Source organism: Osmerus eperlanus, chromosome 4, assembly GCF_963692335.1.
Source record: "Osmerus eperlanus chromosome 4, fOsmEpe2.1, whole genome shotgun sequence".
NCBI lineage: Eukaryota > Metazoa > Chordata > Actinopteri > Osmeriformes > Osmeridae > Osmerus > Osmerus eperlanus.
In genome coordinates, this window is record NC_085021.1 from 20,506,262 (window position 1) to 20,620,811 (window position 114,550).

The 114,550-nt window shown below is 42.3% G+C and overlaps 11 protein-coding genes and 1 long non-coding RNA gene across 36 annotated transcripts in view; 5 read left to right on the forward strand and 7 right to left on the reverse strand.

Annotated features, from left to right (window-relative positions):
• Nucleotides 1–8,962, forward strand: part of stk35 (serine/threonine kinase 35) — a 14,597-nt gene extending 5,635 nt beyond the window's left edge. The window contains exon 3 of the mRNA XM_062460156.1: nucleotides 5,668–8,962. The gene's annotated coding sequence lies outside the window, so the exon portion shown is untranslated. The remainder of the gene's footprint in view (nucleotides 1–5,667) is intronic.
• Nucleotides 8,963–23,921: 14,959 nt separating this feature from the next.
• LOC134019340 (mitochondrial carrier homolog 1-like) lies at nucleotides 23,922–39,975 on the forward strand. Its single transcript, XM_062460158.1, has 12 exons — nucleotides 23,922–24,196; nucleotides 24,885–24,969; nucleotides 25,071–25,177; nucleotides 25,450–25,527; nucleotides 25,842–25,899; nucleotides 26,151–26,202; nucleotides 26,535–26,594; nucleotides 26,805–26,898; nucleotides 27,588–27,635; nucleotides 27,816–27,883; nucleotides 38,421–38,496; nucleotides 38,680–39,975. Exons 1-12 carry the CDS (start codon nucleotides 24,029–24,031, stop codon nucleotides 38,749–38,751), a joined length of 966 nt encoding a protein of 321 aa, XP_062316142.1. The 5' UTR covers nucleotides 23,922–24,028; the 3' UTR covers nucleotides 38,752–39,975.
• On the reverse strand, nucleotides 27,799–37,766 carry LOC134019341 (uncharacterized). 18 transcript variants are annotated; one of them, XR_009929999.1, is made up of 5 exons: nucleotides 37,514–37,766; nucleotides 32,524–37,287; nucleotides 32,110–32,374; nucleotides 31,958–32,000; nucleotides 27,799–31,728 (listed from the first exon to the last, which is right to left on the reverse strand). It is a non-coding gene; the product is annotated as an uncharacterized LOC134019341 (long non-coding RNA). The 18 variants fall into 18 exon arrangements; XR_009929998.1 differs by having other exon boundaries at nucleotides 32,106–32,374; XR_009930006.1 differs by having other exon boundaries at nucleotides 27,799–30,425; nucleotides 30,575–30,673; nucleotides 30,901–32,374.
• A 722-nt stretch (nucleotides 39,976–40,697) lies between the features above and the next one.
• LOC134019354 (BTB/POZ domain-containing protein KCTD20-like) lies at nucleotides 40,698–45,046 on the forward strand. Its single transcript, XM_062460180.1, has 8 exons — nucleotides 40,698–40,963; nucleotides 41,663–41,755; nucleotides 42,260–42,398; nucleotides 42,635–42,737; nucleotides 42,911–43,031; nucleotides 43,233–43,430; nucleotides 43,778–43,888; nucleotides 44,017–45,046. Exons 3-8 carry the CDS (start codon nucleotides 42,274–42,276, stop codon nucleotides 44,319–44,321), a joined length of 963 nt encoding a protein of 320 aa, XP_062316164.1. The 5' UTR covers nucleotides 40,698–40,963; nucleotides 41,663–41,755; nucleotides 42,260–42,273; the 3' UTR covers nucleotides 44,322–45,046.
• A 437-nt stretch (nucleotides 45,047–45,483) lies between these two features.
• Nucleotides 45,484–58,541, reverse strand: LOC134019350 (serine/threonine-protein kinase 38). Of its 3 annotated transcripts, XR_009930007.1 has the most exons (15): nucleotides 56,161–56,268; nucleotides 53,962–54,098; nucleotides 52,658–52,709; nucleotides 52,346–52,468; nucleotides 52,135–52,218; nucleotides 51,834–51,957; nucleotides 51,541–51,695; nucleotides 50,900–51,011; nucleotides 50,515–50,576; nucleotides 50,033–50,150; nucleotides 49,799–49,922; nucleotides 49,419–49,514; nucleotides 48,999–49,093; nucleotides 46,167–48,856; nucleotides 45,484–46,127 (listed from the first exon to the last, which is right to left on the reverse strand). XR_009930007.1 is itself a non-coding variant. In XM_062460175.1 (14 exons), the coding sequence occupies exons 2-14, from the start codon at nucleotides 54,090–54,092 to the stop codon at nucleotides 48,717–48,719; spliced, it is 1,416 nt and encodes a 471-aa protein (XP_062316159.1). In that variant the 5' UTR covers nucleotides 54,093–54,098; nucleotides 58,402–58,541; the 3' UTR covers nucleotides 46,987–48,716. The 3 variants fall into 3 exon arrangements, 2 of the variants coding, with proteins under 2 accessions (XP_062316159.1, XP_062316160.1); XM_062460175.1 differs by lacking the exons at nucleotides 45,484–46,127; nucleotides 56,161–56,268 and adding an exon at nucleotides 58,402–58,541 and having other exon boundaries at nucleotides 46,987–48,856; XM_062460176.1 differs by lacking the exon at nucleotides 45,484–46,127 and having other exon boundaries at nucleotides 46,987–48,856; nucleotides 50,909–51,011.
• On the forward strand, nucleotides 58,490–64,257 carry LOC134019351 (choline/ethanolaminephosphotransferase 1-like). The gene is made up of 8 exons (XM_062460177.1): nucleotides 58,490–58,918; nucleotides 60,980–61,127; nucleotides 61,445–61,586; nucleotides 62,320–62,404; nucleotides 62,672–62,803; nucleotides 62,991–63,149; nucleotides 63,298–63,423; nucleotides 63,915–64,257. The coding sequence occupies exons 1-8, from the start codon at nucleotides 58,490–58,492 to the stop codon at nucleotides 64,035–64,037; spliced, it is 1,344 nt and encodes a 447-aa protein (XP_062316161.1). The 3' UTR covers nucleotides 64,038–64,257.
• A 2,333-nt stretch (nucleotides 64,258–66,590) lies between these two features.
• LOC134019356 (DNA damage-regulated autophagy modulator protein 2) lies at nucleotides 66,591–70,789 on the forward strand. The gene is made up of 8 exons (XM_062460182.1): nucleotides 66,591–66,785; nucleotides 67,032–67,192; nucleotides 67,536–67,603; nucleotides 68,028–68,170; nucleotides 68,533–68,710; nucleotides 69,068–69,150; nucleotides 69,239–69,331; nucleotides 70,229–70,789. The coding sequence occupies exons 2-8, from the start codon at nucleotides 67,062–67,064 to the stop codon at nucleotides 70,349–70,351; spliced, it is 819 nt and encodes a 272-aa protein (XP_062316166.1). The 5' UTR covers nucleotides 66,591–66,785; nucleotides 67,032–67,061; the 3' UTR covers nucleotides 70,352–70,789.
• An 84-nt stretch (nucleotides 70,790–70,873) lies between these two features.
• Nucleotides 70,874–86,332, reverse strand: dennd2da (DENN/MADD domain containing 2Da). Of its 3 annotated transcripts, none has more exons than XM_062460173.1 (17): nucleotides 86,071–86,332; nucleotides 82,891–82,969; nucleotides 82,590–82,661; nucleotides 82,281–82,400; nucleotides 79,457–79,504; nucleotides 79,037–79,138; nucleotides 76,067–76,239; nucleotides 75,212–75,324; nucleotides 75,029–75,098; nucleotides 74,818–74,895; nucleotides 74,098–74,241; nucleotides 73,000–73,148; nucleotides 72,588–72,759; nucleotides 72,442–72,492; nucleotides 72,051–72,132; nucleotides 71,505–71,750; nucleotides 70,874–71,296 (listed from the first exon to the last, which is right to left on the reverse strand). In XM_062460173.1, the coding sequence occupies exons 2-17, from the start codon at nucleotides 82,952–82,954 to the stop codon at nucleotides 71,220–71,222; spliced, it is 1,761 nt and encodes a 586-aa protein (XP_062316157.1). In that variant the 5' UTR covers nucleotides 82,955–82,969; nucleotides 86,071–86,332; the 3' UTR covers nucleotides 70,874–71,219. The 3 variants fall into 3 exon arrangements, with proteins under 3 accessions (XP_062316157.1, XP_062316156.1, XP_062316158.1); XM_062460172.1 differs by having other exon boundaries at nucleotides 82,590–82,670; XM_062460174.1 differs by lacking the exons at nucleotides 82,281–82,400; nucleotides 82,590–82,661; nucleotides 82,891–82,969; nucleotides 86,071–86,332 and adding an exon at nucleotides 81,437–81,678.
• A 4,758-nt stretch (nucleotides 86,333–91,090) lies between these two features.
• On the reverse strand, nucleotides 91,091–94,535 carry igf3 (insulin-like growth factor 3). The gene is made up of 4 exons (XM_062460188.1): nucleotides 94,448–94,535; nucleotides 93,102–93,249; nucleotides 92,074–92,228; nucleotides 91,091–91,789 (listed from the first exon to the last, which is right to left on the reverse strand). The coding sequence occupies exons 1-4, from the start codon at nucleotides 94,520–94,522 to the stop codon at nucleotides 91,607–91,609; spliced, it is 561 nt and encodes a 186-aa protein (XP_062316172.1). The 5' UTR covers nucleotides 94,523–94,535; the 3' UTR covers nucleotides 91,091–91,606.
• A 2,034-nt stretch (nucleotides 94,536–96,569) lies between these two features.
• Nucleotides 96,570–99,825, reverse strand: LOC134019344 (uncharacterized). Its single transcript, XM_062460163.1, has 4 exons — nucleotides 99,571–99,825; nucleotides 98,549–99,160; nucleotides 98,142–98,324; nucleotides 96,570–97,907 (listed from the first exon to the last, which is right to left on the reverse strand). The coding sequence occupies exons 1-4, from the start codon at nucleotides 99,808–99,810 to the stop codon at nucleotides 97,260–97,262; spliced, it is 1,683 nt and encodes a 560-aa protein (XP_062316147.1). The 5' UTR covers nucleotides 99,811–99,825; the 3' UTR covers nucleotides 96,570–97,259.
• A 208-nt stretch (nucleotides 99,826–100,033) lies between these two features.
• On the reverse strand, nucleotides 100,034–107,697 carry lrif1 (ligand dependent nuclear receptor interacting factor 1). 3 transcript variants are annotated; one of them, XM_062460160.1, is made up of 4 exons: nucleotides 107,610–107,697; nucleotides 101,170–103,795; nucleotides 100,873–101,070; nucleotides 100,034–100,786 (listed from the first exon to the last, which is right to left on the reverse strand). In XM_062460160.1, exons 1-4 carry the CDS (start codon nucleotides 107,624–107,626, stop codon nucleotides 100,391–100,393), a joined length of 3,237 nt encoding a protein of 1,078 aa, XP_062316144.1. In that variant the 5' UTR covers nucleotides 107,627–107,697; the 3' UTR covers nucleotides 100,034–100,390. The 3 variants fall into 3 exon arrangements, with proteins under 3 accessions (XP_062316144.1, XP_062316143.1, XP_062316145.1); XM_062460159.1 differs by having other exon boundaries at nucleotides 107,129–107,642; XM_062460161.1 differs by having other exon boundaries at nucleotides 107,260–107,641.
• A 1,021-nt stretch (nucleotides 107,698–108,718) lies between these two features.
• renbp (renin binding protein) lies at nucleotides 108,719–112,452 on the reverse strand. 2 transcript variants are annotated; one of them, XM_062460179.1, is made up of 11 exons: nucleotides 112,266–112,452; nucleotides 111,973–112,080; nucleotides 111,728–111,803; nucleotides 111,540–111,615; nucleotides 110,967–111,061; nucleotides 110,439–110,666; nucleotides 110,256–110,337; nucleotides 109,971–110,146; nucleotides 109,445–109,576; nucleotides 109,192–109,279; nucleotides 108,719–109,110 (listed from the first exon to the last, which is right to left on the reverse strand). In XM_062460179.1, exons 2-11 carry the CDS (start codon nucleotides 112,068–112,070, stop codon nucleotides 109,037–109,039), a joined length of 1,125 nt encoding a protein of 374 aa, XP_062316163.1. In that variant the 5' UTR covers nucleotides 112,071–112,080; nucleotides 112,266–112,452; the 3' UTR covers nucleotides 108,719–109,036. The 2 variants fall into 2 exon arrangements, with proteins under 2 accessions (XP_062316163.1, XP_062316162.1); XM_062460178.1 differs by having other exon boundaries at nucleotides 110,883–111,061; nucleotides 112,266–112,448.
• Nucleotides 112,453–114,550: the final 2,098 nt, after the last annotated feature.

Below are 114,550 nucleotides of genomic sequence, written 5' to 3' on the forward strand. Positions count from 1 at the left end.
AACCAGCAACCTTCTGATTACTAGCCCGATTCCCTTACCGCTCAGCCACCTGACTCCCTGCACCCAGTCCCTATAGCGAGGCTGTAATTGCCTTGGGGGGGGTTCTCAGTGAGCTGTAAGTGATGTTATCTGACTGATCGTTATGCTGCACAGTCCCATGCCATTAGCTGGAAATGGCTGAGTCACCAGAGAGACTTCAGACTGACAAGTCTCAGAGGCAGTGCCTTGTTAAAGCCCCCCCCTCCCCCCGAGATGGAATTGATTGGCTGTGGAGGAGTTGGTGGGGGGTGGGGGGGGGAGTCCCAGAAGAGATGTGATGGTGTTGATTTGCTGGATGGAACACCCAGCCCTTGCGTTGCTATAATTGTCTCTTCACAACACGATACACATCTGTTCTAGTAATCTACAATCCGGCCTGATCTGTGGTTGGAGGAAGCCAGCCTTGGAAGCCCACCAGGCCTCCTCTGAACCAGTAACTGAGGCCAGCTTCGGATCGAAACTCCAGCTCTCCTAACCGAACCCTTGTTTCGCGTGCTTCCAATCCCTCTCTGACCCGGTCCCCTGCCTGGCTGTCCCCAGCTGCTCAGTGAGCTGTGAGTGACTTGGCAGCAGAGGCGGGTGTTGCGTGCCTTCGTCATCAGGAGCAGAGTGGCCTCATTCCCCTCCTAAAGCTTTCTGGGACAGGTCTTACACAACCATGCTCTCCCCCCCCCCTCCCCTCCCTGTCTCCTCATCCAAATGGGAGAATCCATCATCTGTCAGAGAAAGAGGGGGATTAGTGCTGCGGAGCGGAGGCAGGGGTGTGTGTGTGTGTGTGCACGTAGCATGATAAGGGATTTTGACCTGTGTTAAGTGCAAATCCTTTCAGCACTCTAATTAGAAGCAGGGGATTAGACCTCCAAACTGAAACTGAGATCATCGTCACGGAGACCATAACCATGGTCATCATCTCTATTTGTTTGGTTTACCTACGCAAACACAAACACACGCAGCGTGCTGGGTTTAGGGGTACAGTCGCCCCTTCTCCCCTTCCTCTCAGAACAGCAGCACTCAGACATCAGCTGCTCCTCCGGGGTTAAACCGTCTCCCCCCCCTCCTCCTCCTCCCCCTCCCCCCTCTCATCGTGGCAGACAATGGGCTCACTTCTCCCTCTCTGAGGGTTTACCACAGATCACGTTTGGAACATTTTGTCCTCTCCTTGCCCGCCCGCCCGCCGCTCTGCTTCTGTACAGCAGGCCAGTTCACTGTAGCACTCTGTAGGTTTACCTCGTCTAATGTTGCTATTTAATATGAAAGTATTTTATTTATTTATTTTTTGTTTCTATTGACCGCCAAGACAGTCTTGGGTTGTTTTTGGAAGTGATAGACCATGCCACATGCCAAATTTAAGTCGTAAGAAGAAAACATTGTCCGTGAGGTCTCTCTCTGTATGGGTTTAGGTACATGTATGATGTACATCTTATTTACAAAGGGTGGTACTACTGGAACTTCAACCTAGATAATATCTCAAACAGGCCACGGGGTTTGGACACTGTGTACACTTCAGAACAAAGCCATGAGGCAAAGGGAACAAACTTGCCTTTTCCACTTCTGTCTTTACCCATTGGTGTGTGTCGAAGTGCGGTTGTTTGGACAGCGGTTTGAATGTACAGGACGGTATGTACTCTGAGGCTTGTGGGCGTGGCTGAACTGTATGTATAGAGGCTGATTACCAGGGAAGCTGTTACTGTGTGTGTGTGTGTGTGTGTGTGTGTGTGTGTGTGTGTGTGTGTGTGTGCGTGCGTGTCTGAAAAGAGGGGAGGGGGAGGGTGGTAGAGGGGTAAAGTTAGAGAAAGTATATGAAAATGTATAAAAGAAATGGTTAAACTAAAATAAAACGATACCTAGGGACTCAAATGTTGGTAGGGGAACACGACGGTAGGGTTTTTAGTGAGCGGGAGAAGGTGTAGGGGGTGACGTTGGGTTATGTTACGGGGGGGGGGGGGGGGTGCAAAGGGAAGAACTATACAGTGCTTGTGAAAAAGGACCCCTCAGCTGGGAGATGGAATGTGCTTTTTTTGTGCGGTCCTTCTATCAACTGAGCACTTTAAAAACCATTTAGTGGTTTTAGCAACTGTCAGCATGGTCCAATTAAAGATAATATCATGAATGTTCTCAGCTCGAATATCCTGAATAGAGTCATAAAAACAGAACTGAATTTGGCCTAAAAACAAGGCCAGCGTTAGCAATAATCAGTATAACAAAGACCCAGTTATTTATTTTCTTCTTTTTTTCTTTTTTTTTTCTTTTTTTTTTTTTGCCTCATTGCAAAGTTAACTATTAAGAAACACCTAGCTGCATTGTTCTCGCTCCTAGTTCAGAGAGGGGTCGACCAATGCGGTGGTCTGTAACTCTGGGAACCTTAGTAACCAATGCGGTGGTCTGTAACTCTGGGAACCTCAGTAACCAATGCGGTGGTCTGTAACTCTGGGACCCTCCGTAACCAATGCGGTCGTCTGTAACTCTGGGACCCTCCGTAACCAATGCGGTGGTCTGTAACTCTGGGAACCTCAGTAACCAATGCGGTGCTCTGTAACTCTGGGAACCTCAGTAACCAATGCGGTGGTCTTTAACTCTGGGACCCTCAGTAACCAATGCGGTGGTCTGTAACTCTGGGAACCTCAGTAACCAATGCGGTGCTCTGTAACTCTGGGAACCTTAGTAACCAATGCGGCGGTCTGTAACTCTGGGAACCTTAGTAACCAATGCGGTGGTCTGTAACTCTGGGAACCTCAGTGGCGTTTCCATTTCTCTGCCCCCATTGAAAAACACAAGGATGACTGCTCACGAAACGAGATCTAATGGATCTCCTGTTGACCCCACCGTGCTTTGCCACCAGGATGACCCTGCCCCAGCCGCTCTGTGTCACCGTCTACACCCCCCCCCCCCCCCCCAGGCCCTCCGCCTCTCGTCGAACACAACTCAGCATCTCAACTGCTAGCTGTCAGTCCACCAGTACTGTTTGCCAACTTCGTTCCTTTTATTTATTTATATTTTTTATATAACTGCTAGTTACAAAAGTATGGTTACGGTCAGTCCTGGTAGCTTTGAATGTTTACATGACTGCAAGCCTTTTGTGCAGCCATTTTCTGGGCCTTTTAGAGTCTAAATTATAGATGAGAAGGGGAATCTGCAGCTTCTGTGAGTAGGACAGAGGACCTAATGTCCTAAGTGGCACTATACTATACACCGACTTTGAGAGTCCACATTATCCCAGGTTCTTATTTGTTTACAATGTGACAGAGGGTCCTGAAGTCTGTAGCAATCAGAAAACTGTAGCCACAGTCCTCAACTGTTAACTCCCCTGTGGAGGGATCACTTCAAGATGTGTGTGTGTGTGTTTGTTTACCTGAGGCTTAGAGCATTTATTTCACCCAAAGTTGCCGAGCCAACTTTCAGTTTGGTGTGGCAGGCTGTTTGCTCTTTCTGAGTTACACTTCACCTTCCCTGAGCTCTCTATTGGTCTAGTGGTCAGCCTGGCTAGAAATAACCGGTTTGGTTGAAGACCAGACTCCCCTTCTGCTTTTAATTGCTGTGCTGACAGTCGCTCTCTCTCTCTCTGGGGTAAGCCTGGCATGTGTTGCCATGACTCCTTGTTGTGTAATTACAGAAGATGTGTGGCAGTGGTGGGTGGACAAAGCCTTTCAGACTTGCGGAGGGAAATTATTCTGCTTGGTTGAGTGTGAGGGAATGATGGTCCTCAGCACTCCTGAGAGTTGAAGAGGACAGAGAGTGACACGCTCCATTTTTAGTTTGAAAGGGATTCCTTTGATTTGGGCAGGTAGTTTACGGATAATAACACGGTTTGATAGGCAGGGGTGGACCTGGTGACCTGGTGGACCTTTTTCTTAGATTGAGACTTTTCAACCTCATTTAGTTTAGTTTGGTTCGTGCAACCACAAAATAAAAATAATAAATAAATAAAAATTAGCTTGTAAAAACAGCCAATGTTCTTTCCTCCAGCTGTGAAGGTAAATTGTTGTTAGTGTGACAGCAGGGAAGCCGATCCCCTCCGGCCCCCTCTCCTTCCCCAGAGATACCAGTCTGGACTGGATTTGAACAAGGTAGCCCTTCTGGGTCAGTTATGTAACGTCTGGGGGTGGTTGAAGTCACACAATGAAGCTCAGTTTCCCCGAGCCCCCGTTAGACCTGCAACGCTGCGGTTGTGGTCATGAATCATTAGGGCATGCGTTTGTATCGGTTTTGGGGTACTGTGCACTGATGCTCCAAGCCGTAGAAGTGTGGTTTAAACGGTGTGTTTACAGAGCTTATTTCTGGGTTTGGCAGTTATACAGGACAGCCACTCGTGTTATTGTGTGTGCTGGAGTACGGGAGACGTGCCAGGAACATGTGTTACTCCCTCCTAAAATGGTCCTCAAGACTTCTCTGTCTTCTCAAGCAGCCCAGTGTTAACTTAACTAGTCTTGATTTAACTAGTCTTAACTTAACCGGTCTTAACTTAACCGGTCTTAACTTAACTAGTCTTAACTTAACTGGTCTTATTTTACGTATTTACTGTCAGGTCTGTATTATATTTCCCTGGTTGCGCATGGTGGCTTTGCATAGTAAACAGTGAAGGGAGAACCATCTGACAGCCATCAATCTGAGATGTGAGCTATTGTCCTGAGTCAGTCCCGGCTGGTCGGTCCCGGTTGGTCGGTCCTGGCTGCCTCTCAGCCTGTCTGCTGCAAGTTCGTCTCCAGGCACACTCAGTGTCAGAGTGCTGACATAAGCACAAGGAAAGGTGCCCACCATCTCCAGGTGCTTCACTTAGGCAACGTGACAAGCTGGGTGCTTTCTCTGACTCAAGAGAAGAGGCTGGTTGACTGTTTCATTTTTATATAATGGGTGTGTAATGGATGCCATTGAGGACGTTTTCAGACTGGTTTTGCGTGTCGTGAGATGTTCTCCTAAGTTGTGCTTGATTCAGAATCAACTGTGACCCACTTGTGCGCTGAGCGTGTTTTGAAGGGTTAGGTAACCTAGGGAACACAAGGCAACGCTTGGCTTTCTGTAGTATGTTGACCCTATTTACAACCGACTTCTTTTTGATGGAGAGTGTCATTGGAATTAAAAGTGTAGGATCTACGTTATGTCATCATATGTCATGTTTGGGATTGTTTATTTGTTTTGGTTTCAAAGCGATTTATATAACAAAGCCCAGTTTTATATAATTTCTCCTGGGTAAGTTCTGTGTCATGATTGGTGTCCTCAAACATCGTGTCAACCAATCAGCATCCTTGTAGCTTTTGTTTATATCGCAAACTCGTTGACCGGAGGGTGTGGGAAACATACTCAAATCCCATGTTGAGAAGGATATAACTGAAATCCAGTGTAAGATATTAAACCAAGATCGCTTTTGGTTCATGGGTTTTATCCATAGGGCACACAATGAGGTTGCATGACACAGTGCCTGCTGCTAGGCACGTATACTTTAATGGCCTTACATAATGCAGCAGTTCTATATTTACATTCAGGCGAGTCATTTCTACAGTTCAACGGGTCACGCCAGAATTTCCCTACTGCTCCAAATCACTTGGCCAGAATTAGATTTTTCTGATTGTCCGGTTAATCCTTATCCCGTGTGTGCTAACGTCCAACCGATATTTTTCCTTCTCCTGTCTGCAGGTTTGTTTACCAAGTCAATGTGGAGTTCCACGTCTGTGCAGAAATGGAAAAAGGGACAGAAAGAATCTCTGAACTGTGAACCTCCCCCATCATTACAGAATGTGAAGAAAACCCTGCAGGAGAATATGTGAAGGGCTGGCCAGCCCTTCTGAAAACCCAGGATGACCACACACGTGAAAGCTATGCAATCGCTTCATAAGGAATACCAGTCTCCCATGTTTCCTTCCATCCTAATTTGGATGTTGTTACTATAATCATGATCAAGCGAATGACATTGACCTGTTAGCAAGGTGTGACTGTGCCACAAAGTGTTCCTGGGCTAAGTTTGGAGTCTGCAAAATAATCAATGTTTGGAATGTTTTAGGGGAAAAGTCTAGTTTGAAATGAACCTAGTCTTGGCACAGATTTTTATTTTTTACCCCCCAACTATTGGTCAGCACTTAATACAGAAATGTTGTCCACCTACCCTGTTATGTTGGCATGTGTTGCTCTGCTTGATGGGTGAGGGCTTAGCCTTCAGGAGAGGCTAGCATGTTGCACTGTGTACCCACTAGACCAGACTAAAAAAAGGATCAACTTTGACCACCAATGAAGATAAAGGGACTGTGAAAGTGCAATGTGAATATGGTGGGTACACAGTGTCCCATGTTCCTCCAGCTCAAATGTTGATTTCATTGTCAAAAGCTGAACCTTCGCTGTCCCTTCCGTTACACCCTTGTGCCTTATTTTACCCTCATCAAATGAAGGCGTAAACAATTTGATTCCAAAATAATGACATTTTTTATTCGCTTTTGTCATGCAGTCTATTATTTGCCCTCTCTTAACAGGCCTATATCAGTTCATATTTTGTGCATTTGAAGCCAAAACGTGCCCGGTTCCCAGATGAGATCATGGGCATTAGCAACTGCTTATACCAATATTTTTTTTATTTTTATGAATCAGATAACTGGGTTATTTATCCCAGTGTGTATCAAAAGTTAACCTTCTATCTGAAATAGATTGTTAATTTGGTTGACTACCGGTTATGAAAAGTCTTACATTATACAAAATGTAAATGATGGCGACTCTGAGCCTCTTGTAGTTTTGATGTGGGTTTGTGTGTGACTCATCAAAATCAAGACAAATTGTAAAATATATTCGAGGAATGACTTTGCAGTCTTTTGGATTTATAGGGAAAATGGGAATCTTTTAAATTCCTTGTTAACTTTCTTATTTACTGATTTGATTATGGATACCAATGTGTTGTTTCACAGGAATTTGCTGTTAAACTGTAAATAATGTTATGGTTAATGGTATGGGATCAAATGACAGTTGTGATCGAAATCTTCAGATCTTTGTGATTTAATGGTTCTTTAATATCTGTTAAAGGGGTGCTTCATTGGAGGAATTTGGGACTGGGAAACGGTACCCCGAGCTACTCCCAAACAAGGATGTAACAGAATGCAAACTCGAAACAGTTCAATGTCAGACCATTATAATTGCCCCTATAAAGCACCTCTCTTCTCTTTTAAGGGAGCGTTTTGAAAACTCCAGAATGTGACAAATATGCTTTTGTAGAATGCTGTCGAGGCACCAGTTGGTTTCTCGGTCTGTGTTCAATAGTGAGTAAGCTCACCCCGCGCACCTTGCAGTCCTAGGGGGCACGGCGCCTTGTTTCTGGCTCTCCACTGAGCCAAGACCCACCCGTGTCACTTCCTGTAAAGGAGCACAAACAGCATGATATGGGGTGTATGGGATCGAAACACCAACGCACTCTCAGTGAAGTACACAAAAGCAGTGTCTAGATATCGTTATTGTTTCACAAACACTACCACCCCCCCATGTTGCTACCTACAGGATTGTAAAGTGAATTCTAGTTATGATCCCTGTTGTAAGTTCTCCCTACAAAACAACAGATGTCTGTTCAGGTAGCAGACAGTCAGCACCGCAGGGCGTTACAGATATCCTGGCATGGGATTGTCCAGTCGACAGGCACCAACATGAACCGCTGGATTAAATGCACGTGGAGCCTCAAGTCTGATTCTGTATTGGGCATGTTGTCCACAGTCTGATTTACGCTCCCAAGAGCGTGGAGGTTGATGGTGTTTGAGGACTTGATGACTCTTGTGCAGGATTTATTTTTTAGGGAGGATACTTGCGTTACCTATACTTACGTTTAGGCAAACTACTCCTTATTTATTTGTAGGTCCAGTTTAGAAGATTGTACTGGTTTTAGTTTAACAGTTTACATATACTCAACACGGTGATAGACACTTGGACAAGTGTGTTGATAGTCTGGTCCTACCTCATTTTCCTAGAAGTCTGGAAGGTCTCCTTCCTTTTGGCAGTTTCACTTGAAAATGTCAATTTAGACTAGTTTCAGTCAGCATTAACTGGGTTCAGAAAGCTATTACTTTGGGGTGAATACTTAGTTTTTTGGAATTTTTACCTCTGACTTTATCTTCAACCTCAACGAACTTACCTAAAACATCTGTGATTCTGTGTGGTTTTTGCGAGCTACCACTTGATATTTTAAATACCTTAGCAGAAGATTCACAGTTATTTAGACAGTTACTTAAAACAAAACTCTCACCTCTCACTTTCCTCAGATACCCCTGTGTTCGTGTTACACTTGAGTGAACCACCTTGACTTAAAACCTGTATTCCTCACATTTCAGCTTCTACCTAAGGGACCAATTACATACCTGGAAAAAGAAATCGACCTGTGTTAATCGAACTGTTGGGAACCTTTAAACCGCTTTCTCAGTGTTAAGTGCAGGAGTGCTCCAATATAACCCTTATGTTGACCACCTGAGCTCAGTACAAAACTGTGATCAAGTGGTGTGAGAGGACATTACCTCCCTCCACCACTTAAGCTACTGAACACGGATTATATAAATGGTGAGTCAATGTTATCATGGTGGGAAACTATCATTTGAGTTTCCTGGTGTTCCTCAGGGTCCTTTGGTAGTACTCCTTGTACAGTTAGCATAATTCCACTTGAAAACCAACCAACATTTTCTCCGCTATGCAACCCTCTGTAATCACACCTTCTTTCTCACTTTCCAAACATTGTGCGAGAAACCACACGCCATTTGTTGTTTTCTGTTTGGTATATCCTCAACTCAAAAGTCTTTCAGAACCTCTGTGAAGTGTATACTATAATGTGTCTTTCATGATGTCATGTAAAATACAAGCTTTTTTGGTTTATAAAGCAGACTGGAGCCATTAGATGTTTTAGCAAAGCATCGTTTTTTTGTTTGCTGTAAATATGTTTGACAACTTCTGTTTTTCTTGAAATAAATGATCAAAAATAGTTATTGGTCTTTGGTTTTATTATTAGGCTGTTCTTCTAAAATGGTACCGTACAATTTGTACAGAAACAAAACACATTCATCCATACCTCCAATCCCAAGCACTGCAAAAGATGACAAGTGTCAGACACATGGGGACAGTTAATGGCGGTAGATTTTTCAGTTGTGCCTAATGTCAGACCATCTCAGCGCACTGAGCTGTTATGCCGGTGTATTTTACTGTTGCCATGAACGAACACGGTGTACTGAGCTAAATCACCAAATGGAGGAGGCTGTTTCCCACAGCCGTCAATAATCCCTGAGATCCCCGCGGCTGTCTGCCTCGCTGGATTATCCCACAAGGCTTGTTAGATCTGGCCGAAATTCAAACCGGCTCAAACCCTGGGTAAACACGTCTGTATTCCTCAGTGAACAACAACGTGATGTGGATCAGTGCCATTATAGAAAGAACTGTGTTGTTGTTAGAGAGGTTTCATTTAAATAAACATTTAAAATTACACTTTTATGTGAAGAGGGGTTTTATGAGGTCCATTTCAAAACCACAACGATTTTGAAAAGTGCAGAGTTTGTGTTTTGAGCCCACTGGCAAACCTGACCCATTAGGCCTACTGAGAATGCTTGACAACATTAAGTCTAAATCCACTGGTCATCTAGGCATGTTGATCATCCTTCTTGTCCTTAAAAAAAACTGCCAGCTGTCCGTGCCTTGTTTACATATTTAGTCATTGAAGACTGCTCAAGGCTATTATCATGGTTTTGAATTAGATTCACACTGACAGGTGACACATTTTCCTGAAGACCAGGAATTCAGCTACTTAATTCACAACTATAGCCATTGGACATCTAAAACCAATAGAATCAAAGTCATAATACCCAAGTATCTCCACTAATGGGATCCTGTAGATCCATGAACGGCTTGAAAACGTGTAGCCTATATTTGAGAGAAAGGTATTAAGGCAGAGAGAGGTAGTGAAAGAGTCCCCCCTATTGAGAGTAAAGTAAGAGGATTAAGTCATAAAAGAGTAGCCAGTGTCTTAATTACCCCATTACGCACACGATACAAGCCATGAATAAAACAGAAACTCTGAAAAAAGATGACCACAGATGACCTTTGACCTGTCTGCGGCCTCCTCATTGTGTCTGATTAGCCTGCTTTATTTAACAAACAACAAGTCCGGGTGAGACAGGGTTCACCACGTTAATTATGCGTATCGCTACGTCTCGAAACGCTATCACATGCTAACATGTTAGCTCCCCTCCGCGTGTCTGGTGTATACGGCACGCGCGCCACAACAATGTGTGAGTGTTCTCATGTTCAGCTGGGTACATCGTACACGATGTACTGAAAGTATGGAAACAGGCTGGGAGGGGGAGGGGTGTCGGGTCAGTGAAAGAGAGCTAATGGATGGGGGGAGGGGGATATTCGGAGAAGAGAGATGGGCGGGGGGGGGGGTGTTTAGTGAAAAACAGCTTTGACATGAGCTAATGACCCAATAGGAGGAGGGGGTGAGCTAAAAACCTAGACGAGCTCATCAATGTTACACAACATTGCAGCTTGTTTGTAATCAGTCTGATTATTGAATCCTATTTTTTTTTACAAAATATTTAAATATTAGTTATGATTTTATGTACGTATATGTTGAATTTATAGGCTAGGGTTAGTCATTACAACTTTTTTTTTTCTTTTGACGTTTCTAAGTAATAAAGGGGTTTATTAAAAGCAGATTACGTTTCACCCGGTCCAAGTAGGATTTTTGTCTCAAATCTGTGTCAACCATACGATCTCTTTCTAGGATCATGTTAGGGCACATGCCTCACATTTGTTTTCAAGTGGAGTTCAATAACCTTTCACTTCCTGACATGACTCAAGCACATCTTATTGTGATCTGGACAACCGACTGTATCTGCTGATGCAGTGTTGGGTGAGAGCATACAGAATGTTGAAGATGTTTGTTGGTGTAAACACACAGGTTTGTATGTCTGCAGATGCATCACAGCTGGCCTACACCACAACGGTCTATAGACAAGCAATAACATACTGTACAATGGCTATGGTATGTGACACAAACACAATACATTTACATTTAGTCATTTAGCAGACGCTCTTATCCAGAGCGACTTACAGTAAGTACAGGGACATTCCCCCCGAAGCAAGTGGGGTGAAGTGCCTTGCCCAAGGACACAACGTCATTTTGCACAGTCAGGAATCGAACTGGCAACCTTCAGATTACTAGCCCGACTCCCTCACCACTCCCTCACCACAGCCATCTGACTCCCTACAGGGAGTCAGATGGCATTTGATCTGATTTATCTGATATCAGATCACACATTTCCTTTCAGAAAAATAAGATTTTAATTATTTTCCAAAATTACCAAAATGTAGCTGGGAAAATCTATTTAGGGGTGTGTTTTTCAAGATTTCTTTAAACTTCGAAAAGAGAGAGTTTATTTCAGGTGTTGCCGTATGACATGCTAGAACATACCAGTACATACCAGCATAGTCTCAACGAGTTCTTTAACTCCTTCAACTCACACACTTGTCATGTCTTGTCCCTCCTTTTAATGTTGAATACGGGTTTGTTTACTGAAGGGAGGGAGAAGTGACTACTCAGCAAAAGAAGGTACAGAATGTAGTTTCAAGTTTCAAGGTTTATTGTCAGGTGCACAGAACAACACAAGGTCAGACTGGGCACTGAAATTCTTGGGACAAGAACACGCAAGCAACCTAGCATAACATAACATATAAGTACTAAGAACATAGATTACATCTATGATAAGCTCAAATAAAATAGAATAAAATAAAAATTAAATAATAGTAATAAACATCCTAATATACAAAAAAAGTATGCCATATACAATAATACACATTATACACTAATACACATAATGACCTATACTAACCTTATAGACCTATACTAACCTAAAACAAGACCTATACTAGCCTAAGATAAGACCTATACTAACCTAAGACAAGTGGGGTACACTTGTAGAATGCCACAGAGAGGGAAGGAAGTGAAAGAGGGAGAGAGAGAAAGTGAGAGAGAGAGAGGAGAGAGAGAGGGGGGGAGAGAGGGGGGGACAGAGGGGGGAGAGAGAGAGGGAATAGAGGGGGGGAGAGAGAAGGGGGAGAGAGGGGGAGAGAGAAGGGGGGGAGAGAGAGGGGGGAGAGAGTAGGGGGAGAGAGGGGGGGGGGAGAGGGGGGGAGAGAGGGGGAGAGAGAGGGGGGAGAGAGTGTAGGGGGAGAAGCAAAGGGGAAAACAGGAAGTGTTGCCTATAGAATGCAGTGAGCAGGGGAGGGGCGACCTGCGCTGTGCTGAGAAGAACATGCCAGGGTACACGCTGTACTTTAGAATATAGAACGGGAAGGGGGAGGGCGAGAGAGTTTGAAATGAGAGGGGCGGGGCAAGGGATTCAGAGCGCCACTGTATCTATGGAAAAAGAGAGCGAGGGAGAGAGAGGGAAAAGGTGGAAGGGGCTAAGGGAGCGATTGTAGAGGAGGAGGAGAGAGAAAGGGAGAAAGATAAAGATAAAGAGGGGACTGAGTAAAGAAGCAAGATTGTAGATGCGACAGTAAAAGGATCATCTGGGTCAAAGTCGTGTACGACACAACTAGTCTACCCCCTCTACGCCTTCACAAACACCCACTGTGTGTGTTAACAGATATACATGAATCTACGTCAGCACTCCAGTCCACATTCATGCTGTGCATTCTCCTAATATCTGTTAAAACCTCTTTTGCACTCATGCAAGCGAAACACTACCCTGTCTACTTTTAAATACCGGATTCTTGGCATCACATTTACATTTAGTCATTTAGCAGACGCTCTTATCCAGAGCGACTTACAGTAAGTACAGGGACATTCCCCCCGATGCAAGTAGGGTGAAGTGCCTTGCCCAAGGACACAACGTCATTTTGCACAACCAGGAATTGAACTGGCAACCTTATGATTACTGGCCCGATTCCCTCACCGCTCAGCCACCTGACTCATCACTGGTTGCACCCCACATATCTCACTAGCAGGCACACGGTTCCAGGTCTCATGGCTCAATCTGTCCTCTCTGGGTGACGTTAGAAGTGCAGTCTACTCCACCACACGCTCCAAGGGGCTGGGCCAAACTTGGACTCGTGTGATGCACACAGCAGGTGGAAGAATCATGTTAAATCAAGTGATGTAAACATAAGATTAAATCCAGAGGGCACTGAGTTTATAGCTAATCAGCTGTAAGAACGATCATCTGTATCTAAAGGGAACTCTTTATTGGGAATTATGCTGTACTCAAGTCAATGGAATTTTCTTGAACTTTATATCAAATATAATTATAGTATAATTATTAGTATAATTATATGCTGTATAATTACCTGTGCTTTTATCAGAAGTTTCTTTTTTTCTGTCCATTTTAAGAGAAGACAGAACAACAGTACCCAGAGGCCTCCTTAACATCCCTGATCGGTATCTCCCACTTGCTACAGTGAAGGGCTGGGGCCTGTCGGAAGATAAACCAAGTGTGCTGGTGGAGGATATCAGTAACTTGTTGAGACTGAGTAAAAGAGTCACTAGCGTAGGCATTGTTCTGCGACTACCATAGCTTCATTTAGAGGATGCAGAAAACGTAAACAAGTCTAGAGAGAGAAATAGAGGATGTTTCTGGTCTCAGTGCGGCTCACGGCTGGCACGTGCCGCTATACACAACAGCAGGAAATCGTGGTCAGGAGAGAGGGTGGCACACATGAGCACACACACACACACATGTACACACATGAGCACACACACACACACATGTACACACATGAACACACACACACACACACACACATGTACACAAATGAGCACACACACACACATGTACACACATGAGCACACACACACACACGTACACACATGAGCACACAGTCCACACACACAACACATACTGTCCACACACACAACACATGCTGTCCACACACACAACACAGTCCACACACACAACACATGCTGTCCACACACACAACACAGTCCACACACACAACACATACTGTCCACACACACAACACATGCTGTCCACACACACAACACAGTCCACACACACAACACATACTGTCCACACACACAACACAGTCCACACACACAACACATACTGTCCACACACACAACACAGTCCACACACACAACACATACTGTCCACACACACAACACATGCTGTCCACACACACAACACATACTGTCCACACACACAACACAGTCCACACACACAACACATGCTGTCCACACACACAACACATACTGTCCACACACACAACACAGTCCACACAGACAACACATGCTGTCCACACACACAAGCTAGAAAGTGAGAACCATCAGCACATTTGCTGGCTCACACGTGGCATCTGTTTGTGTCAGCGGCTCTCTTCCTCCACCATTTCCTTTTGAAATATGTCTCAAAAGACTAACGCCAGTCACCTTTAAAACCATTACGGTAACACGTGGCATGGTGAAGCTTCTTTCTGTCTACAGCAAAGTAGCAAAGATAAAAGGATACCCATTTTGTGTGAGGACAGGTCTGTGTGAGACTGTCTTAATTGTTAAAGTAAGAATTCAATTCCGTGTTTTTTTTCGCGGTGCCATTATGAAAAATGTCTGGTCTCCCAAAGGTCTTTTTATGCATCACAGTTCCAGTGCCACAATCACAGTATTGATGAAGCTAATGGAAATTCTCAAAGCCCAACATCTTTTCATTGTCAGTCTACGCTTGAAGTGGTCTGGGTACCGATGTAGAAACCACTTTTGTACTCTGACATTTCTACTGTGATTCATGGAAAGGCCACAAAGTTGTAAAATTGTCTGTGCTGTTGTAAATGGTTGAGATGCCACGGAGTTTAATCAAATTATTGTTAATAATGTGACATGAAAGATAAAACATTAAAATGTTTCCCAAGTAAACTATTTCCTCTAACGCAATCATATAAACCTCATTCCTTTCCCCATTTCTACCTTCCTTCATCTGAAAGAAGGATAATATTATGTATGTGTTTTGTCCTGCTTTATGCACAAGGCAGGAGCAGTTGGATGGGAAAAGGAAATGACATCTTGAGTGCCTCAGACTCTCTCTCTGTCCCTCTCTCTCTCTCTTTCTTTCTCTCTCTGTCCCTCTCACTCACTTTCTCTCTCTCTGTCCCTCTCATTCTCTCTGTCCCCCTCTCTCTCTGTCCCTCTCTCTCTCTCTGTCCCTCTCTCTTTCTCCCTCCCTCTCTCTCTTTCTGTCTCTCTTATTTTTTTCTCTTATCCTCTCCAGCACTTACACTGGCTACCTTCTGTCTGTCATTGTTCCTGAGGTGTCTGAACTCAGATGGAGGGATTAGGATTAGTCACGTCTTGTTTTAATCTCAGGACAGGCCCAGCCGAGTCCTCAAGACAACTCTATCCTGAGGAGGGACATAGTCGAACCATATTGCCCTAATCACGCGCACACACACACACACACACACACACACACACACACACACACACACACACACACACACACACACACACACTGGGAGTACAAATAGTCCTATACTGTACACATATACTGTCTTCACTAACAGCACTTTAGGTTCACAGGAAACATACGTATTGTTCAAACGTGTTTGGTCCCCTGTTTGTCTGCTCTCACAGTGAAAATGTGTTCTTCACCTAGAACGTTTCCAAATGGTACATTTTGTTCCTTAGATGCACAAAGTCTTACCTAGTACATTGTGTTCTGTACCACCTGTGAGCTCTGCCTTGAGAGCAGAGCTGGCAGTCGGAGCTGATCCTCAAATGCAGTTCAGAGCACAGAGCCTGGCCCCGTGGCCCCAAGCACCAGAGCAGCAGGTGCTGCCCTCTAGCTGCTGAGTTGGGGAAACGCTCCCCGTGTGTTTCTGTCTTATGTAAGTGTGGCTTAGCATTTTCATGAAACACATGTCCCCTGTCACACAGTGGCGGTTCTAGACAAATTTTACTGGGGGGGCCAGTGTTTAATCAGAGGGGCACATTAAAAAACGGAAGCAAATGATATTTAAACATTAAATACTTTAATTTAGCTTTACATTAAAATCATACAAACGGCTCTGGCTCTCCCTCTTCCAGCTCCTCAGCTCTCTCAATACCTTGATATGTTTCTCAAACTTTTTTATTTACTGGGGCAAAAAAGGCTGCAATGTCCCTTCTTCGTTTCATGATGACTACTAGAAGAAGAAGAACGGGTAAAACATTTTTTTATTCAGTCAGCTCAGGGGGGGGGCCACAGGGGGGGCCAGGGACATTTTTACAGGGGCACTGGCCCCTGTAAGCCCCCGTGTAGAAACGCCCCTGCTGTCACAAGTACATACTGTTTAGAGACAGCTTCAGAAATCACAATGCTTATGGTTCTGGATATCACACGGGTTGTTCTGTTTTTTTTTGTTTTGTATTAGTCTGTTTTACACTAGATACTGATGTTTACATGTATTTTCTTTATACATTGCAAGACAGAGAAGTCACCCGAGATGGTTTGGTTGCTGTGTCAGACATTTTCAGCCATGTAACAGGGAGTTCACATATTCTGACGACAGCTATGAGGTCCAGATGTGGAACAAAAGCATTCACGTGAATGCGTTCCATATGTGTCTATGCGAGCATTTCACATATATGGATGTGAGTTTTCAGTTGTATGAAGGTGTGAGAACGTTTCATATGTGAATGTGGATGTCTATCGTTTTTGTGTAAGGACAGTCTGAATTATTTCCTAAACGGCCCCTCATATTATACCAAGCGCTGACCGAGCACGTTGGAGTGACGCTCAACAGTGACCGATTAGGTCCAGTGTAAAAAAACAACAAAACACAAGTAGTATCGGTTTAATTGCTGGATGGATTAAAGCTCTATAAGGGTTAGGGTTAGGGTTAGGGTTAGGGTTAGAACGGTTTCATGTCATGAATAGGCGTACCTTGAACCTGCTTTTAAATCTGCCCCCTTGACAGTTAATCTCTGAGCTGGGGTCAGGGTCTGGAGAAGTTAACCAGTCAATTTACTAATCAACTACGTGTATGCCTGCGTAGAGAACTGGGCTATTTGCCACGTGGATTACTGGTTCTTTAAGGTCAATATGTAGAGAATAGGTTACAGGTAAAGGGAATTTCTAGGGATTAAATGACATGTTCTGTGGAAAAGATGACTGAGGGGTAATTTATTGTCAATGTATATAAAATCACGGTTAAATGAAGACATCATGTGAAATCAACAGGTCAACAGAATGTTTGAAAATTAAGAAATATATAAACGATTTGTTAATTCAGCAATGCTGAGACAATGCAGTGACTATGCTACTTAATAAAGAATTGAAGTTTGTCAAGTTCTTGGAAAAAGGAGTTGAGGTATGGTGGCAGCCATAGGCGTTTCGTGAAGACAGTTTTTTAGGCTGCAACTGTATCCCTCCCAACGTAATCCAGATGTACTGTAGGCTACTGTAGGCCTACATTCCCACAAGGTCCAAAGTAGGTGTACTCCAGCAGGTGGAATAGGTTGCTTCACTTATATAAGCAGAACCTCACCTTAAGGCTACAAAAAGTCATTTTCTTAACCAGGACAAACAAAAGGAGGGGACGACCTTGCAATGTGCATTCAGAGATCGCAACTCTGTGGGCGTCATCGGTTTCTCTCCCCTCCCAGCACCCAGTTTGGTCCGCTACGTGATTTCGCTATGTGCCCATGGCTCAAAAGACAAGAACTCGAACCACACCGCCCACACCGGAGTCGACAGACAGATGCGTAATAGACCTCGGAGCTGTGTTCTGTCATTGTTAGCCAAGTTGGACTAGCCACGGACATAGGCCTAGATGTTAACCGTTAAGTTGATAGGCTGACGGTGTAGGTGGATGGATTGTTCAGCAGCACTGTGTTATCAAAAAATAAATAAAGTGACTAATAGGCCCAAGTAATATCAATCGTGCCTGAAGATGTGTAGTACATATCTATCTATAAAGATGTTAACAAAGACCGTGTCCTTCAGCTGTCTTAGCAACTGAGTCACAACAGTCAAGATTAACATCCTGAAAAGCCGCATCAAAATCCACACAGCTTGTTGCGTTCGTGATCCCCTTTGGCCTGGCACGATATTCTCTCACTGACCTAAACTTAACATAGCTAAGGAGTGACTTTCTGTGTGTGTCATCCATCCATCCAGTGTTTGTTTATGTCCAGCAATGGATAGACTACCCAGCAGTGAAAGTAAGGAGACCCCCACCCAAGACCCAGAACCAAGCCTATTGGGCATCTCTGGGCCAGGGTTCAACTGGGGAGGACTGGAACAATCATGTCAAATTGAAACGTGTTTGAAACGTGTTGGCGGGGACCAGATGCAAAAGGACACGTTACCTGCAGGTTTATTTCTGTATTAGAAATCAAATGTCATCTTTCACAGAGGAATCTCATTTGAACGTGTTAAGGAATATAATTGGTAGGAAGGCTGCGTGACACAGTCATGAGTAATATGGACCCAACATATTGCGACCAACATAATTAAGTGTTGTCGCATTTTAGAGACACACTTGCACAGGTGGCATTGAGAAGCAACATTCTAATTTAAGAGGACCATGATAAGGGTCAGACTAAACCTTAGTAACCCAAGAGTGCTTGTTAAGTTTGTTACTTAATGGATCCTAGGACATTATTTTGATATAAAATCATGCCTGTTCCACAAACTATTTAACAGTTATATTGTATATGTCAACACTATGTTCACCATAATAATCTATCAGGGAGATTATAGTTTAAGGGTTTTGTTGTTTGAACTAAAAGGTTGTTATCATCTAATGTACCTAATGTTTGACACTGACAGATTGAGGGATGTTGTACCCTCTAGTGGTCTTCATGTAGTCCTTCTTTTCTTTTTTGTATTTTTTGTATGAAACTATATCCTTGAAAATGAAAATGTGTTTAATTAGCAGATGATTTGATCAAATCGCCAAACAGGGAAGGATTTGAACCTGCAGCTTTTTAATCTTCAGTCAAATGCTCTACCACAGAGCTGTAACTATCCCATTGAGAATATTGATGAGTCATATCTTCTAGATTTCTCAGAGAAGTTCAAACATGTGTTTTGTTCAAAAACTATTGTTTTTTTTTTGTTCTTGCTCTTTTCTTTTTACATCTGCTAGCTGATAATATAGAGGTCATATCTCTCAAAGTTACATTTACAGTTGTCTTAACACAAGTTACACAAGTCATACATTGAGATTCCAAATTCATCCAAATAACACATAAAAGGAAAACTAGCTAAAAACAAGCTTTCACAACATCACAATCCAATCATCACCATTCATTCATGAACTGTTGATTCCGGGGGCTTGGCCTTAAAGAGCTCATGCAGCGATTTTATGTCCAATATTTATAGAGTCTAGATGAAGATGTCAAATCAAGAGGCTCATTTTTATAGTGGTATATAAAGAGTCTGGGCCTGGGTTAGTCTCAAATAATCCTGTGTTTTCCGTCTGCCCTCTGAAGTGCACAAGAAAAACCCTCTTTAGGTTTGTCTGGAGAAATCATGAGCCTATTTGATTTAGTATCTGGCAGAGCCAGGCTATATCCAATTGGTTTGTATGGCTGAACCATATCCCTTGTTGCCTGGGGTGCAGGGATTAATGCAACGGAATTGTGTTGGTGGACATTGGTTTGGTTTGGTGAGGAGTGCTTTGCTATTGGAAGGCAGGGTGCATGGAAAACTACATTCTAGAAATTACTGATGTTGTTTTTCATTTCATTTCACAGGTGGGATGACACTGAACCCTAATATGATGAAGAAAAACCTGCTTGAATTGGTTTTATTGGGTTAAGAAGTTCATTTTATATTGTTTTTGCTATGGTTTATATGGCTACTTTTTTCCATCTTTGTGTGTTACCAAAGGTAAACAGGCTTAAAGAGTTGGGTAGCAATCTTGGTCTTTCCTGCATGCCACTGCACCTGACATAGAATAACTGCATCTCGATCTTAACAAGGTGAGACTGTGTGTGAGTGTGTTTATTTGTGAAAAAAAAAGAATAAATGTAAATGTTTCTGCTGGTCAGTGGTTTTATTGCTGGATTTAGTGGTGTAAATAAGAAGAGAAACATAATACTGACTTTACAGTTCAACGCAACGTAAGTCCAGTGTGTTTCCAGGCAACTAATAAAGTTAGTTAAAGTCTTAAACCCACGTGTCTTTCTGTGAGCATTAAAACAATCTTAAATGCCATCCGGATGTCACCGTAATTGCTCCATGGTTATTTCACACACACACGGCGACACACTCGCGGACACACATTTTTGACACATTTGAGACAGTTGATGCGCAGTGATGGATGGCTCGCTCCGAAGACAGTTAGCGGTCGCCCCGATTGCTTTGTATACAGAGCACATTTCCCCTGTGTCCTTCACATGCCATCTCCATTATGGACCCCAGTAGACAATAAGCCTTTGTTGCTAATGAGTTCCTCACCCCAAAGATAAGGGTGTCTATGCCCATTAACTGATGCAAATGATGCATCACTTTGTGAGACGCTAACTCCCGACGTGAACAGACGCACCGTCATCTGGAGTCGAAATCTAAAGCGCCATTTAATTCCCCGTGGGACGGTTTCTAAGAATCATAACAATGTTGAAAGAAAGTTGAAAGTCTGTTAAGAGGACGCTGAGTAAATCCCATTTAAGGGACCCAGTCATTGTGATTCGTAAAGGAGAAACTGGACTCACAAAGCTACGCTACTGACTGTTCATGAAAGCTCTGTCTAAACGAGAAGCTTTACCTCAATTCCCTCAGCAGATCTTTTCAACTCCTGGGCCCCAGTCTACACACCATTAAGAAACTTGGGTTCAAGTGGTTTTGTAGGACTCACATAAGGCCCACTTGTGTGTCTGAGAGCTGATATATAGTGGAGTACAGTGGTGGCCATTACTGACACCCAGAAAGCTGAAGTTAATGATGGGTTCCAGTGTTGATGATGCGTAGGTTTTATAACTCAACATTAAAGCCAATGGCATTTGCCTTCCCAGCAGGCCTTTCTATATGATGTCTGGTTTAATACCCCAGTTAAACCAAAACCATGATTTATTCAAGAAGACCTGTGGAGACTATGCATTAGATGCTGAAAAACAGGGATGGCCATCAGGAAACAGGTTTTACTCTACTAGTTCTGACGTGCTTCTCCTGGGACTTGATGACTGGTTTCAAAAGGGTGAAATGATACCGTCCTTCAGATATTTCATTTTCGGAGACATCCAGGGTTTATTAGAACAGGGTGTTTCGTCCAGGAAATACCCCTCACAGGTATTCGTCCTCACTGTCTTATCATTGTTAATAACACATGCACGTACAATGCCTGTTGATAACTACGTTGGTTCATTACTCCTCTCAGAGTATTTGGAAAGAGGGAAACTGTTTGAAAGAATTGTCACAGATGGCAATTTCCTCTTCAGATCTTTGTCTTTCCTAGACCACAGTTTAGATGTTAGGGCAGAACTACGGTTGCTAACATCCTTCAGTCATGTTTAAGATGTACTACAATGGCCTCTTCCCATGCAATCTAATAAATAAATAAAAGAAAGCCAAAATAATTATGATAAACCATAACTTCAACCAAAGCCATCACAATGGCATAAACTACCAAATCAATCTCTACATTTGCATAACTTGGCTCAGTGCTTGACCCCAACCTGAACCTAATGTTGACCAACTGACATCCATGTGCTGCATGGACCATGACCCCCCCACCCCCATAAGCTTTTCCCCAGCCTGGGCTGCGTTTCCCGAAAGCGTCGTAAGCCTAAATTGATCGTAGAATCCATTGTAGGACGAATCTTAGTTTTACGGGCCGTTCCTAAAGACATCGTAGCTAAAGTGTCTCTTGAAAATTCGTAACTCTTGAAAGTGCATAGATTAGCCTACTCCTTTAGAGCATGTTTGGGAAACGCACGTAAGAAATATCGATGGTTTCGTTTTTTGCTCGATCGTTGCTACGATCCATCGTTATCGGGAAACGCAGCCCAGGCTAGTGCCAGCCACTAATAAAACTCAGCGCTTTGGCATCTAAACAGGCTTCTGTAAAAACGATGGCTATGTGATAAATAGAGTTATGAGGCATATTAAACACAAAACATCCCCTCAAATGAATAATGGGAACTATAGATTTCATCATTTCAATTTATGTTAAAGCAGATTGTAAGGAGACCCAAATCATAATGAAGTCAATAACTTATACTCTTTGAATGATAGCTTCAGGATCCTTTGTGAGTGCTTGAGGCAAAACCGTTTAATACAATTTATATTTAACACAGATATTATGTTTATTGTTGGACAATCTCTATACATATGAGAGTGTACTGTTGTCTATCACTGTGTGTAGGTTCTACTAACACCTTCAGTATCAGGCCAGCAAGTACGACTGTCATGACTGCATGACGGATTTGAATAACAAACCGCAGCATGTGATTAATATCCTGTTTCGTTTCGCTGACATGTAGTGTGAAAGGTTCTTCAAACCTAACGTTATAGACACCTTGATGCCGAGGGTCTGTTGGTCACTGTCTAGAACATCGGCATCAGTGGTATTGAATGATGGATGTGTCGATGAGTCAACTGCAGTGGCTTACGTCCGTCCGGTGAAATGGAAATGGGCAGTGGGTTGAGACGAGATCAGCCCATGATCATTGTAAATCAGCGCTCTGGTTACGACTGAACTAAAAAACACCCACACCCTACACCCTGCTTATTACATTTAGTTTGTGTGTATATTCTATGCACGTTTGTGTGCGAATGTAGCCATGTGCATGTAGTCTACCGAATTTAAATATATGAAGGCCTATGTCGGAGGGTGTGTGTGCGTGTGTGTGTTTTTTTGTGTGGAAAAAAAGAAGCCTTTCTCTAGTGACCAATCCTGTTTTTCATGAGAGACGACAGTTGTTTGTTGCAGCAATCAGTTGTTCATTCACTGTTTTACAGGGAGAATGAATCATATTTGATATAATCATGGTTTAGCCTACATGATGCTGCCAGGAGTTAATTCAGTATTGATGTTTGAAAAGGTAAAAGTTCAAGTGTGTTGCATGCAATTTTACACTACAATATGCTGATTTTCAAGTGGCTTGTTGACTTTACACATTTCCTTAGACTTTTTGTGCTACCTATGATGTAAAAATCAATTTAAATGGAGGACCTTTCAAAAATATTCCCATACGATTTAGAAGGCAGAAATATTGAGATCACCTTTTATCCTCGAAGTTGGACGTTGTATTTTGCTGTTACATGTTGCTTATATAAACTAGGTTTTATGTTTAGAGTTCTACATTACATTTACATTTAGTCATTTAGCAGACGCTTTTATCCAGAGCGACTTACAGTAAGTACAGGGACATACCCCGAGGCAAGTAGGGTGAAGTGCCTTGCCCAAGGGCACAACGTCATTTGACACGGCCGGAATCGAACCAGCTACCTTCTGATTACTAGCCCGATTCTCTAACCGCTCAGCCACCTGACCCTCCTGTTCTTAATCATGATACACCAATGTGCCTGTAGATGTTAAGTAGGAAGTATAAAGAAAGGTCTTCTAAAGCGTCATTAACTGGAACTACGGATAGTGTCACTAAACTCGTTTTGAATGATAAGATATAATAATAAAGTAGGCCTAGTCCATAATCTGTTAATATATTATATTCTTTGGCCCCATTTAGCCTATCCTCCATGAACAAAGTTTGAGTCTACTGTTTTACCTTTGCAACAACACCAGCCTATAATGGATGTGGTTCCAAGCAATGTAATGTATTTGACACTTGGGTTTTGTAGCTAGGTAACTTAGTATGCTGATTAACAAACAGTAGGGCAGGCCTATAGCCACAATCAACAATTTTGAGTAAATACTGCCATCTGCCGGGGACAGTTGATGGTAAGTGCAGTTTGACAAAACGTCAATGTTTTGGTTGTAGTCAGAGCCATTGGCTCTGGTTCTAGTTAGCTCGTAACCACGTGATACGGTTTTGTTTTGCGCATCGCTCTTACGGTCGCTTCGGAGCTTGTGGATTTCCTTGGTCAAACTGGAGAGGGTTCCTCGCGATACCGCCGTTAAAATGGTGACACCGGAGAACTTGTCCAGTGAGATTAGTGGGCGAACGGACCCCCAATATGAGCGGGACCCGGCCGTCACACCGGTAGACATGGACACGGCGATCTTGCTTCTCGGAGCCGGGGTGACAGCGATCACACACCCACTGTTATACGTCAAACTGCTAATTCAGGTAGCAAGAGTAGCTAGTACGAGCTACTGTAGCTAGCAATTCTTGTCATGTCTTGTCATTAACATACTAGCTATAATTGGTTGGTTTAGTACTTGTTTATCTGGCTGCAGACGGGCCAGCAAATAGGCTACTTTAAAGCACTAACCATCAGTGCATATTCGTTACACAAGCCAAATAACAAGCTACTTAGCTAGCGTAGTCAGCGAGCAAGTTTGACTGTATCTCCTTCCAAGTGTGTATGTGGCGAAAGATCATCAAATTTACAGCCAGACAGACCTTACTCCATTGAGACGCTTCAGTCTTCAGTCACTTCATCTTTGCTGTGTGAACTGGCAGACCACAGTGAACCCACTCATTGCTTAATGAGTTAGGGTTTGTGGAGAGGTTAGCTCAGTGGGTAGAGCCTTTGACTGCAGATCAAGCGGTCGCACGGTATATTTTTATTATTTTTATAAAAACATTATTATTTTTATTTAGATTATAATGAGTCAGTAAAGTGTACGTCCACCAGCCTGGTGAGCACGGTTGAATAAGGTGAACATTATCTGAATGAAAGGTTAAAGGCTATATTTTTTAAGGCAGCTCTTTTTGTTAAAGTAGCAATGATTTCCATGTTATGGACTGGTTCAATTGCCAATCCCTGACCTGCATCCCAGCTGGCTGCCATTGGTATGGGTTATGTTTGCAGGCAGGACATGAACCCCTTGCCCCAACTGTTGGGACCACCATGTTTGGGAGGAAAGTGCTCTACCTTCCTGGATTCTTCTCATATGGTGAATAAAATGAGTCTTAATCTAATGTCACATCAATACCCAGAATTCTTTGCGGGGGCCAGGTGTTTACGTGGTTCTGGTGTGTGTGTGTGTGTCGTTAGCACGGTATATTATCAGGGTGGATGGAAAGAGGGGGCTCTTCCGGGGCTTGTCTCCACGTATCATGTCCAGTGCCATCTCCACGATGGTCCGCAGTAAAGTCAAACAGGTGAGGGAATGTTACACAGATGTGGTCATTTCTCAGGTAACAAGTCAAAAGGGTACCTCTTATGTACAGTATTGAATGCACTAAGAATTACTATTAATTACGCTTGTATTCCTACAAACATGAACTGATTTCCAAGTATTTATTGTGGTGTTGCTATGGAACTCTTAAATGACTATGCCTGACTTCCTGTTCAAATTCAAATAAAACTTTGTGTATAGCCCTTTTTACATGCAACATCACAGAGGGAATTTGTCTGTTGTCCTTGCCAACAGGCCATCCCGCAAGAGCAGGTAGAACATGTATCAAACCGAGATGACCTGAAGACATCCCTCATGAAAGTAGTCAGAGAGGTGAGATGTCATAGGTCATGTTAAAATGGTTATAAAACCGGTCAAACTTGAGGAAAAACATGACATAGCTGTTCATTCCATAGGAGTCACTCGTACCCCTCTCTGCACTTAGTTAGAAAGACTTGCTGCCACTATAAAAATGGTACATTGTGTGTTTTGTCTTTGATGTTTAGTTGCTATTCGACACACTGATCCCCAATCCATATTCCAAACAACTATGTTGGGATGTTCCTCTATGAGATCTCCTGAGATTTTATTAGATAGGTCTGGCATCTGATATTATTGTTTGTTCATCCATTTAACGCTTTCCCAAGACCTCAAATGAGATGGTCATCCAGTGCCTGTCCAGAATAGCTACTCATCCTTTCCATGGTATGTCCTACAGTTTATCACTGTCTCAACCTTCTGTCTGTCTGTCTGTCTCTGTTTGCCTATTCTCTACGAGCTTGGACCTCATGGCTTTATATCACGTAACCTTTCATTTGAACTTATACCCTCTTTTAACCACATAGAAATTAAGTAGATTAACCTGCAGAGCTATTTGTGTAATTTGTAGAATTATTCACCGGTTACGTTGGGGTGACACTGCCCTCTTTGACGTGGTCTTTGTTCTTGTTTTTCAGTGATCTCGGTGCGCTGTATGGCCCAGTTTGTGGGGAGTGAAGTCAAGTACAAGTAAGATGAAACAGATCACCTTGGAAAGGATTATGCAAACGAACAGGCTCATGCTCTGTCACTAAAACATCTGATTCAGTCAGTTGATCCTGACGCCAAACCCAATCTGTCACACAATGAAAAGCAGTGTTGATTGATATCGAAATAATTCTTCCATGATTTTGCCTGAGTTTGCATGAGTTTGCCATTGTTTTACAGTCTACTGCTCCTGCCCACAAGATGTGTAGTTTAGTGTCAGACGACAGAGACAAACACTGTTATAAAGCCTGTGAGGGGTGTGTACTGTGTGCAATTTCCCCATCTTGGCTGTCTGCTTGGGTTGACTGTGACAGGGGCTTGTTCAGCTGCGTCTCCAGGATCTTCAAGGAGGAGGGCATTGAAGGATTCTTTGTGTGAGTGACTTTTTAATATTTTTTTCTTCAATGCCTCTTTGTACAGCCATAGCAGCCTTTCATTTCAAGACCCACAGTCATCAATAATGTCCGACAGAGGTAGTGAAGTGGCTGTTTTTCTCATCCCACCCATCACAAAAGTGGTTTGCAAGTGTTTGGTATTCATTTGACCTTTGACCTCAACTCTATTGATTGCTGTGTGTTTCACAGGGGTCTGGTGCCCCATCTTCTAGGTGAGGTCATCTTCCTGTGGTGCTGTAACCTTCTGGCGCACTTCATCAACACCTACGCTGTGGACGACAACGTAAGCCCAGCACAACCCGCCCCTCACAGCCTGCCCCTCCGAGCCCGCCAAACACAGCTGCTGATCTCTCACGTTTTACTTTACCATTAGAGTATTAGTGTACTTGCTCACAAAGAAGTCAAAGATGTATCCAGAATATATTTATTTAAATTACATGCTCATTCATGAAGGTATGTTTTATGATCTATAGTTGATGGATGGGGATGGGGATAGCTCAGTGGAAGACCATTTGACAGCAGTTCAACAAGTCCCAGGGTCAAATATCATGTAGGTTGACTGGAGATCTTTGTAGCTGGTCTAGCTGGATTGCCTCCAGGTAGGCAGAGTCTTGGATTCAGGGGCCTCCATCTCTCTGAGGTGAGGTCAGGGTTGGTCAGCCAAGGGTATACAGTGGGGATGGCACCAGGCAACTCAACACTGGGACAGGGCCCACAGGGGGCAAATGCCCCAGAGCTCAGAAATGACAGCAAACAGATGCAGAGAAGGGAACATGGATCACTGAAAGGATCATTAAACCAATGAACAACTTTAGAGAGGCCAGGTGGGGGAACATGTGGATGAATGTGATTATTTGGAACAAGGTGTCAGATAAAATACGACATTCGATTTGAATTTCAATCGAATTACTATGGCAACTGCAAACATATAACTCAGATAAAACATCACATCCTTGTGATTTGTTTTTGCAGTTCAGCCAAGCACCAGCAGTGAGAAGCTACACTAAGTTTGTGATGGGGGTAAGTTGAGGGAATTTCAGTGTTTTATCCCTGCAGTACATCTTTTCTTGACATTTGATAGAGGTTGAACTACTGCACAACACACCACACTCCTTAAACAGCACTTTTCCAAAGTCCAAAAATACTTCAGTGTTTATCTAAAATATATTTTTTGTCTTATTCGCCTTCTCTTTACTCAAGATCGCAGTGAGCGTGTTGACATATCCTTTCATGCTGGTGGCAGATCTTATGGCAGTAAACAATTGTGGGTAAGTTGTTTGATGGTCTGACTTGGATTTAGAATTGACCCTTAAAAAACACAAATATAGTATGTTCCATTTACAGATTTGTATTTGTTATTCAGTAAGATGATATAGCTGTCGAGGTATCAGACTCTCAGACACTTTACCATGTTACTGAGAATTGCTTTAGAAATGTTCGAGGTTTGTGCGCTTCTGAAGAAAACTATAAAAAAATAGCACGCGAAAAAGTCAAATTCTTATGTTCTTGCTGAGTAGCAAAACTGATGTGACTGTTTCTGATGACATCATGTGATGACTGTTGACTGATTGGCTGATGACATTCTCTTTTGTATCGTTCTTTTATGCAGTCTGTGGACAGTAGAACATAAGAATAGAGAGACTTGTGATGAACATGCTTTTGCATTAGTTAGTTAAATATATAATATTCTGACACTTTATATTCCGTTGTCTAGTCAAATGCTGATACTTTTGAAGAGAAATATAGAGTGTGGTGCATATTGGTGGAATTTGTAGATTCAGTTGACAGGGTAATCTTCCCCAAATCCTTTTCAAATACAGCCTGGTAGTCTGTAGAGACGGAAAGGAAAGGAGATTAAACAAGACAGCAGATCGGCGTTTACCATTATTGTAAAGCTTTACAGACATCTCTACATATCTGGTCAGTGGACATTTAGCTAACTATCTTTACCTCATTCCACGTTCCTGCTGTGGAGTCTGAGACTTCAGTGAAGTTGAAGACATTACTTCATTTGAGATTCAAGGATGTCCAGTGCAACCTGAAATGCAGAATCATAATGACTACCCATTAGCCAATCAGAGCGCTCGTACTGTCGTTGCCATATAATACAGAATCATAATGCATCGCAAATGTGTTCCTCACTTTCACTTCCACTCCTGGATTGGATCTTGGGTCTTCTGACATGGTCACATGACTGATTATTACCTTCTGACATGGTCACATGTCAGAAGGTAACAACATAAGTTTCTGTCTTCTGTTGAAATTCCGTTTCCCGTCAGTATTATTTCCTCCTGTGCTTGTCATCTCCCGGGTTCGATCTTGGCTACGCCGCGAAAATGCAGACAACTTAATATCGCAGCCCGGAGGTTGGGCTATTGACAACGAGGAGTGAGTTTAACCAACTCGTTTGCACCAGACAGCCCACTCGCAGACAAGAGGATAAACATAATGCAAGCCCACCTAGACTTTGATTATTGACTCCTAACAATTGAAACCTGCTGTTATGGCAACACTCTCATTGTAAAGACCCAATAAAGAGGGCAGGGTTGTAATATGTTGATGCTTCTGTCAGGATGAGTATCGCTCAGTCGGAGAGGATTTGATTGCAGTTTGAGAGGTTGCAGGTTCAAATCCCCCCTCCCCTGTGTGTTTTTGATTTAAAGTGTCTGGTAAATGAAGACTTTATTACACAGGAAGAAGCTCCTTGGTTCATTATGACTACATCCTGTTGAGTGTCCCTTTAAAAAGCACTAATTTACATCTACAGAGTTGAGAAGGCAGAGAGCACAGTGCTTGACCCCTCTGTAGGGTAGATTTGTACTTGATATTCAGTAACATGATGTAGCTGTCGAGGCATCGCAATCTCAACCACTTCATCATGTTTTCTGAGAATCACATTTAAAATTTGTCGCGGATTAATACGGATGTAGAATGCAGATCCTCTTGTAGAGTTGCAAAATGTACGAAACTGTTTCTGTTGACAATATTTCCTTTTTTAAATTGTTCTTGGATGCAGTCTGACGGCTGTAGAAAGGAAACATTAAAAGACTAGTGATTTACATGCTTCTGAATTAGTTTAAGTAAATATAAGTAAATCTAATGTGTAACTTAGCATGGTCTGATGTATCCTTTAGTCTTGTCGAATGTAGATACTTTTGATGTGTTCTGGAGGGATGGAAGGAAGTGTGTCAGAATTAAAATAAAATCTGATATTATTATCAATACCAACATACATGAGGTGTATTGTACTGTAAAACAAATAGCCAGATTTACAGTATGTATGTTGCAATTGTAATATACTTTCTAGGCCTACCAGTGTACTGTAGACATCTGGTTGATAGAAATGATCTAACTAATAAGTTATGTTTCAGAGAAAAAAATATGAAAAACTCACATTGATATATTTTCTTGTCTTCATGTTCATGTCAGCGACTCCTCTGAGTTTGAAAAATGAAAAAAAAAACATATCTGTAAGTCGTCCAAATGAGATCTCTTCTGAACGACTTAAATTAATTTGTTGAAAATAACCAAGTAAATTCACCCACGCAAGCTAACTTTCAACTGTTAGTAAACTGCTAGTCATTCAGTAAGATGAGAAAGCTGTTGAGATATCAGTCTCAGTCACTTTGCCCCCGTACTGAGAATTACGTTCGAAAATGTCCATGTTGCGCGGTTTATGGAATAGTTTGGCCAGAAAAGGTCTGGTGAAAAAGTAAAATGCCTATCCTCTTGAAGAGTAGCAAAATGTAGGCGATTGTTTCTGTGGACATTGTTTACTTCTTGAAATTGTTCTTGGATGCAGACTTTAGGCTGTAGAAATGCAGAGTAGAAAGACTGGTTAGTGAAATGTGTACAACTCAATTGGTGTCATAAGCTGATACTCATAAACAGAAATGTAGAGTGTGGATTGTAATGGTTATTGAAGCAGTTTAGCTGAGATGATTGAAGTGGTTCTTAACTTGTTCACCGACTGACTGTGCAATGCTTGATAGATTAATATTTCTAACAGTTGACAAGATGAAAATCTCAAAATGTTCCTCAAATACAGAGTGGGTAATCTGCAAAGATAAGAACAGGAGATTACACAGAAGTCAGGAGTTTCAACAGGTACCCTAAAGCCTTACATATGTGAGGTACAATCTACTGTGAAATTAGTAATATATCATGCAATTATATCTACAGTATTATTATTATTATATCTACTCGACAGTGGACATCTAACTAACTAGAAAGGTTTCATGAAGTTCGTCAAACAAATGATATACTCATGCCAATATCAATTTACCTCATTCCATGTAACAGTGGAGTTAGTCTTCTGAGGTTGAAAAGAATGGCTTCATTTGAGATGTAAATGTACTTCCAGTGAAATTGTAATCAATCATCACACGTGTAATTGTGTTTCTCAAAAATGTTGCTTCCTTCCTCACTTGTCCCCTCCTGGATCTGATCTTGTGTTTTCTGACATGGGTACACGACCGACCACCTCTCATAAACAACGTTTAGCCAGCTACAACACTGAACCGCGAACAACTCAACAACGCAGGAGGGCGGTATTGATACAAAGGAGCGAGTTTAACCAACTAAACGTCCTCCTATTATTATTGACTCCTCACAATTGAAACCTGCTCTTATAGCAACACTCTCATTGTAAAGAGCCAATAACAACTTTATCCTGTTGAGTTTCCCTTTTAAAAAGCACTAATTTACATCTACAGAGTTGAGAAGGCAGAGAGCACAGTGCTTGACCCCTCTGTAGGGTAGATTTGTACTTGATATTCAGTAACATGATGTAGCTGTCGAGGCATCGCAATCTCAACCACTTCATCATGTTTTCTGAGAATCACATTTAAAATTTGTCGCGGATTAATACGGATGTAGAATGCAGATCCTCTTGTAGAGTTGCAAAATGTACGAAACTGTTTCTGTTGACAATATTTCCTTTTTTAAATTGTTCTTGGATGCAGTCTGACGGCTGTAGAAAGGAAACATTAAAAGACTAGTGATTTACAGGCTTCTGAATTAGTTTAAGTAAATATAAGTAAATCTAATGTGTAACTTAGCATGGTCTGATGTATCCTTTAGTCTTGTCGAATGTAGATACTTTTGATGTGTTCTGGAGGGATGGAAGGAAGTGTGTCAGAATTAAAATAAAATCTGATATTATTATCAATACCAACATACATGAGGTGTATTGTACTGTAAAACAAATAGCAAGATTTACAGTATGTATGTTGCAATTGTAATATACTTTCTAGGCCTACCAGTGTACTGTAGACATCTGGTTGATAGAAATGATCTAACTAATAAGTTATGTTTCAGAGAAAAAAATATGAAAAACTCACATTGATATATTTTCTTGTCTTCATGTTCATGTCAGCGACTCCTCTGAGTTTGAAAAATGAAAAAAAAAAACATATCTGTAAGTCGTCCAAATGAGATCTCTTCTGAACGACTTAAATTAATTTGTTGAAAATAACCAAGTAAATTCACCCACGCAAGCTAACTTTCAACTGTTAGTAAACTGCTAGTCATTCAGTAAGATGAGAAATCTGTTGAGATATCAGTCTCAGTCACTTTGCCCCGGTACTGAGAATCACGTTCGAAAATGTCCATGTTGCGCGGTTTACGGAATAGTTTGGCCAGAAAAGGTCTGGTGAAAAAGTAAAATGCCTATCCTCTTGAAGAGTAGCAAAATGTAGGCGATTGTTTCTGTGGACATTGTTTACTTCTTGAAATTGTTCTTGGATGCAGACTTTAGGCTGTAGAAATGCAGAGTAGAAAGACTGGTTAGTGAAATGTGTACAACTCAATTGGTGTCATAAGCTGATACTCATAAACAGAAATGTAGAGTGTGGATTGTAATGGTTATTGAAGCAGTTTAGCTGAGATGATTGAAGTGGTTCTTAACTTGTTCACCGACTGACTGTGCAATGCTTCTTGATAGATTAATATTTCTAACAGTTGACAAGATGAAAATCTCAAAATGTTCCTCAAATACAGAGTGGGTAATCTGCAAAGATAAGAACAGGAGATTACACAGAAGTCAGGAGTTTCAACAGGTACCCTAAAGCCTTACATATGTGAGGTACAATCTACTGTGAAATTAGTAATATATCATGCAATTATATCTACAGTATTATTATTATTATATCTACTCGACAGTGGACATCTAACTAACTAGAAAGGTTTCATGAAGTTCGTCAAACAAATGATATACTCATGCCAATATCAATTTACATCATTCCATGTAACAGTGGAGTTAGTCTTCTGAGGTTGAAAAGAATGGCTTCATTTGAGATGTAAATGTACTTCCAGTGAAATTGTAATCAATCATCACACGTGTAATTGTGTTTCTCAAAAATGTTGCTTCCTTCCTCACTTGTCCCCTCCTGGATCTGATCTTGTGTTTTCTGACATGGGTACACGACCGACCACCTCTCATAAACAACGTTTAGCCAGCTACAACACTGAACCGCGAACAACTCAACAACGCAGGAGGGCGGTATTGATACAAAGGAGTGAGTTTAACCAACTAAACGTCCTCCTATTATTATTGACTCCTCACAATTGAAACCTGCTCTTATAGCAACACTCTCATTGTAAAGAGCCAATAACAACTTTATCCTGTTGAGTTTCCCTTTTAAAAAGCACTAATTTACATCTACAGAGTTGAGAAGGCAGAGAGCACAGTGCTTGACCCCTCTGTAGATTTGTACATGATATTCAGTAACATGATGTAGCTGTCGAGGCATCGCAATCTCAACCACTTCATCATGTTTTCTGAGAATCACATTTAAAATTTGTCGCGGATTAATACGGATGTAGAATGCAGATCCTCTTGTTGAGTTGCAAAATGTACGAAACTGTTTCTGTTGACACCATTTCCTTTCTTAAATTGTTCTTGGATGCAGTCTGACGGCTGTAGAAAGGAAACATTAAAAGACTAGTGATTTACATGCTTCTGAATTAGTTTAAGTAAATCTAATGTGTAACTCAGCATGGTCTGATGTATCCTGTAGTCTTGTCGAATGCGGATTCTTTTGAAGTGAGTGGGTTGTGGTCTGTAGACATGAGAAAAAGTGGCAAAATGTAAAACAATAGACTGTAAATTGGTTTTGATCAATTATCATTATAGAGTCCATGTACATTAGGTACATTAGGTATATTGTACATTAAAACAAATAGCAATGCATTTGTTTGCTTTCTATTTGCAATTGTAATTGAGTTATTATGCACCAATGTAGATATCTGGTCAGTAGAAATCTAGCTAACTACATTTACATTTAGTAGACACTCTTATCCATAGCGACTTACAGTAAGTACAGGGACATTCCCCCCGAGGCAAGTAGGGTGAAGTGCCTTGCCCAAGGACACAACGTCAGTTGGCATGACCGGGAATCGAACTGGCAACCTTCGGATTACTAGCCCGATTCCCTCACCGCTCAGCCATCTGACTCCCTGACTCCTAACTAACAAGTTATGCTTGAGTGAAAACAATCAAAAAAACTCACAAGATCTAGTTTCGTCATGTCCTCTGAGCTTGAAAAAATCTGTCATCATTTGTCAACAAGTCATCATTTGAGTGGTTTGAACAGTATGGAAGCCTTGAAGGGCGCGCCCTCATTATTATTTTATTTCTTTCTAACTTGATAATTTACTCAGGGCAGCACCTACTTACAAAGCTGTCATTTAATAGACGTGCACTGGTTCTACTCACACACAGTTCTGCTGTTCTTCTGTTTGGTTATTTGAGACAAAAAAACAACAAGATAATCTCTACTGAACTACCTAATTCATTTGTTGCAAATAACCAAGGAAATTCACCCATGCGAGCTAGTTTTCAAAAGTTTGTGTCAAATGATCCCACAGAGCAGAACGGAATGCAAGCAGAACAAAGAACAGAAGGGCATATTTTTTTAACCATAAAGGCACACACATCTGTGTGTGTGTGTGTGTGTGTCTGTGGCTTGAATATCTCGAGAACCGGGCACTATATTAAGTAAAAATTCCGCAGGTGTATTAGTCATGATGACCCAAGGACGTGCAATGTCGGGTGTTCAAAACTCCAGGTTGCGCGCGCTTCAAGGAATAGTACGGACACGTCAGGTGAAAAAGTAAAATGCTGATCCTCTTGAAGATGACCAAAATGTAGGCGACTGTTTACTTCTTGAAATCTTTCTTGGATGCAGACTTTAGGCTGGAAAAATACAGAGTAGAAAGACTGGTAAGGGAAATGTGTAATACGCAACTCATGTCACTCATGAAGAGAAATTTAGATTGCGGTTTGTTAATTGTAACTTGAGGAAGATAAGATTTATGTGGTACTGTTGACAAGATAACCATCACAAAATCCTCTTCAATTACAGAATGGTGGTCTGTAGAGAAGGTAAGAACAGGAAATTAGATAGAAGACAGGAGTAGGCCATTACAATGTCATACATAAGTACATGAGTAATGTACATAATACAATTATGTAGCTCCTATCTATCTACCTCAATCTGGTGAGCATAAATCTAGGAAACTAATTAAATGTAAAAATGTAAATACCATGCAGTGATTAATGCATCTACTATCTAGATATCTCTATTTGGTGTGTACATTTCTAGCTAACTAACAAGTTAAGTACAGTTCAATCTTGTTTAAGTTATTATTATGTTTAGTTTGCAACACCTATGCAACAGCAGAGTACATTTTCTATCTCGATCTTCCTATTTAACATATTTCTAAACAAAAACAAAAACGTGAGAAATTTCAAGTCAGTGAAAACTTGCCAAGTGGAGCTCATTCTTTGTCTTCTCCAGTTTTGGAAATTTTTCTAATTTAAGTTTGGAAAATTGTCCGGTGGAATTTTAAAAGCAAACTGTCAAAGTGACACGGCCGTCGACCCGGCTGTCCGTTCACAGACAAGAGAACAAACTTAATACAAGTACATCCAAGCTTATTATTGACTTTTCACAGTGTCATCCTTCCTCCCTGACTCACTTAATGACCATGTAATTAGCCAATCACGAGGCAGAGTTGTATTGTGTTTGCGTTGTCTGTAAATAGGAAGAGGATCCTTTTCAGTTTACCTTTAAAGAATGCACGGAGGTACTCAAAAGCGTCTGGTATCTGTAGAAAATTTGTCATTCAGATGAGATTGGCATCCTCTTTGAATTGTGGTCTTAGCCTTTCAACCGAGACTTTTTATGATACCGTCTGCAAAATAACACAGGATGAGAACAAAGGCAGATCTTTGTGATGATGATAACGTTGGAATCTGGAGGGTGTTGTCCTCAACGTACTTTTCCAAAAAAAAACATTGCTGGAGTTTCTGTAGATAGAGAACAACAGACTATTGATAGATGGATTAGAGGTGATGACAGTCCCTATCTTCTCTGTGGGTTAGATTTGTGATTCCGATAACAATGTCACGGTTGTCTGGAGACATGAAGTAGTAGTGAGCAGTTACTGAGCAGTTACTGAGCAGTTACTTCATGTTGAAGTACACTCATGACACACTTGAAAACAAATTTAACACATCCTCCCAAAATGTAGAATGTATTTATGTGTGGTTTACTGGTCTTACTGGTTGTTCAGCATAACAGAGATAAGATGGAACATTCCAGATTTTAAGAGGTAAAGATAGATCTTATAAGTAGATATAAAAATATCTTTCTTTTTCTTTCAAGCACCGGTAAAAAAAGTACATTTTGTAAATATAAAACACAATTAATGACAAAAAACAAAAAAAACCTGACCTTGACCTTGGATATACTTGCTCTTCGTAACGAAGCTTGAAGCAAACCATGGTGTATTTTCCTTATAACATAACCTCTCTATACAATCCATACAATATACATTCTGTTTCTACGGAGAAATCTAATCTGTCTTTACTGGAGACTATATTCTATCTCCTAAACAGATCCAAGAAGGCTCCACAGGAGCTGTTGTCTTAGTAACGGTGTATTAGGCTACATTTCCAAACCAGTGGGCGCCTCCGGCAGGACATTACTGGTTTACCGAACATCGCAAACACACTTTGACCAATGCTGCATAATACTACTTTAAGCCTAACTGTCATTGTTATGCGTATTTTGATACTTCCTGTATTGTAAGTTCTTCTCAGTTGATCTGTCATAGAAAGGAATATGACTTTGTAGTAAACATTTTTTTGTTTAGAAGTTAGGAAGCTTTTCAGACTCTTATCAATTTCTTGACAAATATGGCTCAATTGATAAGAAAGAGTCCCTATTCTAAACAAAATGTTAGGCCAAATGTTTTACTATGAAGGATTATTCCCTCCTATGATGGACAAGGATATTTTAGTAAATGGTCCAATATTGAACCCTTCATAGGGATAAACAATAGCAGACAATGTCGGCCAGACATAAAAAGATAAGTGTTTAAGGTAGGATCCTCTGTACAGATTTTTAAAATTAAGACTACAGAAATTATTTTTTGTACAGCCGAAATATTCCACTGCCAACAAGCCAAATATCCCTTACAGAACTGGAACGTTGTTTTAATCAAAGACATTACCTTTTGTGGCGCTCTTTCTAATGTAGCAAGGGACCACAATACTTAGACTTCAGCAAAGCAGGTTTGTTTTCATGTTCCTCACCTAACAGCTTGACGAGATTTTGATGAAAAGTTTAAGACCACCATACTTGAGGTCTTGGTGACAATTTTCCTGTCACCATCATGTAACATGCAAAAAATAAAAGTATTTGTTAGTTTTAACGATGTAGGCCTAATCGCTGTTTTTCTCCATTATGTTCAATGTTTTGAAATGGATTTTGGAGTGTTCATTACCATATTTAAGAACAAAATATCAAATATGCATATCAAAAACAGTTGTTAAACTATCGACGACATTGACGGTAATAACACTGACAGACAAGCTGAGACATCCTCACCTGGAGAACGACGAAGATTACTTTTCCGCCGTCTGCTGGCTTGATGACCGCTAAAGTCCCATTAAATAATTTCAAGCACATATCTATAGTGTTTAGGTAAATAAATAAAACTAATAATAAATTAAGATCTCTAACAAGTCGCAATTAATTAAAATGATCCAACAGTCTTGTCTACTAGGATGAGAAAATAACATTTGACTACGTGCCTGCTCCGCTCATTTATAAAACACACCAACTGACTAATTTTACGATGGTGCTGTAATTCAAATTATGTACCTGTTTTGATGGAAGTGTGCGTCATAAAAGCCTAACAATTACGTCGTTCTTTCTTGCGCAACATCCAAATCACTCATTTCACACGTAACACACATTCCATAACTGACTAGTTGTTACCGTTTATGGAATCGGCGCATTATAGGCCTACACAGTAGCCTACACCCGATGTATGTCTAATGACCCAAATGTAAATTAATTAAAATCAGGACCATGGTCATTTAAACTTGACTGTATATGGAAATGTTGGCTAATATTAAAAGAATATTGTAATTTCCAAATAGTATTGCCATTCACTGTCATTGAACTCATATCAGGACAGGGTCCTTTTGTCTCATTCAAAAGGTACATAACAATCCAGTTATTTAAAGCCCATAGAACAGTAATGACAGACTGCTCAGATGTTCAGACAGTGTCATGATGTCCCTGTTCCTGGAACGCCCAAAAGAGGATTCAGGTATAGCTGGAAGGACAACGCCCTGTTTTAGCTGTCACGGGAAGTTCGGCATTAAACAACATCAATAATACCCCTAAGCATCTTTCAACATTTAGGAATTCCCTCCCTCCTTTTTTCAACCAAATTAATTTAATTGATGGATTCAAATAAAGCATGTGTGTGTTTGTGTGTTTACAGATTGATGGCAGGTCTTCCTCCGAACTCTCCTATCTTCAAATCTTGGGTCCACTGCTGGAGTCACCTGAGCCAACAGGTACACAGCTCCCCTTTCAAAACTGATATTCAACTGATATGACAGGCTAAGTGTATCTGGAAATCTCTGAGTACTTGACATGCCTCTCAGGCCTCTATTTGAGGTCATTAGAGACACTGTCAGCGAGGGCACAGTGCCAGCAAGATACATATCATGAAGCTCCTTGTAATTGCTTTCCTGCAGGGAAATCTCTTTCGAGGATCCAGCTTCTTCTTCCGCAGAGTGCCTATGACAACCATGGTCTTGGAGGAATGATGTCACTTCCTGTCACCCACACCTTGTCACTGTTACTCCTCCTGGTCCGGTTGGTACCTCAGAGTGATGAGCCACTTGTGTTCTCCGTTAGACAGAGCCTGACCCACCTTTGGATAGAAGGATGGCAGTAAGATAATACTGGCATGCTGTCTGTTTGAAAAGTTAAATCTACTTACAAATTAAACAGAATTTTTTCTTTCTTCTCTTGACCACCGAAAAACTTTAAATTGTGCCATTGGATGTGAGCTTGATGCTTATTCTTGGCCATTTATTGTCATTGTGAAAAGTAGTCCGGTTTCAAAATACCAGCCCAAAGTTGCACTACTACTTTTTTCCTTTGTTTACTTGTGTGTGTCACTTTATGTTGCCATTAATTTATTTTTTCAATTAATATACTTAAGTTCTATGAAGGGTTGGGACTTTGAACGATACACTTAGGTGTTCAGTTGACTAACTGTACAGTATGCCAAATGTTAGTTTCCTAAAAAAATGTTCTTCCTAGTATAGCCCCAGAATATTTGCTAAGACGTGCTAAACTCACCTTTTAAGATAAACTCACGGGCAGACATTTGCAAATACAAAAAAAAGATAAATTGTTCGCGCTGCATGCTAGTTGTCCTAGCAGTCCTCTGTGGACCACTTCTAATTAGCAATGAGACATATCCCCTTTGTTTACAAACCGTAAGTGTCCCCTCATGATCAGTGATGATCGGTGACGCTGACTGTGTCCTATCATTTCCTTCTTCTGAAAAATCCCAGTTGCCTCTGGCAGAGGGGTTGGGGTGTGTTAGGGTGGGTGGGTGCTTGTTTGCTTGGACTAAGGCGTGGAAGTAGCATGACAAGTATACGATGAACCATGGTTTGCTGATTTAGTGTGTGTGTGGGTGCCGCTGTTTGTGTGGGTGTCCTTTTGAAGAAGCACTTTAAATATCTTTGGTCATCTATTTAGTGTCTTTCTGAAAAGTATGTTGTCGAGTAGAATGATGTCTTATCTGTGTCTTGTTTTCTCAAAGTGAACATGCTCTCTCTTGGGGGTTCTGTTTTCAGTCTGATTTTCAAAAGAAAGCAGAGCAACAATGTCTCTGTGTGACCTTGATTATTATGTCTCATCAGTCTTATTTTACAGAGATGATCAGAAATTCACCATGTTCCTCTGTTTCTTCTCTGATTGTTTTAACATGGCTTGTGATCTGGTTTTATAAATAAAACGAGATAAAAATGGTTCTTTCAGTGTTGCTATATTTTGTCCACAAAAAAAACAACCTTGCACATGATCTCTAGAGTCTAAACAATCACGAAAAAGTCAGAGGATGGTCATGTCCTGTGTGTTTCATTAGAACACACACACACACTTCCTATTCACAGTGAATCACTCATCGACTTTTCATCATTTGTATTTGTAATATTTGGTCTCTGCTCCACTAGGCCTATATTCTACATTCCAGGAAGGGTCTCATGACTACCAATATACCTCTTTGGCCTCTTAAGAAAATAACCTGATTGTTCACTCCAGGGTCGTACGATACAAATGAAGCTAAAGAACAGGTTGTCACAATTTGTAACGCAACATCACAAGGCTCTCATGTCAGTCTAAATTATATTACCCTTTCTGAGTTGCAGGTCGACTGTTATTGTTATTAGCTATTATGAAGCCACATTCTTTTTAAAACATGTTATCCACCTATATAAATGTTTTTTTTTCTTCTTTTTTAAAGACAGTTTGTAGTTTATGATCTTCCAGGCTTCTCGTAATTATGCTCAAATAAAAAATACTTTAAAAAATAGACTTTTTTGTCGTTTTACTTCAGTGTAGGCTATTTGTTATTTTTATATTGCCCACATGGAAATGGAAATATGCTTAGATAAACACAGTGAGGTGTATTTTAGTGGGAATCTTACGATTTAAAAAGAAACCGATTCAATGCAGAATTCGGATGCTTGCGCAGTTGCACCATAAGCTACGGTTGGAGCCCTCCCCTATGACAGATGCGGTGGGAATGTGATTCAGCCGTCAACGACTTGTAGGCTATCCTCGACAAGCGTAGGCTACAATACGCCAGAGATTGTGTGTAGGCTATCAAGATCATTTCTACGAACGGTTAACATATGTCTTAATCGTCTGAAACCACACTAGGTGGTACACAAAATATAGCCTGCAGTCCCGACGATACCATGCGCCCTGTAATAGCTGAACAGATGACATGAAACAGACGTAAGTTTTGGCATTTCTTCATGCAACATGTAGCAACTTGTCCTAGTTCAAATGACAAAGCATATTTGCTGTACATATATTATTGTGTAGAACTACTGACCCAAATTGCTTTGCGTTTAATCTGTCACAGACAATCTTCAAATCAAGGCCCTATTACAGTTTTTGTACATGGTTTTTCAACGCACCGGGTATTCTCGAACGCAAATGTAATACATAGCTTAACATTCGGTGTACGTAGCCTATAGCAATGTATTGACGCTACCTGCTTGTCGACACCTGGTGGTAAAACGAACAATGAATCGTCCTTGTTAACAAACTTAGCTGTTCTTGTTAGCTCTGTTCTTTTGTTAGATTGAGTTCTTAATTAAACAGAGTAAATGTGGACAAACTGATTAGCATTACCGAAACAAGACAATCCCGTTTGGCCGATTGCAACCATTAATTAGCCTGATACTAACGAGTTGGCTATATTGAACATGCGCATGTGAATGTGCCTGTTAAATATTTAGCTTAACATGGTTTGGGTAGACATTAACTAAAACACGGTTAGACATTAAATTCGAGAAAATAATAATTGACTTGTTCCCCACAGGAATATTAAAACTATAACAGAGTTATTCGGAGTTAGCAATCTACAATTTGGCCGGCGAATTTACAGGTAATGTCTGGGGTTAAAATATCTTCTCTGCTTTCCAACAGATCTCTGAAAAGCCAGTGCACAAGTGATCTCAAAGTGGCCAGATCCATACTGTTTACAGAGGTAACAGTCGTCTGGAGCAGAGACTACATCCGGTGAGGAACCCTATCATCTGTACGCAGATCAGCTGTTAAAAGGCCTGAAATGTCTTGTTAATCAGGCCTTCATGTGTTTCCCCATGTATTGCTGATTTCTTCTTTAGATGATTCAGTAGCTGTGCAGTTTTTTTTGTCATTTCGCCTGTGTATTATCCAGACCATGAGTCTGTAAAAAGCCCGTAATCATAATACATATTGGGGGGGGGGACATCCCCCCCAATATTCAAATCTGGTCATAATTTCCCCCCCAATATATCAATATAAATGTGCTATGTTACGACAGGCAACCACGCACGCTGTCCGAAATTATCATTAAAAATCATGGCTATGGCCTTTGTCTGTAATATGGTTTGGACTAAAACCGAATAGCATAAAAGCTGGTACACAAGAGTATTATTTAAAATGTCCTCTAAATAACACTTGACCTGACCTACCTTGAGTTTGGTAATGTGTGGAGTATGTGAAAGATGGTGACATATGTGCACTGTGACTGTCCTTCAGGTTGAGAAGAAGCCATGAGTGGACCAAGAGACCAAGTGCCTGGGGCCCAACATGAGAGAGTCACACTAGTAGTGGACGGCAGCCATTTTGTGGTTGACCCCTCCGCCTTCACAGCTCACCCCGACACCATGCTTGGAAGGTACAGTAGCAGTGTGTTCAGATAGCAATACGCTTTCATCCAAAGCGGCGTACAGAGGGGCATTTGAACCTACGAGTTCTTGATTTGCTAAATGCTCCACCACTAAGCTATACCCATGCTTGTGGATGTGCCATACAACTGTTTCATTGAGTTTTGGTGGAACTGGTTCACATGAAAAATGGCAGAAGCAAATTCTAGGAGCTTCAATAGGTTAACGGTTGATATTGTCAATGCAGAATGTTCGGTCCAGCACGTCAGCACAACTTCACCAGACCCAACGGGAAAGGAGAATATGAACTTACAGAGGGCATCAGCGCCAGTGTCTTTCAGGTCATACTGGTGAGTATGTACACACACACACACACACACACACACACACACAGACCCCAGAACCGCAATTAAACAACAGCCAATCAAATTCTCTCCTCCCGAACAGTCTTGTTATCTCAGTCTGAAAGACACCGTGACCACGTTCAACACGTGAACCGTCCACTTTTTGTTGTCCCTGTCAGACCTTCTATCAGACGGGTGTGATGAGGTGTCCTGATGGTGTCTTGGTGGCTGAGCTCAGAGAAGCATGTGACTACCTCTGTATCAACTTCAACGCCAGCACCGTCAAGTGTCGCGACCTGAGTGAGAACGCCCGCTCTCTCTTCTTAAACGCAGTTACTGTACCTCCTTCAACAACTTTATTGGTGTTTACTATTGACGCATTCACTTCCTTTGGTTGGGGTTGGTAATCTACAATTTGGCCCGGCGAACTGACAGGTACTGGTAATGTCTGGTGTTCAAAAAATCCTCTCTGCCTTCCAACATCCACTTCCTGTTTCCCAGGCGCCCTGCTGCACGAGCTGTCCAATGACGGGGCACGGAAGCAGTTTGAGGACTTCCTGGAAGACCTGGTGGTCCCTGCCATGGTGGCGTGCGCCCAGGGAGGGGAGAGGGAATGTCACATTGTGGTGCTCGCTGACGATGACATTGTGGACTGGGACGAGGAGCACCCTCCACCAATGGGGGAGGAGTATTCCCAAAGTGAGTGCCACGTTTCCATGGATACACGTGGAGGGGTGTGGCTTAATGTGACCATGCCTCAGAGAAGGGTAATAATTAAGCTACCTCTACATGAAGAGCTTCCGTGTGTGTCCATATAACACACGTTTACCAGCCACCACTTCAATCTGAAGACAGATGCTAATGCGCTGGTCTGGTGTCTTAGTATGCTAATGCTAATGCACACTGTCTGGTGTCTTAGTATGCTAATGCACACTGCCTGGTGTGTTAGTGTGCTAATGGGCTATCTGGTGTCCTAGTATGCTAATTGTCACTATCTGGTGTCCTAGAATGCTAATGATAATGGGTTTCTCTGTTTTCCTTCCCAGTTCTATACAGCTCTAAGCTCTACCGCTTCTTTAAGTACATAGAGAACAGGGATGTGGCCAAAGCATTGCTGAAGGAGAGGGGTCTGAAGAACATCCGTATAGGCATCGAGGGTGAGTTTATGTTTATACTCATTTATATTGCCTTATTCATTCCCCTTCTCCTGAAAAAAATAATACTCAAATCTATTTATTTTGTATTATTCATTCTGTTGTTTTCTGTTCTGTTCTTTGTATCCCAGGGTATCCCACGTGTAAAGAAAAGGTGAAACGGCGCCCAGGCGGAAGGTCAGAGGTCATCTACAACTACGTCCAGCGGCCCTTCATCCAGCTGTCCTGGGAGAAGGAGGAGGGGAAGAGCCGCCACGTTGACTTCCAGTGCGTCCGCAGCAAGAGCGTGCCCAACCTTGCGGCACCCGGGGAAGTGGGGGCTAGCTGGGCTGGCACCATGCCAACGCCACAGGTAGACGAGCTCGACAGGCTCAATGGGCCCGCCCCATCCCGAATGCTTCTCCTGCCCACCCAGACCACAGCCAATGACAGTTGAGAAGTGTGGACAACACCCTCCTGCCGCATTTCCTGGAAACCCTGATCGAACATGCTGCTACTCCCCATCCATTCTCATCAGCATTGTGAGGCTCTTGGACTATTCAGTGAAATTTGTCAACCCTCCCCCTCCTCTCCCCTGCTGTGAAAGTATTTTTGCTAAGAGGAACATTTGGTTTGTTCTTGGATGGGTTGCACATTTTAAGGGCTTGTACTGTTGGGCATGTTGGATGTCTTGCTACTGTGTTCCTCGCAAGACTGTCCACCCTTAACTAGGGCTATGGAGTCTATCTAGCAAATGTCTCATAGTTTGGAATGAAACTGTTATTGCAATCAATCTTAGCTTTGGATGTCAGTGATGTATATTTTGGAGAGTGCTTTTATACTCTGTGCGGTATATGCAAACACGTTTATGACATTATGTTGTGTTAGTCTCTGACCTGATAGTATGTGTGTCATGTTATATCCTGTGCCTGCTGTTTTTGTTACTGTTGTAGGCATGAGTGTTCTGTAGGCCTATGAGTGAAACCAGTTCACACTTTATAGTACATTCCACTGGAAGTTACATGTTCCCATGGCAACATGACAACCATATACTAGGAGGAGGGACCATGTTTGTAGTTTTTTTCAACACGATCACAAAACTACATCTGAGCCTGTTGTTACTGTAGATGAATGTGTGCCTTGAAGTAATAAAGATAAAAGAAACATTAAACTTTTTATTGACATGTCACATCACTGAACCTCAGCTAGGTTGCTATGTTTAATAATTTCGGCAAACCTGTTTGAATGTATTTCTTGTGAGAGCCTGGCAAATTTCAACTTCATACAGTGCTCAGTTCTCGATATTTCCAGCAGGTATAGTTTAGACGGATAGCTGCAAGTACGGGATGTCTGTGTGCCTGTGCTTCAGCCAGTTAGATAGTGATTCCACTGTCCCTCTAGAGCCAGTTTGAGTAATGCAGTAACATTTAGCAGACACCTGAGGTTGATTTAAACCCATGACCTTTTGATCTGCAGTGAATTACTCTACCCACTAATCTTCAACCATCCTCATCCATTATGGTCCTCATTCAGTAAACTGATCCCAATGAAAAAAGACTTGACCCTCAGGTCAAATGGGTGTTTGAATTCCAAACTCACAACAGGAAACAAAACACAGGTTCAAACAAACTGGTGTTTTATTTAATGCTGTTAGTCTACCTTCATTATAGTGCAGGCTATTGCTACCACCAGTGACACAAGCCGGTTGCCATTAACAGGCTGTACAAATGTGCTCTTTAAATTTACCAGAGAAAAACCAAATCCAGAAAACTTACATTAAGGCAGAAAAAGGCTACCCCAATTGCATGGGTGCTAATCAAGTAAACATTCTACTTGTGACATCTCAACCATGCAGTGTTGCCAGTTCTACAGTCTATGGTACAAATTATGTCTAGACCTTTTGTTGCCTAGACCGACAACTTCCAGGATGGGTCTTGAAGAACAGGTTTGTCCTGCTAACTTCTTGTCCTTGTTTAATTAGAGGGGCGTGTAGGTGTGGCTAGTCAGTTTCCTTTAAATGCTTCAGAAACTGGCTTTTCATGTGACACCACACCCCTTTACAATAAAACTCCTGTATGTTTAGTATCCATGGACCAGTTGAGAAGCATTGCTAAGACTGACTTGGCTGCAGTAATAGAAACCTATTCGACAAATGTTTTCGGTGGAGGTAAATAATTACCCAAGGGTGAAGAACCACCCATTAAGTACCCATTAAGTTAGCCCACTACATAAACACAGAAAGGATTGTGACCCCCCCACCCACCTAAAACAAACAACAAAGGATTGTGACCCCCCCACCCACCTAAAACAAACAACAATCAGCAAACAGCCTTGTTGAGCAGTGTTCAGTACAGGGATCCTAAAAATAGCTCTAGAATACTAGAAAGCTTCAGTGGGGTCCATTCATTCAAACAGTCTACACTGGACACAACACAGGGATTAAGTGCAGAGTTATTCATTGTCCAATAGCAGAAACTATACGATAGAACCCCCCCCCACACACACACACACACATCAAGAACAGTGAATTAATTACAATGACCCCCCCACCTCTCTGTTTACAATTTGACGATCCTAAGAGTTTTGAACAGTGTTTCCACATTTTCAAACAGTAGGGGCACACAGACAGGGTTACATGTCTTCAACATAAGTAGCCTAACACAGCCCCCCACCCCATCAGTGTAAATTCTAACATTATCAAACTAAAACGCATGATCTTACAACAAGAACACAATCACATATCCCTCAAATTCACACGCGCACACAAGCAGCATAAATAAAAAAAATAAAAAAAAGATTTATTCCGCATCATTTGCACTTCACCATCTTGCTCGCTCACAAACGCTTTCAGAAAAGCACGCGGAAGGATCATCCCAACATCAAGCGTTGATAAAAGAAAAACAAGTGAGACCAGCATAGAAACATTTCTCGTTACTCGTTCGTCTAAAATGCCTGGATTCACACAATCCTGACACACCAGCAGGAAACACTGGACATATAATTCAGAAAAGACTTGGACAGGACGACATCTTACCCTGTGAGACAGAAGCCTTACCGCCACTTCAGTGGTCCAGGCTCAATACCATTCATATATGACAGCATTCTGGAGTTTGGGTGGCATCAATGTCACTCTTCAACAACCATGGATTACATTCAATTCTAAACAACAGCATTTGGGATCATGTGGGGGTTTTTTTGTTTTGTTTTCTACAGACAATTAGACAGACCTGGATCTGCTGTCATTGTCATCACAGCTGTGTTCTCTTCGGAGGTGGGGGACTCACACACACAATCCAGTAGACGTGACGTGCACTCATCTTGGTTGAGACGCACGTTTCATACGAATGTCAGGTCGGTTATTCTCCCGCCAAGGCGAGAGAGAATTAAAACGGCAGGAAGTGAAAAAACAGGAATGGTGTCATTTCCTGCTGTCCTTCAGCTATCCTGACTACTACTTCGGCACGTGTCATACCTAGACCGTTCAGAGAATTTAAATGTATTTTTTTTTTATATCTGGGGATAGGTAATATCTTAATGACTACCCTCAATCTAGTTGACTCCATTGAACTGTTGATGAAACCATTGATGAAAGGCATCATACAGCTTCTTTCTGGATCCCTTTATGTTTTCTAGCTAAAGACTTGCAGCTCCACAAACTGCCACATTTAGACAAGCAATTTGATATGCAACTTTCTAAATCCGATTCCACAGAATGAAGGCGCTACAATGAACCAAGCAGATGATTGTCTAAAAGACACTAAGAGGTGCATCTAAATGTCTGGGTTACTGAGATTATTACAATCAAGTGTTTTCTTTTTAAGGAATCAAAGTGTGCAACTATGTGGATTATATTGCTATTAACTTTTGCATATTTCCATGTAAGAAACAGCTCAGAAATCTAAATTGTAGAAAGATTAGACAACTTACCCACATAGACTCAAAAATAAGGACTTAATTTTGACAAGATTAAGCCTACATCTGTTCTGAGTCTTTGGTTAGGAGCTACATTTTTCAACAGTCAAAATGTTGTTTCCAAACTCATAGAAGCACTTGAAAAGAGCTCTCTAAAAACAAAACTGTTTAAAAACATGTTTACACAGTCCCTGAAAAGCATGAATTCACTTCTGTATAATAAAAAAACATTTTGAAGAGTTGAAAATGTACAGACATTAACAGCCCTTTACAGACATGCAAATCCACTGCTGGTGCCACAGCCAAGTATAAGACGTTGTGTTGGTTAATCAGAGAGAAGTGAAGGATGCTGGTACTGGGGGTCAAAGAGAAGGCCTGCAGTAGTCTGCTGGTGTGACAAGGGGGCCGAGTCAGTCCATGCTGAAGCATAGAATCAGTCGTAGATGAGTTGAAACCGATGATAGTAAAGATAAACGAAGGCTAAAGTATTAGCAACACCTCCAAGACTGCTCTTTGGTGGAACACACATGTAAAAATTCTGTGGTATAAATGCGTTCTGGTCTTGGAACATGGACAACTAATGTAAAAAAAGAAAAAAAAAAAAAAAAGAAAAAGGTGAGGCCTGTTATCCATTTGCATCATGGACACAGATCAAACCCTCCCCGCTAATGTGAATGGAATCGTCTCTGCTCATTGAATCCAGAGTCCTTGGACCAAACCACTGCCAAAAAAAGGGCAGAGTGGGGGTGGGAAAAAGGGCATCCAGATCTCCATCACTCTGGGTTCATACCGAAAAGGGGCCTCCATTCTGGAGTCTAGTTTGTCCTAGCATCTGAGGGGACGAAGGGTTGTCCTCTAACGGTGGTGTCCCCCTGACGCCAGCTCGAGGGAGGCAGATGGAGAGAGCGAGCGAGGAGTTTCAAAGGGACGGCTGCAGGCTTCATCTCTTCCCTGATTTCATGTAGGAGGGGATGGCTCCGCGGGCGGTGAGGCCCTCAAAACGCTTGTAGGTGTAGTTGATGAAAACCCAGTCCTTGTTCTTCAAGTCCGCTTCCGTCTGGTTAGACACCACCGGGGCTGCTGTGGGGGGGGGGGGGGGGGGGAGACAACTTCCTTTAAAATGATCCTTCCATGAAAGCCATGGAAGGCAACGCATCATAAAGACAACAGGGGGAATTTGTGGCCTGTGTGTTTGGGGTTGGTGAGAGTGAGACACAGCTACCTGTGGGCTGGATGATGTCTGAATCAGGAAACTCGTCGAAGTTGGACGTGTCATCGATGCTTTTGATCTCTATGGGAATGGCAGCTGGTCTCTCTCTGTAGGAACAAGAGAGAATGGGTTAGAAAGAAGATCCAGCACTTTGTAGCGAAGAAGCTAACTAAGGAATGCCTCTCTTAAAAATAACCAGGGTATAACATCACAGGGATAGAGGGAAATAATAGTAGACAGGCATTTAATTTCCTGATAATATTTCAACTCGACAAGTTAATCAGTTGATACTTCAAAGTTCAAATACCACACTTTTACAAATACATTAACCATGCTTAACTACAATGTAACTGTCCTCCAAAATTAGTGGAGTCCCTCTACATGGCACAGTGACCGGTTCTAGATTGGGGTCGTAGCTGAGGGTCATAGTACCTGATGTGGTCATAGTCGACTCCCTCAAAGAAGGCGTTGGCCTTGATCTCCTCCATCCCTGTGGCTCCGATCCGGGTCTCCTCCTCACAGCAGAACCTGCAGAGGAGCACAGACTTGGTTACAACGCTCTAAATTTTGACACAGGAAATTTGTATGCACTGTAAAAGGTCATTTTGGCTTCAGTGTGGGTTACTGCTAAAAACTCAAAACTCAAGTTGTCAATCGTAGTAGTGTGGGGTGGCAGTGTGTGTGTGTGTGTGTGTGTGTGTGTGTGTGTGTGTGTGTGTGTGTGTGTGTGTGTGTGTGTGTGTGTGTGTGTGTGTGTGTGGGAACTGAGACGTGCTACCTGGACCATCAGTGATTCAGGTGGAGGTCCTTACCTGAGGATGAGGTCTTTGGCCCTCTCAGAGATAGGCACTTCTGGAGGAAAAGTCAGGGTTTCCCGCCAGTTCATTACCTTCCTGTAGGTCTCCTGAGGGGTCTCGGAGCAGAACGGGGGGTACCCTGGAACACAACACGTCATGAGAACAGGAACGGTTATATAAGAAAAGAGGGATTGTACTTTTCACACAGCAACAGTAAATTGCTCCCTCAACGAGAGAAATTGTGCTCACCTATCAGCATCTCATACATGATGACGCCCAGGCTCCACCAATCACACAGCTTGTTGTAGCCGTTCTGCATGAAGACTTCCGGGGCAATGTAGTCAGGTGTGCCAACTGTGGAAAAGGCCTTGGGAGGAAGACAGGGAGGGAGACAGAATTACTACTTCAGTATGAAGGTATTCTCTTTATTTTCCTGTTGCTATTTTTTCTATTCCCATCACCCGGTTAGTTAGATCACCTTCTTTCTAGTTCCGTCTTTAGAGCTACTCCCGCTATTACATTTACATTTAGTCATTTATCAGACGCTCTTATCCAGAGCGACCGAGGCAAGTAGGGTGAAGTGCCTTGCCCAAGGACACAACGCCATTTAGCACGGCAGGTAATCGAACCGGCAACCTTCTGAGTAATAGCCCGATTCCCTAACCGCTCAGCTATCTGACTCCCTTACATTACGTGACTGCTCTTGCTGGACTGAACTATACTAGACTCACCAGTTGTCGTCTGTTCCTCTTCCATGTCTCTGCTTTCCTCTTAGAGTTCATGTTCTGGAATGCTGTCAACAAAAGAGGTGCGTGAGCACCATGTGACACCACTCGCAGGATCAATCACTTTCATATCGTAAGATAGGCTTCCTTAAGCACTGTGCCGATGAAAATGAGCCTTGGGTCATGATCTTGACCCTTGCACAAATAGCTGCTCATCATACAGCGAGTGCTATAATATCAATGATTTATATACTATCAAATACACATCTTAGAATTACATTTCTACAGTATAATATACTTGAGCGTTTAGAAGACAATTAAAGATTTAGAGATTTTTTGTTTTAAATCAAAAATGTAAATGGAGAGAGTTGATTGAAATGGGTTGCCTGACTTTGCTTACTGAAGTCACTGGGCAGGCTGTGGTTGAGGTTCTTGTAGAACTCAGTGCGGTGAGCCCTCTTCAGCCCAGTACACAGCCCAAAGTCAGACAGCTTGACGTGGCCCTAGAACATCCAGAACAAGGCACAGTGATTCATACTGGTCCAGTGGTAGTTCCCAGAAGTGTGTGTGTGTGTCTGTGTGCGTCTAGGTGTGTGTGTGTGTGTTTGTGTCTAGGTGTCTGTGTGTCTAGGTGTGTGTGTGTCTAGGTGTGTGTGTGTCTAGGTGTGCATCTAGGTGTGTGCATCTAGGTGTGCGTCTAGGTGTGTGTCTGTCTAGGGAGTCAGGTTAGGGAATCGGGCTAGTAATCTGAAGGTTGCCAGTTTGATTCCCAGCTGTGTCAAATGACGTTGTGTCCTTGGGCAAGGCACTTCACCCTACTTGCCTCGGGGGAATGTCCCTGTACTTACTGTAAGTCGCTCTGGATAAGAGCGTCTGCTAAATGACTAAAATGTAAATGTGTCTAGGTGTGCGTCTAGGTATGTGTGCGTTTAGGTGTCTGTCTAGGTGTGTGTGTGTGTGTGTGTCTAGGTGTGTGTGTTATGCTCTGTTTTAAATACATCTTTAAGTGTGAGTCTAAAGTGACATCTTTACCCTCGAGTCCAGCAGCAGGTTGTCTGGTTTGATGTCTCTGTGAATGAAGCCCAGCTGGTGTATGGAGTCGATAGCCAGCACCGTTTCTGCGATGTAGAACTGAGTGGCCTCCTCAGTCAGAGTATCCTTTTTCATCAGCAGGGTCATCATGTCACCTGTAGAGGGCAGCCCAAGACACCAAGAGTCTGATCCACAGCCAACCAAACACCAGCCGGGGCTCTGGCCACTGAGGCTTGTTCAACGACCCCAAATGTTTAGCAGCTTTGCGAAAACATAAGTGTTGCTCGGCTTACCACCAGGCAGGAACTCCATGATGAGGTAGAGGTTCATCTTGTCTTGGAAGCTGTAGAACATCTTCACCACCCACAAACTGTCGGCCTCCACCAGTATGTCCCTCTCAGCACGGATGTGGCCCACCTGCAACACACACACACACACACTGTCAATGCATGTACATGACACTACAAGATGGGAGTTGAAACTCTTAAGTAATATAAGAACGTAGGATGGACATTACCGATACATTCCTGAAAAGACCCGACAGTGTTCACACCACCTGTCTGCACAATTCCCAACCTGGAAACCCCTCCTCACCTGTTCCTTCTCCAGCATGTCAGCCTTGCGGAGGATTTTCATGGCGTAGACGTGGCCTGTGTCTTTCTTCTGCACCAAACGCACCTGGATTCAAAAAGAGAATCACACAGAAGCTCAACGGGGACGCTAACGACTAAATACCGAGCTGGAGATCTGAGCAGCGGATAAGCCACTCCCCCCGACTGGCTAGTGTAGACGTGTTCTCGCTCACCTCTCCGAAAGCCCCTCGTCCAATCACCTTGAGGGACTCAAAGTCCTCCAGGCCCAGACGGGTGCGTTTGAGGCGAAGAAACTCTGTCTCCTTCCTGGCGTGTTGGGAACGCCGGATACGTTTCTGTACGGGCGTAAACAACCGTGCTTAGAGTCGGTGCTGACGTGAGCATGTGGCATTAGGAGCCTGGAAACAAATATCAAACCCTATCGAGAAGCAGGAAGCCCTCCAATCAGAGAGAGATGCGAGTGAGTGAGTGAGCGTGTGAGTGAGTGAGGAATGTGTGTGTAGTAAACAGCTCTGTGGACTGACCTCTTCATCAGCCAAGCCCTCCTGATCCATCACTTTCTCTAACTTTTGCTGCCTGGAAAAAAGAAAAAAGTTATATATATAAAAATTGTTATATTCAAATGTCCTTTTACTAACCCCAGGCTAAATCTGGCAGATCTCAGTTCCTCCTAGTTCATCCTACTGTGAGCAAAAACTCAGGAGACCGAACTCCCCTTAAGGAACTAGATGGAACAGTTAAAGCTGTTAACTGTTAAAGATAATGAGCACAACCTTTCAATGTTTAAGGCTAATCATGCTTAAAAGCCCTCTGATGGATCGTGTGTTCAGTACTGTTGAGTTTTCAAATGGCACATAAATAGTGGACTGAATGGTCAACTTTTTGGTGAGTGTGTGTGTGTGTGTGTGTGTGTGTGTGTGTGTGTGTGTATCAGGCCTGTCGTCCATATTAGACTGAGACATCCATACAACAATGCCATTTCCTTCTCCATGTACAGCTGAGGCTACTAAGATAAGCAGGTTATGTTATTAGTCAACTAAGTGGTAGCTGGGTTGGACTACTGACACTTCATTTGTCATATTCACCATTTATCCACTTCCTCTTGGAGGCAGTGAGCAAACAACAAACCTCCAACTGATGTGAAGCTGAAACCAACTGAAAATTGTCTTGCACAATGTCACTTCCATTTGTTGTAATTTCACAAAGAATTTATAACGGCAACTTCTATTCAATAGTCTGTCCCTGTTCAAAATATATATACACACGTGAAAAAGATGACAATGGTTTTTCAGGCTCTGAACCTACAGACATAAAAGCACCATGACCAAGCAAAGCAAGCCTGTAGGATAAATGTGATGAAACTTGTATTTCTTTCAAGACTGATTATTCACATACACACACACACACACACAATGTTTTGTGTATTTGAATAATCAGTCTTGAAAGTGAAACAAAAGATTAATTTAGGTCTTTTGTGCATGACAAATTCTGTCTGTGGTCAGTGGCTGCTCTGTGAAGCAGCAGGCTGAGAATGGGTGGGGTTCACCACAGTGAGAAGTGCATGTACTGAGAGAAAGCAGCAACACCCAGGAGAGATCATTTGCATCACACACAGACTTGTGAGAACCAACTCCACATAACAACACCGTGCCTGATCAAGGAAGTGACCTGCCCCCTGTGGGGCCGCTTGTTGACAACAATCTTAAAAACGTGCCTAATGCAAGTGAGCAGATGTAATTGAATCTTTACATAGTCACGTTCTCCTTTTGTGCATTGTTTGGGGAGGGACAGTGTGGAAGTGGGCAGACTGTTGGAAGGAGAGCCTCACCTCATCTCCCTCTCCTCATGCTGGGCAATGAGATTGCTGTAGAAGTTCTCCAGGGTCACCTTAGCCATGGTCACTCTCTCCTTAGTGTGGTTACTCATTGAGGAGCAGGAAGTCTGGCCCGTCATCGCCATGGTTACCTGGAGGGGGGTGGGGGGGTTTGAGGGCAGAGTTGATTTCACAAATCGTGCATAAAACATTAACTATCACAACAACAAAAAAAGCCTTGGCAACCGTTTCACTTGGCTCTACATCCTATATCCTTCCTGACACATTCAGAAGTACTTGGCTTTCACCTTCCACTATGGGCAGAGACTGCTATTTAAAAAAATACTCCCATGGGTTAAACACAATCGGTCTCTTTCAGAATCCAGTACAGTATGTCTATGTCCACAAGGGCTGAGTCCAATCTGTCTGACTGAGCAACAGGGGTGTTGTACCCTTGAGGTGGCAGGACGAGGAGGGGAGAAGGAGGAGGTTTAGAGGAGGAGAGAAGGAGGGAGAGAGAAGGAGGGAGAGAGAAGGAGGGAGAGAGAAGGAGGGGGAGAGAAGGAGGGGGAGAGAAGGAGGGGGAGAGAAGGAGGGGGAGAGAAGGAGGGAGAGAGAAGGAGGGAGAGAGGAGGGAGAGAGGAGGGAGAGACTAAGCTCTTGATTTGTGTGTCTCTGCTTCAGTAAGGTCAGTGTAATTCAATAATCCGGACGTTCAGTTGGCCACTGACTAAGAGGGTCATTAAAACGAAAGACTGGTGCCCCATTCAAGTTAAATTAATGTTTAAAAAAAATGCTGCATGTACAGAACTTGCATAAAGACATTAAGGCAAGACCATAAAATACAGAGCCGTTTAGGGGATAGTTGGAAAGTCAACTTTTATTTCCTCATCAAGTGCTGGTAAGGGCAATAAATTAAAGGAGCCATACTAATTATCCATGTCGCCTGTGTCTCCACAAACTTTAGTAGGTTTTAAACAGTGTTAAATAGAAATGTGTATTTATACTAAAATGTTAAACCTGTCCATGCTTAAAATGGCACATTTTCAAATCCCTAATCATGATGTGAAAAGCAATAATAACGTATAGTAATTATGACAGATTCTACTAGGTTTACGTGTAACCATAGTATTGAACAAGTTTAACTAAGGTTTGGCCAACACCAGTGATCTTGTTTAGGTTTTGGGTTAGTCCTGGCAAGCAAAGAGCAACATCAAGCTGGTTGTGACATTTGCAGTTGCAACAAGAATCAAAGACGTCACTCTGGTGTCGAGGCTTGGTTGATAATATCCACACTGGTTCCTAGACCAAATTTACTAGCCAACTTAATTTCGATTGGACTAGTTAAAAGCTATACACAGCTAGCTAACCAATTACCTGGAGTAACCGTGGCTGGTCCTAAGAGCTACTGAGCTCAACAACATCAACGTCAGACAGCTAGCCGAATGCTTCTACTGCCTGGTAGCTACTGGTCAACAGTAGCTACAACATGCTAACGTCGTTAGCTAGCTGGTTATCTCTCACGGCCGCATGATTCAAACAATTTGAGCTCAATGACCCAACGTGGGGAAACTGAAAGTAACTTAAATGTCAGCCATTGCAACTTTCCTAAGGTGGCAAGCTAACCAGCATTACCACAAGATAAACTATCTACAAAGTCATAGCTACTAGAGCTACCACCAGCATCCGTGCAATGACCTGGTGGTGGCTAAAGTTAGCTAGCCAAGAAGAGTCCGTCTATTTGCTGGAACGAAGGCAGAATTTTAATGGAACAGTATGAATTGAGTGTGCAAATGCAGCCAGCTAAATTACAATACATATTTACCGAGTGGCTCACCGTGTTTAACTCAAAAGTTTGAGAATGTTTCTGTTATTTAGTTGTACAAGCAAGCTACATCTCGACTTCATGTGTAAACAAGAAAGTTCAGTAGGACGTTACACTAATCCAGTGACTGTTCTTGCCCAGTTCAGTTGTTGACGTTGGTGTCTGGCTACAGTAGCTAGCCATCTAGCTCCCTCGATACGATAGACTAACCAAGGCTGGTCGTCGAAAAGTTAGCCTAGCTAAAGATAGCCAGAGTAAAACCGTTATGAAACAAATTGATCAAGTGACAGGAATACATAACATTTAAGAATGAGTTGGCGAATCAAACCGCCTTGAGATTTTATAAAACTATTGATGTTATTTCTAAGCGATAAGTCTTTTGTTCTCACCTCCGAAGTCGACCTCTCTCTTCCTTGCGTTTAGCTCAACCCCTTGCAACCGTGTATCCCTTTCTCTGTCTGACAGTTAATGACGTATGCTGGCCGCAAGAGGTAGACTTGACACTTTTTACTTTAAGTCATGGACATATTGTCATCATTGTGTCATTAATCACGCGTGTATAAGGCTGTAGGTGAAATAATGTTTTGTGAAAAAAGTGTACTTACTCTTGAAGTTGGTAAATGAAACGGCAATACTAGCCTGTGATATAATAATATTACTTATATAATTGTGTATAGACTGATAGGTTACATGCCATAATGCAAGCACAGGGGAAGACATTGATTTAAGATATTCTACAGTATCTTGTTTTTCAAACATTTTGTTAACAGCTCATTTATGTAACTTGAGCCCATCAGAAAGGCTTACAAATGTATTTGGATGTGTGTCAAAATAAAAGTACAAAGCATGCAGTTGCAAACTAGTTCTTCTTCCTTATTGCTTACTCTTTGTGAATGTAAAAAACATTCATTGTAAAGCAAAGTTATAATTTTGAATGCATGCATGTAGATACTGTAGGCGTCACTGTTCTGTCAGCGAGGTGAAGTTAGTTTCATATTCGACATTCAACATTCGTCTCACAATCGGGAAACGCTAGTTTGCAGCGTCGCATTAGGGACCGTGTATCTACCCATACAATTTTGAAAAATAATGACCTTTATAATATTTTTATGAATATAAAACCTCAAACTGACACTAGATTATTCTAACAATGTCTGGTATACTTCCACAGCCTTTACATTTTCAATTAAGTTTCATATCAAATTCAAATAAATCGCTAATCTCTGAAAATAGCACGAAATCCACGCTAATCTAAAAACCTTTTCAAACTTGTGATAAAAATCTAAAATATACACCAGATTATTCTAATAAAGTCTGGCCCATAGATGTATATATGTCTATGGTCTGGCCTACTTCCACAACCTTTACATTTTCAATAAAGTTTTTTAGAAAATTCAAATAATTTGCTAATATCTGAAAATAGCATGAAATCCACTCTAATATTAATAAATTTTTCAAAATTGTGTCAAAAAATCTCAAATATACACCAGATTATTCTAATTCTAAAGTCTCAGCCTACTTCCACACTCTTTACCTTTTCAATAAAGTTTTTTACAAACGTTAATTTAATTGAAAGGTAAAGGGTGTGGAAGTAAGCCACATATTAGAATAATCTGGTGTATATCTGAGATTTTTCAGTACAATTCTGAAAAAGTTATTAAGATTAGCAAGGATTTAATGCTATTTTCAGAGATTATCAATTTTCTATCATTTTGTTTGAAACTTAATTGACGTAGTAGTACAGACTTTATTAGAATAATATGGTGTATATTTAAGATTTTTTGACAACATTTTGAATAAATTATTAAGATTAGCGAGGATTTCAGTCTGTCTGAAATTTAAAACCGATGCAAACGGTGGCAACTTGAATGCAACTCAGGTCTGTTACTGTGCGACGGAAGTGGGCAATCCCTACGCCTAGCCTACTGCTCTTTGCAACGCGGTCGTGCTTCGGTTGATCCACCTGCCTCTGCTGACTGTAGCTGTAACGATAACAGCCTGTGTAGGGGGACTGGACAATGTTCTCTCACCGCTCAACATATTTGTCACAGTCTTAACTCTCGCCGGGAATAATTGCGACGTCCTTCAATCAGTTTTGTAGCCTAAACTCCAACACTACGATATACGCCATCGCTTCCGTAGAATCACCGAAGCAAGGTAAGCTAGATTTCGAAGGACAATGTCAAGCTGTCACAGCTACTGCTAGCTAGAGATAAACGAACTATATAATTGTGTGATGTGTAAAGGATCGATAATGGATTATGTTTTTACCATTTTTATTGGTCAAGGTTAGGGTGATCATTTTAATGCCTAGTCAGGTAGACAGTTTATTGTAATTTGTCACAGCCCTCAACTTCAATTCGTTTGCATTCAGTTTACTAAATGTTACTAATCAGTAAAATGACCCACATCATGGCAGCCCCACTGAAAAGGACCGCACTCCTCTGCCAAAACACTACTACACCTCTCAGGAAGAATTATACGAATTGGCAAGAGTGATGTAATTGTATTGGCTCATGCATACAGTGCTACAATCACAACGCGCCAGCCTTTTATGATAAAGTAACAAACGAAACCCCTGTCACCCATTTCCTTCACAGGACACAGCTTGGTGAAAATAGTTTACTTGCCCCCGTTGTGGATTCCCTGGAGACAAACGGGGTGGAGGCAGTTGTAGGTAGAACAGGCGCTACTTAAAGTGAGCTCTCGTCTTCCCCCATGAGTAGCAGCACTGGCCAACGAGTTCTACGCTCCCGGGCTGCCAAGGCAGGTCATGGAGCTTCAGGAGCAACAACAACATCAACATGGCCCTCCCAGGACCCAAACATGGACTCTTCCTGTAGTTCAACCTCCTCAGTGGGCTCTACCACTCCCTGTGGCGGCGGGGGGAGCCCCTGTCTCCTGGGTAAGTTGATGCAACTGCCGGCCCCACCGCTGTCTCGGCACCAGCTGAAGAAGTTGGAGGAACACCGGTATAGCAGCGCAGGCCACTCTCTGCTGGAGCCCTACATGCAGCCCTTCTGGGAGTGGCTGGTGGCCCGGGTACCCACTTGGATGGCCCCTAACCTTATCACCATTGTGGGCTTGAGTGTTAACATCTTTACCACCTTGATACTGGTCTTCTACTGCCCCACCGCAACTGAGCAGGTGGGTCCAGTCAGCAACAATACAGTGTTGGTAGGGGATTGTAATTTACATGTCATTTGACTTTTTAAAATTGACTCCAGACTGTTACTTTAGCTTGTTGATGGGCAAACATTAAAGAAGGAGCCTTGTATTAACAGCACTCAAGATTAGAATTGTAGAGAGTCACAATTCATAAAGTGCAAACCAACAGCTATAGATTGCATTCATGCAACAAGTCTGCAAAGACTCACATTTTAGAAATTAACCACAACTGACTTTTTCTAAGCTATATTTTCTCAGGGATGGGAGTCGGGCGATTTTTCGCACGTCACCACCATGTACTCACTACTCTGCGATGGGTCAAATGTCACCATGACCCTGGCATTTCAAGCAAACCTTTGTTGTGCAAGACCAAAGTGTGAGGTGGAAATTACATGTTCATGGGGTCTGCTCTGTCAAAGTCATCAGGCACCATGTTGGCTGTTGCATCATGTTGTGATGTTTTACTCATAGGTAACGATTCAATTTCAAATTACAATAGCTGATAGATGATCAACAGGCTCATAAATGATTTGTAAATGTTCCAAATTTACCAAAATTCAGCTTACAAAACATACTGCACAACAAATCAATGTTCAATTCACATTGTTTTGAACAAAGATAACAAAATAGTTTGAGCTGAGTTGAACATTACTCAATCCGTATACTTGACCAGGAACAACCCTTCTCCTGTTTGGTTTGCATGGTTCAATTATGTTAGTCTACTCCTGGGTGGCCTTACTCCCTGGGGATCCCTTACCAGGGCTCCTAAGGACAAGAACCAAGTGTCCTTGCTTCTCACGTTACAAAACTGGCCTCTGACCCCCCCCCCCACACACACACACACACGCCACCTTCCTGCTCTGTGTTTAAGATAGAGGTGACATCAATTTCATGCCAGTTATGTAAAATAAAACAAGTTATTGTATGTGTCGTCGGCAGTGAATAGTCGTTCCATAGACCCAGCCGTCTTGTGAGGACTGTAAGATACATTTAGACGGTTGATTAGACCACAGTGAACATATCTGAGGACTTGATGTCCCAGCATATGATGTCTATCTAGTTTTCAAACACAGAAAAGAACAGTAATTATCATTGTGTTCCATCTTTGCCTGGAGCTTAGCTGTACTTTCCAGGGTAATAATCTTATGGGAGGCGCAACCATTGGTGTCAAATCAAAAGGCTACTTGTGGTCATGACCCTCAGTAGGTTTAACTGTCTGGGGAGGTGTGAGGCAGACCAGACGGAGCCTACAGCTGCTTCAATCATGAGCGAAATGGAACAAACGTTTGCTGTATTTTCTCTACTGTTATTGCTAGCCCAGGAATTGATTAATTAACTACAAAGTGATTGTACGTCGTAACTACACAGTCAAGGACAATCAAGGTCGCCTATCGTTTATTTTCCCAAAAGTGGATGCTTAAAAAGCAGAGTGGTCGTGACTGGATTTGACACGAGTTGTAAACGAGGTGGCATGAGGCCGACAGAGAGCTCTTGAGGCTGTCCTCCCTCCCCCATCCTCCCTCTAATCAGCCCAGCCTCTCCTGTTGTTCACCTGTCCTATTGGCCTGTCCGTTATCAGAGCTGCTTACACGGCGCGGTGCCTGTGTGTGTCAACGTTACTCTACTATCAAGCTTGACAGTTAGCTTGGTAAATAAACCAGGTATCTCCACGACTGGGTCAATATTGTGGGAGCAAAACATAGATGGGAGTCAGGTGGCTGAGCGGTTAGGGAATCGGGCTAGTAATCTAAAGGTTGCCACTTCGATTCCCGGCCGTGCCAAATGACGTTGTGTCCTTGGGCAAGGCACTTCACCCTACTTGCCTCGGGGGAATGTCCCTGTACTTACTGTAAGTCGCTATGGATAAGAGCGTCTGCTAAATGACTAAATGTAAATAGATATGGAGTGAGGCAAGAGGGAGAGTAAGGGGAACCGAAGACGGCCCGTTCCAACGTCACTCTTTTTGTCAAAACAAAGCGTCGGAAGCACAGATGTAATGTTAGATTTTAAAAAAATGTTTTACTTGGTTTTCATTTTCAGGCACCTCTGTGGGCATACCTGACTTGTGCACTGGGCCTCTTCATCTACCAATCCCTGGACGCCATCGACGGGAAGCAGGCACGACGCACCAATAGCAGCACTCCCCTGGGAGAGCTCTTTGACCATGGCTGTGACTCCCTTTCAACAGGTGTGTGAGCACACATGAAACACTTCACACTGTTCAAGCAGATTCAGTCAAAAGCATTGACCACACCGAAACACAGTAACTAACAGAACAACGGAATAGAATGACGAGAATCTCCATACATTTGAATACACAATAGTCTGTACACATTTCAGTTGAGACAGTTAAGACAAGCTATCATCATCCATTTTCAGAGCATGCATCAACCTGGCTGGAAGCATACAGCCAGCCCCTCCCCCCTTAAACATCTATGCTCATGAACTGGCTATACCACTCTCTGAAACTTAACCTCCACCCTCTTCCACTCTCTTCTCCCTCAGTGTTCGTGGTTCTGGGTACCTGCATCGCCGTCCAGCTTGGCACCAACCCTGACTGGATGTTCTTCTGCTGCTTCGCGGGCATGTTCATGTTCTACTGTGCCCACTGGCAGACCTACGTGTCGGGCACCCTGCGCTTTGGCATGTGAGTGGAGGGGCGCGTTCTGGTTTGGGGTATCCTATGAACTATGGTCCATGGCAGCTATGGCCAGAGAGATAAGATTAGAACACTAAGAGTCAGCTTTTTTAGTCAATCTGTGTTTTCGGACATCTTCCAGATAAGGCTTATCTACCATAGATTTCCTCCTTTCCCGTCTGAGAGATACAGTATGGATGAGTTTGGAAGTTTGTTTTGGCCTTCTTCAGAGCCATATCTTCTCTTCCCTGACTGCCCTGACTGGCAGATTTGATGCCACTGAGTTACAGAGCTGTATAGCCCTTGTGCAGACTTGTAGTGCAGTGTTTGGTCCTGAGTTTTGGAACCTGATAAGATATGCAGCGCCTGTAGAATCTAGCCTATCAAGCCCCACTCCCTGCACAAGACTATCCAATCAGAGGATTTGTTGCCTCGTCTCAATTTCATTCTGACCATAAACAGTCATCTTGGTAAGGAAGACTAAAACAAACCTTCAGAGATGTGTTGTTGATTTCTGAATGGACTTCTTTGTATTTAATATTATTTGGTTTGTATTTAGGTATCTATTCATATCTATTCGTTATAGTATACTACTATTTGCGTGTAATTGTTTAGTTTTGACCTTGAAATTGCCGTAGTTTGTGCTAGGGGGCGCTGTGTGCATGTTGTTTTGAGTGCTGTGTCCTTTAACCCCTGTGTCATGATCCCTCTGCTCTCTCTCTGTCTGTCTCTGCCCGCTCAGCATTGATGTGACTGAAGTGCAAATCTTCATTATAATTATGTATTTGCTGGCTGCCATTGGAGGAACAGCTTTTTGGCAGTTCTCGGTAATCCATTTACACATATGATTACACCCCAACAAATTTATTATAACAATGATCTACTTAAACCAATGAGACTAACGCTGTAATAATGTTCAAACTGTTTGCTTCTATGCATAAATTATCATATCTAAATGAACAGTAAAAAAATAAATAAAAATAAACGTAAAAAGTTAATGTAAGTTACTAACTGCACCTTGGTTGAGGTGTTTCACTAATATTGTCTGTGTGGTCGTACAGTATGTGGAAATCAAAATGTGTTCCCCCCCATAGATACCTGTGGTGAACATTCAAATAAAGATAGTTCCAGCCATCCTTACAGTAGCAGGGGCCATCTTCTCCTGCACAAATTACTTCCGGGTCATATTCACGGGAGGCGTAGGGAAGAACGGCTCCACCACAGCTGTAAGTGGTCCGACTGAGCGCTTCTTTCTGCTCTGACAATTGTGGACGTTGTCGTAACAGTTATGAGTTACACAGCAAGTCTTGTCATTTTTGGGGGGTTTTAGCAAATGCTTTTATTCAAAACGGTGTACAGAGGAGGATTTGAACCTGCAAACTTTTGTCTTAAATCCATGTTGTTTTCCTTCAGGGTACAAGTGTCCTGTCACCTTTCTTCCACATTGGAACTGTGATCACTCTGGCCATCATGATATACAAGAAATCCTCCGTCCAGCTGTTTGAGAAGCACCCCTGTCTCTACATCCTGGCGTTTGGTTTGGTGTCGGCCAAGATCACCAACAAGCTGGTGGTGAGTAATGACAAACTGCCACGAGACTGAAGACTTCAGTCAAAAATCACAAAGGGACAACCTTGTCTTTCTCTCGAGGGACAATGTTCAACGTTGCACTTTTCGTCTGACAGTTAGTTTTGACTCCTGTTTTGACTTTCTTTCTCAGGTGGCTCATATGACCAAGAGTGAGATGTACTTGCATGACTTGGCCTTCCTGGGCCCGGGGCTCCTCTTCCTCAACCAGTATTTTAACAGCTTCATCGATGAGTACCTGGTCCTCTGGGTGGCGCTGGTGAGTCCAAGCTGGGTCTGCCTATCAGTTTGAGTCAGTCAGTCTATCAGTCAAAACCTACATATTCCCACACTCCTCTCCCCATTGTGCTGTGACGTGCTGGCCTGGGCCGAGTCCAGTTACCCAGAGTGCACTGTGCCACCGGTGGAAATAGGGGGGAGTCAGATGGCTGAGCGGTGAGGTAGTCGGGCTAGTAATCCGAAGGTTGCCAGTTCGATTCCCGGTCATGCCAACTGACGTTGTGTCCTTGGGCAAGGCACTTCACCCTACTTGCCTCGGGGGAATGTCCCTGTACTTACTGTAAGTCGCTCTGGATAAGAGCGTCTGCTAAATGACTAAATGTAAATGTAATGAGATTAGGAGCGAGAGAATGAGGAAGGGAAGAGAGGGATTAGTTCAGAGGGCAGAGAAACGACCAGATGACACAGAATGGAGGGATTCAAATAAAGTAGGAGAATATGGAGCCATGTTTTTGAATGTCATTCCCTCAGGTGTGGTCCACTGTTGACCTGGTGCGCTACTGCAGCAGTGTCTGCAACCAGATCGCCTCTCACCTGCACATCTTCGTGTTCAAACTCAAACCCCCCGGCCAGTTCAGCAACGACCCCTGGTGACCCCTGGTGACTCCAGGGATGGCTGTCGCTGCGACCGGTGGTGACCTCACACCTGGAGGGAGGCCCTCACCCACCTATCCCTGTCTCAATAGGCTGCTTATTGGACGAGATGAGAGGGGTCTCTCAGCAAATGTATTAGCCAATGAAAAGACAGGCGCATAAGTGGAGTGGTAAGAGGTAATTTAACAAAAGAAAAGAGAAAAAATTAAAAAAAGGAAAACATTTTTTTTTATTCCTATATTAGTGGTGTGCAATAACCCCTTTCAGTTGTCCTGTTTAGTATGTAAGGATCAAAAGAGGATAAAAGAGATGTCTGTTGATGTAAATGTTTTCCCAGAGTAAAAGATAACCACTTAAAAACAATTTATGAGAATTAGAAGTGGTTTAACCAAAAGTTATTGATTGGAATTTATATTGCATATTATAATCTTGTCACTGTACATTAACTCATTTTTGGATGAATGAAGCACGCAACATGGAATGGTTTGTGGGAAGGCATAGTGTTTACCCTAACCCAAATAATATAATTAGCTGCAGGATACAATTTGACTATATATTCATGCGTTAGTGTAAGAGCAATATGAATGTTAACCAAGTGTCTGTCTTTCTGTCAGTAGCTGTCGCTACTTATAGGTTCAGTTCATCAAAGCAACTTTTAGCTTCACTCCTGAAAACGGTTGTTCTCTTAAAGCTGCTGTTTAGAGGGAATCTAACGTGTTAAGTTCAAATGATCTGGAAATGGATGGATAGGAACCGCGCACTCTCGTGCACCTCGGATGTTTTTTTAAACGCTCTTCTTAACTGACTTTAAGTTGGTCTTATTCATATGTTGACTTCTCACTTGTACGTAGTAAACGTAGGATGGTATTTAATAATTTATTTTGTTACAACCCAACAAACCAAGATAGCAAATGCCTCATCATGTTTACATTACATGGCTACGTTGTTTTTTTTTGGGGGTTGTTTTTTTTCCCCATCTCTACAAATGTGTTCAACTTCTGTATGCTTCCAGTCTGCTTGTGCCATATGTGTGACAGAGAGGAAGGGTTGTTACTGTAGCTACTTCGACGCTGGCACAAGCCTCTAGGCAAACTGAGAAGTGTTCGGGCTCTCGTGATGTTTTAACAGCTACTTTTTGCGTGTATTTTACTTAAGTGTCCCACAAGTCATCTGTCACTGGATTGAATGTACAACTTATTCTGTGTTTGTCACGTTGCAGGTACCAGAGCTGCTAGCATGTTTGGTAGGAATGTTTGATGAACCTTTGTTACACATCCTCACTCCCGTACAGTGTTTACCGTCACCTGTGATATTTTGCTACGTTCGGTTCAGAGCTGGTTACAGTGTTGGGTGGGACACGCGTCCACTAAAGTCCCCTTTTCTACTTAAAGGAATTGCGGAGTATGTTAAACGCAGCACAGCAGGGCAACAGTTGCCTTAAGTGTATTTGTTAGAAGGGTATGATAAGATTGTCGGTTGCTGTGATTCTGTGTGGCCTGCGTGAGCTCATGTTATCTCAGAATCCATCTCCCCAGCGACTGACGTCATATTAAACGTCGCTGCAATGATGTCAGCCTCCGTGGTTGTTCTTTTTGACTGAATTCTGGTCCCTCGGTGTCCTGTGGGTCCTATCTGTCTTCAGTACAACAAGTGGGTTAATCGACGGGTTCCTGAAGCAGGTGTTCTAGACCAGTGGTTCCCAACCCTGGTCCTCAGAGCCCACTTTCCTGCATGTTTTAGATGTTTCCCTGCTCCAACACACTTGATTCAAATGAATGGGTTGTTATCCAGCTCTGCAGAAGCCTGATTATGTCCATTCATTTGAATAAGGTGTGTTGGAGCAAGCGCTGGGCACTGAGGACCAGGGTTGGGGACCACTGTTCTAGACGGTTCTGCTTCAGACAAGGAGTGGCTTTATCACCCTGATCTGCTGCGCCGTCCATAGTCAAAATAACCCCTTTGTTTTGCCCCCCTCCACCCTACCCTACTGATTCACTGTAAACAAATGTTGTTCTTGCCCGTTCTTTCATGCCCTTTGTCCTCTGTTCGTGGTGACCATTTCCCCACTGGCCCTGTCTGTATTAACAAGGCTAAAACCAGTAAAAAATGTCGTCGCTCATAGACCCTGTGGTTCTAATGCACGTTAGTTATATGGATGTACCTCCAGCTGTCATGTGGTCCGAGCACATCCCATACCTAATAGCAGTTCATTACCATATCTCCTCAGACGTGGTCATTATAAGTTCTAAGAAGTGGAAAGTTTGCATCCTTGTCCTTCAGGTTTTAGTGTTGAATGAAGTTCAAATTTAAGTTTTTAATTTCATGTTTGATCAGTTGTAGCATTTCTGTAAAGAAAATAATTATTAATTTTGGAATAAACAAAAGCTTATGTAAAATAAAGATGGCTATATTTATGATAACAGATGCTTGGTTTCTTTGAGTGTTCTGTGAAGATCTGGTTCCTATGACTAATCCTCCAGATATGCATCACATTTCTTTCGTGTGTGTCCAAACGAAAGTGAAATCACGTTGAAAGAGTCAGCTGACTCTTGGCTGTGGGAGCAGGAGTCACAAGATCTCGGATTAAGAGAGTTGGGTTAAGTCTGAGGACATCGCCCAACTTCCTGGTCTACTATTGCAAGTTTTGATTTCCAGGAAGATCTACATCTCTTTGTGACTGCAGACTATTAGCTGAAGGGATGCCTGCTTCACTACCCTGGAAGGAGATTTGACTGTACTGGGCTCGCTGTAAGTGACATTTTCCTTAAGAGTGTGCAAACTGAATTCCCACGACACACAGAAGCTTTTCGAAACAACTAAACTGGTTTTGTATTGCCATCTATAAGAATTCGGCACACTGTGGTAAGTTAATCAGTAAGAGCCTGCTAACCCATGGTGTGTGCGTGTGTGTGTGTGTGTGTCTGTGTGTGTGTGTGTGTGTCTGTGTGTGTGTGTGTCTGTCTGTGTGTGTGTGTGTGTGTGTGTGTGCCCCAGGGAAGCTTCTGTTGTTCTGTCCCTGGCAGCATGTGGTGTTTCCAGAAGGGTGTGTGTGCCCTCCCGTCTATCCTGGTCGTCTGGTCGTCTGCCACCTTCATCATCAACTACGTGATAGCTGTTCTAATGGGTCATGTTGACCTGCTGGTGCCTTATATCAGGTACTGGACCTGACAATCTGTGTGTGCCACATTTTGACTAACATATTTATATACACAAACCTACAAATGATATATTGCAGGTCAGAAATGCATTGGTGCCACTGAAACAAGTGTAAGACCTAAGCAATGCTTTCGATCAATCGTTTGACTGGTTGTTCTGACAGCACTAGGTGTGCTGTGTTAACGAGTGGATAAAGGGACTGAGGTTAGCTCTCTTGAGTGTTAGTCAACATTTCCTGTCGATGATTCTACAGCGTCTTGTGGTTACATTGTGATTGATGATATGATTCAAAATTCTGTTTCTGTGGTGGTGGTGTGTGTGTGTGTGTGTGTGTGTATACAGTGACACCAGTGCTGATCCTCCTGAACGTTGTGTCTTCGGTTTCATGCTGAGCATCTCTTCCTTTTTAGGTAAGAACATCTAAACACCTCACAAGTACTGACACACATCATCCTCCATATTAGGTAACAGTTGTGGTGTACAGCTGTGAACGCACGGTTTACAAACATCTTGGACACAAGGCCAAGGCCAATTGTAATGACAGTGAGTAGAATGTACAATTATTTGTTCTATGGCCTGTTTTAACAGCACAGCTTTTATTGAGGTGTTGGAGAGAAAAGTTGTTGCTGTTGCCTAATTGTATCAATCCTGCCCATGGCAGACAAACATGCCCAGTCATGTTAGCCCACATTTTCTGCAATTACAGCTGCCAAAACAACTGACTGCGCATCCGTACAGTATCTGCGTACCCATAATATGAATTATATATGTCTGTACCTATGTACTGTATAATAGGTTTAAAAATACATAAAACTGAATGTTTCGTTCCTACAGGTGTAGCCACTGTTTACGTTCGGTACAAGCAGGTCCAGTCCCTGGCACTAGGGGGCGAACACAGTCTGCATCTCCTCAACTGTGCGGGCCTGGTCCTGGGCATCTTGAGCTGTCTGGGCATGTGTGTGGTGGCCAACTTCCAGGTACGTGACATCTAAAGGCAGGGAGAGAGTGAGTGGGGGAGACACACAGCAAAGCTCCAAGGGCTAGGGTTAGGATTAGGATTAGGGCTAGGGTTAGGATTAGGGCTAGGGCTAGGGTTAGGATTAGGGCTAGGGTTAGGGCTAGGGTTAGGGCTAGGGTTAGGGCCGGACTCCAACCAACTTCACTGCAGTCTTTTTTCCCCTCCCCCTAGCCGTAGTGCTATTTATACATCTAGATTGTTTTGTTGTGAGTTTTGGAGATATCGTCTGTAGACGCCTTCTGCTACTCAGCATGGCCCGTTAGGGTGGTGTGACAGATATGGGTTGAGAAACAGTGTATTTGTGACGTCCTTGCTCTGCAGAAGACCTCCATCATCTCGATGCACCTGGTTGGAGCTGGGCTGACCTTTTTCATGGGGGTGTTCTACATCCTGGTGCAGACAGGCATGTCCTATCGCATGCAGCCTCGCTTCCACGGCAGGGACATCCTGTGGGCCCGTACCGCCGTGGGGCTGTGGAGCCTGGCTAGCATCGTCACTGGTAGGAGACTGCAGCTGAGTCACACACACACACTTTCTCTTCTTCCATTTCCCCCTTATCTTTTCCTCCTCTTTTTCTCCAACTCTCCCATTCTCTTCCTCTATCTCCCTCTATCACCCTCCCTCTATCACCCTCTCTCTCTCTCTCTATCATCACAGAGCGCTCTTCTTCTCACTTTTGACCTCTGTTTAACTTCCTCTTGTGAGCACCCATGTCTAGCTCTGTCTCTCTTCCTGTCAGTGTCTCTTTCTTTCTCTCACTCACTCTCTCCCCCTTTCTCTCTCTCTCTCTCTCTCTCTCTCTCTCTCTCTCTCTCTCTCTCTCCCCCTATATAATCTCCCTCTCTCTCTCGCCCAGCGTTTGTGTCATCCGTTATCCTGTATGACGACCTGCCAGGGGTAGATGTGACCAGTAAACTACACTGGAGTCCTGGAGAAACCGTAAGTAACCAGACCCTGCTGTCTCTGTGGCATCACACTGTGAGGTTCTTGTTTTGGCTGTTGTCTGAATGAACCCCCCCTGTTGCAGGGCTACACGGCTCATATGGTCAGTGCTGTTGCGGAATGGTCTCTGGCCTTCTCCTTTATCAGTTTCTTCCTGACCTACATACGAGACTTCCAGGTAAGAGTCTACCCAGTGTTTCCCCAGAAACAGCTTTGGGAGGGGGGGAGGTTTGCAGCGGGGGGGGGGGGGGGGGGGGTAGACAGAAATGACATGCCGTCGTGTAAATAAGATAAATAACATAAAGCCATTTAGTTTGTTTAACAAGCTATAGACCTGTTTTATAGGAAAGGTAACCTTAAATGACTTATTTTGTGATCTGGCGCTATATAAAAGTTTTTTTTTTTTTTTACGTTATTGTGCATATTGCTTTGGATAATATCGTCTGCTACTTGGATTTATTTTTTTACAAATTCTATTATCCAAAGCAGTGTTCAAATGTATTGCGTGCAGCAGATAGGCAAGAAGCTTAGAAGTGCACAGTTCTGTTTCCTTCCAAGAGGAATGAAGCTGAGAATGAGATGGATTAAAGACACTTCATCTGTGGATAATCCGTGCAAGTCATTTTCCCAGCAAAAGGGAGATCAGAGGTCTGGTGGGATTGAGACCCGACGCTAATCCCAGCGTCCTGTGACCTGCGGTGACCTGCCACTGGGGACTGGTTTAGAGACACCAGGGTCGTTTATGGCTCAGTGGTTAGAGCATTTGACCCCAGATCCAAGAGTTCACAGGTTAAAGTCCTGTGTGCTGTATGTCTCTTTGGATAAAAGCGTGTGCTAAATGAATACATTTAGTCATTTAGCAGATGCCCTTATCCAGAGCGACTTACAGTAAGTACAGGGACATTCCCCCCGAGGCAAGTAGGGTGAAGTGCCTTGCCCAAGGACACAACTTCATTTGGCACGGCCAGGAATCAAACCGGCAACCTTCTGATTAATGGTCATTCCCTAACCGCTCAGCCACCTGAACCATCTGAATACATTTTACAATGACCCGTCTCTCCTACTTCTTTCTTAGAAAATTGAGTTTCAGGTGCAGGCTATCCTGCAGAGTAACCACCTGTACAACTACAACCACTACGACGGGAGGACACATGTTTACCACGGAGAGCACTCACCACTTCTTTCTGGTGGCCTCTGAACACGCCCCCTTGTGGCCAACTGACAAACGTCCATGCCTATCCGGATGATGACGTTACCAACTGTATTTTCTCACTACTTTTTTTTAAAGACTACTGTTACTACAAGTGGATAGACTTGATAGGTTGCCTCAACTGTACTTTCCCTCATGTTGTGTAACATCTGTGGTTTTGTGGAGAATGTGACAAGAGTAACGCCAGTAAAGAATGTTTAGGGTAATACTTGGAATACTGGAACATTGTTATATATGTATTGTTCATTTCTGTTATAATCTAGGGAATCAAAATACAGAAAACATGATAGGTCAGGTTTGATATGTACATTTTTGTTATGTGCAAGGCTTCTTTTTGATTTGTATTTTCTATGTGCTGACGCAAACCTCTTACTGTAGCACTTCAAGTATTGTACTTTTCTAAAAGTAAATGTAATATCTTTTTTTTATAAAATCAGTTTTCTTTGAGCTCATATGCACAGTGAACTGTTTTGTAATTTAATTAGACAAACTGAAAATCCGTACCGCAAGTACATGTTAAAAAAACTAAAACAAAACTAGGTTTTATTTGAAATGATTTCCTGCTACATCCTGTGGCAGGTTTAGATTTAGACCACAAAACAAAACAAACACAGCTCTCTAACTCACTCTCTCAACGACAATCTTCCTATAGTAGCAGCCAAATTTAAAATACCCACAAACCCCCGAAACACAATCTTGCACACTACACACACACATATATTTAAAAGAACAAAAACTATGCATTAAAATGTACTCAATATCTACAACAGTTAAATCTACATGTCACATATCAATATTTCCCTTATGTACAAACACACACACACGGTCCTCCTTACAGTGTACGTTCACAAGACAGTTAGTGTTTCTTTGTCTTTGTCTTTTTCTCCCGTTTCTTCTTTTCTTGGTATTCCACAATCTTCTTTTGAAATATTCCTGTGAAAAAGGACGCAGAAAAAGTCGTTAAGGAGATCTGGACCGTTTCAAACCAAAACAATCAAGACACGATCTCTACACAGGGTAGGTTTACGTTTACATGATTGAAAACAGTTGTGTGGGAAAAACAGTATCGTATCGCCTGACGGTTTGTGGGTGTACAACGGGCCACGTCGTTTGTAGAAAGTTCCAGAAAGCGCCTCCTCACCTTGCTGTGGTCCTGGCTGCTGAAGCTCCACTTCCTGGATGAAAAGGTCGAACATCTGCGTCTGGAGGAACTTCTTGACGAAGTGGCGCGTGGTCTTGGACTCGATGGCCTTGTAGAAGCTCCTCTTCTGGAAGACCCCAGTCTGGTCGCTGCCGTCGCGAGTCACATAGTGGGCGTAATGGCCGACAGTCTTGACGAAAAAAGGCAGGAAGGCTTCGGAGACCACCCGGTTCAGCTCCTCCACAGCTGAGGAGGAACGATCGCGGCAAGATACATTTAGTCATTTACCAGACATTTATCCAGAGCGACTTACAGTAAATACAGGGACATTCCCCCCGAGGCAAGTAGGGTGAAGTGCCTTGCCCAAGGACACAAGGACATTTGGCACAGCCGGGAACCGAACTGGCAACCTTCTGATTGGTAGCCCGATTCCCTAACCGCACAGCCATCTGACCCCCAGTTAGTGGTACCAGACACCAGTTAAATGTACCTTGTACGGTACATCATTAAATCGCTATATAGTAGTATGGTAAGCTATTGACTCACTGGCTTTTTCTTTTCTTTCTCTTAGTGCCTGTAGTATCTCTTCTTTGAGTTTAGGGGGCAGTATAGTCCTTTCGTCTCCATTCTAGAAAACAGCAGTGACGTGTTAACAACCAGTGACAGGAGATGCAACACTCAAGAAACAAGAAATAGAGATCTTAGAGTTGGAATAAAAGGGTATCGCGATAGGGAATGAGAGCATTGAATACTATACATTTACATAACATTTGCATTTATTCATTTAGCAGATGCGTTTATCCAAAGAGATACAAAAACTGCATCATATAGTCAACTAGAAGTAGAACTAGAAGTGCACAGCTCCAAAAGGTATTACAGTAGTTTTTTCCATTGAACCATCTGTGCTTCTTATGCAGGATGGGAAACCAGCACTTACTTCAGCAACAAATGTTTCCTTTTTGTCTTCAGACAGGTCCACCACTAGCAGCTATGGAAAAGAGAAAACAAATACCAAAAGGAGCAAAAATTAGTACTCCATCCACTCATATGACTACAACTCCCAAGATGCATTTGGGGACTCACGTCGCTTTGTTCCGTGACCAGGTCCAGGTGGCGTTTCTGGACGCCCAGCAGGTAAGGTGTGGGCGCCATGACAACATCGATGAGGATCTCTGGGACGATGGAGATGAAGGTGTGCTGCCAGGTGAAGGGGTAGAGAAGGGCCACCACGGCATGGATCACCTGGGACAGGGTGCTTAGGGGGGGGGAGAGGTCAGGGGTTAGAGGTCAGAAGTCAAGGGGAAAAGCCCCTAGTCACGGTCCAGGTGATGACATCAGCACCAGTGCTCTGGCTCACTTAAGGCCTTCAATCAGTGCAGGTACCAGCATGCATCTCATTTCTTTCAATGCTGGTGTGCTTTTTTTGGTAAATAATGATGTGAGAAACACTGTGTGTGTGTGCGTGCGTGTGTGCGTATGCGTGTTTGTGTCACACCTGAGTTCTTCGGAAATGAAGACGATGCGTCGCTCCAGGACTGCAGCGGCGAACACCACCAGCACCTCGTCATCCGTCAGGCAGCGGAGGAGCGTGGCGAAGTTGACGTGCTCCAGCAGCGAGTCCAGCGGCCGGGTCAGTTTGATGATCTGGTGGACGTGGAGTCATTAACGTCACCTCCTCCACTCAGACACAGGCACGCCCTCAATCTGTCAACACTAGCTATGTCACCACTGTTTGGTAAACATCCTTAACTGATAGCTAGATTCATTGCACGCATATCATTTACAGCTAGCATCTGCCGTGTTGCAGTCAGAAAGCCTGTCTTCGTTCTAGTCAGTTAGCCCTGGTTTGGGTTGCCTGGGCAGGCAGGGGCTGTGCTGAAAGCTGGAATGTTAGTTGGGATAGTTATTGGTGGGCTCTCCTCCACGGAGAAGTGTTGGGTAACGAAGGGCAGGTTAAGACATGGGGGCTGTCCACACCTGCACAGAACTGACACCGACACATTGAGATGGCAGCCGCCTCTACTCTTTCAGTAGTGTGTGTGTGTGTGTGTGTGTGTGTGTGTGTACACTACCACTTGAGAATGCGTGTGTAGAAAGGGGGTTAAACCAGTCCTACCAGCACGATCTTAAAGTTGTTTGGACAGCGTCCTTGATGCAAACACAGATGTGTACCAATTACTCAACGCTAAAGCCCACGCGTGCACACAAGAACAGAGATCCACATTCAGGCGATTATCTATCTTTACTGCAGGTTATCTCTTGAGCTCTCATAGAGAGCTCACTGTCTCACTGTCTATCCTTACCATCTGTGCAGGCTTCTTCCAGTCATTTTAAAAGTCTACTTGCTTTTCAGTTTGTTAGCATTTATCAATTTTGCAGAGTGGGGGTTCAGGCTTTGCATTACTCTTTACTTTGCTTTGTTTTTCATGCCTTGAAAATCAACTTTTTTTTGTCTTCTTCACTTGCCCTTCACGGCCACAGCTCAACATCTCGTCTGCTCCCCTATCATTGGTGGCCCCAGTCTGGGCCGAGGGGTCAGAGGGGGGGTCAGAGGGGGGGTCAGAGAGGGGTCAGAGGGGGGTCAGGGTCTTACCTCAGTGCCGGAGCCGGGGATGAAGCTCTTGATGTTGACCGTGTGACCGGGGGCAGGGAACGGAGCCTCTCTCAGGCTCTGCATGAACGGGTAGATCATGGCCCCCTTCGCCACCTGCCAGCGCTTCTCCACCTCATCGATGATCTGCACCACACACACACACACACACACACACAGGAGCGGACACACACACACGCACACATTGGTGGGCACACACACACACACAGGAGCGGACACACACACACACACAGGGGCGGACACACACACACACACAGGGGCGGGGACACACACACACACACAGGGGCAAGAGCAATCACCAACAGGTATGTGGATGTGGGACATAACTTAATCAAACTAACAAGGAAATGCACCGACTTGGCAGTTAGTGTGGCTTTTAAAAAAGGGAACTGGTTCTTTGAAGAAACAAGTGATTTAACAGCAGTCAGATGCAGTTCAAACTTAAGGGATTTTCAGAGATTGCGATAGGGATGTGAGTAGTGCACTGGTGGTGAAATCGTGAATAGCTGTGAAGCCGGCCAACATCAGCTTTAATCCCAATTTGGCTCGTTATGACCTTTTGAATCACAATGACTCATCGGAAATTCTAGGTAGGGATTTACTCAAGAGCTATGAAGAGCTGCTGGTATTCACTCGGTCGAAGGCTGCATGATAAGCATTGATTCCACGGATCTAAAGCTAATGACCTTTGACCTGAGTTACCTCAGAGAAGAGTCCAAAACAAGCCAGCTTGCTGATAATGCAGTAGGCTTCTGGAGGGCGAGCACCATTGCCATGTGGCTGAAAGAGAAACAGAGAGAGAGAGAAAGAAATAGAAGGGTGATAATAATAAAAGTTAGAAAATGTCTCTTTTACAAAAAGAATACTGTGTAGCATTACCTGACCAAAAAAAACTAACAAACTGAAATCTCACCAGTAATCTTCTACAGTATCCATTCCTCCTGCTTCCATCTATCTCGGTCAGGACGAAGGAGAACGTCTCACTGGGATGATAAACAACAGACAGTCTCAAACATCGTATACACAACTCGCGAGGAGGGGTTCTGCGCAGTGGAATGAATAACAGTTCTAGAAGGTGACGTCATCAGATTGGAACCTGTGGTATTCTGTTAGAGGAGCCCAGTTGATCCCCTCGGGGAAGCAGAAGAGAGTGATGGCTTTGAGAGTCTTCTCCTCCTCCTCCTTTTGAAACCTCACCATCCCATCCCTCTGAGAGGAAAACGGAGACACAGAATTAGACAGAGAAGAGCAATCAAACCAGACCACACGGCCATTGTAAAGCTGGGTGTCACCCTGCCCCCACCTCTCGTATGCTAAAATCTGTTGCTGGACGGAGTCTCTGCTTGATGGGTCTCGCACCTCATTGTGTAACTTGCTGTCACATTGCTAGTCGTATGTTAAGTAAGGTTCAAGAGTAGTCTGATTGATTGTTCTTGTGTATAAAGGGAATTGTGAAGCATTGTTCTGTGGATTCTTCATCTCCTGAGGGCTTCTCCTCAGCTCTGGCTTGTCCTACTCCTTCTCCTTCCTCACCTCTTGCTTTCTCTCTGATTTACAATAATCATGGCGATTATGTTACAGTCCTCTACACAGTCTATTCCTTAAAGTGCAATAGGTAACGATTTTAAATACTTTGATTATGAGAAAGAGAGAGCCCCCAATTTTTGTCTAAACATTCTTCCAGCTCGAGTTGGATTGACAGTGGTTTCACAAAATAAGCCAAGGAGGAAGGCCCATCTCACCGAAGGCGATTGGCTGCAAAAGGCAGGAACCTAAGTTTCTGGAAAGTAGCGGGTCGCTCCAAAAGTTTGAAAATTACATTCCACTGGAAATGAGCTGTCTGTGTTGCTTAACAACGCTCAGATGGCCTAGATTACGCAACTGTTCAACTGAAATGTTCATACGGGACAAACTAAGTTCTCTAACTTTTTCCAGACTTTGGCAGACTGACCTTGGGAAACTGGTAGGTGATCTGGGGTTCATAGACTCCCTGTTTGGACTTGTTGAGGGTGACCACCACCAGGTACTCGAAGAAGTACTGCCCGCTGACGTAGCGCTGCTCCCGGGCCTTCTGGTCCACAAGGGCCGGCTCTGCCTGCTCTGGAATGACCGACTCCTTCCCTTCTAAGACACCAGCATCAAAAGAGTGGTGCAAGTTAGTGCAGCTTATGGCCAAAGGACAAACAACAACAAAAACTGGGGAAATCCTTTATTCCCAGCAGCATAGCTCAGTGTTTCCCCTACCATTATATTAGGGGGGCGCCCCGCCCCCCCAACGCCCCCCCCCCCGAAAGGTCAAGTTAATGTATTTATTTATTTTTTATATATAGCACCAGATCACAAAATAAGTAATTTAAAGTTACCTTTCCTATAAAACAGGTCTATAGCTTGCTCTTTTATTAAACAAACTAAATGGCCTTATGTTATTTATCTTATTTACATGACGGCATGTCATTTCTGTCTCTACATGTCTCTACCATGTCCCCCTGCCCGCCGCACCCCCCCCCCCCCCCCTTATGAGTATCATAAGAGTAGTACAAGTTAGTACAGGCTCCAGGACAACATTTTTCATTTATACAATTTGGTTTTGTAATGTAGTCTAGTCGACTTGTTATGAAGAAATATCTGCCATGAAGCAGACAGTTTGCCATTTGTCTTTCCTTTGGACAGTCTGGAGAAGAACATCCAGATAAGTCATCACAATTTGGTTAGATGCAGTTATGTCAGTTTGGCTAGATTCAGGCAAGTCAGTTTGTCTAGATCCAGCACATTAATTCCAGTCTTCCCACTACCTACAATGGGTGTAGACTTATAACTGGAACATCACGCTCAACATATACAACAAAGTGATACTAAAATGAGGAAGGATCGGCACACCACCCTGTTCAATCTCTCTTCTCTCTTCATTCTTCTATAACTATGGCAGGTACCAGTTTCTGTAAAAAATGTATTGCTCATGGCCCTGGACTCAGATCTAAGAATGTTTTCACAAGACGACAGTTCATCAAATTCAACTGAGGTGTTCAAACTTGCAAATCTTTAAATCATCTTCTGAACATACAATAACTCCATACTTGGCTATAACCAATTCCCTGAGACATTGCATAATAAAAAATCTACAGTAGCTCTGGCCATATAAGGCTTGATGACCACTTCTGAAGCTACAATTAGTCTTTCCAAATAATACAATTCCAAGAACCAAAGGAGTAGTGTAAACCAATACAAAAAACAACATTCAAATGGCACGACTATGCTGAAAGGGTAAATCAATCGATATTTTGGGCTGAATAGTATGAGCGTAGATCGTATGATATATCTAAGGCCCTGTTCACACCTGGCATTAACAGGTGTCTCGGGTGAACCGATCATGTGACAAGCAGACCCATCTAAGTACAGGTGTGAATGCGTCTGATCGCTCAGATCACATCCGCCGGTTATTAACAACAAAACATCTGACCTTTGTACACGGAAACGACGTCCATGTTTATTCGCATATAAAGGTGAGCCGGGAGATCCTATCACAACCGGTCACTCGAGGCGTATGTTTGAGAGGTATTCTGACACCTGTGTGAACTGATACTGACGTATTTAGAGCTGTCCGCTTGTGATTGGATCACCCGGTACATGGTAAAGCCCAGAGAGAACCCAACGGCGTAAAAGACAGCCAAACTTCACCCAACTTTGACTCGTTTCCTTAAGGTAAACAAGAGATTCAGGTAGAGTGTAACAGAGGATACGGAGGCCCCTGCCAACTGGGCTAGGGGACCCTAAGGCAACGAGAGTGCAAACAACACTGGAAAACAAACACTTCCTTAAGGTTTAATAGAAAAGTTACGAGTCTCTCCTTTCTTTTCCTGCTCCTTTGAAACAGTAGTAGGATGTTGTCCAGACAGGTTCCTTCGACTCGACACACTCAGTTGCTGTCTCACTGTCCCCCTCTAGCTCTGTTTCGTGTCCTCCTTTCTCCCCCCTTCCCCCCTCCGGCACACAAACACCCACACAAAGAGACAATTCTGTGAGTCACCCTTCTGTAACAGGTTTGGCTCCAACTGTGTTTGCCATGGTAACAGTCACTTTGTGAGGCAGAACTACCCGTAACACTTTACATTTACCTCACAACAATCTGTTGCACAGCTGGACATACTTAACCCTTGTGTTATCTTCGGGTCGTTCTGACCCATCAGTCATTGTGACCCACCGTCGTATTGCGACAACTTTACCGCATACAAAAACGAAGTGAAGCATTTTCTTTTAACCGTTGGGCTGTCTCAGACCCCCCACATTGCGAAGGTTAAAAGAAAATTATTTTTATTTGTTTTTGTATTGGGTAAAATTGGGTAAACACAACGATGGTTCGTTATGAACCTTTGGGTCATGTGACCCGAAGGCAGCACGAGGGTTAAAAGACTTGGTGATTAAGCTCACTGGAGTGGTGATGTCAAAACACATTTGTCCACCGCAACTTAACGGGCAATATTTGAAAAAACTTAAGTCATTCACAAGATAACATCTGTGAACTCTTTCTACATTAAATAAGTGCATGGCACTAATCATTTTTCTAATCATCTTGAGAGGTGTTTAGTGCACTTAACAGGTCTACATTTTAGTTTACATTTACATTTAGTCATTTAGCAGACACTCTAATCCAGAGCGACTTACAGTAAGTACAGGGAAATTCCCCCAAAGCAAGTAGGTAGGGTGAAGTACTTCGCCCAAGGACACAACGTCATTTGCACGTTGTGTCGAACCGGCAACCTTCTGACTAATGGCCCGATTCCCTAACCGCTCAGCCATCTGACCCCAGTTATGACGTGCCGCTCTGCTGAGCCCGAAAGCAAAACAAATGAATCCGGAAGTCTTGCTTATAAATCAGTAATGTACTAAGCTGAGGTAACATGGAAGTGTCGGAGTCTCAACTCACGGTCTCTGGCGAGCTTCCGTCTGCGGAAGGAGGACCACATAGCGCTGATCCTCTTGAGCCGGCCTCCTCCACCATCGTCATCCTCAGTGGGCTTGGGTGGGCCTGTGGGTCAATTTCAGTTTCATTATTATTATTATTATTCCAGACTTTAAAACAACAAGATATAAAAGAAAACTGTTTGAACCTAGAGGGATGTAAACAATGTACAGTATTGAACTAATATTCAATAAACTCATATAGAAATGTACGTGTAGGTGGGGGGGTGTTGAAAAACAAGCCGTGTCAAACTATTTGTGTACCTGTACTTTGACCATACTCTGACTCAATCAAGCAGTGCTTATAAAAGGGTCTCCAAACAAGATATAAGCCAGGTCAATAAAAACCCCACCCCCTTACAGGGCCTCCAACTCCCCAACTCACACTCTGTTCCGTTGACCTCTTTTGTGACGGTCCGTTGGGGCTGCTCACCTGCACAACAGAGAAGACGTTAGAGTTAGGACACAAAAACAAAACACTTATACAACACGTTTCTCACAGATGATTTGTGTAGACTTCGGACAACGCGGCCTGGGTGTTTGAACATCCACGCCAGGTATTCAGAGCTGCCGTTACGTGTTTACTGAAGATGAGGAAAATGTAATGTTGGAAGTCAACTTTTAGAGCAACGTATTCCAGTGGTCACTCTCTGAACGGGTTAACCAGGTGAACAAACACTTGAGTTTCACTTGTATGGGTTCACTCATCAATGTTGTCAAGGCCCAAGGTCGCTGGTGCACACTTCAGCTTTGTACGTTTGTAAAGCGTGTTAGATATGGTATTTGATCTTGTCAGCTACTATATTCCTGAAACATTTCTCAACCTTCTGTTAGGAACTAAATAAAGGAGGGAAAAGAAATAGGACTTATCAGTTTAATCTCTATATCCCCTACAGGCAAGACAAATTACATTAAAAGACATTAAAGTCCCTATCAACTCACTTACATTACATTTACATTCATTTAGCAGACGCTCTTATCCAAAGCGGCTTACAGTAAGTACAGGGACATTCCCTCAAGGCAAGTAGGGTGAAGTGCCTTGCCCAAGGACACAAAGTCATTTTGCACAGCCAGGAATCGAACTGGCAACCTTCAGATTACTAGCCCGATTTCCTAACCGCTCAGCCACCTGACTCACTTCTCTACAATGTGTGAACACTTGTATTGGTATGTATGTAATTGTCACTCACACTCCAGGAACATTGTATGCCTTTATTATGGATATCTCTCCCACTTAGTTCTGCCTTCAGTCAGAGAAGGTGAGAGATACCTTTTCAACAAGGACGCTTCCTATTTACATTGAGGACCACACCACCACCGGCATGGCATTCCACTTTAATTCATGACCAAGTCTTGCCTATACACACTGCTTTAATGTTCACTGTAATTCTGTTTGGTTCTAACATACTGTTGGGAGTGCTGCATACCCTGAGGCTATATAACATGTTACAACAACATCCTTGCCTGGGAGCCAGCAAGGCTATGAACCCGATCCTAGGAGGGATGGCCTTCATTCGTTTTACTCTCACTCTATTTTACAGTTTCTTGTGGCAGAAAATACCCTTAAAAAATGATTTTACTACCTCTAATCTGAACCTTGGCTGTGAGTCATTGTTATGAGCTAAAACGATGTTCGATGTTTCATATTTTTTTGTCTCCGGAATGAACAGAATAGATTCAGTAGTCCCTAATTCATTTCTTTCAGCAGACACATTCCAGCCCCTAATATGTGCAGCCAGCTGTTAAAGGATTCAAACAGGTCTCCTGTAACGCCATGAAAGAGCCAGCCAGCTGCGATTCATTTGAAAGGTGCAATGGCCTTATAAAAGGTTGCGGGGTTGTGACATGGCTGATTCAAGGTATTTCATTAGGACTTTTTTTTTACGGCAAAGGTTAGAATCTTTTGTGGGGCCCTCAACAACTGAACAGAAAACATGTTCATTGAAACCATGTGTTTTGACGCTACGTTTTTATTGTAAAAATGTGTACATTAGCAAATATTTGTGCTGTGCTAATAGTACACCTGCCCCCAACTGCCCCCAACGACCACAACGTCATCGATAATAACCTACATTGAATCACTAGAAAGTCTAAGGTACGAAGTTCACATAGTCCATCCTTAAAATGGTCATTTGCGCATCACCACTCATCATAGCATGACATAGGCAACAGTAAATGCTCTAAAGTTACGCCATCGGAGGAAGAGTTTTCCCATGACAGATATAAAAAAAACTTTTAAACAAAATGATCGACCGGAAATGAGAGCGAAATATTTGCTACATGAGTTCAGTCAGTAAAAACAATCCGCATGGTCTTCGCTCAGGCTGATAATAGACAAAACGCAAGTAAAAATCTTAATACTCACTCCATCTGTGCATCAAGCGAATTCCATGTTTTTTTCGAACCCTTCTCGTCACCTCTCCACTCATAGCTCCGAACTTCCCAAACTCAAAATGTTATCCTGTCCGTTGTTTTTTTTAATCCCCAAAAAACTTGGATGTCGACCCCATTCTTGTTGTTGATGTTAATACGAACGGGACTCGACTGCATGCTGAGGCTCAGACCGTCACACAACTGATTAGAGGGGTTGAGTGCGCTGACTGTGCATGCGCGCGCGCCCACCGGTTGAACGATCGTTCATTTATGGTCCTCTTGTACGTCCATTTACAAGGCAAACCCGTAAAATTCCTATTGATAATTTATTTATTATCTACATGATTTGTTAATCCTGTCTACTCACATAAAAAATAAATAAATAATGCAATCATTCCAGTCCACATTAACTTTGGGAGACTTATATATGGGGCAAAAATACATAACTTGTCCTATGTCCTAAAATAAATGTGGTTTGAGATTAACGTCTCACATCACGTCTTCAGAATTGGGGAATAAACATTAGATCTAAATGTATGCAGCCTGTCACAACAGCCGCTCTGAAACTGAAGCGCCACCCAATGAGGCAGAAATAACTGAGCTAAAAGCAATAGGCCTAGCTGTAAATCCACGTTTGATAAGACCCACACGTGTACCCATGTTATCGTTACTAGGCATGGCACACCTGTACTCCACCCTTCACTCCACAGGGATCTGTTTAACTAGACACACATCGGTTGCAGTAAATATCGTTCAATGATTAATAAGGTCAATATTACAACTGTAAATCATTGTGTAAATTATTGCGCCATTTGTCAGTTAATGGGTTGTTTTACCGTTTAACTTCCCTGTTGGTCTCAGCTGGACCAGACGAGCGGGTCCGCCAGAGGCTCCAGAGGGGTCGGCACTTGTCACTGCAACAACAGCCTCCACCTCATTCACTTCTGGTAGGCTTTCTATAAGAAGTAGGAGGAGAAGAAGAATGAGGAGGAGAAGAAGGCAAATATATGGAAATGGAAAAACCGAAGAATGAAAGAAGGATCGGAATCAGCAGCAGAATTGGCCTAAAAGGTTATGTTTTGGTTTAGTTTAGTTAACAGTGGGTTAAAAATTGAGTGAGGTGTTTTTGAGTGATATACACCAACCTTTTCTTGAGGTCTCTCGGACTGATGAGTAGAATCTAGGCCCCCTCTGTCTAAATCCTGTGTCCTTGTCATCTGATTTACCTCAGGTAAAGATTTAACACAAACTTAGAAATCTCCAAACAGAACTCTCATACACTGTAGCCTACACTTCTGGCTTTAGGTTCATAGCTTTTTAGAATCTCATCTTGGGTAGTTTGATGTGCTAAGATGTTTTCTAGGTGTGAAATGTATCTCAATGAACAAATATTGAGATACATTTGCGTATGTGTGACCACCTCATACAGGAAGTTCACATACTCACTTTTAATACGGAGAGAGGAGAAGCTGAAACTTCTCCCATTGAACAAGGAGCGCTCCCTATCCATCCTTACTTCCTTAGTCTGGAAGAGAGATATGTAGCATTTTAAAGGGGAATAACATCTGGAATAAATTACAGATTAAAATGTGTTTCAAATGTATGCTTTAAACAGTGTTTCCAATCCTGTTTTTCACCAAGGTGTAGAGAGGCTGCTGTTCCATACTTGTTCACTATAGACTATAGTATCCTTTCTTTACATCTATGGCAGTAATTGTTAGCTTGGTCTTTTCGTAGACTTTAAAGTCTTTATTTAAATTGTGGGCACACCCTCCATTCAGTCACCAATGAAAAAGAGGCCAAACAACCATATTTCTTTTGTTATGATCACATCATTCTTCAACATGACATCCTTTTGAAGATTAAATCAGTCCGGAAACCAGTCTTGTTCATGTGGACACCTGTTCCACACCAATTATCAGTTGCTCACATTTGTTAAACGTGCCTGAAGTTGGTACCTAATTACAAGTTCTCTCTAATCCTCCCTTTTAAACCAAGTCTGTGCTTCAAAGGAACCCATGTAAAAGATTCGTCCCTGTTTCATCCTCCAGTAGCCCCTGTCCCATGTCTCCGAGTCCACATTCCCTATTGTATGAGATCCACAGTCCTGCATGTACAGTATGTGAGCCCATCACCACAGTCTCGGATGGGAATCCAGGGAGCCTATTTATAGTTCAGCGAAATGACAGGACATGGGGCCTGCCCCGTGGGAAATCTCACCAGCAGTAGGAGCACTCACAGAGTCAGGATGGGAGAGGAACGTTGTTTTGAATGTTGTGGGAGCGTTCTGGGAGCTCTGTGTGGCTGTGGTGAGTGAGGGGGAATGGAGGGAGGCAGAGTCGTGGTTTGGGTTGCCCCCATCTGTGGAACTCCTGTGTGCTACTGTCATTCTCCCTGACCAGCATGTCCTTATGTCAGCTGTTTTACCAGGGTGTCTCTCAGGACATGGAAATGCTAACTGACTGGTGACTGAAAGGGATGTCAGACGTCATGTCACAGTGTCAAATAAAATACTGCAGTCACACAGTTGTAAATACTGACATTCCTGCATTAAGATAGAGATGTATAAACAACATAACACACAGTTATACTGTATGTAAACATGTATACGCATAATTATATATATATACACACATGTTCTTGATGCTTTACATAACTGGAATGCACACCTAGTGTGGGGTCTAGATTCCGTCTGTGCAGATCCCCAAGGACCCTGTTCTGCGCACTGTGACTGTGTGACTGAGCATGCCCATTGCCCCAGAGCAAACACTGGGGGAGTATTTTAGACCTCTGGGAACCTTAAAGCTGCATGTGCCGTGTGTGTCTGTGTCTGTGTGTGCACGTCTGTGTATTTGTTTGTGAGTGTGTGTGTGTGTGGTTCTGTGTCAGTTGTGGGCTCGTACAAAGTTCTCTGAAGACTGAGTCTCATCGATACTCGTTGTGTTTACAAGGCAACCCAATAAGATTTGCGTTCTTAGGAAATTGGGGTCATTCTAGGGCAATTAAATAGATATTATTATAAACCTTCCAGTCAATTATTTTCAGATAATGAATTCATTTCAGAAGAATTATGGGATTGGACAATTGATTGGACATTGGCTGACTTTCAACAGAAATCGTTTTCATTTAATACGTAATAACGTGCTTGTATTTGCTTTGCTTGTCCAGGTCCTGTAAAATATACAATGTTTTTACCTCAAGCATCTTGCCTGAGAAGGTAATATCTCCAAATATTTACACTACCAAATACCAGTAGCAGTTTGGGCTAGTATTGTTGATTTCCTACTTTGCTTTCTACATTCACTATTTAAATGTCGCTTTAAATAAAAGGGTAAATGACTCAAATATAATGCAAAATAAATCAAATATAATGTATGTGCATCGTCAGTTTGACTACACCATGTGAGATGACTAAGAGGGGAACTAGCGCCTCTAGTCAGGTATGGTGTCTTGTTGATGTGACAAGCCTGAACCATTCCTCACACCCACATCACTGGCATGATAACACGTTATTAGCTGAAATGGTGTCCACGCGTAGAAACCCGCTGTCTTGATGTTCACCCTCTTAGTCATGTTCTCTTTCATTTTCAAATGAGATCATTTCCCTGAAGATTAGGTGAAGTGAAAGGCTTGTGTAAACAAATCCAGTTTACAACTGCTGTACTTCCACTCACCGTACGTTACATTTACATTTAGTCATTTAGCAGACGCTCTTATCCAGAGCGACTTACAGTATGTACAGGGACATTCCCCCGAGGCAAGTAGGGTGAAGTGCCTTGCCCAAGGACACAATGTAATGTTGCATGACCAGGAATCGAACCGGCAACCTTCTGATTCATAGCCCGATTCCCTTACCACTCAGCCATCTGACGTTATGAAGTTACAAAAAACTAATGACGAATTAAACATAAACTCCTAAAAGTAACACGCCAGACCACCAAAGACCAACTTTACATGCAGGCCTAATACAGTTGAAACACAGGCCTGTCTACACCTTTACAGTAGGCTCTAGGTGTTCCTTGCAGGGCAAAGTGTAGCAATAACCAGTGGAGGGCTCTGAAACACAATGTACGCCTTCTGTCCCAACTACTTTAACTACAGCCTCAAATGTCTAATAAAAATGATTATGGGTCAACTATGAATGTGTCTCTTCCTACATGTGTTCCCTGCATACATTTAACTTATACGTAAAAAGTTGTTTCTCTCCCCCACAACTGAAAAAGGAAGTAGGTAAAATTGTGGTTGTGCTATTTCCACCATCTGCAAGAAGTAAAAAATAAAATGCTTTTTTCTTGTCATGTGATGTTTATTGACAGAAAATAGTGAGATGACAGAGAGAGAAAGAAAGAGTAATTTGAAAGTGTGAGTCTTAAGCAAGATCTCATTTGCTCATTTGTTTTATGTTTTGAGGTGTTTTGATACCTCATTACAACACTACAGTTTAAGTTTCTGGTTGCTCTCACTGTTCACAGTTCATATTTTCACTCATTCTTTAAGAATTTAACATAAATATGTATTTGTCAAGGTTCCTTTGTGTTGAATTGAATTTGTAATGTGAGCTTGGAAAACAAACAGGCCGATGCCTGCCTATGCCTACACAATTCAAACAAATTAATCTTGTCTTACCTTGGCTTGGTAATCGCTAGGTTGTCAGACGTGAGCACTATGTGGATTCGCTGTGACCTTGGCAACGTAAACCTGTAGGCTGAAGTACCAGTCCAGGTCTCCTCTGACAGAACTGAACACCAATATCACATTGATCTTTATACATGGACGTTTTATGTCAAGTTCAACTCTCCTAACCTCTCTCTCTTCTTCTTTTCCTCTCCTAGATGTCACCCTTCCCAGCCTGCCATGTAACTGTCATGTATTTATTGTGTCAAGCCGGTCCAGCAGCTTGAATGAGGAAGTACGAGTACTGAAGTGTGCAGAGCACTCCTTAATGAGAACAGCAGTGGACTTTGCTCTTTAGATATGTGCTTTCCTTTTCTGAAACTGGTTCATACTTCTGACACAAATGACTGCAAGTCATGTGTGTGTGTTTCACACTTGTCTTCAGAACTTTACTTCCTGTCATCATCGCTTTCCCTGTTAACTGTAATTCGCAGCAACAGGGTAACAATGCCGCCTGTCATGTTTCCTGATACATCAATGCCATTTGAAGGTTGCCGTGGCTTCTGGGAAACTGTGTTCTACATTGTATGAAACTGGGAAACTGTGTTCTACATTGTATGATAAGACTATTACGTTTTACTTTTACGTTTTGTTATCTTTTCATGATAATTTTTGTGACCTGCTGAATAGCTAACTGATAAGTTGACCTTAGTGTTAAGTGTGGTACTCTGGGTCTATATAGGCCAGTGGTGAGCCATGGGTGGAGGCTTTTAGACCAAAAGTTTTACAAACTGAACCATGCTTTTTGCAGTTTGAAGGTTGTGATCATCTATGCTCTGGCCTTTTAACCCAATCAACGCCAAATTCAAACATGCACACACGCTCAGCTACGACAATGCATGTGAGCTCAGTTAACTGCTTTTCTTAGATTTTGTAGATCAGAGATGTTTAATTGTGGAACTACAATGAATAACTTTTAAATATTTTATTGTGTAATTCAGATGGAAATCAGGGACAAATGTGGACGAGTGTATTTCTGGTTTTGAAACTTGATTACATTGTGAATGAACCGTACACAGTTCACATTGTATGAGAAGGTCGTTCATGGATGCTTTACCTAAAGGAAGACTATAAGCAAAAGAGCGCCATCGAGTGGAAACTTATGGCACTGACGGTGTTGTGGCACAGACGTGACACAGACAGTCTCACAGACCAGTCTAAATCAAGAATGTTGCATTTGTGGTTTTTAACTGACATCTTAGTGAGCCAGCCCATTCCCTCCATTCCAGTTCACTCTTTGGCATTATTGCTTTGTCTAAGTCAACTAAATTGTTAGTTTACGTAAAAATGTCCCTCTTCTTTAGCATGTTGGTGGGGTGAAATTGCACCAATTGGACTCACATTCAGCAACTTTTCTGTACTTGACATCATTACTGATACCCACACATAAATAGACCGTAAACCAGTTTGATAATTGCTCAAACAGACTCTTCTTTCAAGAAAAGCTCAATCCTAAATGCAGTTTGCATAATTTCAGTAACAGAGAGAAAAACAAAATAAGTTATCTGTGTCATGAAAGCACATTCACACAGACATACGCATTTGTACAACTCCAATTAGAGTTTGGCTCAATCTGCCAATCATTCTGTCCTTTATTGATATGTATCCTATGACAACAGAGATAATAGTCACTGTGTGTTCTTAAAGGCTCTTTGACTCCAGATTTCTGGGTAATGAACATCTAATCAAAAGATCCAGTGAGTGTTTTGTCACGTCTCTGAAACCAGACCATACAATGTAAGCTTGTGCAAAACAAACAAATGAGGGTCAGACAGACAAACCGACCGACAGACTGACAGACAGACAGACAGACAAACCGACAGACTGACAGACAGACAAACCGACAGACTGACAGACAGACAGACAGACAGACCGACTGACTGTGACTGACAGGCAGGTAGTCAGGAGGGTGAGCAAACAGATAGACAGACAGAAGCATGTCTCAAGATAAGAGGGATAAGAGGACAACCAGCGAACAACCCCCACTGTGAGTTCCTGGTCTGTACACTCAGGACTCACTGACAACATACTGGAGGCATGTGGGGATTGAGCTCAGTGGTTAAGCATTTTCACTTCAGGTCAAGAGGTCACAGATTGAATTCCACCTTGTACATTGCTTTGGATTAAAGTGTTAGATAAATTAATACATTGTTGTTGCATAATTATGTCATGAAGAAACACCAAGACCCAGGGATATGTGAATATAGTCCTCTTTTAGGATTTACCTCTGGTGACAGATTATAGATTAGGATGAGGGGGATGAATGGAATAACCTGGACAAAGGAAGTTATAGTAGTTTTAGTAGTTTTAGGACTACACAGCTGCCAATGTTTATGGAATGACCAGGTCTTCCCACTGCCTTGACTCGGTTGGACAGCTGTTGACAAGGACTTCCTCTCCAACAACACACTACACAGTTGTGTGTCAGACTAGACAGGGAGTGGTGGACCACACAACAGTCCCCATGAGAGCAACTCAACAGATATTAGGACCTAGCAGGTGGGCCTCAGTTAACTATCACAGTGTTTACATTCACACAAACCCACCATCTCAGTTCTTGTTTGTTGTGCCACAGTATTACTGAAGGGCTCATGGTCAAATACCCAGGTGTCATGGTTACGGGGATTTTTGAACTGTGTGTGTCTCTGTTGACCAGGGCACCAGGATCACTGTTTGACTCCACACGATCACTGTGTTGAGAAACAATCATGGACTGACTCTAAATACTGACTCTAACGCTCACTTGGATGCTAGATGTTAAGGAATATCATAATAACAGTGAGAGAAATAATAAAAACATTTATATAAACCTGATGAATAAAAAAACAACACATTAAAATGAATGCAATCGCATTTACACGAATGTAGAAGCACACACACACACACACACACACAGGCAGGCTCCATGGCCACTGGGCTTGTGTGTGAGTGCACCTGCGCTCCAACAAGGTTGATAACTGAGGTTTGTTGCAGTGAAGGGAGAGAGACTGGAGAGCCCATCAGCCTTGAGAGATAGCATTCAGACTCCAGCTTCTGCACCGGTGGAGTATCATGTTGATTCTGTGTCATGTGACCCTATCACCGGGGTTACAGGTCTGATTCACTCCTGCTTCACCTCTCTGGTTCTGACCTTAAAAAGTTCCTTTCGAACATTTTTACGTTTTTAAAGAGTTAATTCAGTTAGCCGATGGTGGGGACTTACTTTGCCAGACACACTGAGTGCAAGATCTTTGTCTCAGGCCCTGATTTTGCAGATGCATTGCAGTAGTGGTTTTAATTAGTCTGTTGCACTATATTTAACTCATGCAACGTGTGAGTGTTTACAGGGTTACTTTGCCTGGCAAGAAACGCCTGTAAGGGCTCATAATGCATGATTTGCTGAGCCAGGAAAATGTTCTTGAGCACCCACATCTGTGCAAAGGGTCAAAGACTGCGAATTACTTAGTAGCCACCCAACTCCATCCGTGACACTGCACATTTTTTTCTTCTTCTATCTTTTCCCTCGTCTTCCCCTGAGAAGGGATTTCTTCTTTTTTTTACAGTGAGGATCAAACATAAGCAAGGCCGTTATCAGAGAAAGAGGCTGCACTGGACCGAGGGAGTAAATGGTGCAATCTGGGCTTGTGACGCAGACCAGCACAGAGATACAGGCTCTCAACTTAGGGGCTTATCAGGGGCCCGAGGCAGCCGTTACTGTGTTGCAGAATTAAAAAGCCCAGACCCATCTTTGTTAGCAGGAAAACCCCACCGCTCAAAGTGTCTTGTTGTGTATCAAACTGTCTGGTTTGGACTGGCTTGCACCTGTGGTGATGTCGCTGGTGGCCAGAACTGAGGAGTGTCAAACAGATGTGATTTAGAACATACATTTTTTTTCATATTCTGTAGGTTTGGCTTTCGGTGTGTATGTTGAAAATGTCACTAAACAAACAAAAAAGTATGTTTCGATGGTAAACCTGCACTGTTATACTTTCTGCAGGACAGAATTGGTGCAGATAAAGATGATTTCATGGGCTGATATAATAAAATCTTTTTTTTTTACTCCCAGCAGAGCATCAAATATGTTTTTTATGATGTTGTTTGTTTTCCACAAACATAGCTGAATGGAATGTCTTTGCAGCACCTGCAGTTCTGAGGTAAATCAGGTATTTAGAAGACACTTTTATTACCATCTCTTTTATCCTTTTAAGGTGCATAGAGAATGGTCTGCCATGCCACTGCTGCCCTCCAGCACAGACTATATTACATACAATCCTTTCAATATCCTGAAGAAAAACCATTGTGCTTGGTGGGACCATATCTTGGAAGGGCTGTAAATGCGTGAAGGCTCATTTTTTTCTTGCACTTTTTGTACAATGGGACCCAAACTGGATTTTAACTGGAAGCTGAACCACAAATACAAGAAGTGGAAAAATGATATTGGGTAATGCAATCAAAAAACAACTGTGAACATTGTCAGCAGAACTTTGTGTTTGTGTGTGTGTGCGTGTGTGCTTATGGCCCAACATCAGAGCCCCATTGTTCTCTCAGGGTTGCAATTTAAATATTTATCTAAATAAAGTTATTCTCTGTGGGGTAACACAAAATACAGAGTTGTATTTGTCAGCAAAAAGCTTAAAGAGTCGCTCATTTGTTACAGTTCCATTACATTTACTGACTGGGCAGCAAAGAGGTAAATTTGTGTCGTTCTGCTCCGCTTTCTCACTGTCTCTCTCTCCCTATCACTCTTTCACTCTCTCTTTCTCTCTACCTCACTCTCTTCCACTCTCTCTCTGAGCTGTGCTGTAACAATAGATAGGGGGACGTGAGAAGATTGCCGGCCTTCGCAAAAATAATAGGCAAGGGCAATGGGAAGTGAAGAATAACAATTGTCACCTGCTTTATTGACACAATAGAGAGGATTATTACTGTATGTCTGAAATGAAAGACAAAAGAGAATAAGGTTTCATTGCATTAAATATTGTATTTCATAATATTGTACTTGTCAAGGTTTCACGTGATACATCAAAATAATGGAACACAGAATTCTCATGTCGCCAGCTTGTAGCCACAAACACATTGCACTAGACGCTCATCGAACATACAATTTTAAAAGCAAATATAAAAAGTAATAAATATTTTGTTCTCACACATGCTTCTTTCGGCAAGATACCTTAAGTGTAGTAATTTGAAAACAGATGGTGAAGTTATATATCTACACTGGCATGCATACCTCAAACTTACTTAAGCAAGAAGGTAACCTCCCTATTAGGTACACAACAGTAGTATATAATGTAAAAAACGATGCAATAGACAAGATGTGCAGATACTCAAGTCTCTTACAGCTAGTCTCCCTACTTGGTAGAGATAAAGTACATGGGGTGAAGTTTGGCCCTGTCACGGTTTAAATGACAGATATCAACATTTCAACTTCAGCTTGAATATGGTAGTTAGACACAAACGCTTTCTTTTATTTCTCCCAGTTCATGATGACTGTCCTTAAATAGGATTCCTAGAGTGTCGGGGAGCTGGTGGTGGGATGTTCTCTGTGTCTGCCAGCAGGCTTTGAACTTCTGTGCCGTCTCTCGTGCGGGTTGTTATTTTCGACTCTTTCGTGCGTTTGTCCGTGTGGCCCTTTGGCCGTTTCCAGGTGTTTCACTAACCTCCTGTGAAATACGGTGTGAAACTGCTGCTCCTGCCAATAGCAAGACAAAGGTGTTAGTCAGCAGGTCAGAGTATACATAGTAACTCGTTCACTTTGTGAGTCTGCTCTACATCAACCATATCTATCATTGATGAACGCCTACTTGGAAGAGAAACATTTGATAAACTCGAAGACCCTCAATAACAGATGTAGTGTAGATGCTTAATGAGGTATTCAGGTGATAACAAGTCGTGTTTTCTGTTGGTCATTTACGTTTATTTCAGCAAAGCTAAACTGGCCCGGTAACCTTGCTGTTGCCGCTGTTGATCACCCACCGTGACTTGCTGGGGCGAGGGAGCGACGTAGCGACGGCTCCTGGGCTTGGCGCAGTACGTCTCCATGTAGTTCAAACTGCAGCCCTTCAGGCAGCACTGGTCCACGATGCGATGCTCCCGTAGCCGGTAACGACTCCGAAACCCGGCGGGCTTACCTGGGGAAAACAGAGGACAGGATACAGGACTTCAAACAGAGCCCGCTCCATAACTGTGTACTGTACCCTCCCCTGGGTGGGACTAAAACCAAACGCAGTATAATACTAGCTACACTTTAATTATTTATAATACTTTGATGTCGCTTATTAAATACTTTGAATGTCATCATCCAGGGAGATTGTCGTGTGAAGCCCAGTCATCACAGCTAATTCACCTATGCCAGTAAGATGCAGTAGAAAGGGAAATCAGGACTTCGATCAGAGAAATCTCATAGGATAAGGAATTAGGAAGTGCTTCAATTATTTCATGAATGAGACCTCAGATCAGATGTGGAGCATGAACAATAATATATATATATATACATATACAAGATGCTGCCATATATATTTATGGTAGCATCTTGGTTTAGCAGGATAAGTACCCACCTCCCCCTTTTATAGTCACTGTTGATCACCAATTTTGAAAAGTTACTGCGTGGATAAGAATTGTAATAACAATGGCTATCATTCTCATGGTGGCAAAGTGTTCTTGTAAGCACAGTGGCTTGTCATTGGATGGGACAGCACACGATATCAGGTCCTGCAAGTGTCCTTGGTGGACCCGGGAAAGAGGGGATGGGGTGAAAGGTCCCATGGGTAGCAAGAATTTGTTTTATGGTAAATTGAAATAGCTCTGTTTTAAAATAAAATGAGATGAAATTAAAACAGAGTTCGACGGGGTCAGATAGAGTGCCGTAGACGCCACGAGGAACTACCGTGAAAAGACAAATTGGGTCTCTTCTTTTCTATATCTATTCTATCTATTCTGAACTAATGAAAAGAAACAGGGTCAGACGACCTCCCAAAGAGATCTCAGCAACAAGGGTCTCTCACCGATATGGAAGCCTCTGTCTCCACACACAAACAGCAGATCAGACATTAGTTCAGTCCCGCAGCGAGGGTTATCAGACTTGGTGGGGGTCGGCAGAGACGCCAGGCAAAGGACCGAGTACAGCAAACAGACACTCCGACAACAAGACACCTGCAGACAGGGAGAAACACTGATTTAGTCCGTTTTACAGAAGTAGATCAATTACATATCATCACTCATATGACCCTGTATTACACCTCCGTACCTGACAATAGTCAGTTTCAATCGTGATAAACATGGCTTCTATAATCTTTTCAATCCACAAATTGTGATTTCAGTTCTTAACATATAGATCAAGCTGGTGACGATGCTTGTTCATGAAGAGGATCAAACGGTTGATGGAGATAAGCTGAGGAGATTGAGAGTCCGCCCAGCTGTACAAGAAGATCCCACTGCTGCATGAAGTCAGCCTTGATGCTTGTTTTTGTACTTCAAGTTACAAAATATACAGTAGATTTATGAGTCTTAGACAACATAATGTATGATAGCAGCTTTGGGTACGAACTCACGCTGTCACTCTCACGCTGGGCGGTTTGTTATCAGATGAACTTGAAGGACAGTTACAGGATCTCTAGTGGGGCCAACTGGCCCATCACTGTTTTACACTGCATGCTCTCACGCTACCGGATATCTCACTCTGTGTGACATGCAAAGCTGAATTGGTGGTACATTCGATAAAACAAGCCTTGAGGTCACATCCAGATGTTATCCTTGGCATCCACTGAACCCCAACTAACCCTGCTTTCACTATTCTCTCTAAGTGAATGGATGTAGGTTTAATCAAATATTTTTATCTTTGATTGTTAGAATGTTATATATCAGACCTGGGTCAGTTCATATGGGCAAATACTGCCTGGGACCTATGGGGCAAAAGTCAACTGTCATTTAAATGACTTTAAAATACTCTACGGCCTCAAGCATTGAGGGGCAACTCTTGTGTATCTAGGATTCAATTTGATGGGGATCTATTTTCAAGAGTCTATGCCTTAGATAAATGTCAAGCTGCATACCTCTGGAGTAAAACTAGGTGCATGTGTGGCTTGCAATGCAGAGGATAAAACCAGCCTGAAGATACACCCCAGTCTACCAAGTACCATAACAAAAACATTATCCAGGCTCAGTCATCCTATGCCCTGGGAAGCATCAACCATAACTCTACAGCTCTGCAAGTAAAGAATGACCATATCTAAATACCTTACTCCCATTAATACAACAAAACAAGCTCAGATAGCTTTTGCAGATGTAGCTGAATTAGTGAGAGCTTCCTCCACTGAGCCCACCCCCAACCCCGTCAGCATCCAGAACATACCTTCAGCGCCCTCTCTCTTGCGGGCGCCCAGTGTGGTGACCGTTCCGAGCACCTCCTTTCTGCCTTCCCGCTCATTTCTCTTGTCCTTCCTTCCACAGGAGTAGCATCTCCAAGGCCTCCGAGCGGTGGTTTTATACCCGGCCGGGGGCAGGGGGAGGACCTGGAAGACGATCGAGCCTCCCACCCTCCCTACTCCCTCCTCCACCCCCCTCAACCCCGAGCCGGACAGAAGATTCACTTCTGTATCTTCACCACCTTACGTCCTGTATCGGCTGCTGTTTTGAAGTTGTCCTGCAGTGCTTAACAATCTCATTTAGGATTATGTGACACTAAAAATATATTTTGTTGAGTAGTGAAGTTATATGTTGGTTTAATAGTTTAGTGTGAGCTCTGTCTTGTTCGTAACCAAGTAACACACCCTCTAGTAAAATATAGGATAGAGCAGCCATTCCAGACCTTTTCCACTTTGCGGGCCACTTGTATAGCTCAAACTTGCATGGGTGGCCACCCAACACAACAGTTCACTTAGTTCGCTTTTATCACACGTTTAACAACACCACAGTTCGTTTTCACGGCAAAATGTATTTTATCAATCAGAGTGTCCATCAGCCCTAAGTAATCACAAAGAGTGTAGAGGTAACCTGCATAACTACCACGGCGAGGACAGGTGTAGAACTTCCGTTTTTTTTTTTTACTGCTTGCTACCGGAAGTTGTTAACTTGGATTATGCAATATGCGGAAGTGATGCATGCATAGTGGATTGAAGTGGGCGTATGCAAGTTAAAGCGGAAATGTGAGTTGGTCTTCAATGCGCCATGCGTAACTATTGGTGTTTCGGTCATGATGAGTGTCAAAATGTCATTAAAAAATGAGTAAGAATTGTAATAATCATTTACCAACAGTATATATAAATAGTGCATTTTTTCATTGGTTTGGCGGCCCACCTGTATTAACCTAGCGGCCCACTAGTGGGTTGCGGCCCACAGTTTGGGAATTGCTGCCATAGAGTATGGTTTTAACCCTTGTGCTGCCTTCGGGTCACATGACCCAAAGGTTCATAACGAACCATCGTTGTGTTTACCCAATACAAAAACAAATACAACTTTTTTTCTTTTAACCTTCGCAATGTTGGGGGTCTGAGACAGCCCAACGGTTAAAAGAAAATGCTTCACTTTGTTTTTGTAAGCGGTAAAGTTGTCGCAATACGACGGTGGTTCACAATGACTGATGAGTCAGAATGACCCGAAGATAACACAAGGGTTAAATAGACGCTATCTTGGATGACGCTTCCCTTAACTGAATAGTATTAGGGGTCATTTAGGAAATAATTCAGACTGCCCTTACACAAACACATGTTCTTTGAAAGATTGAAACAATAATTTTAAAAAAACTTTTAAAAAGTTGAAACAATATTTTCAAACAAAGTTTTTGTAAAAAAAAAGTTTTGAAAGGTTGAAATCTTTTCTTTTTTTCAAAATTACTATGTTCTCCTTTCCCCTTTCCTCCTCTCTGAGTAGAGATGCACAAACGCAGGTGACACCTGCATCTGTGCAAGCATTTTGTATGTATATGTACATTTTCAGTAGTATGAACGCGTGTGAGAATTTCACGTCAATGTGAATGCATTTCATGTGTCAATGCGAGCATTTCAGATATGTGGATGTGAGTTTTCAGTAGTATGAATGTGTGTGCACGTTTCATATGTGAATGTGTTTCATATGTGTTTGTGTGAGGACAGTCTGAAGTATTTCCTAAACATCCCCTCATAGAATAGAGCACAGATAACTCTGCAGAAATATGACTAGCCTTAGAAATGGCCAAAGAGATGTGCATTTTTTACCTGAATTGGCAAGTGACCACTAAACTGTTCTACCGCTCATGTTGCACATAACACACGATGGATCCAGTATTTGATTCCTTGGCTTTGACCAAATGAACAGACTAGTGGGAGGAGTCAACATCAGCTCTCCTTCTATGTCTTTGGAGAAGGCAAGACAAAACAGGAATCAAGCTTGAGATTTACTCAGTGACACTTTGCCATCGTCATCACAGCTGCACTATATCCAGGAGGAAGCAATAACAGATTAGAGTTGATTGTGGAGATATGGCCACAGCAAGGAAACGCACAACTTGTTAGTGATAAACAAGAACAAAACATTGCCTTTGTACAGACATTGGTTCCTTTATTGAACAAGGTCGGTCGCATTAGAAATACACAAAGAAAAATATAAACAAAACTATTTCAGAGCGAACATCAGACTTGGAACTTTAGTGAATCAATTATCGGTGATGGAACGTTTCAATATTTTACAATGCATTCAATGTTAGGTGAATAACTCAAAACTGAAATGTTCTGGATTATACTGTGGTTATTCATTATATTATATTACATTATGTTATACATCATAACTTAGATGTTGAAGTACTGTAACATTAAATTCTAACAGTGTTCGATTGAAAATGAATCTGAAAATTCAAAAGTTAAAATGTAAACTTGCGGTTAAGTGAGCCAATATGAATGTCTGTCCTTTCCCAAGATGAATAGTTATTCACTTATCTTTATCAAGAGAGGGATTTTAGGCTTCAATACTAACAATGAACCACTTTGGGATACAGAAGCATCAAATAATCTACCCATCTAAACCACCAAATACTAATATTAAACTCATGTGATGAAAACAAACTAAATTGTGCTTTTCAGATCCCCCTTTATGGGACAATCAGTTAATCTAGATTAACTGATTGTCCAGGAAACACCGGTCTACCAGGTGTACTGTGAAGAGTGTATTAGCGTCTCTATGACAACAAACAGTCATCTTAGAGAGCGAAGACTACAGAGGGCAGCCTCACTCTCCCTCAACTTGGCTCTGATGCGGTCGATCGCTTCCTCGCGGGCCAACTGATCAAAGTCGAATCCATAATGTTGCTCGGGGGTTGAGAAAGACGGCACTAGTGTATGTTCGACTCCCCAACTTTGACCACCATCTCCCACAGTCCCATCCTTAGTATCGTCCATCTCTAAGTGCATGCCGCTGTCGTCGCTAGCGGATTCCCTTTGGACGTTTGGGCTGTCACTCGAAGCTTCAGCGGTGTCAGAAGTTGCGTCTTCCCCTTTGATGACGACCGTGTTGAAATCTGTAACAGCTGCCTCCGTTCCACTTCTAGCTTCAATCTCCTCCTCGCCTTTTAAGTCCCATTCATTTTCTGTTCCATCTTCCTCCTCCTCCTCCTCATGATTTTTAGGAGTAGAACACTTAATACCAGTGCAACCACCAACCTCCTTAATCTCTTTGTTAAAAAGAGGGTTAGTGCAGAATATTTTAGAGAGAGATTGTTCATCCCCCTGGTTCATAGGGTCATCTTTCAACACACTCAGGACCTCCACTTCCTGTTTCAGATCTGTGTTGAGTGTCTTCTTTGATGACCCGTTACTATTTGATGCATCTTGTTCATTTGCATTCTGGGGTAGAGACACATTACAGACATGCCTTCAAATCATGAACTGAGATTAAACGATTACATACACTACTTCACAATTACAGGGTGGGATGAAGCGACTTGATTATATGCAAACATCAGGACATGAACTGCGTACAATAATCATCTATAAATGATGTCACAGTGGAAAAAAACTTTGACCAAATCCTAACAAATTAAATTAAATAGGTTCGAATTGGTAAACTGGTTGACTTACATGGTGTGTGTAGAGGGCCTCTTCCTTAGGCTGCGGCTGTGATGTGGACTGCAGTACCGTCGGGTCCTGGGAGGGGAGTCTGGACAAAGTCACCTGGATGAAGCGCTTCACGCCGAACCTCTGAAGAAATGCCCTCTCTCTCTGGGTATCATCACAAGTAGTGTCAGGAGGCACAGGATGACACTAGCGACAAGGAAACATGACAAACAACAAACTGCCTTTTCAGAGACTGCATTTGAAACTTTGCATCTCCATAATGTGGAAAGTTGCACATTTGGTGTCGTTTTTATGAGGTATATGCTATGCAAGTTTACCATATCATGCACACAAGTACTGTTTTCTAAGTATATGCGATGAAAACTAAGACAGGGATTTGAGCAGATATGGTAAGGAGTCAGGGCCTTTACCATTTGTTTTGCTGAAACAGCAGACGATTCAAGAACCAATTTTCTCTGTGGCTTAAACGGCAAAGCAGGTGATGTCACAAAGTTCCCCCTTGGGCGTCTGATTAGATCAGGTTTCTTGAGTGATAGAAAGATCCTCCTGTGGTGGATAATGATGGCATCTTTGGGGCATTTAGTGGCAGTGCCGTGGGGGAGAGGACTAGTCTGGGCAGGGATCCGCCGCTTCTCGTTTCCACTGACTTGCAAAAACTCTCCCAGGACCCTTAAGGCCACACAGTTGGAGGAGACGAAGGCCATGTGGTAAGGACCAGAGATCGTCTTCAGCTCCTGGGTCACCACCGAGGCCATGTTGGTCTTGGCCATGTCAGATGTGTCGAGCTTGTTCAGTGAACGTACTCGCTCTCTGATGACCACTGGAGAGATCCATATACAGACAGAAGCATTGGAGCTTCTACGGCCGCAGCGAGAACGTTGCACACCCATCCGTTGCAGGACGGAGACTCGGAGGGACCCAATAGGGACGGTCATTACCTCTGCCTCTCTGGGAATGTATATCTCAAAGTTATCCAGGGTATGAATGCCCCGCATCTTGTCCACTTTAAGTCTGACTGTAAGCTGAAGAAAAGCGTAGACAAACCGCGTTAGCAACACAATAGTAAATATTGATAGCATTCGTTATACCTTTCCGCAATAACCTACCAAAAGCTAGCATGCTTTTTATTTATGTATTTAAAATCGTTGTCTTGCAGCATGCTAACTAACTTAATGCTTCCTCTTCTAGGAAACAACGGCCATGCAAATACCCGGCTAGCTAATTGGTCAACTCCGGCTAGCAAGCAACTTGACGTTTAACAGCTATCTTAATAGTTGGTAATGCATAGATTAAAGAACACGAGTCAGATAATTTTACATAAAAGGAACGTGCTTTCTTAATATGCAGTTTATCGTTATGGTTAGGAAGATAATGCCTAACTAGCATATACCCGAGTTGTCTCGAGCTGCTTCCTGAACGCCGTGGTACGTACCTGAATGCACTTCAGAGTGCAAGGGTGAACGCTTTCTGAAGTTAGCCAAAAATAACGTCTTCGAGGGTCTTGATGAAAGACCCAAAACACAGCTGCTGCTGGTGGTGGGACGACGACTGTGTGATGATACACTATGGCCACGCGGAGGGCTGTTTTCGTAAGGAAAATCTTTAGCTCTAGCGATATCAAACTACAAGCCCCAGAGAAAGGCAACATGCCTTTGTTACCGGCTGAATCCATGATTGTAGTTCTTTAGACATCCGACTATAAACGAAAATATATACTTTTTGAATGGGTAACGTTATGAAAACAAAACATTATGAAACAATAATGTAATACACTACTGTACACTACATATCATCCGTATTGCAAACTACTTAATAAAGAATAATAAGAATAAAGAATATGTTAAGTGTAGAGGCCAGGTTGAGGAAAAAAAGAAAAAAGGATTTCAACTAGCCAGTCAATTTACTGGTTTATTAGCCATGTAAATAATGATAATATAAATAATTCCCATCATATATAAACATCATAAAAGGTGTCAATATTCAGTGTTCATGGGTTGTACTACCATACCAACTACAAATGAACAAATGAAAATAATATAAAACAGGAGCAAACTGTTTAAATGAACAGTTTAAATCGAACCTAAAAATATATGCTACAATCCAGTGTGGAAAAAGTCAAGCGGAGTAACAGTCGTGAAATAACAGACAACTGCAATCTAGTGTCTAATAAAAATGAGGTACATCTAAAACTGTTATAAATGACTGTACATAAATATATGAAATATTGACACAAATCAAAGCACTTGGAGAACTCAGTCGATGTTCTTTCTCAACATCTCGAGAGCAGCCTCTTTTTCCCTCAGAAGCTCTTTCAAGCGTCGGATTTTCTCATGACGCTTGATTTCATCAGGGTCCATGGGTGTTGTAGAGTAGAGGTCGACGGCAGAGATCTCTCTAGACGAACTTTGGCACGTCTCCCTCACGGTCGAGAGACACTGAGGCTCCACAGATGCCATGGCGATGTCTTCACATGGAGATTTTTGTTCTGAACCTTCTGATACATTGACAACACATGCATTAGGTATAGGACTTGAACTTATTAGAGCCTCTTTAGTATTGTCTGAATCAGGAGATGCTATTTGAGCATTTTCAGTTTTTTGCATTTTGCTATCCTTTGGGCATTCGTCACTGCTCTCTTGAGGACACCCCTGGTGACAGAAAAAAGTAAATCGTAGCATTAAATGTCCGATTTGTTTTTTAATGAACTGGTGAAAAGGAGAACAAAACTAGTCACCTGTGTTTTGTCATGTTTCCTCTTGTTTAAGTTAATCTGCGAACCTTGAATCAATTTACGGATACCCTCCAATGCACTTTTTGATATGGGTCCAATCTGAGGAAGCACTTTTGGAGGAATCTCAGGTTGTACATCGTCAATCCTTTTTAAGATAATTTTAACATCGGATGTAATCCCAAACATCCGTTTAAGACCGCTCTGAAAAAGGGACACAAATTCATAAAATCTTGCTGAATATGTGAATGGGCAACCAGAATGCAACTAGCTAGTGCAATCTAGGTAGATGGTTTCCCCTACCTGATTTTGATTGGTATCCTTTTCTGCTTGTATAGAAGCATTGCTGTTTGCGCTATCCATGTCTTTGGAGGTTACATCTGGCTGCTCATTCATTGTTTTTTGTTGATCGCTTGGAACAGTCATGTTCTCTGCCATTTCAAGGGTGATGTCAACATCCTGTGATGTCACTGTTTCCTTGACAGATGGATCAGCCAAAACCTTTACTGCCTGGTCAGTAATGGAGGCGACAGCCGGCTGCTTATTTCTTGCTTCTTGTTGATCACTTAGAACAGCCCTGTTCTCTGCCATTTCAGGGGTGATGTCAACATCCTGTGATGTCACGGTTACCTTGACAGATGGATCAGCCAAAACCTTTACTGCCTGGTCAGTAATGGAGGCGACAGCCGGCTGCTTATTTCTTGCTTTTTGTTGATCACTTAGAACAGCCCTGTTCTCTGCCATTTCAGGGGTGATGTCAACATCCTGTGATGTCACTGTTACCTTGACAGATGGATCAGCCAAAACCTTTACTGCCTGGTCAGTAATGGAGGTGACAGATGGCTGCTTATTCCTTGCTTGTTGTTGATCACTTGGAACAGCCCTGTTCTCTTCCATTTCAGGGGTAATGTCAACATCCTGTGATGTCACGGTTTCCTTGACAGATGGATCAGCCAAAAGCTTTACTGCCTGGTCAGTAATGGAGGTGATGGCTGGCTGCTCATTCCTTGCTTCTTGATGATCACTTGGAACAGCCCTGTTCTTTTCCATTTCAGGGGTGATGTCAACGTCCTGTAATGTCACTGTTTCCTTTACAGATGGATCAGCCAAAACCTTTACTGCCTGGTCAGTAATGGAGGTGATGGCTGGCTGCTCATTCCTTGCTTCTTGTTGATCACTTGGAACAGCTCTGTTCTCTGCTATTTTAGGGGTGATGTCAACATGCTGTGAAGTCACTGTTTCCTTGACAGATGGATCAGCCAAAACCTTTACTGCCTGGTCAGTTGCCAAGGAATCCTTCACTTCCATGCTAGACAAAGTACCCCGACAGGTGTTCATTCTCTGACCAACGATATTGTCAAGACTGGTGTTCAACTCTTGGTCAGTTGCATGAACTGTAGAGATTGGCACATCTTGGGTCATGTCAATGTCTGTACAACTTCCTTCTGACCAGACATTAACACTGCTCTGAGTATCAATCACATTCTGTTCACCCACAGTATTTTGACTCGTGACAGATTCCAGCCCAGCCTTTAACTTATTCCCCGGGTCTCTTTTCATTTGGTGTAATCTGAATCTAAAGACGGGTTTGGGCGGGATGTATGAGACAAATATTACATTGGAGTCTTCATCCTCATGTGTCACTGGCCGACTTTTGTCTGTCTCAGTTAGTTTAGCAGTTGGTTCTGCCTGGAGGGTCGGGTCATCCTGAGAGTCATCATCACACAGGTCAATAACCTCATCTGGTCCATCTGGGATAACAATGGAGTTGGAATGCGATTTGTTTTTATCTGACGCTTGAGATTCAATGGAAGGGTTTAATAGCAGGGATGGTAAGAAACTTCTACCCTGACTGCTTCTGCCTCTACCTATTGCTTTTTCAGAAAGGCTTCCAATGGCCCCCAATGGTTTCGCCATCAGCTTACAAAGTTCAGGGGTTTTCTTGGCCACAAAATACACCTTCCCATTACACATCACCAAGGCATTGTCTCTCACTTCACCTGCTTTTGCCTGAGTTTTCAGAGTCAATGGATTTTCTGCTGTAACTTCTTGTACCTTGCTGGTTTTTTCCCTTTCTGCCACAGTCTTCAGGATTTCAGAGGCCATAACGGAGGGATTTACAGGAACAAGGCAGGGAGCAGGTGAGCCATCCTGCTCTTCAATTATCCACCTGATAGGAGTAACTGGCTTTGAGCCGTCCTTGGCAACAGTCCTTGGCAACCGTTTTGAGGGCATTGATGAGGATACAGAGGGTGTCTGTTCAGAAGTCTTCTGTGGAGTACTGGGGGAGGAAGCTACAGTTTGACAGGGCTGCAAACTACCTTGGTTCATGGTTGTCACAGGCGAGACATAGAGAACTGTGGGAGAATTCGCTGCCGAGGTAAAAAGCTGCTTCTTAATTCCTGGAGGGAGTGCAGACATAGGTAGGGTTTTAACTTTCGCATTGGGGGGTATCTGCAGGTATTGTCCATTGGGGAGCACAGGGGATTTAACAGTTACTGGCATCTTGTTTGTATTCATGAGTGATAATGCCGTCCCACTCTTTGGTGAATGTGTCACAGGCGAAACTACCTGAGGTGCACTTGAAGGTTTCAGTGAGGCATGACTCTGTTTTAAAGAATTCTGTTGTGAAACATCTACTCTATGGCCTCTTCCTAGTCCTTGCCCTGGATTTGGAGTGCCAGGAATGTTAAATTGTTGCTTCTTCACTCCGTTATTTGAGGGTTGAATAGTTGACATATTTCTAACTATGGGTGCAGAGGCAAAGTTCATGACAACCGCTCTCTGCGGTTCAACCGTCTGCACTGCGGGAAGGCTTGTTTGCGATGGAACAAACTGTCCGTTGATCTTTTGGACAGGAATCAGCTGCATGACATTTCTTCCATCGGCTCCCACTGCAGGCATTGCTTGGTAAAACACACCTGTCCCACTGCACAAGAGATAGCAGAGCAAAATCAAATATTGATCAAACTGGCAAACATGCTGCAAATAATCCAATGATGAATAAAGTTTACCCTTAAATATTGCATATCTCAGGATTGTTTTCCATAGATTTAAAACACTCTGTCAGTATGTATAGGCCTACAGTATGCATGCATTTGATATACAATCAGTTGCAATACCAATATGTTTCATTATTTGCCAATCATTCATCATCATTTAGTAATACAAAGTTTATGTTTTGTTAACCAAGTTGATGAGGAATGGAGAATACCTCTGTTGTTTCTGTGCATAGAAGCTTGATATGTTAGTCATAATATTATAAGCTTTTCTACTGTTTAGTTAGAGTTTAGTTACAAATTCCATATCCTAGAAAATCTGAAATCTGCTAATGTATAATCCTTTGTATTGTAACCATCACACAACCCTTTGGAACATCAACTAATCTCACTATACCCTGCCACAGACAATTACATTACAAATCTGTTTAATAGAACATTTATATCCATTACAATATCCATTTGGGAAATCTCAAACTTTGAAAACAACTAAAGCTAAATGGGTAACTTTTATTACTATTAATTCAAAGCCTTAGGTTAGAGTGCCCACGCCAGTTTAAAGGTTACTTAAATGTTTCATCGCCGATATTGGGCATTTTCCAAACTATCGGTATGGGCATTTATAATGGCCGATAAATGAATATTATTATTATTATTTTTTATTTTTTTCAAAGGACTTTCATATCTTAAGTTTGTATTTTTTAGGGCTGGCCCCACTCAGTCGACTAGTCGATTTTCTGGTCGATATGCTGTTGGTCGACTAAGATTTTTTTAGTCGAGCTGCCGTATGGCAGTGTGAGATCTGATTCACGCTTGTGTCATCATTGCTGAATTAACTAAATGTTCTACAGAAATTGTAGATTATATTATTTAAGACAAATAAAGCAACTCTAAAAATATATAATTTAAAAGAAAAGGTGTTACTGTTTTCCCTTTCGTTAATCTGCGCTTTGTTTTGGTATACAAACTCTGCCATAGCCTACTTTGTCAGTGTTATTAGTCAAAATGGCAAAGAAATCTGTGGTATGGCAGCATTTCATTAAAGTACATTTACATTTACAAAGTACCGGGTGACTCGAAAAACGTTGAATGCAAACTCTGCCAACAACGGTTTATTTTTCATAGTTCGACGTCGAATATGATGTAGCCTACCACCTGAAAACCGTAAGTTGGCCTAGCCCTACTTCGCTCATGCTAACGCGCTGGGTTGAAAAATGAATATGCCCATTATAAGAATCACATCCAAATCGAATGACATTATCTTCTCCGGCCAAGACAACAAAATCTTTCTCTGTTGCACCGTTCCCCACTCAGCTTCTACGTAAGTTCGCATGCTGCAAGTTTTCAGGCAGTGATAAGCGCGCTCTGATGATTTGCATGTTAAACGAACAATAGTTTTAATTTGTAGTACATTGTAAGAGATACTAAATACCATCGGCATTCGGTTACTACAGGACTGGTGATACGAGTCTTATTATTAGTAGGCTATTGCGGCTGAATCTGCAATGTCCAGCAGCCATTGAGTCAGATCGGGAAAATGTTTGTACGTTTTTTTTTTGTGAAAAAAAAAAAGCGTTTCTAATTTCAATTAGTCGATTTTTAGACGTTTTACTCGAGTCTTGGTCTACCAAAGAAAATCTTAGTCGGGGACAGCCCTAGTATTTTTACACATTTTATTTATCAGAAACTGCATTAACATTATTTTAGTGAGGAAATAATAACAGGAGTCAGATGGCTGAGCAGTTAGAGAATCGGGCTATTAATCAGAAGGTTGCTGGTTTGATTCCCGGCCATGTCAAATGATGTTGTGTCCTTGGGAAGGCACTTAACCCTACTTGCCTTGGGGAATGTCCCTGTACTTAGTCGCTCTGGATAAGAACTTCTGCTAAAAGTGACTAAATGTAAACTACAAATAACTACTGTTAGGGAAATCAGTTTGTTTTGTTATGCGTTTCTGGATTTTTAAAATATATTTTTATATCGGCCTATATCGGAATATCGGATTTTTAAATCACCAAATAATTGTATCGGTATCGGCCTTAAAAATCCTTTATCGGTCGGGCTCTAGCAGATACATTGTATGCTTCCTGCCTCATCATGAGGCACCAAAGCCTAGCTGCTAGACCCCCATACCTGTGTTTACATGGTAGGCTGCTAGACCCCCATACCTGTGTTTACATGGTAGGCTGCTAGAGCCCCATACCTGTGTTTACATGATAGGCTGCTAGAGCCCCATACCTGTGTTTACATGGTAGGCTGCTAGAGCCCCATACCTGTGTTTACATGGTAGGCTGCTAGAGCCCCATACCTGTGTTTACATGGTAGGCTGCTAGAGCCCCATACCTGTGTTTACATGGTAGGCTGCTAGAGCCCCATACCTGTGTTTACATGGTAGGCTGCTAGAGCCCCATACCTGTGTTTACATGGTAGGCTGCTAGAGCCCCATACCTGTGTTTACATGGTAGGCTGCTAGAGCCCCATACCTGTGTTTACATGATAGGCTGCTAGAGCCCCATACCTGTGTTTACATGGTAGGCTGCTAGAGCCCCATACCTGTGTTTACATGGTAGGCTGCTAGAGCCCCATACCTGTGTTTACATGGTAGGCTGCTAGAACCCCATACCTGTGTTTACATGGTAGGCTGCTAGAGCCCCATACCTGTGTTTACATGGTAGGCAGCTAGAGCCCCATACCTGTGTTTACATGGTAGGCTGCTAGAGCCCCATACCTGTGTTTACATGGTAGGCCAAACCAATGTTTTCCAACACACAGCTTACACCTGTTAGGCTAAAGCCCTGCATCTATGTTGATACAAAGTAAGCCTACTAAAAAAAAAAAGATTATCAAATGAATGTGTGAAAGTGGATCTTGCACTGCTTTGTGTGTATTTCTCTTATGCAATAGTAACAAATGTATTACATTTCTGCTGTAATGGCCTTAGTAAAAACTCTACTTCAAGAATAAAAAATAGTCTCAAACTATTTTATAATTCTTCAAGTTATTCTATCCATAGATGAATATTACATCAATCATTTGGACATTCATATTTAGATAAACAGTACCTCACACTTCTACAAATTGCCCCTCTGCAAATTCTTAATTTCGCCACACCTTGCATATCACACTCCTAAACCACTAAGGTATCAACACTGAACTTGTCTTAATGTTTCAATATAAGTGTACACTTGTAAAAATGTCCACTAAATTAGAGCTAAAGTTCTAGTTTCAGAATTCAAAATCCAGCAAGTCATTTCGATTCTTACCTGTGACCAGTACCGTGGTGTGCCATTGCAAGCCAATATTCCAAACCAGCCAAGTTAATGACGTTGAATAAACACAGGATTGTAGCCTACAGTACAGGCTACGAAAGGAAATGGTAACGGACTAATCCTACCGTTAGTCACGATAGCAAAACATGGCGTCGGGGTTCTTAAGTACGCTGCTTTTTCAACCGAAATGGCTGCCGATCAGGTTCTTTATTATAGCTGTTGCGCCATCTAGACGAATTTTTCGCCACTCCGTCTAGCAATCTAAGCTAGCAAAACAAGCTTGAAGCTATCCTGTTACGTTACAGGCTGGTAGCTTATTCAGAGGAACATTAATGTCTTCTACTTTGTATCAACGTTCACGTGCTTAATTTCGAATTCCTCGTTTGAATCAAGCCTAAACGAATCACTGTGTGTAACGTTATTTTACAGTCATAAACCATTGGCAAGTTTTGCCCCATTTAACCACATCACTTACTTTCTAGCCGTCAACATTTACCGGATATCTATGAGCTTGAACTTCCTTCTATGGTGTGTTACACTTCCGCGACGTTACATAGGCTGTGTTCAAGAGACGGCAACAAACATGGTTCTGAACAGTTCATAACACTAAGTGAAGATAGAGCAGTAGATAGTAGTACTATTCGGTTCACACCACAATTTAATGTTCAAATGTAGTAGCAGAAATATCGATAGTGAAACAAAGAAAATCCCTTAAAAACTCACTGTATCGATCAGCGGATTGTTTTATTCAATTGACAACAGTAGTCTTTTTGAACAAACACCTCCGAAAAAAACTTCCGGAATGAATTGGAGACATCTCCTGGCCGAAAACTGTAAAACGTAAGTGCTTGTTTAAAATCGGTCAAACAAAAAACAAAAGACGTCAATGATTTATAAAGGTTTATGAATGGAGAAATACACGTTGAAAATCCAATGGAGGCCTATCTACTGCAATTCCTTGATCATATGATCATATTTAGACCTATAACAAATTCATGTTTTGACTTCTTTATCCCGACTCAAGACTTTACATATGTAAACATTCAGAAATTCATGGTTCTCTTTCCTCTTTGCAATGTTGAGCCATGTTTTATGTTGTGAAATACGTTTGTGTTATGTTTTAGTTGTTAATTGGAATCAATACTGTAAATACATGTCAACAGTAGAGCCCACTATTTTAGTTAGGCTATTTGTGTGTGTTCCACATCTGCAGATGTTATGGTATTACATATATGTTAAGTTTTACACTTGAATTCGGTGTGCATATTGAACTGCAAATTATGAACGAGCAAATGTACCCCTCTGTGTTGTAATTCTCAAATTACAAAAACATCACAATCGCAGGCATCTGTATTGAAAGGACAGAGACAGGTCATTCATATATAGCAAGGCTTGAAGAAATAAAAACATAATTAAAAAACGGACATTCAAATTAGATCTCTGTAGTCAGTTGTCTATGTAATACAAGTTGTACAACCCTTTGGATGTCACTGTAGTACCCTACAAAGTTTACTTGAAAACAATGTTGAAGACAATAACATTTCTACAAGGCACTATAATAAAGACAAGTTGGGGAACAAAAGGTACGTATGGAAAGAGTTTATTTAGTAAAAAGAACAAGTACATTTGGTCCAAACACACTGCATAAAAGTTCCCATAAATGAATTATTGTCACAGATTTGTATGTATTATTAACCTTTAAATCTTTCAAGCATTATGTAATTAAAATGGTGGTAATCTTTCCTTTAAGACTCTAGAGTATAGGTGCAAATATATTTTTAAATCACAAAACGTTTTTTAGTCCTTTATGAATAAGTATCACTTAACATGATTCAACAGATTTGGTATATTGACTGGATAGGACATAAAATACAGTTCCAGTATTCACAGCAGTTGTTGACCTCAAATCTGTTCATCAAGAAGCCGGTCCAGGATTTGCTCACACATATACAGGCATCGCGGAACATGGAAGAAGCCTAAAAAAAAATATATATATATATCTGTTAAATAAAACTGTACAAGTTTAAATACACATTAATTTTACTTGAATTTCTTACCTTTGAAAGGGCCTCCTTTAAAATCCAGTGCAACTTTTCCTTCTTGTGTCAAATAACCAAACCACTCTCCATTCTCAGGATCCGAAAACTGGATAAAGTCAACAACAAAAGTAAATTAAAGTACTGATTCCATTGCATGGACTAAATCTGTCTACATGAAATCAAAGATGTCATCATACATGAAGATACATGCCCCTGTTTTATTAACTAAACGGTTCATATTGTGGATTAAGTGCCACTGCAGGTGACTTACATGGCTGAAGGTGTAGTTGTAAACCGCAGAGAATCGCTCCAACAAGGCAGAGTCTTTGGTTTGGCTGTAGGCCATCAAATATGCAATGAGTGCCTCACAGTGTGGCCACCACAGTTTCATACTCCACTCCAGCTGATCAGTGACAACAGAGAGAGATATTTGAAGAAGTAGTTAAACATATTAGAAAGCACAACAATATCAGGGTGTAGATTCACAAGTTTGTCCTGCACGTTCCTGTATTTATTGGCAAATGGCAAATAAACTTGAATTTGTGTCGTCTACGCCCTGAAAGTTGACTGTTTTCTCTAAACCTGGGAGTCAGGTGGCTGAGCGGTTAGGGAAGCGGGCTAGTAATCTGAAGGTTGCCAGTTCGATTCCCGGCCGTGCAAAATGACGTTGTGTCCTTGGGCAAGGCACTTCACCCTACTTGCCTCGGGGAGAATGTCCCTGTACTTACTGTAAGTCGCTCTGGATAAGAGCGTCTGCTAAATGACTAAATGTAAATGTAAACCTGCTGTCAGTGTACCTGTGTGGGACAATAATCATCCACATCCAGGAAGTAGAGAAGCCCCCCGTGCTCCTTATCCCAGCCGGACAGAAAAGGAACCTCCATGAACTTGTCCACAGCTGTCTGTTGTAGGGCCTGGTCCCCATGAAGCCCTCCATATTGAAACAGGAACCAGCCTGCTTCCAGGGCATGGCCTTTGTCAGAAGGTGGTAGGAGATAAGGAAATAGGAAACCTCCAAAATGTTAGAGAAAACCTGCTGTGGATAAATCACTCAAAATAAATGTAAAACTTGCTTTATTAACCTGGGTTCTGCAGTCGGCCCTGGCAACCTGGAAGTTCTTTTCCTTCCGTGGTGACGCTTTCCAAAATGGCTGTGCCACCTCTCTGTACAAACATTGTGAAAATTATGGGAAAAAATATATATTTTCGATTGAACTTTTGAATCATCCTGACCAGTATGAATGTTGACAAATTAATTCCAATACCTGGACATGCTGCAGTATCTGCTTCACGCACCAATCGCCAACCTCCCTGTACTTTTCTGCCACTTCCTGTCCCCGCTCCTCTGTGAGCTGTTGCACCAGGCACAGCAGCATCATGGGAACAGCCATGCTGTTGACAGGTGTGTCTCCAGGCAACTGAGGCCTCCCCAGGCCTGATGAATCTACCCGTACCCAATGAATCAGCTGGCTCATCATCTGCTCAGCCTCTGCCTGGCAACAAGAGAGAAAGAACAGCCAATCAGAAAAAAGAAAGCAACAATGTTAATTATTACTCCTCTATTATTAATCAACTATTAGCCGTAATTGACTTTTTAAAACAAAGTCTATCTTTTAGTATTACGTACAGTCCAGTTGTATTTATATTCAGGTAAAGGTGAGTTTGACAAGAAAAGTAAGATTTATAATGTTTTGTAATAGTCTTGTTACCTGCATGTCTTTATCCTCAGTGACCCTGCTAAGCTCGTCCATGGCCATGATGTAGAAACACTCACTGAAGATGGTCCGCTGTACCTTCACTGGCTTGCCATCCCTAGTCAGGCAGAAGGCACACTTCCAGGGGTTGCTGCTACTGGGAACTCGAGCGAAGCGCTGCAAAAACATCCCTCCTGTTAAGCAAACATTACCAAAGTTATTCATTCATTCACATTATTAACACCACCTAATTGCTAACATATCAATATTTTGGCATGTGTTTTCAAGACAAAAACAGCTATTTCTCTTAATGATAAGCTGTCAGCATGTTTTTCTTCCACATCACTTAGATGGCCTAAATGAGTCTTAATGTTTGCTAGGAAGCCAGGTGATGATAATGTGACACACTCATTAGCTAAATCACCAACTTCAAATAGAAAACAAATGTCCTTGTCTGTCCCTCGTGAAATAAAGATGGTTACTTAGTAGTCCTAAAGTTCAATGACCCTTAACCAGCAGAGAGGTAAGATGATTGCTCTGATGCCTTGATTTCTTTGTTATGTGGATTTTTACTGTCTGTGTGTCAAACATCTGCCTCAACATGTTGTCAGTGAAAAGGGTCCAATCCAGAACCCACGCATATTCAGCATTCTACACACGCACAACACAAACCAGATTTGGCAGCCTCTAGGATCTCAGGCTTGCGAAATCGTTCCATGGTCCGGTACAGGCGACAATACATCCACACCTGCAAAGAAAGAAGCTACTTCAAGAATCCACAAACTAATGCACTTTCACAGTAAGTTCTTTGAAGTATTTGACAAGAACACAGCACTTTTTGAGATGCTGGGATCACTTACTTGTCTCCCCTGCAACCAAACATACTTCAGTTCGTCATAGATCTTTCCCTCTTTCCCTAGACATGTGAAAAATCCACTGGAAAGAAAAGTTTGTCAGTAAGTAGGTTGAGAATGTGATAGTGGTGTTTGGGGGGGATTTGACAGCAATACGTTCAATATATTGCCACTAATTCCTCTCACATGCAAAAAGATGTATTATACTTTTTATAATTGTTTACGTTTTTGAAAAACGTTTAACGTCTCACCCATATTGTGTGTCATGAGAATATTTCAACCAGAAGTCCACCACTCTGTCCAACTCAGTACGTATCCGTACCCGATACTGTTCTAACTTGGTGGACATCGCTCCTTCACTGCATACAGTAAAACAGATCTCGAATTAGGACTTCGATCCTATGATATCATCATAACAATTAATTCTCCAAGCTTCAAGTCAACCAACTGTACAATGATATACTATATAATTTTTATTAACGCGTAGTTCAGACAATCTGGTCCAAAATGCACAAGAGATGAGGAAGTATGAGAATCTGCTTACCTCTGCCCGTAACGTATTTATTTATTTACTTTTTTTTCTCAAGACAGCGAACTACGACAGAACCTTTCAGGAGATAATGTAACACACTGTATGATCCGTCAAGTCTTCATGTTGTAGAACACAGCAAAATCTTCAACGAGATGATATTTGTAAGTGACTCATCATATGACCGTGAGACTGCCAATAGGAGAAGATATGCTAATCTAAGCACGTCCAGAGTCATGTGAACGCTAGACAGCTTCCGTGGAAGCGTTACAAAATAAAAGACCAGACTGTACAAGCCTGTTGTATTCATTGCAAAACCACATCAAATAGTAACATGATCCAGCAGTAACCCGTACGTCATTGCATTGAGGGAAATCACAAGCAAGATAACTATATCTTTTTTAACAATGCAGGCTGAGATTGGGGCATTGTGTTGGGCATTCTGCAAATCATCTTGTGGCTTTGAAATAAGCAAGACACACTTATTATCTCTGCTTCATGAAATTATAATTTCAAAACATTATTTTCCACATTTTTATAGCTAAACAAGTAATTTTCTCAATTTTCAAAATTTATTTTTCAATAAAACTTGAGCAAGAGAAGGTGTAAATGGCAAACCTTACGAGAAAGACCTAGAGAAACAGAGACAGAGAAAAACCAGAAATTACAACAAATACAGACAATGGCTAATACAATATCCACAGCAAAAAAAGAGAGTTCCTTCTTTTCCTGGTATTTAAAAATGCAACATACTGAACACAGACTGGGCAATAACTACATTCTGACCTACTGCTGGTTGCCTTCACACCGTGTATCAAAACATGGCAATTGCAATTAATTGCCAACGGTTAACCGTTGATCCAAACTGTAAAAGGTATTTCCATTGCTGGTTCAATTTCGGTCCATGTATAAATGTTCACGATTACAAAAAATTAACGGACCGGACTCATCTTTTAAACTTTGCCGGGTGTATGTCTTTGCACACACTGCATGTGTCTTTGACCTGCACACAAACAAATGTCACTTTCAATTTTGGTACAAGTTAAAGGAAGACGTTTAGAAGAAGTTGGGAGAGGGAAACATGCTACTTCATGTCAACACAAGTAGTAACCGACAGATTCAGTCATTTTGTTCTGAGTCCTCTGTGCTTGTATGAGAGATTGTGGCCTTTTGGAATGCTGTGTGGATCTTCCTCAGGTTCTGACGGACTCTTACAAACTCCAACAGCTGGGCTTCTTCCTGCTGCTCTTCCTCCTGTTGCTTCTCTCTCTAGGGATTTGAGGATAACTCAGCATTTGTATTCATGCCATCCCAACAGTGAAAACAACAATTCAAAAAGCGATTTATCTTAAAGGTCTGTATATTCAGGGATCGAAATGACCCACGACTCTTGGGAGGTCCCCTAAAATGTCTTCATAAAATATATATATATAATTTTTTTGCTATCTTATCTGTATCTTGTACACTTTTTGATAAAAAAAAATCACGTTTGGAATATATTTAAAAATTATTCACTCTTGTAATTCAAGCACTACTGACATGTTATGAAAATAAAACATTTTGCGGGCCCCAACACACTCCCCCTTCATTTCGAAACCTGTCTATATTGACAAACAGAGGTGGCCGATGTGGCCTGGCGTTTCTCCACGCTACCTCCAGGTGTTTCTGCTGCCGTTTGAGAAGCACATCCTCCAGGGGAGTCCTGGCCTGCTCCCCCTCCTCCTTCTGGGTCTGCTCCCTCTTCCTCCTCTCCAGGACCTGGTGCAGCTCCGGCTTGCTGCTCAGCCCCAGACCCCTGGGCCCATAGGAGGACAAGCACACAGCCAGGGTTAGACTGTGGCTTTCAGTCTCACTGTATCACAGTGTTATCTCTGGAGGTTCTTCGTTACTGACTCAGGGTCCAGGTACACAGACTAAGATAGGATAGGATCAGATAGAGGGGCAACACAAACAGATAATTTACAGTACTTTGTGGAGGACTCCAGAGACTATTTTACCATCCAGCTACATGCTAATACCATTATAATGCATATTATAATTATTACCTCAGCATTAAATAAATACACCAGCCAAATGTCATTACAACATGGAATATTGACCATATGTTTTTTTTTTTTTTTTACAAAGTGATAGTTACAAGCGTGTAGAACAACTTCCTCCAAAACTAGATTAAAAACTGTCAATATCGCTCAAAGGTCCCTGAAAGCTGTTCCAATCACTCAGTGATTGATTCAAGCTGTACAGAGTCATATAAGAAGTGCATCTGTTGCTTCGGGTCAATCATTGTCAGTGTAAATATC

What these genes read in the sequence shown, in the direction of transcription:
- LOC134019344 (XM_062460163.1), bottom strand. Translation starts at nt 99,810, where the DNA reads ATGGATTCAGCCGGTAACAAAGGCATGTTGCCTTTCTCTGGGGCTTGT. An exon ending in GCACTCTGAAGTGCATTCAG is followed by an intron (nt 99,161 to 99,570) that starts GTACGTACCACG and finishes GCTTTTCTTCAG; the next exon opens with CTTACAGTCAGACTTAAAGT. An exon ending in AGGCCCTCTACACACACCAT is followed by an intron (nt 97,908 to 98,141) that starts GTAAGTCAACCA and finishes TCTCTACCCCAG; the next exon opens with AATGCAAATGAACAAGATGC.
- dennd2da (XM_062460172.1), bottom strand. Translation starts at nt 82,954, where the DNA reads ATGGATAGGGAGCGCTCCTTGTTCAATGGGAGAAGTTTCAGCTTCTCC. An exon ending in AGAGGTCAACGGAACAGAGT is followed by an intron (nt 79,139 to 79,456) that starts GTGAGTTGGGGA and finishes ATTGACCCACAG; the next exon opens with GCCCACCCAAGCCCACTGAG. An exon ending in ACGGAAGCTCGCCAGAGACC is followed by an intron (nt 76,240 to 79,036) that starts GTGAGTTGAGAC and finishes CTGGTGTCTTAG; the next exon opens with AAGGGAAGGAGTCGGTCATT.
- LOC134019354 (XM_062460180.1), top strand. Translation starts at nt 42,274, where the DNA reads ATGAGTGGACCAAGAGACCAAGTGCCTGGGGCCCAACATGAGAGAGTC. An exon ending in GTGTCTTTCAGGTCATACTG is followed by an intron (nt 42,738 to 42,910) that starts GTGAGTATGTAC and finishes TGTCCCTGTCAG; the next exon opens with ACCTTCTATCAGACGGGTGT. An exon ending in CGTCAAGTGTCGCGACCTGA is followed by an intron (nt 43,032 to 43,232) that starts GTGAGAACGCCC and finishes CCTGTTTCCCAG; the next exon opens with GCGCCCTGCTGCACGAGCTG.
- LOC134019340 (XM_062460158.1), top strand. Translation starts at nt 24,029, where the DNA reads ATGGTGACACCGGAGAACTTGTCCAGTGAGATTAGTGGGCGAACGGAC. An exon ending in ACGTCAAACTGCTAATTCAG is followed by an intron (nt 24,197 to 24,884) that starts GTAGCAAGAGTA and finishes TTATGTTTGCAG; the next exon opens with GCAGGACATGAACCCCTTGC. An exon ending in ATGGCAGTAAACAATTGTGG is followed by an intron (nt 27,884 to 38,420) that starts GTAAGTTGTTTG and finishes GTGTGTTTACAG; the next exon opens with ATTGATGGCAGGTCTTCCTC.
- lrif1 (XM_062460159.1), bottom strand. Translation starts at nt 107,154, where the DNA reads ATGGCACACCACGGTACTGGTCACAG. An exon ending in CACCACGGTACTGGTCACAG is followed by an intron (nt 103,796 to 107,128) that starts GTAAGAATCGAA and finishes TCTCTTGTGCAG; the next exon opens with TGGGACAGGTGTGTTTTACC. An exon ending in GGAAACATGACAAAACACAG is followed by an intron (nt 100,787 to 100,872) that starts GTGACTAGTTTT and finishes TTCTGTCACCAG; the next exon opens with GGGTGTCCTCAAGAGAGCAG.
- LOC134019351 (XM_062460177.1), top strand. Translation starts at nt 58,490, where the DNA reads ATGAGTAGCAGCACTGGCCAACGAGTTCTACGCTCCCGGGCTGCCAAG. An exon ending in CTGTGACTCCCTTTCAACAG is followed by an intron (nt 61,128 to 61,444) that starts GTGTGTGAGCAC and finishes CTTCTCCCTCAG; the next exon opens with TGTTCGTGGTTCTGGGTACC. An exon ending in TGGTCCTCTGGGTGGCGCTG is followed by an intron (nt 63,424 to 63,914) that starts GTGAGTCCAAGC and finishes TCATTCCCTCAG; the next exon opens with GTGTGGTCCACTGTTGACCT.
- renbp (XM_062460178.1), bottom strand. Translation starts at nt 112,070, where the DNA reads ATGTCCACCAAGTTAGAACAGTATCGGGTACGGATACGTACTGAGTTG. An exon ending in AGATACTGCAGCATGTCCAG is followed by an intron (nt 110,338 to 110,438) that starts GTATTGGAATTA and finishes ATGTTTGTACAG; the next exon opens with AGAGGTGGCACAGCCATTTT. An exon ending in ATGATTATTGTCCCACACAG is followed by an intron (nt 109,577 to 109,970) that starts GTACACTGACAG and finishes GTCACTGATCAG; the next exon opens with CTGGAGTGGAGTATGAAACT.
- LOC134019350 (XM_062460175.1), bottom strand. Translation starts at nt 54,092, where the DNA reads ATGGCGATGACGGGCCAGACTTCCTGCTCCTCAATGAGTAACCACACT. An exon ending in ACATGCTGGAGAAGGAACAG is followed by an intron (nt 51,958 to 52,134) that starts GTGAGGAGGGGT and finishes TGTGTGTTGCAG; the next exon opens with GTGGGCCACATCCGTGCTGA. An exon ending in CATGGAGTTCCTGCCTGGTG is followed by an intron (nt 51,696 to 51,833) that starts GTAAGCCGAGCA and finishes TGCCCTCTACAG; the next exon opens with GTGACATGATGACCCTGCTG.
- igf3 (XM_062460188.1), bottom strand. Translation starts at nt 94,522, where the DNA reads ATGAGCGGGAAGGCAGAAAGGAGGTGCTCGGAACGGTCACCACACTGG. An exon ending in CAAGAGAGAGGGCGCTGAAG is followed by an intron (nt 93,250 to 94,447) that starts GTATGTTCTGGA and finishes CCCTGTCTGCAG; the next exon opens with GTGTCTTGTTGTCGGAGTGT. An exon ending in AGACAGAGGCTTCCATATCG is followed by an intron (nt 92,229 to 93,101) that starts GTGAGAGACCCT and finishes TGTTTTCCCCAG; the next exon opens with GTAAGCCCGCCGGGTTTCGG.
- LOC134019356 (XM_062460182.1), top strand. Translation starts at nt 67,062, where the DNA reads ATGTGGTGTTTCCAGAAGGGTGTGTGTGCCCTCCCGTCTATCCTGGTC. An exon ending in CTGCTGGTGCCTTATATCAG is followed by an intron (nt 67,193 to 67,535) that starts GTACTGGACCTG and finishes GTGTGTATACAG; the next exon opens with TGACACCAGTGCTGATCCTC. An exon ending in GAGCATCTCTTCCTTTTTAG is followed by an intron (nt 67,604 to 68,027) that starts GTAAGAACATCT and finishes TCGTTCCTACAG; the next exon opens with GTGTAGCCACTGTTTACGTT.